The sequence below is a fragment of the Furipterus horrens genome, unplaced genomic scaffold (assembly GCF_987537825.1).
Source record: "Furipterus horrens unplaced genomic scaffold, mFurHor1.1.pri manual_scaffold_6, whole genome shotgun sequence".
Lineage (NCBI taxonomy): Eukaryota > Metazoa > Chordata > Mammalia > Chiroptera > Furipteridae > Furipterus > Furipterus horrens.
Window position 1 is genome coordinate 49,275,662 of NW_028327176.1, and position 143,374 is coordinate 49,419,035.

The 143,374-nt window shown below is 46.5% G+C and overlaps 2 protein-coding genes and 2 long non-coding RNA genes across 8 annotated transcripts; 2 read left to right on the forward strand and 2 right to left on the reverse strand.

The window, feature by feature from the left end:
- Window positions 1-463: 463 nt before the first annotated feature.
- LOC150006127 (uncharacterized) lies at window positions 464-4,732 on the reverse strand. 3 transcript variants are annotated; one of them, XR_016511728.1, is made up of 6 exons: window positions 4,519-4,732; window positions 4,269-4,371; window positions 2,871-2,963; window positions 1,975-2,666; window positions 712-863; window positions 464-578 (listed from the first exon to the last, which is right to left on the reverse strand). It is a non-coding gene; the product is annotated as an uncharacterized LOC150006127 (long non-coding RNA). The 3 variants fall into 3 exon arrangements; XR_016511729.1 differs by having other exon boundaries at window positions 1,975-2,190; window positions 4,269-4,732; XR_016511727.1 differs by having other exon boundaries at window positions 4,269-4,732.
- A 2,713-nt stretch (window positions 4,733-7,445) lies between these two features.
- On the reverse strand, window positions 7,446-9,430 carry LOC150006128 (uncharacterized). 2 transcript variants are annotated; one of them, XR_016511731.1, is made up of 3 exons: window positions 9,376-9,430; window positions 8,204-8,330; window positions 7,446-7,482 (listed from the first exon to the last, which is right to left on the reverse strand). It is a non-coding gene; the product is annotated as an uncharacterized LOC150006128 (long non-coding RNA). The 2 variants fall into 2 exon arrangements; XR_016511730.1 differs by lacking the exon at window positions 7,446-7,482 and having other exon boundaries at window positions 7,955-8,330.
- Window positions 9,431-57,545: 48,115 nt separating this feature from the next.
- LOC150006129 (F-box/WD repeat-containing protein 10-like) lies at window positions 57,546-97,299 on the forward strand. The gene is given in 13 exon segments (XM_090281437.1): window positions 57,546-58,065; window positions 59,917-60,093; window positions 61,212-61,489; window positions 61,491-61,628; window positions 62,422-62,544; window positions 65,347-65,456; window positions 71,626-71,826; window positions 79,414-79,535; window positions 83,568-83,716; window positions 84,671-84,813; window positions 91,188-91,346; window positions 92,977-93,245; window positions 96,428-97,299. Coding segments are annotated over 13 exon segments (3,195 nt in total). The 5' UTR covers window positions 57,546-57,560; the 3' UTR covers window positions 97,249-97,299.
- A 201-nt stretch (window positions 97,300-97,500) lies between these two features.
- On the forward strand, window positions 97,501-114,560 carry LOC150006130 (Golgi apparatus membrane protein TVP23 homolog B). 2 transcript variants are annotated; one of them, XM_090281438.1, is made up of 7 exons: window positions 97,512-97,589; window positions 99,263-99,345; window positions 100,520-100,664; window positions 105,458-105,547; window positions 106,509-106,640; window positions 112,229-112,357; window positions 113,707-114,560. In XM_090281438.1, the coding sequence occupies exons 1-7, from the start codon at window positions 97,578-97,580 to the stop codon at window positions 113,731-113,733; spliced, it is 618 nt and encodes a 205-aa protein (XP_090137564.1). In that variant the 5' UTR covers window positions 97,512-97,577; the 3' UTR covers window positions 113,734-114,560. The 2 variants fall into 2 exon arrangements, with proteins under 2 accessions (XP_090137565.1, XP_090137564.1); XM_090281439.1 differs by lacking the exons at window positions 99,263-99,345; window positions 100,520-100,664 and having other exon boundaries at window positions 97,501-97,589.
- The last annotated feature ends 28,814 nt before the right edge of the window (window positions 114,561-143,374 follow it).

Here is a 143,374-nt window from a genome sequence, read left to right on the forward strand (position 1 = left end):
CGAAGTGAGAAGTTCACATTAAAAAAAAAAAAAAAAACACAGTAGCTAGTTTGCTTAGTTAAGGAGTAATACCATATATTCAATGTATGTGCGTGGGTTAGAGATAAAGGCCAGCGTATAATTTCCAAAGGTTGACTTCAAGAGTGATTCATATGCTGAATATCACACGCAAGTTTTCCACCCTGGGGAAGGTCGGCGGAGGTTTTGGGGGTCCATGGCCTGTTGTAGGAGTAAATTGGCTCGTCCACCCACACTGAGCACAGTTCCTTCCTCCACTCCTTTGAGCTTCTCTTGTATTCTCATCAAGAGATCCTCAGGAACTTTGTTGAAACTCTGGCCAATTTCACTAATGACAAGAACACAAAAGCATTAATGAGGCAGATCATTTCAAAGGGCCTCGGGAATAGGAAAATCTGAACAACTGAGGGCTCTTCCTAAAATACTGCTCACCGGAGACTTTGCATTCCTGGTCATCCGCATTCAGAGTGAAGTGGAGCTCAGTTTCATTCCCAGCCTCTGCTGTGAATCCAAAGCTTTCGAAGGGTTCATAGTCCAGTCAGAGGATCATACAGGAGGACCTAGAAAGGAGAACATACGTGTTAGAAGAACAAAATGCAATTTGATGACGTATTTAGTAACAGTAGGAACAGTACTATAAAACTAATAGAGGCCAGTCATGTGGTAGTTGATTGGGGGGAGGGACAAACTTACTGCGCGCACAGGCTTCTTGTTTCTTTGTGGAGGAACCTACAGTAGTACGAGGCTCTGGGCTTCTTACCCCATTCTGAATGAATTCATTACCGGGCCACGGTTGGGGGCAGTGACATCCCTTGACTCGTGTTTTCTTATGTGGTGAAACTGATCTATTAAAAGGAGATAAGCACTAGTCACTTTCTTTCTTCTCTCTCCCTGTGCTGGGTAAGGGCATTTACATTGAAGGCCCAATTCTCACTCACGACGCTAGGCTAGGCTAGGCTATGAGTTTGACAGCACTGGCAACCCTGTTCGGACCTCACTCCTGAGTCTTGTTCTTCAAGAGTTTTAATAGTGGCAACCTGATATTTTGATATCTACCCTATTCCCATTCCCAAGGCTCTTCTGTGGTTGTTTTTTTTTTTTTTTTTTTCGTTTTTTTCCCCTCAATTAGTTCCAACTTTGAGTGAAGAAAAAAAGGTCTAACTTATTGAAAGCTCCTCAAAACACAAGATCTAGTGCTGTGGTTGGCATCTTAAGTTATACATGGAGAAACATTTTAATACCAAAATAACTGGTATGGCCAGAGCAAGTGGCTTGACATCACAAATTTTAATAAGGGAGGTCGTGAGGGATTGATGACCTTGACAATTCAGAAAAGCTAACCGCCTCTGTTGTTTATAAGCACCAACATTTTTTAAAACGTATCCCAGCAAGTGCTTACCACACAGGTCTTAATAAAAACTGAAGACTCAATTCTAGGTATGAGGGACGTTGCAGGATACTCCAGCATTATAAAGTTAAGAACACTTTTTTACTGATGGCTTTACTGCATTTCCCAGCAGGTCTTCAGGCTGAGACTGTACAATGTATTTAGTATTACATGTTTAATGTACTGAATCAGCAGTACCAAAATCTGGTGTCTGTTTATGAGGTTCTGAGTGTCCTCCAGGCCCATTAAAAAGTGTGGCAGGACCGACTGTGAATATAAGTGGTTTGTCCACAAGTTCAGGGCCCCTATGTGATTTCAAGTTGAGCACTGACATGGCTTTAGATTTCAGAGATCCAAACCAGTTTCACCGCCAAAGGAAGGAATTTTTTTACTAATCGACTAATGAAAAGGAATGAAGTCCTCAATTATAAAGAGACTCTATGGTCTTCTTGGGTTGGAGTAGAGAAACAACACAAAGTATTTCCAACTCAAGGACTTATGTTAGGAATCATATATGCAAACTCTAAAATCAAGAAGGAAGTGATTTGAAGAACATACTGCAGTCTTACCTGTTAGAACAGAAGTGGCTGAGAGAAGACAATACAGGAATATGGGCCAATTAAGCTAGAGCAGGGTGTCTCAGTCCTGGCACTCTGCACATTTTGGGGCTGGACTGTAGGGGACGGTGAAAGCTGAAGTTCCAAAAGGAAGGTCAACTCGCTTGGCCGGGATCAGGTATTTGCAAGGCCTTGCCTGACCGAATACGAGGGCTGGAGCCGCGCCAGCTAAAAACAAAGCAGGAGCAGGGGACATCCTGACTACTAGGTTAGAGCAGGAGCTACTTGCAAGATATCTGAGAACACGCCGCCTACAGCTTTCTCAGGGGTTTCTCATCAGTTTCGTTTCTTAGAAGTTTCATTTGTTAGTTTTCCCTCCTGACTGCTGATGTCAGTAGCTGATGTAATGGGACGTTATAAATAAACTTGGTGGACTCAGGCGTGTGTCATTGTCTCTCCATCTGAGGGCAATGGGCCACCGGACCCCTGCTCTGCATTCATCTTGTATCTTGTGTCTGCGTTTTTCTTTGAATCTCCAGGTCGACACGCTCTCTGGTCTCTTAGGTTCGACATCGCGCTGCGTGGGCCGCGGCACTGGACCCTTCACAGTTGCGAGGGCGGCCCTGTACACGGGACGTTTAGCGGCCTCCCTGGCCGAAACCGGCTAAATGTTGAGCGTATCCTCTTCACCCCTCTGCCCCTTTCTGAAAATCAAAAATGTCTTTAGACATTGCCAGCTATCCTCTAGGAGACAGAACTGCCCTTGGCTGAGAACCTTTGAGGCAAAGAAAGAGATTTGCTTAGTGGAACTGATTAACATCTTGGAGGACACAACGGTCTGTTATGAAGAAAGAGCAATCATGAAGGCCAGAGGAGACAAAGGTGCTGAGAGGGGCAGGGAAGCACACCTGGGCCAAGGTGCTCCTAAAGAGGGGTTTGGTGAGCAAGGAGATGTTTGAATTGGTATTCCATCAAAGACAGTGACTGTGGCCCAGTGAAACCTAAGAGAGGATAAGCAATGAATTACAAGAGAGGGGCATGGAATGGCATCTGCAGGACTGGGACCCCTGCTGCCACTGAGAAGCACCCTCCTAAAGCTGAAGATGCACAGCCTTCAACTGGCAAACTACTCGAAACGATTGGGACAATCAAATAATTTCAGGAAATTTGAACATTCACGGAGGGAAGATCGGGTACCTCAGTGTCAAATACACAAATCACGAGACGGTGATCTTTTCATGACACAGGTATTGCAGGTGGAGATGCAAGTCACTTCTCAGGCTCACAGCCCTCCAGCAGTTTCCATCTCACTCGGCAGAACCTAAAGTCCTTACACTGCTGCAGGAACCCCTCGGTGACCTGGCCGCTCTTGCTTCTCTCACTTATACCCTGTGACTATCGAAAGAATGAAGCTCAGGAGCAGTCTGACATTTGACTACTAACTCTTCTGAGTCCTGGAAGAAACGACCCTCTGCCAGCAGGTGTTCACTCAGCACACGGCTCCTAAAGGAAGCCCAGATCTACCCAGGCGTGAAAGACCCTTCTGCCTGAGAGTGAGCAGAGGAAACTATTGGGGAATCTTTTAAACTTCTTTGGATCTTAAATTAATTGGAGAAGTTTGGCCTTTTTACCTTAAACACAAAAAGGCAAGACAATTTAACTTTAGACTTTCATTTCTACATTATGGAGACATCCAGGTTATCGTTGACTCTGACTGCAGAGTCAATGGCAAACTGTAATCAATAGTGTGTGTAGTAACATAACTGAGACGGAGAAAAGAAGAGGGAATGCGTTTTTTTCCGTCTTGCGAACAGCGTGGCCTCATTGCTTAAATGGCCAACACACCACTGGGGTCCTTTTCAGCACCCCCTTTCTAGCAAAAATCTATAACGCCACCAGCACTGCAGAGACCTATAATGAAGCCTTCGGTTCCTAAGGGTGGACACAGGACCGTCCTAACAGACCGTTCCTTTCACTCCACACAGGATGCAGCCCCACCCTTGTTGCCTGATCAGAGGCTTAGTGGTTAATGCCAGTGAATTAAAGACAGCGATTCTCAGCTCTGGCTGCACAGCGGGAGAGCATTTAAAACATGTCGATGTTCCTGACACATCCCTAAACATTTGGTTTGCATTTGGTCAGTGTCGATATTTTTTAAAGACAGTACAGGGGACACTGAAGTCCAGCCAGGCCCAGCCCCACCAGCCTGAAGGAACAAAAACCGCAGGGATGTAAGTGAGTCTGCCCATCCTCCACCTCCCACGTTTCCCTGAGGAGGAAGACTCCTCGCCTCTTGCTGCACGTACCTTTTCCCAGGATGGTCAATGGCTGCCTTAGGGACACAGTTCCTGCTGGGTAGAGCCAGGGTCAGAAACACTGGAAATTTCATGACTGCCTTCCCTTTCTGCCCTGTTGAACATGAGGCAGAGGGTCTAATGGAGTGTGTGTGACCTGCAGGTTCAAAGCCCCGCTGGGTGACCGACCATCCCAAGGCTAGGACAGCAGAGAGGCCCAGACGCAAGCCAGTCTGGCCCGCACTCCTCAGCCCCGACTAACCACGCTGACTCTGACGCCCATGTGTCTGATGACCTGGTTCCGAACCTGGCGGGGGGAAGAGGAGATAACCTGAATTCTCTCAGTGCTGCAACGGACTCCATTCTGAAGACAATGAATACCAAAAGAAGGGTCTGAGATGCCCACGTGCTGATTTACGTACCAAAGACCAGAGATTGCTTGCTCTGCTCTAACACTGTGAGAGACCCGAGGGAACTGCAGGCATTCCACACCAGTCTTTCTTTACTGCTGTGTGCAAGCCCGCCCTGCCGCTGCTGGGCACCGGCCCACCACATTAAAATGAAGCACTGTTCCTCAAAGCAGGGTCTTGTTGACAAGACACAGTCCATCGGTAGAGGAATAAAGAGTTCCTTGCAATATACTTTACCTCTACAGTGGTTAACAGGGTTTCCTGAGTGCTCCTCTTAACCTCCGTGGTTTTCTCACAGCACCTACAACCACATTATAAATATGGCTTTTGTTACACACCAGTGTTTTCCACATCTGTCTGTCTGTCTGTCTAGCTAGCTAGCTATGTCATGTGTGGCATACCCAGACCATTCTTGATAATAACTTCCAAATTCATATCTCAAAGAGTGTAGTACTTGGCAGAGTGGGCTTTCAGTAGAATTTTCTGAAATCAGTACAAATATATGTCTACATGAAACAGAATACAGAACCCAGAGACGAACCCACACGTATACGGCTACTTCACCCATAGCCGAGGAGGCAAGGGTACACGACGGGGAAGGAGAGCCTCTTCAATGGTGTTGGGAAAACTGGACAGATACACATGAGAAATGAACACTGGACAACGTTTTTACACCGTACACAATCATAAACTCAAAATGCATTAAAGACTTAAATGTACGACCTGAGAACCATTAAAACTCCTAGAAGAAAACATAGGCACTTACCTCTTTGATGTCAGCCCTAGCAATATTTTCTTCAGATTTGTCTCCCCAAGCAACAGCAACAGTAGCCGTTAGATGGACCTAAAGGGTGTTATACCAGTGAAAGAAGTCAGACAAAGAAAGACGTGCACGCTACGATTTCACTTCTATGTGGGATCTAAAACAGAAAACAAAAAACAAAACCAACAAAAGAAATCAGAAACAGACTCACAGATGCAGAGAACAGGCTAATGGTTGCCCTGGGGTGGGAGTGGGGGATGAATGAAAAGGTGAAAGGGATTAAGAGATACAAACTTTCCGTTATAAAATAAGTAAGTCATAGGGATGTAATATACAACACAGGGAATACAGTCAATAACCTTGTAATAGTTTTGTATGGTGACCTATGGCTACTAGATGATGGTCAATCTAGTACGGTATGTAAATGTCGGATCCTTACGTCGTCCAGCACCTGAAAGTAATGTAAGATGCTATGTCAACTATACATTAATTAAAATATCTGCAAATATAATGATACAATACTACAACATATTTCTTTCAGTCACTCATGATGGTAATTATTAGTTTACTTTGACTAGACTCTGCCCCATTAAAAGCTGAGTATAGAGACCTATGGTGGGAAAGCTACAGGGAACTGCACATTTCTTGTAGCAGACATTCGAGGTGGACCGTAAGCTCCTTTGGGAAGGCATATGAGCCCGACTGTGAGCGCCCGATAGGAGTTTCAGCAGTAAAAAAGAAGAGTTAGCTAGAACAGAGGTATTAAAGGCAAAGGTGGGAGGCTTCCAGAAGAAGTTGGGAAGGACAGTCCATAGGATATACTGGAGGAGGTCCCAGGTTATCTGAAAGAAGGGGAAATGATTATGATTTTCACCCAGGGTCTGGCCCTTAGTACTGGCAAAGCACTGAGATGTAATTCTAGCAATGAATTCTATAACCTACAGAAATCGACTATCCAAATAATCGTGGCGTCAAAAATCATCGTCTTTACCTTACGTTCCATCACTTACCTTCCGAAGATGCCTTCAACACCAGTAATGCCCATCCCATCCACGATATCTCTGGCGAGTCTAAAAGGACTGTTTCGGGAGCAAGAAGGAGTTTATCTGGTTCAAAAGCAACTTCTAAGTGAAAATTACAGTGAGGTTCGGAGGCTCCACAGCTAACTGACTTTCTTCCCAACTGGCACATAAACTTTGCAGAGGCACCAAATGACTCGTCGCCCGGATCCCCTCAGTACTACAGCGCACACTAGTTTATTCTCTTTCTGCTCTGCCTGACTTCCTCATCCCTACCACTGTTTAGGAGGTCCACCTCCAATAAAACACACATGGACTACTTCTGGACAGAATTAGAGAAATCTTGATTAAAAGGTGATTTCAAAAATGAAGTAGTTACAGGTAGAATTTAAAATGCAGAGGACCGATATATAAAGTCATTTTATATTCATAATATCCTTCATCTCTTTCCAAGGTAATTCCATTTTACTCTCTTTCAGTAAACCATTTATGCGGATTATACTGTATAGTTTCTAATTTCTGAAAACTACACCTGCTTAGAAATCTTAAATTCCACATTCTAATCAAACCTCTTCTCCCGCACACTTATTAAACAGTCTTCAGGCTCATCGAGAGTTTGAGTCTATTGGCCTCGCCTCCGTCTCTGCTCAGCTCAGAGCACAGACGGCACGGCTGACTGCTCTCACTGTACCTGAGAAAGCCATGCCCCACCGCACCTCTCATTTCAAACTCAAACTTAGACTACTTATGTCTTTTGTATTTAAAATACAGAGGTTTCAGTGACAACCAAAAACGGAGGACTAGCACTGAACTACAGCCCCATTCAGCAGATGCCACACCCCCGACCTGCCGCTGCTCCGTGGCTCAGGCCCTGGCTTAGAAACGAAGACCCCGGGGCTCAGGACCTGACGCAGCTCAGGGTCAGAGCAGGCGATGGTCAGCACGGCTCATGGCACGTCTGCAGGTGACCTGCCCCTGCTCGGTGGCCGCATTCCATCTGAGGGCCGGGCTGAGCACCGTAAGGTAATTACATGCTGAAAAAAAAAAATTACATTAGATGATGACATAATATACTCCTGCCACGTTACTATTTAAAAGGAAATAAAGGGCTTGATGATACTTTTTGTTTGCTTAGAGGAACACAACGAGAAGTCTCATTCTTATCTCAAAGTAGTAAGGATTTAAAGGGGAAGCTCTGATTCTGAACAGAAAAAGCAATATCATTATTAAAGCATGGGGAGAAAGATACTGATAAGTGAGGGCATATAACCAAAAACTACAGCAGCTTATAGCCATCGTACAGACCCAGCAAGAAGAGGGATGGATTACGGGCAAGGCATTCTATGGAGGAAATGGAAGCCTTTTCACTTTTCACTCCAAGGGCACAGTGAGTAACTAACACCATTCTAAAACACTTTTGACCCTAAAAACTCTCAGCTATTCAGTTAAAGGACTTGCTTCTCTACAATTCTCTGCAACAGACGATTACCCAGAGAAATCAAATAATGAAGTCAGTGCAGTCATTTATTATCAGTCGCACCAAAGGATATCAAGTGGAAAAGTGGACGGGGTTGAAGCTATTAGATAAAAATTAAGTTTTCCATCATGTGTGAATTGTGATCATCAGGACCTTCATATCTGTAATTACAGTACTGCTAGTGATCTTAGAGAGATTAACATATGGGTTCCAAAATTAATATATCCGCACAGAAAGTAACATAGCCAGAAGTGAACACTCATTCTTTAGATACATACCACTCTGAGTCTTCCACTGAGTGGCATCAAAGTTTGCTAAGATCATAGAAGCATCAAAAAGGGCCTTAATACTTCTGAACAGCTGAGGCCTCCTACTCCGGATGGTACGTATTATTTTGTTTGCAGTCTAGATGCGAACCAAATAATAAAAATCAAAAGAGAAAGCAATGCATGAAAACAAACTAAACTTCAAATTTTCAGTTATAATAAAAAAAGAAATAAAAAAAGTGTATGTACACATGTAGACAACAAAGCACTATAATCCCTCGGATCCAAACAAAACAGTCCCCTTAGGAATAAAGTATATAAAGATGTAATAATTTGGAAATGGCTGTATTTTAAATATATTTTTTATTTGTTCAGTGCTTTGAGAAAAAACAATGTGAAATATCATTGGTATCTCCTTTGCATTTATTGAGACTGAATACAATGTATTCCAGAGGGGAGAAATTTTTTTTTCATTTACAAAAGAAATTCACTGTAAAAATTCCAGAAAAGCACAAAGCAGAAGAAGGCCCGGGGGGCGGGAAGCCACCTGTGATCACATTTTTTTAACTGTTTTTCGAATCCCCCGATCTAGCATTTTGGGTACTTGCCAACGGCAACGGCAAAGAAATAGGAAAAGACTGACCAGAATTCTCTCCTTAGAAAACGGCATCATTAAAGCTATCTAAGAAAAACTATGTGTACATGAACCTATGTGAACTAGGAGCACTGAGCCAAGAGCTAGGAGTATAAAGAAGTATACGTGACCCATGACACGGACAGATTTGTGTCAAAGCTTTGAAAGCACAGGGCAGAATATTGGGTTGAAATAGACAACTTGCCTTCATCAGGCCATTGACTTCAGTAACACCAGAACTTTCAAGCCAGAGGGAACAAGGATGAAATGTCCCCATAGCATGCCCGTCTTCACTTAACAGGCATTGATGTCAGTTTCAAGTGCTTTACATGAGAACCAACACGACCTTCTTGCAGTGCACAAAGAGCACACCCATCCAGCTCCAGCTCTCGTGGAACATTGGCTGCGTATTTTGCATTGAATAATTACAGAAAAACAGAAAAGCCATCAGATGGTATAGCAGTAAAAAATCATACTTGATATATACAACATAAATTAAAAAGGCAGAAAAAGGCGAAATTCTAAAGATCATAAAAAATAAGGAACTTACTTTTTTTGGATGTTATTTGTTGTGTTTATTGTTTTACTTTTTGTCTTGAAATGAGTTTGCGTGCGCAGCCCTGACGAACCGGTGCGGCGAGTCGGCTGGGCATCGTCCCGCAAAGTGAAAGGTCATCCGTTGGATTCGCGGTCAGGTTCAGTCCCCAGGCGGGCTGCATTCCAGATGTCCCCCATGATCCCCAGCCTGGCCCACCTGCACCCAGCCCTCGCTCTCCCTCCCCTGGCCTTCCCCACACTATTTCCTGTGATGAACTGGGCCCATCGCTGCTTCCTCCATCATCACTTACAGCCAGTGCCACCACCTTCGGGAAAATGCAGTCATTTATGTCATATTTACAGATTCTAGAGGCATCTAATCACTCAGGTCAAAGGATGTCTCACTCATTATCGGGACTATACAAAAGACTCCTAGGGCAATGAAGCAGGTTCCACTCGGTGGCATAAAAGTTTGCTAAGATCATAGAAGCATCACAAAGTACCTCAATCCTTCTGACCGGCTGAGGTCTTCTACTCCCGTCGGTGTGTATTACTTTGCTTGCAGTTTCTCCATCTCCGGCTGGGGCACGGGCAGGCGCATGCGAACGTGGCTTCTGTCCAAGACTCCGCCGCTGATCCGACAGGCGGGGCCACCGACCCTGCACCGGCCACCGCTGGCTCTCCGACTGTCTCTCCTACCTCTGCTGCCCCTGGGACTGGGGTCGGCGGCGGCTGGAGCGGGGGCGGCGGCGGTGGTACCGGGGACGGCGGCAGCGGGATCGGGTGCGGCAGGAGCGGTGCGTGGCAGCGGCTGAGTGGTAGAGGCGGCGGCGGTCCCAGTGGCAGAGGAGGTAGGAGAGGCCGTCGGAGAGCCGGGGGCGGCAGGTGCAGGGTCGGTGGCCCCGCCTGTCGGATCAGCGGAGGAGTCTTTGACAGAAGTGGGGACGGCAGCGGAGGTGCTATCGCCGGGAGGGCCCGGAGCGGCCGGGGCGGGAGGGGCGGTGGCCGATAGCACTTCCACCGACGCCCCAGGTCCTGCTGCCCTCACAGACACGGAAGCCGCCCCAGCTCCCGCCGCCGCCGACGGCCCCCCGCCCCCGTCGACGGCCCCCCGCCCCCGTCCCGCGCCGCCGCCGGGTCCCACCGCCGCCCACGCCGGGCCCCGCCGTGTATCATTGCCACCGCCACCGCCGCCGACTGGTCCCGCCGGGTCTCATCGCCGCCGCCGTCGGGTCTCACCGCCGCCCACCAGGTCCCACTGCCAACGCCGCCGGGTCCAAACGTCGCACACGGGTCCCACCGCCGCCCCGCGGGTTCCACCGTCGCCCACGACGGGCCCCGCCGTGTATCATTGCCGCCGCCGCCGCCGCCGCCGGGTCCCGCCGGGTCTCACCGCCGCCCAATAGGTCCCACTGCCAACGCCGCCGGGTCCAAACGTCGCACACGGGTCCCACCGCCGCCCCGCGGATCCCACAGCCGCCCACGACGGGTCCCGACGGGTCTCATCGCCGCCGCCGCCGCCGGGTCTCACCGCCGCCCACCAGGTCCCACTGCCAACGCCGCCGGGTCAAAACGTCGAACACGGGTCCCACCGCCGCCCGCCGGGTACCACCGCCGCACACGGGATCACACCGCCGCCCCCGCCGGGCCACGCTGGGTCTCACCGTCGCCGCCGCCATGTACCGCGGGGTCTCATCGTCGCCGACGCTGCCTCCGGGTCCGCCGGGTCTCATCGCCGTCGCCGGCGGGTCCCACCGCCGCCGCCTCCGCCCCCGGCGGGTCCAAACGCCGCCGCCCGGGTCCCAACGCCGTCCACGCCGGGTCTACAGCCGCCCCCCGGGTCCCCCTGCCGCGCCCGCCGTGTCCAACAGCCGCCGCCTCCGCCCCCGGCGGGTCCAAACGCCGCCGCGCGGGTCCCACCGCGAACCCCGCCGGGTCCACAGCCGCCCCCCGGTCCCACCGCCGAACCCCGGGTCCCAACGCCGCACACGAGATCACACCGCCGCCCCCAACGGGTACCGCCGCGTCTCATAGCCGTCGACGAGGCCTCCGGGTCCCGCCGGGTCTCATCGCGGCCGCCACCGCCGCCGCCGCCGACGGGTCACGCCGGGTCTCACCGCCTCCCACCAGGTCCCACCGACGCCCACGCCGGGTACGCCGGGTCTCATCGCCGCCGCCGCCGGGTCCGGGTCCCGCCGGGTCTCATCGCCGCCGCCGCCGGGCCCGGGTTCCGCCGGGTCTCATCGCCGCCGCCGCCGGGTCCCACCGCCGCCCGCGACGGGTCCACAGCCGTCCCCCGGGTCCCAACGACGCACTCCGGGTCCCACTGCCGCACACGAGATCACAACGCCGCCCCCACCGGGCACCGCCGGGTCTCATCGCCGTCGCCGCCGCCTCCGGGTCCCGCCGGGTCTCATCGCCGCCGCCGCCGCCGCCGCCCCACGGGTCCCACCGCCGCCCCTCGGGTCCCGCCGCCGCCGCCCCACGGGTCCCACCGCCGCCACACCGGGTCTCATCGCCACCGCTGTCGGGTCATACGGCAGGCCACGGGTCCCACGGTCGCTGCACCGGGTCTCATCGCCGACGCCGCCTCCAGGTCCCGCCGGGTCCCACCGCCGCCCACCGGGCCCACAGACGCCCCCCCGGGTCCACCCGCCGGCCCCCGGGTCCCCCCGCCGCCCATCGGGTCCCACTGCCGCACACGAGATCACACCGCCGCCCCCGCCGGGCATCCACGGGTCTCACCGTCGCCGCCGCCGTGTCCCGACGGGTCTCATCGCCGCCGCCGCCGCCCTCGGGTCCCGCCGGGTCTCATCGCCGCCGCCGCCGGGTCCCACCGCCGCCCCCGCCGCGTCCAAAAGCCGCTGCCCGGGTCCCACCGCCGCCGCTGCCGCCGGGTCCCACCGCCGCCCCCGCCGCGTCCAAAAGCCGCCGCCCGGGTCCCACCGCCGCCGCTGCCGCCGGGTGCGGGTCCCGCCGAGTCTCTTCGCCGCCGCCGCCGGGTCCCACCGCCGCCCCACGGGTCTCACCGACGCAAACGGGATCCCACGGCCGCCCCCGCCGGGCCCCGCCGGGTCTCATCACCGCCGACACCGGGTCCAACCGCCGCCCCTCGGGTCCCACCGCCGCCACACCGGGTCTCATCGCCACCGCTGTCGGGTCATACCGCAGGCCACGGGTCCCACCGTCGCCGCACCGGGTCTCATCGCCGCCGCCGCCTCCAGGTCCCGCCGGGTCCCACCGCCGCCCACCGGGCCCAGAGACGCCCCCCAGGTCCACCCGCAGGCCCCCGGGTCCCCCCGCCGCCCATCGGGTCCCACTGCCGCACACGAGATCACACCGCCGCCCCCGCCGGGCATCCACGGGTCTCACCGTCGCCGCCGCCGTGTCCCGACGGGTCTCATCGCCGCCGCCGCCGCCTCCGGGTCCCGCCGGGTCTCATCGCCGCCGCCGCCGGGTCTCACCGCCGCCCACCAGGTCCCACTGCCAACGCCGCCGGGTCCAAACGTCGCACACGGGTCCCACCTCCGACGCACCCGGTCTCATCGCCGCCGCCGTCGACGGGTCCAACCTCCGCCCCCCGAGTCCCACCGCCGCCCCCGCCGTGTCCAAAAGCCGCCGCACGGGTCCCACCGCCGCCCCCCGTGTCTCACCGACGCCAACGGGATCCCACGGCGGCCCCCGCAGGGCCCCGCCGGGTCTCATCGCCGCCGCCGCCGCCGGGTCCGGGTCCCGACGGGTCTCATCGCCGCCGCCGCCGCCGCCGCCGCCGGGTACCACCGCTGCCCCCGCCGGGTCCACAGCCGCCCCACGGGTCCCACCGCCGCACCCCGGGTCACAACGACGCACACGAGATCACACCGCCGCCCCCACCGGGCACCGCCGGGTCTCATCGCCGTCGCCGCCGCCTCCGGGTCCCGCCGGGTCTCACCGCCGCCCACCAGGTCCCACTGCCAACGCCGCCGGGTCCAAACGTCGCACACGGGTCCCACCTCCGACGCAACGGGTCTCATGGCCGCCGCCGCCGACGGGTCCATCATCCGCCCCCCGGGTCCCACCGCCGCCTCCGCCTCCGGGTCTAGTCGGGTCTCATCGCCCCCGCCGCCGCCCTCGGGTCCCGCCGGGTCTCATCGCCGCCGCCGCCGGGTCCCACCGCCGCCCCCCAGGTCCCACTGCCAACGCCGCCGGGTCCAAACGTCGCACACGGGTCCCACGGCCGCCCAGCGGGTACCACCGCCGCCCACGCCGGGCCCCGCTGTGTATCATTGACGCCGCCGCCGCCGCCGACGGGTGCCGCCGCCCACGCCGGTTCCGCCGGGTCTCACCGCCGCCCACCAGGTCCCACTGCCAACGCCGCCGGGTTCAAACGTCGCACACGGGTCACACCGCCGCCGCACCGGGTCTCATCGCCGCCGCCGCCCACGGGTCCAACCGCCGCCCCCCGGGTCCCACCACCGCCTCCGCCTCCGGGTGCCGTCGGGTCTCATCGCCGCCGCCGCCGGGTCCAAACGCCGCCCCCCGGGTTCCACCGCCGCCGCACCGGGTCTCATCGCCACCGCCGTCGGGTCATACCGCAGCCCACGGGTCTCACCGTCGCCGCACCGGGTCTCATCGCCGCCGCCGCTGACGGGTCCAAACGCCGCAGCACGGGTCCCACCGCCGCCCCGCGGGTCCCACCGCCGCCCACGACGGGCCCCGCCGTATATCATTGCCGCCGCCGCCGCCTCACGGACCCGCCGGGTCCCACCGCCGCCCAGCGGGCCCACAGACGCCCCCCGGGTCCCACCGCCGCCCCCGCCGTGTCCAACAGCCGCCGCCTCCGCCCCCGGCGGGTCCAAACGCCGCCGCCCGGGTCCCACCGCCGCCCCCGCCGGGTCCACAGCCGCCCCCCGGGTCCCACCGCCGCCCCCGCCGTGTCCAACAGCCGCCGCCTCCGCCCCCGGCGGGTCCAAACGCCGCCGCCCGGGTCCCACCGCGGCCCCCGCCGGGTCCACAGCCGCCCCCCGGTCCCACCGCCGCACCCCGGGTCCCAACGCCGCACACGAGATCACACCGCCGCCCCAAACGGGCACCGCCGGGTCTCATAGCCGCCGCCGCCGCCGCCGCCGCCGACGGGTCCCGCCGGGTCTCATCGACGCCGCTGCCGCCGCCGCCGCCGCCGGGTCCCGCCGGGTCTCATCGCCGCCGCCGCCGCCGGGTCCAACCGCCGCCACCCAGGTCCCACCGCCAACGCACCGGGTCCCACCGCCGCCCCCGCCGGGTCCAAAAGCCGCCGCCCGGGTCCCACCGCCGAGGGCGCCGGGTCCGGGTCCGACGGGTCTCATCGCCGCCGCCGCCGAGTCTCACCGCCGCCCACCAGGTCCCACTGCCAACGCCGCCGGGTCCAAACGTCGCACACGGGTCCCACCGCCGCCCCGCGGGTCCCACCGCCGCCCACGACGGGCCCCGCCGTGTATCACTGCCGCCGCTGCCGCCGCCGCCGACGGGTCCCGTCCGGTCTCATCGCCGCCGCCGCCGCCTCCCGGTCCCGCCGGGTCCCACCGCAGCCCACCGGGCCCACAGACGCCCCCCGGGTCCCACCGCCGCCCACCGGGTCCCACTGCCGCACACGAGATCACACCGCCGCCCCCACCGGGCACCGCCGGGTCTCATACCCCCGGCCGCCGCCTCCGGGTCCCGCCGGTTCTCACCGCCGCCGCCGCCGCCGGGTCCCGCCGGGTCTCATCGCCGCCGCCGCAGGGTCCCACCGCCACCGCCGCCAGATCCAACCGCCTCCCCCGGGTCCCACCTCCACCCACGCCGGGTCCCGCCTGGTCCAACCGCCGCCGCCCAGGTCCCACCGCCGCCCCCCGGGTCCAAGGGCCGCCCCACCGGTCCCACCGCCGCCCCCGCCGTGTCCCGCCGGGTCCAACAGCCGCACCCCGGGTCCCACCGCCGCCCCCCGGATCTCACCGCCGCCCCCGCCGGGTCCCACCGCCGCCGCACCGGGTCCCACCGCCGCCTCTCCCGCTCCCGCCCACCCTCCGACGGCCTCTCCTACCTCCGCCGCCACTGGGACCACCGCCGTCGCCGCCGCTCCCGCTCTGGCCGCTGTCACACACCGCCTCGCCACCGCCCCGCCGCCGCAGCTGTAAGCACTCTGCCTCTGCCGCCGGCGACACCAGCCCACCAAACCCGAAGGTCCCATCCCCCCGGCCCACCTTCCTTGCTTACACAAGTGACCTGCCCTTTGCCCCCACCCCTGGCTTCCATTGGCCGAGGGCTTTGCTAGCTGAAGCTCTGGGCTGCCATTGGCTGACAGGGCCGCCCATCCCGGCCCCGCGTGCTGCCCCGCTGGCTTTCTCCATCCCCGCGCCTGCCCACCCGCCTGCCCGGCCTGGGGAGTGCGTGAGGCTCCGGTACCATTTGCTGCGGGCGCGCGCGTCGGGGGCACTGGTGGCGGGCCGAGTGCAGGGAGGCAGAGGGTCCAGGAGGCCGCGTCCATGGGCGGGGTGGAGGTCCTCGGGGGCGCGCGCGCGCGGTGCATCCGGGCACCGTGGTGCGAGGAAAGGCCTGGCTCGCAACCCGGGGGACTGCATTCCAGAGGCAACGGTAGTTGTTCCTCTCCCTTTCTCCTTCCCTTCATCTCTCTGTAAAAATAAATGAAAGTCTTTACAAACCAAGTTTGTGCATTTCAAAAGCTTTCCTAGGCAACCCAAGACAAAGTAGACTACCTGAGGCATTTAGTTCACTTTATTCCCTACTTCGTCGGCAGCCGTCCGTCTCGAGAGACGATGGTGTAGCTTCTTAAGAGTCTATCTGCACCGCCGAGAATGGCTGTGCAGTCCGACTCGGGAGTGACACCGTATCTGTCTCCTCCCGTGTTGAATCGACATCTTGTGATGACGCTGAAGCTACAGAGCCTGGGCAGGGTGATATGGAGGGTCTGCTGTTGCCCATGCAGCAGACCCCCCCTCTCTTCGCAGCTGAAGGGTCCAAGGGAAAGACGGAGTCAATACAGCTTGGCTTCAGGTGCGCCGCAGGAGTTGCCGGTGTTGACAACAACGTCAAACCGCCTTAGGGACTCCGGCTCCGGATTTTCTGTCGGGGTTTACTCCCTTAGCCTTTCCCCTGAAGAGGTATGCCGCAAGGCAGCGGAGGTTTTTTGGAGTCAGAGTTTTCCTTCTCTGATGTACCCTGACTGGAAGATCGAACCAGCGACACTTAGCTCGCAGGCCGACGCTCAATCCACAGAGCTAAACCAGCCAGGGCATTCCCTACTTACACTAAAATAAACAGACCAAAGGCAGGCCTGAATAAAAGACTTCATCCTATCAATTATGTTGCTTAACAGAGTTATATTAATTATGACTCTTTCATATTGAATTCCAACACCTATCCCTTTTCATCTACCATACCAACAAATCAGAAAAGCAAAACACAACAAAGAGATAACACCCATAGAGTCTACAATGAGCTTAGGACTTTTAATACTTTAAAAGTCTTTAGAGACTTTTAAAGAACTTTAAAGACTTTTAATAAAGAACGCAGCAGTTCTGCAGCCTGTCAGGAACAATCTCCAAGAAGAGTATAAAATGGAAATCATTTCTACTAAACAGTAATTGTTTTTAAACAACTCTTATTTTGTTAGAACTTTATAAATGGTCGAAGGTTCACAGCAATCAAGCAAACAATGAATTTTTTAAAAGGCTACTGGAAAACGGTAGGAAAGCTCCGTGGCGGTTTTCCTTGCCCTTGTGCCACTCCTTCCCTAGCTTGGCTGTGGGCATGAAAACTGCCTCCCCCAGTTCCCAGGGCGGGATCCTGGTCCTTAGGTCTGGAGAAAGCAGAGCAAGACCTCTTTGCTAGTTATCGTGTAGGTCTGTTCTAAAGCTGTCTGCCCAGCTTGGCTGTAGGCATGAAAACTGCATCCCCCAGTTCCCAGGGCGGGATCCTGGTCCTTAGGTCTGGAGAAAGCAGAGCAAGACCTCTTTGCTAGTTATCGTGTAGGTCTGTTCTAAAGCTGTCTGCCCAGCTTGGCTGTAGGCATGAAAACTGCATCCCCCAGTTCCCAGGGCGGGATCCTGGTCCTTAGGTCTGGAGAAAGCAGAGCAAGACCTCTTTGCTAATGATCGTGTAGGTAGGTCTGTTCTAAAGCTGTCTGAGAGCTCCCTGAAGGCTGGAAAAGCTACGGGCATTGCTTGAAGCCATTAAGCTGGCCAACAGCCCGTAGCTGCCTGGACCAAAAGATTCTGGTGGAGGCATAATACAACAGGTGGTAAAATGCCTATGGGCGGAAATTGGGGAGAGAGTTTTTATTGGGAAATTAGAGCACTCAAAATCACCCATATATTTGCGGAATTCAGAAAGCCACATGCATGCGTCCGGGAAGAGGCTTGCTCAAAAATTACCTTTGAAGAAATAAGCTTTCACTTTGGGCTGGTCCCTGGGCTCAGTGCAAACCCGGCTGAGTGCTGAGGGACAGCCCTAACAGCCAATCTTCAAAGACTGAAAAAAAGTTTACTCTCTCGTTTTCTGGCTCCTGGTATTCAAGGAGATCTCTGCCCAAACACTACCCGAACATACGCTGAGGAGCAGTCTTCAGTGACCACGCATAGCAACAAATACATCCTCTGTAAAAAGAGTTCAGTAAACCCCTGAAAAATGGACTACTATAACCTTCGACCATCACAAAAAAATAAGTCAAACCCTGGACAAGGGGAAGATCTGACTTCCAAAGTTACAGCATAAGAGTAAGACACGCCATTTTCAAGAAGAAAATCACAAGGCATTAGCAAATTTAAAAAGTATGGCCCATTCAGGAATAAATATACTGACTGAAACAATTCCTGAGAAAGTTCAGGAAACAGACTAGTCAAAGACTTTAAACAACTCTTTGAAATACACTGGAAGAGCTTAGAGACCACAAAAAATTAAGACACAGCATACCTAAACTAATGGGATGAAGAAAAAGCACTTGTGAGAAATAATGTGCGCCAGTAAACACCTATACTAAGAAACAAAAACAAAACAAAAAAAAAAAAAAAAAAAAAAACTTGAACTCTGGCTGTGCTGGCTCAGTTGGCTGGAGCATCATCCCATAACTGAAAGGTCATGAGTTTGATTCCTGGTCAAGGCACACACCTAGGTTGTGGGTCCATTTCTTGGTCAATGCACGTACAAAATGTCAACCAATGGATGCTTCTCCCTCTCTCTCCCTTCCTGTCTTTCTCTAAAAAGCAATAAAACAATCATCAAAGGGAGGATAGAAAAAAAACAGAAAGAAAGAATAAAAGACTTGAAGAACACTATTAAACACTGAAGAAGAAGTAACCTTGACATCTTTCAAATTCTTCCAAAACAGAAAAGAAGGGAACTCTTCCTAACTCATTCGATGAGATCACCAGTTCTTTTTCCTACCAAGGTCAGATAAAGACATGCCCCCCCCCAAATTATAACGGCCAGGATACATTTTAATGAGCATAGATGAAAAACTTCTCAACAAGATACTAACAAACTGAATCTGAAGCATGTACAAAGGTTTATATACCGTGAGCAAGCAGGACTTATCCTAGGAATGCAAGAAGGTCAGTATAAGAAAATCAATCCATACAATAGACACTAATGGAATGAAATTAATTACTGACCACCTCAATAGACACAGAAAAGGCATTTAACAAAATCTAATGCTCTTTCATGATTGAAAAAATAAAAGTGAGAAAACCATAAGTACATTAAAAAACAGAAACAAAACAAAACACTCAGAAAACCATGAACAGACAGGAACTTCCTCAACATAATAAAGGTGACCTATGAAAACCCCACAGAAAACAACAAAATCAATATTGAAGGGCTGAAAGCTTTCCCACCAGGATCAGGAACAAAACAAGGGTTCCTGTTTTCACCACTGCTATTCATTACTACACTAAACTTCTAGCCAGAGCAAGTAGACAAGGAAGAGAAACAAAAGGCATCCAAATCGGAAAGGAAGAAGTAAAATTATATCACTGATGGTATGATTCCATATATATAAAATCTTTCAAAGAATCTACCACAGATCTACCTGTGGCAACAGCAAATGAAATGAGCAAATTTGCAGGTCATAAGATCAACATACAAAAATCTGTGTGTTTCTATACACCAGCAGTGACAATCCATGAAGAAAATTAAAGAGCAATTCCATTTCAATGGCATCTCAAAGAACTAAATACTGGAAATAAGCTTAACCAAGGAGATGAAAGTCTTGTACATTGAAAACTATAAAGAATGCAGGAAATCAATTTAAAATGTCCAAATAAATAGAACGGTATTCCGTGTTCATGGGTCAGAAGACAAGTGATCGAGATAGCAATACTATGAGGACACATTCGATGCGATTTCAATCACAATGTCATCACCCTTTTTACATAAATAGAAAAGCTGGTCATCCAATTCACATGGAATTGCAAGGAGCCCAAAATAGCCAAAGCAAAGTCGAAAAACAACAAAATTAAAGGGCTCCCACTTTTGATAAATATGTGCCCAGAATATGTGAAAAACCTTTCAATTAAAACAACAACAACAAAACAAAAACTGCCCATTTAAGTGAGAAAGACGTCTGAAGATTCTGCCCCAAAGCAAACCTGTGCATGCTAATAAGCATAGGAAAAGAAAATCCTCATTCATCATTAGGAAACTACAAATCCATACCCCAATAAGATACCAGTGGTTACCTATTAGAAGAGTTGGCATAAAAAACAAATGTTGACACTTGTCAGACCTTCCCTGGCACGTGAATAAACAAACTGTGGTACAGCCATGCGACGAAATACAGGTCAACAAGAAAAAGTAACACACTACTGGTTTAAACAGGAATGAATCTTAAATGGATCATTCTGAGTTCTTCTAAAATATCAATTCTAAACAAGTAATTGGGGCCCTGCAGCCCTACCAGAAGCAGAGGCGGATTGAAGGGTGGGCACAGCGGGCGCGCACCCTGGGCCCCTACTTCTGAAGGGCCCCGCAAAACCCCAACTTGACACTTTCCTCTAATGACACCAAGTTTGCTTTCATTACTACGTTGCATAAAATATGGGAAATGCGGATTTTTCTTTTCCCTGGCTCTCTCCTTGTTTTTAAGGGGCCCAACCAATATCTACTTCCCCGTCCGGGGCCTCCACCCGCCTTAATCAGCCTCTGACCAGAAGTCAGGAACTGCAGTGCTGAAGAGGGGAGGAGGCCGTCAGGCTGAAGGCCACTCCGGGGAGCAGGGGTCCTGGCCCGGCTGCCAAACCCAAGGGGCACCTTTGGCATCAGCACCTGGGAGACTGTGCTATACTTTTTTGTCCCTTCAAGTCATACAACATGACATAATGTAAGAGGAGAAAGTTGGCCATCACAGGGACGCAGATCCTTACCGTTTGTGCTCCTCTTCCTTGGTTTCGCCAGCTGCCAGCTTCCTCCTTTCCCAGAAAGCCCACAAGGACTCCTCCTTCTTAATAGCCTGCACCGCGCCTTCATTTCCAACCTCCTGTTCTCTATGCAGCCTCTCTGACCCCAGCGAAACGAGGGGTAGATTTGAGAATTTCAGCTCCCTCTCCTCCGTCCTCTGGCCACTGAACGAAGCCTGTGCTGTGACGCTCTCTTGGGTTTCCTGGTTGTCTTTGTTGCGACAGCTCGCAGACAAAAGAGCCTGCGTTGGAGCTCAGAGTTCTTAGTTCTTTAGTAAAAATTGGGTTGACGGCCCCGTGGTTTTCTGGCAACGCGATGGTGGGGCCCCGACAGCAAGGCTTTTCCCACTAGAGCCAGAGAGGGGTCCCAGAGAGGAGAGCTAGGGAGCTGGGGTGGTGTCCATGGGGATCACCCCGCTGTCAGAGGCTGGCCTGGCAGCCAAGCCTGCAGCTGTGCTTGAGGATGCGCCCGCACCGACTGCCCCAGGGATTGGTAGGCTGGTGGTCCTCTTACTTCTTGCAGTGTTCCCAGCAGAGGCAGAGCCCTTGGGGGTGGAGGCTGAGAGGGACACCACAGTAGAGGCCACCGTGCTGCTGGTGGTGCCCAGCCCTTGGTTGGAAGCATGGGAGCTCTGCTTGGGTGCAGGTCCGTGGGTGGGCATGACGGCGGGTGCAGCAGCGCCTCCGAGGGTAGGCTTTTTCCCAGCCCTGGTGCCAGGGGTCGTGACCAGGGTGCCCTGGCGGGTGCGCTTACGGGTGTTCTGTACGGAGCTTCCCCCAGGGCGCTGAGTGGCCGTGCCAGACGGGCCTGGAGCCGATGACGAGGCGGCCAAGGCAGGCCTGGGGCCGGAGTGCGTTCCCGGGGGGGCCTGGGCGATGTTGCCCAGGGCTGGCTGGCCTACAGTGGAGACTGGGGCCTGGGCTGGGCCTGAGGCTGCCCGTTTTCTGCCTCGAGAGCTGGGTGGAGCCCCCGAGGGAAGTGCATAGGGAGCGGGGCTGGTGTCCATGGGGGTCACCCCGCTGTCAGAGGCTGGCCTGGGAGGTGGGCTGGTGTCCATGGGGGTCACCCCGCTGTCAGAGGCTGGCCTGGGAGGTGGGCTGGTGTCCATGGGAATCACCCCGCTGTCAGAGGCTGGCCTGGGAGGTGGGCTGGTGTCCATGGGAATCACCCCGCTGTCAGAGGCTGGCCTGGCAGCCAAGCCTGCAGATGTGCAGGCCGAGGGGCTGGCGCTCAGCACAGAGGTGACTGGAGCACCGGCGGACACAGGGGCACTGAGGGCAGGCACAGGCTGCGGGCAGGAAGGCACAGGCTCTGGAGCCCCGCAGCCCGAGAGGGCCCACGCCTCACCACACAGAGCCCTGAGGATCCGCCACCGCGCTTCTCGGTCTCTGTCCAAATCTTCTGGGGTCACCCTGTACCCAGGGTCGGGACCTGGTGGCAGGCTTAGAGGGGGCCCTCGCCTGCGCGGGAGCAGGCAGACCTTCCTTTTGCGGCGCCTGGAGGGTGCTGTGTCCCCTCTGGTGGCACCCCAGCCCTGCTCAGGCTGGCTCAGCCTCCGTGGCAGGGCGGCAGCTGAGGAGGGAGCCCCAGGGCGCTGCTGCCTCAGCGTCTTCCCGGTCCTCTAGGCCAGCCCGGTGTGGCAAGGGGCGGCACGCCTCCCCCTCTCCACCGGAGGGCAGCCTTGGGTGGAGCTATAGGAGCTGGTGATGGGGTTCCTCTTCCTGCAAAGGCAGGGGGAGCCCCTCACGGAGGCCTGGGCCTTACTGCGCCTTCCGTCTTCCCGGCCCTGCACCTGGAGGGTGCCCTGCAGGGGCCCAGGCCTGAGCACCGAGGCACGGAGGCCTCCCTGGGCCCCCGGGAGCCTGCAGGTAGGCGGGGCTCCCTCACAGCCCTCAGCCTCACTCTCTGGCACAGTGGGCTCCCGCCCCTCCTCACCTACCTCCTACCCACCTACCTCCTCCCCGTGCCCCCCACAGGCCCACTGGTAAAGGGACCTGAGGATCCCGAGCAAACGCCACAGGCTCTGGGGGATCCTCACACAGACACTCACGAAGGCTGCAACACCGCATGTGAGCAGGTGCTGGCGGGCTGGCCCTGCAGGAGGTGGAGGAGCACAGACAACTGGCTGCCGCTGGCGGATCAAGGGAAACTGGCCACCTGGGGGAGCTCTGAGCTGGCCCCCTGGTCCCCAGGGCGGGGGGTGGGGGCAGAGTGCACTGAGGCAGTTGCCCATTGGGCGCGTCTGGGAGCTCTGTCCGGGAGCACAGAAACCGTCCTCAGCAGCCAGAGAGAGCTCGCCAAGAAGTATCCGTTGGGCTGTTGCCTGGATACACTTGGAACTCCCCGGGGGGGGGGGGCGCGGGGAGGGGGGCCACGTGGGGGGCCAGCAGGAGGAAGGCGCGCGCTCCAGCTTGCCCAGATTCTGTGGGAAGGGCGCGCCCAGACACCTCTCGAGGTCGCTTCGGGGCTTCCCCATCTCGGGCTGGGGGAGGGGCAGGCGCACGCAAACGGCTTCTGCCAATTACGCAGACACTGATCCTGCACCGGCCGCCCAGGCCCTCCTGTTACAGAAACAGGAGAGTCCAAAAACAAACCGCGGAGTTTGCAGCTGAGAGATAGGCAGCAGGAAGCAGCTTTCAGGATGCCCTTGCATGCCTGGAGCTAGTGGCTGGATACATTGTTGCAAAGATGCGCTTTACTTCCAAGACTCAGGAAGATGGGAGGGATCTTGGACTGTGGGCTGGTATGGAAGAAGCAGACCCAGCCTAGGGAAGAAGCAGACAGAGCCTACTAGGGTTCTGTGAATGGTCAGGACGGTTTGCAACACCCACTGTGAGAGGACGCAGGGAGAGAGAGGAGGCAGGGAGGGAGAGAGGAGCTGCAGACACTTTGGGCTGGCTCTGGCTTTAGGAGGCTCACTCTAAGGCTCTCTCTGGCCCTCACGCCCTCACTCTCTGGCTCTTGTGGGCTCCCTCCATCTGGCTTGGAGAAGGGATCTCCAGGCTGCTTTAAGAAGAGGCTCTTGCCAGACTGCTTTGAGAAGAAGAGGAGATCCATGCGATTTGCAGGAAGAAGGCAGTTTACAAGGAGGCTGAGAATCCAGGCGGTCCTGCATTGAGAGCTGGAGGGCACCACAGCACAGAAAGGGCCTCCCCAATCAGAACTGAGTGATTGGCAGTTGCTGGTAAAGCTGAACTGTGCCTGGGAAGTAGGGAAACGGTGTTTCTGACTTTCCGTAAGACTGGCCAAGTCTGGGAGGGGGAGGCAGGACTTTGTGTAAATAAACAATTCTTTTCCTTTTCACCAAACTCTGGTATTCAGAGTTGTAATTCTGGCGGCGGGCAATCGGACCCCTAACTAAACAGCCCGAGCACAGGGAGGCAGCGGGCCCAGGAGGCCGCGTCCATGGGCCCGCGACAGCCGGGCGGCAGGGACCGTGTGCTCTGTGAGGGCGCGGGGTGCGGGGCGGAGGTGCCTGGGCGCGCGGTGCATCGGAGCACCATGGTGTGAGGAAAGGCCCGGCCCGCATCCCGGCGCTTGCAGAGCCACCCTGCATACGCGGCCCGACTCTGAGGCGGCGGCCGGCCGGGACATGCCGGGGAGCCCGCGCTGAGCCCGGCCTCCGTCTCCCGAGCCCGCCGTGGATGGTGTCGCTGCCCCTCCCAATGTGGGCCGTCGGGCCTCGCCGCCGCGCCGACCTTGTCGGCGGCCAAGGAGAACTCGTGCAGGAAATTCCAGGCCAACATCTTCAGCAAGAGCAAGTGTCAGAACTGCTTCAAGCCGCGCGAGTCGCATCTGCTCAACGACGAGGACCTGACGCAGGTGAGCGGGCGGGGGGGTCCCAGGGCTGCCCCAGAGACGGAGAGCCAGGCCCCGCGCAGTGCAGCCGCCGTCCCGGGGGTCCCCTTCGGGCTGGAAGTTCCTGGGCGCGGGCCACCCCGCTGAGGGTCTGGAGGGGCCGGCTGAGGCGGGCAGAGCGCCTCGCCCGGGGTGCCGGCGACCCCCCCTCCCTGGTCCCGACGCCCGTGAGACCATAGTCCTGCTGTGGACAAGCGAGCGGACGTTGCCCTGCGCCCGAGGCGGGCGGAGGTGGGGGTGCATCTGAAAGAAATAGAAAAGGAGCAGAAAAAATGTGCGTGAGTCCTTGGGGGAGGGGGCGGGGGAGGGCGAGAAGTGTATTGATAGACTCGGGACAAAGGGAAGATCCTTGAGTGTGCCGAGAAATAACATCCTTTCCCGTTCCCGTAGCCCTGCCGTGTGATTCGTGCTTTTTGGGTGACTCAGCAACGCCTGGTTTTTCTTAGTAGGAACAAGGCGCTTTAGGAGGTCTTGCTGCCTCACGGCCCCCCCACCCCCCGAGTCTGACTTAGGGCCGCACTTAGACTTGTCCCCTAGCAGGCCCGGGGAGTAGGGCCGGCCGGGCGGCCCCTGGGTGTCCCTCGTGTCAGACCCAGCCTGCCCTTGCTCCGCATCATCGCCCCTGTCGGGGATTGCAGAGCTGAGGGGTCCTGAGGTCTGGGGGGAGGGCCTTGCTCTTGAACTTCACCTGGGGCTCCTCTTCTGCGCTTGGGGCCCAGCTCTCCAGTCACTTTCGAGGACTGAGGAGCCTGTGGGTCCTGGGGAGAGACGTTCCCTTCCTGCTCTATCCGCCAGGCGAGGGCTTTAGGGGAGGCCAGTAGCTCCCAAACGTGCATCAGAGTCGCAGCCTTGAGGAATACAGAGCCCTGGGCCGACACCTGGGGCGACGTGGGACATAGGGCGTTTGTGTTGGTGGCAGCTCCCCAAGAAGTGGGGCTGTCGACCCCACTGGCCTTCGGGAGCCAGTGTCCTGGAGTCTCTGGACCCTGGGAGGGCTTTGGCACATGCTGATTTCTTGGGTTTCCTGACGCAGCCTCGTCTGTGTCCCCGTGGAGTGTGTCCTTGCCCTCTGCCCTGTCTGCATCCTCTTCAGAGATTTTTCTGCCACACCCCTGAATCAGCCCAGGGAGCTCCTTTCACATTCCGGGGAGTGTGGGGGCTGGTTTAGCCGCTGCTTTTCCAGAAGAACCCCTTAGAAGGAAGCCGCTGCTTTGAGGTGCACCCGCCTGGCTGTCTCGAGTGCTCCTTGAGTGCCCACAGGGCCGCACGCGTTCACGGGGCTGAGGAGAGTGGAGAGTTGGGTGGAGGGCAGGGCTCACGGCCTGGGACTTCGTGCCTCCCTCTGAGGTCAGGTTCCCACTGGCCAGGAAAAGACTCCTTTCATCTAAAACCAAAAAAATTAGAAACCAAAAAAACCAAAACAGAACTGCGTCACCAGACACTGACCGCTGCAAAGTCACAGGGTTGTTAGGACCAAAGGGCCAGGTCCTCTCGGGAAGGCAGAGCTGCTTCCTGGTTAGGTGTTCGGGGCTGCGGGTAGGGTTTGCAAGGGAGATTCCCTCTTCTTGGCTGGATGCCTTTTTCTGAGAAGCAGTGGTGTGGTGATGAGGGTCCTGGGCCTGCAGTCAGGACACCTTGCTTCTAGTCTTGGTTGTCACTCGCAGCTGCGTGACCTTGAACAGTCCCTTTGCCTCTGTATTGTTCATTTCTTTTTCTGTACATTGGGACTAGAGATCCCTGACTTACGTCACTCACCAGGCTGTTGTGAAAAGCAAGGGCTGATAACTTATCAGACTTTTTGTACAGTAAAAAAAGAATCACCTACAGAATAGTAAACTTGGATTTAGGACATTCATTCCTGAGCTTGGCAAGCATTGTTCAGATATATATTTTTAGAGGGAGGGTTGATCCACTTATTGATGCATTTCATTCATTGGTTGATTCTGTATGCGCCCTGACCATGGATCAAACCTGCATCTTGGTGTATCAGGATGACGCTGTAACCAACTGAGCTACCCACCAGGGCAGCAAGGGTTATTCTGAGGGTTTCCTGGTTATTTCAGGCAACTACCAAAATTGGTAGATTGGGTCTTATTTTTTGATCCTTAAGTTTAGATAAACTAGAATGGAATCTGCATATTTGAGTTGAACCTGTTAAAAATTTTTGTAAAGTCTGTTAATTATTAATTTGATTCAAATGAGTGGGGTCACAAATTTAAAGTATGTTAGCTTTCACTGTATCGACCGTTGAATTGTGGGTTTTAAAACAGACCTGAGTTCCAGGGCACAACTGCAATGGTAGTTTCTGAAATAATGAGTGGGGTTATTTGTGGTGGGTGCGATTAAGTCAGCCCTCTGCCTTCTGGGATCTTTCAGGAAAAAAACTGCTCTTGAAAAGAGGAGGGAGACTCAGGGATGTTGCCAACAGCCTTCGCTGCTTGCTGCTCTCTGCATCTGTTCCCCTTCCCACCCCTCCCCCTAGTTCTTCCTCTCATCCTCGTGGATCCTTTAGAAAAGCTCAGCCAATTGGTTCTCATCAGTCTCCTGCAAGCCCCTGCTTCCTGCTGCCTTCTCGGTCCTGAGTTTATTTTAGGCCATCAAGCCAGGGAGATAGAGCAGTGATAATCGAGGCCACCCCCTCTCTAAGAGGTGAGGGCACTGAGATCAGTGAGGCAGTGAGAAGGCCTTTTGCCCTGGGATGTCATCGTCCCAGGGGCAGATATTTCTCTGAGCCTTCAGCTCTGAGCTTATTTCCACAGCTGTGGGTTTTGTTTATTTTTCCCCCAGAGTGCTACAGAAACCTCTTCCAGGGACTGCATCCTAGCATCAGACCTGGAAGAGATTTGTGATCAGCTAAACCACTTTTAACCATGAGAAGACTGAACCCCAGAGAAGAGAGACCCTTGCCTGTACAGGGACACAGTTAGGATTCTTCAACCACTGTTCTTTCCCCTACTCATATTAAGGGTCTGTAGTGGCCACCCCATAAACACATGGTGAGGAGAGTTGTGTCAAAGAGGATTATGTTACAAAAGGTGCCTTGGAGGGCAGGCTTCGGGGATCCCACCAGGGACCCTGAGATGACTGGTTTGGAGCAGAGGAGTTCCCTGTTGGTACGTATTTGCAACATTATTTTTTTCTGGATGGCAACATGTCTTACTTCTCTTTTTATGTTATTAAATACAAATATACCAAAATCATTTGGTAGAGTGTACCACCAGGTATGTATTACAGTTTTGCTATATTGGTGGCCAGCAAGGTTACTTCTCGGTTTTGCTGTTTATAAATGGTGAATGCTTCAGTGAACAGCTTTCTAAATGCTTTTGGGTACATTGTGCCTGCGTGAAAGCAAGTATTTCTCTGGGGGCAAATACTTAAAAAAAAAAATAAAAAGACGGGGTTGACATCAAGTGCATTACATTTGTTTATATTTTATTGATTATGATATTACAGTTGTCGTAATTTTTTCCCTTTGCTCCCCTCTGCTCAGTACCTCCTTACTGTCCAAGAACTCCCCCCCTCCCTTAGTTCATGTCTTTGGCTTCTCCATCTCTTATACTATTCTTAACGTCCCCCTGTTTATTTTGTACCTACCAGTTATGCTTCTTGATACCTGCACCTATTCCCCCATGATTCCCTTTCCCCCCTCCCACTGACAGTCCTTCATATGATCTCCATATTTATGGTTGTGTTCCTGTCCTAGTTGTTTGCTTTCTTTTTGTTTTTAGATTCATTTGTTGATAGTTATGAGTTTGTTGTCATTTTACCATTTATAGTTTTGATCATCTTTTTATTAAATGTGTCCCTTTAACATTTCATGTAATAAGGGCTTGGTGATGATGAACTGCTTTAGCTTTACCTTGTCTGGAAAGCACTTTATCTGCCCTTCCATTCTAAATGATAGCTTTGCTGGCTAGAGTAATCGTGGTTGTGGGTCCTTGCTTTTCATCACTCTGAATGCTTCTTGCCAATCCCTTCTTGCCTGCAAAGCTTCTTTTGAGAAATCAGCTAATAGTCTTATAGGCACCCCTTTATAGGTAGCTCTCTGCTTTTCTCTTGCTGCTTTTAATGCTCTTTACCTTTCACCTTTGGCATTTTAATGATGATGTGCCTTGGTGTGGTCCTCTTTGGGTCTAGCTTGTTTGGTGCTCTCTGTGCTTCCTGGACTTGTATGGCTACTTCCTTTGCCAAATTGGGAAGTTTTCCTTAATATGTACTATTTTTTCCTTATGATAGCCTTGGGTTTTGTTTGCTCTCTTCTTCTAGTTCCTCATGGTGTACTGTTAGGTTATGCTTGAGAATTTCTCCTCTTTTAGTATATGTATTTTCAACTATAAATGTCCCTCTTAGGATTACTTTCACGGTGTCCCATAACTTTTGGTATGTTGTGTTTTTGTTGTTATTTATCCCAAGATATTTCCTAATTTCCCTTTTGACTTGTTTAGAAGTGTATTGTTTAATTTCCACATGTTTGTGAATTTTCCAGTTTTCCTTCTGTTACAAATTTTCCGTCCCATTCTATTTTGATCAGAAAAAATACTTTGGGTGGTTTCAATCTTTTAAATCCTATTAAGACTTCTGTTGTGACCTGATGGATTGTCTGTCCTGGAGACTGTTTTGTGTATACTTGGGGAGAATGTGTATTCTGCTGATGTTGACTGTCGTGCCCTGTATATGTCTGTTGTATATCATTGGTTTATAGTGTTATTATATGTAATTGGTTCATAGTTTTGTTCAAGTCCCCTCTTTTCTTACTGATGTTTTTGTTTTTTTCTACCCACTACTGAAAATGGGATATTGAAGTGTCCAAATAGTATTGTAAAACTATTTATTTCTCCCTTTGATTCTGTCATTTTTATTTGATATATTTTGGGGCTCTGTTATTATGTGCATATGCGTTTATAATTGTTTTATCTTCTTGCTGTATCAAGTTTTTATCAATATATATTGTCCTTCTTTGTCTCCTTTAACTTCTTTTAAAGTCTATTTTGTTGAACAAAAATATAGCCACTTTAGCTCTCTTTTGGTTATTACCTCCATGGACTATATTTGTTCATTGTTTTATTTTTAATCTATTTGTGTTCTTTTATCTAAAGTAAGTAAGTCTCTTGCAGGCAGCACATAGATGAATACTATTTTCTTTTTAAATTTAATATGCCTATTTCTGCTGTTTAATAGGGGAGTTTAGTTCATTCACAATAACATGATTACTGTTAAAAGATTTACTTTTGTCACTTACCTATTTGTTTTTGGTATGTTTTATGTGTTTTTTGTCCCTCAATTCCTCCATTACTGCCATTTATTGTTTAGCTTTCTTTTAAAAATTCTTTTTAAAGTATATTTTATTGATTATGCTATTACAGTTGTCCCAATTTTTTCCCTTTGCCCCTGTCTTCCCAGTGCCCCCCTCACCTGGTACCACCCTTCCCTCCAACAGGTGCCCCACCTTAGTTCGTGTCCATGGGTTGTGCATATAAGTTATTTGACTTCTCCATTTGCTTTACTATTCTTAATATCCTCCTGTCTATTTTGTACCTACCAACTATGCTTCTTCATCCCTGTACCTTTTCTTCCGTTCTCCCCCTCCCCCCTCTCTGCTTATAATCCTCCATATGATCTCCACATCCATGGTTCTGTTCCTGTTCTGGTTGTTTGCTTTGTTTTTTTGATTCAGTTATTGATAGTTGTGAATTTGTTGTGATTTTACTGTTCATCGTTTTGATTTTCTCCTTTTTCTTAAATTAGAGCCTTTCACGTTTCATATAATAGGGGCTTGGTGATGATGAACTCCTTTAGCTTTACCTTGTCTGGGAAGCACTTTATCTACCCTTCCATTCTAAATGATAGCTTTGCTGGGTAGAGCAATCTTGGTTGTAGGTCCTTGCTTTTTTCATTTTGGTTACTTCTTACTAGTCCTTCCTTGCCTACAAAGTTCCTTTTGAGAAACCAGCTGATAGTCTTAGGGGAACTCCTTTGTAGGTAACTCTCTGCTTTTCTTGTGCTGCTTTTAAGATTCTCTCTTTATCTTTCACCTTTGACATTTTTAATTATGATGTGTCTTGGTGTGGTCCTCTTTTTGTCTATCTTGTTTGGGATTCTTTTTGCTTCCTGGACTTGTATGTCTATTTTCTTTGCCAAATTAGGGAAATTTTCTATCATTTTTTTCAGATAAGTTTTCAAGTTCTTGCACTTTCTCTTCTCCTTCTGGCATTTCCATGATTCAGATGTTGGCACATTTGGAGATGTTCCAGAGACTTTTTATTCTCTGTTGTTTTTAATTCTTGTTTCTTCATTCTGTACTGGTTGAGTGTTTATTTCTTCCTATGTCCAAATCATTGATTTAAACCCCAGCTTTCTTCCTTTTACTAGGGGTTCCCTGTGGACTTTTATTTATTTCACTTAGTGTATCCTTCATTTTTTTCCCTTATGCCTTTTCTGTACTCAACGAGTTCCCTGAGCATCCTTATTACCAGAGTTTTGAACTCTGTGTCTGACAGGTTGTCTGTCTACATTTTATTTAGTTCTTTTTCCGGAGTTTGGATCTGTTTTTTCACTTGGGCCATATTTTATTGTCTCCTCAACTTGGCAGCCTCCTTGTGTTTGTTTCTGTGTATTAGGTAGAGCTGCTTTGACGCCCTGTCTTGGCGCACCTGTTATGTTGTAAGAGGAAGAGCCTTAGGTATTGCCAAGGTGTGGCCCTCTGTTTCACTGCTTTGTGGCACTGTATGTAGATGGGGTCAGAGAGGGAACAATGTCGCTTGCTCAGCACTCAGCCTGTTTCCAGTCACCTTACCCACTTCCCATATGCACCTGGTACCTCTCTAGCTGTTTCCTACATGGTGGTTCCCAGAGTGGGTGCGTTTGCAATTATTCTGGGACTGTGGGGGCCGTCTAAACAGGCTTTCCTGAGAGATGGGCAGTTTCTTCTGCCACCCCAAGCCCCACTGGTTTTCATAGCCAAAAGCTATGAGGCTTTTTTTCCCCAGCACTGGAACTTTGGGTTGCAGAGTCTCGTCTGGGTCTGGAATCGCTCCCCAGGTGTCCCTCCTGGCGTTTATCCACCAGACTTGAATGTGGGACCGCCTGTTCTGCCAGATGCCGCAGCTGCCTTGCCACCACCACTACACCATGCCCTCTCCACCCCAGCTCCCTGTTTCTACCCATCCTACCCATCTGGATGAATATTTCTCCCTTAAGTCCTTGGTTGTTGGACTTTCATACAGTTCAATTTTCTGGCAGTTCTGTTTTTTGTTTTGGGGTCAGCTGTGATCCTTCTTATGGTTGTATGAGGCGGCAAGGTGTATCTACGTATGCCTCCATCTTGGCCAGACGTCCTCTCTTCTTTTTAATTCTTGAAGACTTCTGTTTAAAGAAAAATTTATAGGGGTGACATTGGTTAATAAAATTGTATAGGTTTCAAGTGTACAGTTCTATAACACAGCATCTGTACATTGTATGTGTGTTCGCCACCCACAGTCAAACCCCTTCCTGTGGCCGTGTATTTGAACCCCACTGCCCTTTACTACACCCACCCAGCCCCTGTCCTTCTGGCAGCCACTGTAGTGTTGTCTGTGCTTATGAGTTTTTAATCTGTTTGTTTGTTGCTTTCAGTTTTATATCCCACATGAATAAAATCATATGGTTCTTGACTTTTTCCAGCTGACTTATTTTGCTTAGCATGATATTCTCAAGATGTATCTATTTGTCGCAAGTGGCAGTATTTCATCTTTTCTTGTGGCTAAGTAGTATTGCATTATATGTATGTACCACGTTTTCTTTATCCAGTCATCTATCTGAGGAGACTTAGGTTGTTTTAATGTCTTGGCTACTGTGACTAATGCTGCAGTGAGCATAGGGGTACATATATATCTTTCTGAATAAATGTTTTTACATGTTTTGGGTGGAGACCCAGAAGAGAAATTGCTGGTTCATATGGTAATGACTTGATTTTTTTGAGAAACCTCCATACTGTTTTCCATAGTGGCTATATCAATTTACATTTCTACCAGCAGTGTATGTGGGTTCCTTATTCTCCACTACCTCTGCACCACTTAGTACTACTCGTCTTACTAGTAACAGCAATTTTAACAGTGTGAGTTGGTATCTCATTTAGTTTTGATTTGCATTTCCCTAATAGTTAATGAAGTTGAGCTGTGTTCATATATCTGTTGTCCTTTTGTATGCCTTCTTGGGAGAATTGTCTGTTTAGGTTCTCTGCCCATTTTTAAAAAATTAAATTGTTCTGTTGTTGTTGTTGAATTGTATGATTTATTTATATATTTTGGATATTGTCCTTTTATGGAAGGTGGTTGCAAATATTTTCTCCCATTTGGTTGGTTGCCTTTATTGAGTTGGGTGCATATATCTTGATAATTGCTGTGTCTTCTTGATCTGTTGTCACTTTTATCATTATGAAGTATCCATCATTGTCTCTTGTTACCTTTTTATCTTGAAATCTCTTTTGTCAGATATAAGTATGGCCATACCTGCTTTTCTCTGGGTGCCACTTGCTGAGAGAATCATTTTCCACCCTTTCTCTTTGAATCTATATTTTTCCTTAGAGCTAAGATGTGTCTTCTTAGGCAGCATATGGTTGGATTTTATTTTTTAATCCAGTCTGCTACTCCATGACTTTTTATCAGAGAGTTCAATTCCTTTACATTTAGGGTGATTTTCAACGTATGAGAATTTCCTATAGCCATTTTATCTTTTGTTTTCTGATAGCTCTGTGTCTGCGTTGTTTCTTTTCCCTTGTGTTTCTGTGTGTTTTAATTGGGTGGTATCCTATGATTTTTTTCCCCTATGTTTTCTCTTTTTTAGGTCATGTGTCTCAGTACTGCTTTAAAAAAAACTTTGTGTGTGTGTGTGGGGGGTACTTTTAGGCTTATGCAAAAGAAGGTTTCATATATACTGTAGTTCTTTTCTTCTATGTGCATCTTATCTCCATTCCCCTTTGCAATTTCAGATCTTTACCTCCTCCCCCTTTTATGTTTATATTTAAGTGTATAATACCCTATTCTGAATCAGGGTTGCAATTTCCTGCTTCTTTCTGTTAGTCTTCTTACTCATAATTCTGTATCCTTTTGTTTTTTTGTTTGTTTTAGTTATAATAACCCCCTTCGATATTTCCTGTAAGGCAGGTCTTGTGGTTGTAAACTTTCTCAGTTTCTGTATGCTTGGACAAGTCTTTAGTCCTCCTTTATATTTAAAGGATAACTTTGCTGGGTATATTATCCTTGGCTGGTAATTTCTCTTTCAATCAGTTAAATATTTGATTCCACTCTCTCCTAGCTTGTAGGGTTTCTGCTTAAAAATTCAATAGTAACCTAATGGGCTTTCTTGTATAGGTTATTATATTCTTTTCCCTGGCTAACTTGAGAATTGTTTCTTTGCCATTAAATTTTGACAGTTTCAGTATAATGTGCCTTACAGATGGCATTTTAGGATTTGGATAATTAGGTACTTTGCTTGCTTTTTGGATTCGAAGATCTAGCTCTTTTCATAGGTTTGAAAAGTTCTCATCAATTATTCATTAGAGTAGGCTCTCTGTTCCCTTCTCCCTCTCTTCCCCTTCTGGTATAACTATTATACTGCTTTTTCTGGGGGAGTCAGGTAGTTCTCATAGCGTTTATTTATTTAGTTGTTTATTTATTTTACTCTAAAATCTCTCTCTTCTATCTGCATCACTTCCAGAGTTTTATCTTTGATATCACTAATTATTTCTTCCATTTGGTCAGCTCTATTTCCTAAGTTTTCTAATTCATTCTTCATCTCTCTTATTGAATTTTTAATCTCCAGAATCTCTATTTGCTTCTTTTTTAAGGTTTCAATCTCTTTGGCAAAACACTCCTTCTGTTTTTTTATCTTATTTCAGTGTTCATTAAACTGCCTATCTGTGTTTTCTCGTATCTTGTTGAGTTTTTTCAGAACTGTAATCCTGAATTCTCTGTCATTAAAATCACATATTTCCACATCTTTAAATTTATTTTCTGGAGCGTTTTCATGTTTTCTGCGCTGCCTTGTCACCTTGGTTACCATGGTATTTGATGGATTCTTTCTCTGCACAGGTATTTATAAGAATGAAATCTGCTTTTTTAAAAAAGAAAAAAGTAAGAGTTCCACTTCTGTATTTAGTAAGTTGATTAGAAGAGGTCTTTCTGTTATTTCCCAGTAGGTGACACAGAAACGCAAGTTTTTAAGTTTCTCTTGCACTGCTCTGGCATCTCAGATCTCAGCAGGGGAGCAGAAAAATGCCCCGTATTCCCTGGGAGGTGAGCATCTTCTCTGTGACCAGGTGGGCTTTGTCTCATAGTGTCACTCCCAGGGGGGGGGGGGATGTTGTGTCCCATGAGGTCCAGAGCCCATGACGTGCCAGCATTGTCCTCTGCAACTGGACGCTGCCAGCAGTGCGGCACTGCTGCAGCTGTCCCATGGGCCTCGCCCTGGGCGCGCACGGACAGGTGCGTTGGGGAAGGGTGGGTGGGGAGACACTGGCTTGTGCATTTTTGGCTTTGTTCTCCTCCCAGTAATGGTGACTGCCAGACCTCTCTACCTCCACCAGGTCCCTGGGATTAGCCACAGCATGTGCCTGCCACCCAAGGAGAAATGCTTCTGTCTGCAGGTCTCAGGGCTGTTACAGCTTTTTAGGGGCCTGCTGCTAGCTCTCAGAGGGTGATGGGAGGCAGCCAGGACCTGTGGCTTTGCATTTGTGCCTGGCAATGGCAGCTACCAGACAACCATGGCCACACCTCTGTTCTCCATCTCTGCCCCGGTCACTGGGTCAGTATGTGCTGACCATGCAGGCAGGGGCGCTTCCTCTACCTCTCTGCTCCACAGGTTTTCAGGGAGTGCCTGCTGCAATCTGATTCCTCCCCTCTCCTGAGACACACAGTGAGTTCCTGGCTGTGTCCGTTGCCCCTGTCTCTGCTCTTCTCTCTTTCTTTCTCCCCTGTTCACTCTGGTTTACCCACCTTCGGATGTTTCAATGTGTGGATCTCCCAGATGTGTTTGTGTGCTGAGCAGGGAACCCTTTGCTGAATTATAGATGTTCAACTTGTTGTAACTTCAAGGGGAAAGACCAGCAGAATCTCTCCCACCACCATGCTTTTGACATCATCCATTACTGCCCTTTCTTGTGTTTAGTTGATTACTTATTGTGCACCATTTTGATTCTCTTTTTCTTTCCTTTTCTGTATTTTTTAAATTTATTTTTTAGTGATTGACTTGGGGGGTTACAATTAATATCTTAGATTTATGAGAATCTTGTTTGAAAAATAATAACTTAGTTTGAGTGGTTTACAAATCCTCTATTCCTATATCTCTGTCCCCTCTGATTGTATTATTGTCACACAGTGTTTCTTTGTACATCTTATGTCCACTGACATAGGTTTATAATTATTGTTTTATGCATTGGTCCCTTAAGTCATGTAGAGTAAAAGGAGATACAAACTACACAAGAAGTACAGTAACACTGGTTTTTATATTTATCTGTATAGTTGCCTTCACCAGTGTTCCTTATTTTTCTTAATGGCTTCAGTGTGAAGAACGCTCTTTAACATTTCTTGAAGGGCAGATCTACTGGTAATGAGCTGCCTCAGCTTTTGGTTATCTGGAAATGTCTCAGTTTCTCCAATTTTGAAAACTAGTTTTGCTGGATACACAATTCTTGATTGACAAGTGTTCTTTTTCTTTTCTTTTAGGACTTTAAATATATCATCCTATTGCTTTCTGGCCTCAGTGATTTCTGATGAGAAATCAGTTCATTTTATTAAGAATCCCCTGTAGAGAACAAGTTGCTGCTTTCTCAACTTTCTCTTTCTCTTTGGGCTTTGACAGTTTTATTATGATGTGTCTCAGTGTGGGTCTCTTTGAGTTTGTCCCGATTGGAGTTCATTGAGGTTCTTAAACGTGTATACTTATGACTTTCCTATGAGTTGAGAGGCTTTCAGCCATTATTTCTTAAATTTTTGTGCCCCTTTTCTCTCTCTCCTCTTTCCGGAATTCCTATGAGCATATGGTGGTGTGTTTGATGGGGTCCCACAAGTTCCTCAAGTTCTGTTCATTTTTCCTCATTCCTTTTTCACTTGCTTCTCAGGCTAAATAATTTCAAATGTTTTACCTTTAGGTTTACTGACCCGATTTTTGCCTGCTCAAATCCACTATTGAATGCCTCCAGAGAGATTTTTTTACTTCAGTTGTTGGACTTTTCAATTCCAGAATTTCTTTTTGTCTCCATTTTAATAGACTTTTTAAAGAGTAGTTCTGGTTTAACAAAAAAGATGAATGGAAAGTACAGAAATTCCCATATATCCCCTCCCCTCAAACACATACAGCCTCCCTCACTATCAACGTCCTGTGCCCTGTGGTACATTTGTTACAATTGTTGAACCCACAATGATACGTAATTAGCATCCAAAGTCTATTGTCTGCATTGGGGTTCACTCTTGGTGGTGTCCATTCTCTGAGATTTGACAAATGCATAACATAGATCCATCATGATAGTATCATAAAGAATAGTTTCACTGCCCTGCAAAATCCGCTGTGCTCTGCCTTTATCTCTCCCTCTCCTCAATCCCTGACCCCCACTGATTTTTGTTTCCATAATTTAGCCTTTTCCAGAATGTCATATATCTAGAATCATACAGTAGTTTCTCAGCTTCGCTTCTTCGTTAGCTATATGCATTTAAGACTCCTCCATGTCTTATCATGACTTGCTAACATTTCCTTCTAGTGTCTGGATATATGTTTATTTATACATTCACCTACTGAAGGGTGCTTAGAAGTTTTGGTTCCTTGTATGCAACTTTTACCTCTAAATTCATATTCTCATTTTGCTCATATATTTTTCTGAGTTCCTTTTGTTCTTTGTCCATGGTTTTCTTTAGCTTATTGAACATATTAAAGACAGGTGATTTAATATCTTTGACCAACATTTCCGTTGTTGAGACTTCCTCAGGGATGGTTTCTGACATATTCTTTTTTTCTGCGAATGTGCCATGTTTTCCTGTTTCTTTGTATACTTTGCACCTTGTTGAGAACTAGACATTTTGTTGCGGTAACTCTGGACATCTAGTTCTCCCACTCTTCAGGGATTGCTGAGGGCTGGGCTTCATTTGCGACTTTTCCAAACTATTTTTGCCAAGTATGTGTTCCTTTTGTGTGGCCACTGAAGTTTCTGTTCCTTTATCTCTGTAGTCAGCTGGTGATGTGACAAAAATATCTTTAAATGTCCGGCTCCTGAAAGGTGCATAGAGGATTGAGTACTATCTCTTTAATAGCCTGGAAGCCACAGCGGCTGTTAGGGATTGAAACAATGGCCACCACCCTCTGTGCTGGTCCCTCAGAAATCAAAAGCAGCAAAGGCAATCAGAACTTACAATCCCGATATTTGGAGGACAACATCCTTATTGCCCATTCAGGTTCCAGCAGATTGCACCAGGAACATGAGCAGCTGTCCCCATTGATGCCTATACGTTGGGAGCTGGACAGAGCTAACCCCCACCATGAAATAGGCTGAAATGCACCAAAATTTTGCTAGCTTCTCAATCCCAGAGCTCCAAAACAGCGACTTCAGACAGATGCTACCAGCCCAGCAGGTGGAGGGGCAGATCACGGGAGCGTCCTACTCTGCCATCTTTCCTGACAACATTCTCTTCACAGCTCAGTTTTGACTTGAGGTGGCCACTTACTTCCTAGCTATGCAAGCTCTGTAGGTCACTTGCTTGTTCTCAAGAAGGTTTTAGAATCTGCTCTTAATATCCGAGGCTCTTAAACATCATGATAATGAATCTTGGTTTGTGAGAAGTTGTTGTACCAGATCCCTGATTGGCACTTTGAATCTGGAAGCTAATGTCCCTTAAATCTGTTTTCTCAGAATTCCTGTTAGTCAAGCTTTGGACCTCTTGAAATGATTCTATATTTTTTTTGTCTTTTCTATCCCTATTTTCTGGGAACTTACTTCAGTTACATTTTACAGACCTTCTCCTGATGCTTTCATTCTGAGTATTATATTTTTTCAAAATTGAAAGTTTTAAAAGAAATTTTGCTCTCTTTTATTGTAATTTTCCCATTACCATTTATCCCCCTTATACCCTCTCCTCCCTGCTGCAATCACCACACTGTTGTCCCTGTTCATGAGTCTTTTTTTCCTTTTTTGCTTGATCCCTCCACCGCCTCTCCTCCCCGCTCAGCTGAGCTGTCATCCTGCTCTCCATCTATGAGTCTGTCTCTGTTTTGTTTCTTAGTTCAGTTTGTTCATTAGATTCCACATATGAGTGAAATCATATGGTATTTCTTTTTCTCTGACTAGTTTGTTTCACTTAGTGTAATGTTCTCCAGGTCCATCCATGCTGTCACAAAGGGTAAACTTTTCTTCTTTTTTATGGCTGAGTAGCAGTCCACTGTGTAAATGTCCCAGAGTTGTTTTATCCACTCATCTATGATAGACACCTGGGTTGCTTCCAGATCTTGGCAGTTGTAAACAATGCTGCAATGAACATAGGGGTGCTTATATTCTTTCGAATTAGTGTTCTGAGATCCTTTGGATAAATTACCAGAAGTGAAATTGGTGGGTAATAAGGCAGTTCCATTTTCAATTTTTTTGAGAAATCTCCATACTGTTTTCCACAGTGGCTGCCCCAGCCTGCATTCCCACCAACAGTGCATGAGGGCTCCCCTTTCTGCACATCCTTGCCAGACCTTGTTATTTGCTGATTTATTGATGATAGCCATTCTGACCAGTGTGAGGTGATATGTCATTGTGGTTTTAATTCGCATTTTCCTGATGATTAGTGAACATCTTTTCATATGTCTGTTGGCCACATGTATCTCTTCTTTGGAGAAGTGTCTATTCAGGTCCTTTGCCCATTTTTTAATTGGATTGTTTGCTTTTTTTTTTTGGTCAGCTTTACAAGTTCTTTATAAATTTTGGCTATTAATCCCTTATCAGATATAATGGTGAATATGTCCTCCCAGTCCGTGGGTTGTCTTTCTACTTTCACTTCTCTTATTTAACATAACAGTGGAATTCCTAGCTATGGCACTCAGACAAGAAGAATAAAAGGCATCCAAATTGGAAAAGAAGTGAAACTATGTTTATTTGCAGATGACATGATACTTTATAGAGAGAACCCTAAAGATTCCACCAAAAAACTACTAGCACTGATAAATGAATTCAATAAAGTAGCAGGATACAAAATTAATATCCAGAATCAGTTGCATTTTTATATGCCAAAAATGAACTATCACAGGGAAATTAAGATAACAATTCCATTTACAATTGCTTCAAAAAGAACAAAATACCTAGGAATAAATGGAACCAAGGATGTGAAAGACACCTCCCCCCCCATAAACCCCTGTGCTGTGGAAGTGGACAGGAGGGTATGTCCCTCTCTTCCAACCACCTTCCTGGGTTTTGGTACCACTGCAGCACGCCTTTTTTGTGTTCTGCTGGGGCGGTACAACGCACGCATGCGCCGCAGTCTTCAGTGCTTCTCCACCCCTCCCCATTTGCGGGGGGAGGGGCCTTGCCACCATTACAGTGGGACAGGGAAGAAGACATTTTTAAAAGCCTGGCCGCACTGTGCTGGTGTGAAGTGGCTCAGTAGGTTAGGCATCGTCTGGCAAAGAGAAAAGTCTCCGGTTGGATTCTCACTCGGGGCCCATGCTTGGGTTGTGGGTTTGGTCCCGTAGTGGCTGGGAGAGAGTGTCTGAGGAGACCCCCTGATCTTCTGCCTGGGGGACAAGGGCCATTGCCTGCCAGGAGATGAGAATCTGACTGAGGGCAAGCCCTCTTTATGTAAATATCTAACCAATACTTTTTTCATTACTTTGTCCTCCCATTCCCCACTGTCAGAGATACTTGGTGCCTTCAGTTCAAGAAAGCTCCTAGGGTTCCGTCCCCTCTAGGACATCAGAGTAGAGACATCTTAGACTGAAGTCACTCACCCCACCATCTGCCTCCCAGCTTCCAAAACGCTGGTGCTATCTGTCCCCTGCTGTAGTAACTTCTTCCATTGCCTTTGAGAACAAATATTTTTTCTGTTCTCTTAGGCGGGTTTCAAGAGGGCAGGAAGGTAAACCCGTGTGTTTGAGTTGCTATGTTAAACAGGGAGCCACCGGCCTTTTCTCAGCTTCCTTTCATTAAAAAGTAAGTAAATAAACAAGCACCTTGCAGAATGTTTAAAAGGCGAAGTTGTTGGGGAAGCAAATGTCATGGGATCAGACAGAACACTGTGGTGGAGGCGACGTGTTCGTATCATGGGGAAGTTCACCAGCGCCAGCACAGACGTGAAGCTGACCGATCGCAACAGGAAGGAGTCCCTGATCCCTCGTGGGGACAATGCAAACAGACAAGAAGTTCAGGAACGGACAACCTACAGTGAGAAAAGACAGAAGAGAAGTTACCTCTGGAAGCAGGGCCCAAGGGACTCTTTATTGTGCAAGAAATGCTCTGTGCCTTCATGTGAGTGGTAGCGTCAGAGACGTGCGGTAGCCCCTCTTACCCAGAGTTTTGTTTTTAGCACTTTCAGCACCACTCAGCAAGCCATGGTCCAAAAATACTATATGGAAAATTCCAGAAATAAACCATTTATAGTTTCAAACTGTGCACCGTTCTGAGTAGCGTGATGCTCTCTCACACTGCGCAGCTCCGTCCTGCTGGGACGTGAACCGCCCTTTGCCCAGCATCTCCGCAGAGCGCACTCCTGACCCACTGGTCACGCCGATTAGCGGAGCAGTTGTGGCGGCGCTGCACAGCTGCGTTGTTAGTAACGGCCCCAAAGCACAAAGGCGGTGACGCCCACCAGGCAGACACAGCGAGGAGACGTGTAACTTTGTTTCTTGAAGTGGAAAGGTGAGCACAGTAGAATAAAACCTTTTGAGAGAGACCACATTCACATAACTTGTATTACAGTACATTGTTATAGTTGTTCTGTTTTATTATTAGTTATTGTTAATCTCTTACGGTACCTAATTTACAAGTTAAACACATACCATAGGTATGTATGTGTAAGAAAAAAACAGCATATATAGGATTTGGTACTCTCCGCAGTTTCAAGCATCCCCTGGGAGTCTTGGAATGTATCCCCCAGAGAAAAAGAGGGACCACTGTATACATAAAGAAAAACTTAACTAGCTGCACACTTGAGATTTCTGTGTGTTGCACACAACATTGCGTGTGTTTCATACCCAGTTAAAAAATGGAGGGACATTGTCAATTATTGAGTGCTTGCTGTATGCTGGACACTAGGTCTGCTTTTCCTTTCATTTATTCATTTAATGAGCACCTACTTGTCCTAGGCACTATCTAGGTCCTCAGGTCCCAGCAGTGAACAAAAAATTAGACGGAGCCCCTGCTGCATGATGCTCACAGTTAATATCAAATAATCACACTCATAAAAGTGAAGTGACAAGTAAAGGGCATATCTGTATGCAGAAGGGGTGTCTCCTTGCCTGGGTGGGGGAGTCAGAAAGGCTCCCCTGAGGAAATGAAGTTGAAGCAGAGATCTAAAGGATGAGGAGGAAATAACCAGCCAGGAGGGGAAGAGGACATTTTATGTAAGTGGAACAGCATGTGCCAAGGTCCTGTGGTAGGAAGAGGCACGTCACATTCAAGAGGGCAGCGAGCAGCATCAAGCAGGGCACTGCTGATGCAGGGGAGATTGGAGACACAGGCTCAGGGAGCTGAGGTGGCTGCCCCAGACCCCCTGGCAACTGCAGCAGTGGGTGGAAGCCAGTATTATCTAGTTCTCCTTTTGCTCACTGAGACAGAGAGTGTGGACGTGAACGGGAGAGGCTGCCTGTTTCCACCTCCGGTGGGGTGCCAGCTGTCCTCATGCTCGCTGTGTCTCAGCTCCACAGGGCCTGCTGATGGGGGTCACCATGGAGCTGTGGCCCAAAGAACAATGCTGGGACACCCTGCTGAACATCTGCGTCTCCTGCAAGTCCATGTGCAGTCATCCAGTTCCACGCTCCTGTACAGCGTTCTGCAGTGAGTTCTGGGGCCTGAGCCAAGGGGATGGCTTCCCAGCGGCCCCTCCGGCCCCACTGCTCTTGGGTGCCTGAGGAGGGGTTGTGGAAGGACATGTACGGTGTGGCATCTCTTTACCCTCATCTTTCTGCTGTGGCCACACTGGCCTCTCTGCATTTCCTTGCGCATGCTGCCTTCTTTCCCACCTCGGGGCTTTGCACATGAAAAGCATTTGCTCACCTTCTTCCCTGGCCTCCTCCTACCCAACACCGAGTGTCAGCCCAGATGTCGGAGGGCTCCTCTGACTGCCCAGGGGGAATTAGGCTCCCTGTCCTGCTCTGTTCTCCCTTTCTTTTGAAACTTTTTATTATAGAATTATTGGACATAGAGAGGATAACATAATAGATCAGCTTTAAAAGCATGCCTTTCTATTCCCCAACCAATTGTTTTAGCTTACGTATTTTAAAGCAAATCCAAGAACTCATGTCACTTACCTGTAAATACTAAATCATGAATCCCTAACATATAGGGTCTTTAAAATATACCTTCAATGTCTTATCACCCCCAGCAATGATGCCTTAACATTGTCTTTACTCAGGCCATACCTAATTTTCTCTGGTTGTCTTGAAAAATACAGTTTGCTTGCTGTTCTTTTGCATAATTTGTTATTTTCTTTAATGGAACTAATCACAACTTGTATTATGTTCTGTCGTGTATATTTGCTACATGTCTGTTTCAACTACCACAATGTGAGTTCCTTTCCTTCCTGGAACTTAACACAGTGACTGACACATAGCAAGTGCTTCATAAATACTTGCTGAGTGGAGCTCAGAGAGGCTTAGTGACTTGCCCAAGATCACACAGTATGATAGTGGAAAAGTTAGGATTTGAACCAGCACTCTCTGACTCCAAAACCATGACTGTGAATCACTATCCATTAATTAAGTGGAGCACTCATGGTGTCATTCCACAAGTATTCATGGAACTCTCTAGTCCCATTAAAATAGGAATTTCTCATGACCCAATAACAGAAGGTTATTATCTAATGGGAGAAATGACTACATTTCAAGCTATAAAAAGTACCATAAACTGCCACAGCAGGGAGAAACCACCTCCAGCTGATGGGCTGGGGAAGGGAATGTTCTTGGAGGAAGTGCCCCCTGAAATGGATTGTTGGAGTCTGTAGATGTAAAAGTCAGAAGCGGGCAAAGAGCACCCCAGGAGAAGAACAAGTGTGGGTGAAGGCATGGGTGTGAGAAAGCCCAACAGTGAGAGGTTCCGGGTCCCGCAGCTACCTTGGCGCGGATCAAAGAACTGACTCTGGACGGACTGTCTGAGGAGAGAAGAGGGGAGGGTCTCTCATAGGCGATCACCGACCACTCCTTTCTCAGTCAGGGTTTCTATTGAGTTTGCCATGTGCAGAAACGCAGGGGGTAAGCACGCAGACCTCCCCCAAATGGTTGGGAGTAACAACAAAGGGACGCATAAATCGGCGCAGGGAGACAGACAGCAAGACTGTGAGGTGCCAAGGCATATCACAGAAGTCCGCGTGTCTCTTTTTACTGAAACACTTTGTTTTCACATTCTACTGAGAAGAATTTGGGGCTACACAGGAGCAAGCAGGCTTCATTAGCTTCAAAGAGTACATTGCATTTCTATTCTACTTCTAAAACCCCCTGGAGTGTGGGACCAGCAATATGGTACGTGGGGCACATTTGCTAGCCAGTTAAGGCTTATGGGCCCCTATTCTGGTCGTGGCTCCACACAGGCCTCTGTGCCATACATACCAGTCTTGCACACAACAGGGAAGGTCAAGACCCAGAGGAGAGGCTGTGTGGTCAGGTAGTGAGGGCTGGTGGTCTGGAGAACTTGGGCATCACCTGCAACAGTCACACCAGGGTCCCTGAGGAGGGGAGGAGGTCACAGAAAACCCCAGGAACACCGCTGCCACCAGGCTATCTCCATTATGAGTGGCGCTGTCAGTGGTCCTGTGTGGCTGAGGGGAATCCCGGGGCTAGGCAGCACAAGGGCAGGGGTCACTGCTACGATCAGGATCATTGGAGTCTTTCCTGAGATCCCAAATTCACCCTCTTTATGGTCTTGTTCTTAATCTTTCAAAAGCATAAGTGTTGGTGTGTTTGTGTTGCAAAGAGGCACAAATGAATATTTTACTTAAACCTTCCATTAACTGAGCTTTCCTGCAGTACATGTCAGGTACTGTGCCAAGAACTTCAAATCCTCATAACAACCTTAAAAAGTCAATATTGTTATTACCTCTGTCTGAGAAATGAGGAAACTGAGGCACATAGAGGTCAAGAGTAGCAGACCTACTTGGCTTTGAAGCTGTGCTGTTAACTTGTGTCTTGCATTGCCTCTGAAATGTGCCCTTAGAACCCCCCCATGAGAGTCACATTTTTATACAAATAGAATCCTGTTTTAAAGACAATGGAAAGTCACCCTTTGAAAGTATAGGTTTCTGCGATGCTCTCAAAGGTGCTCTCTTAATCAAAGTGTGGTCAGGCCTACTTTGCTTGTCTTCTGCTTTTTGGCACTGATACCTGTTTAAGCTCCTGCAATTCCTGTTTACTATTAAGACAGATAAAATACTAAAAATTTGAGTTTTCCTGCCTTACTTCTAGCCCGCTCTCCCAACTTGCCAAGGAGAATGCTGGCTTTCCTCTCCAATCCTTATGTTGACATAAAATATTTTCCTTTTTTATGAAGCTTGAAACATGTAAATAAAGAACTTTAGTGACAATATAACCACCTACATATCAGTTTTAAAAGATAACCGAAAAGCCCTTATATGTATAGCGACTAAAGCATGCACTTATAAATAATCTGCAGGTCAAAGGATGAATAACAATAAAAAGTAAAAGCATTTAAAACTAGATATAAAAAATACTACATATCAAAATTAGTGTGATATGGCTAAAACAGTACTTAGAGGACAATGTGTAGCCATACGTTTGCATATTGAAAAAGTACTCAAATTACCATGGAATTGCTTTGGAGGAATTAGATTGTGATTTTTTTTTTTTTTTTTTTTTTTACTTTTAGCCCTTTGAGCCCAGATTCACTGTTCCTACAGGTCTCTGTCACCTACTAACATCACTCATTTCTGTCTCCCAGAGTTATTCAGTTGCCGTAAGGAGCAAGGCAGGTACTATGACCATCTCCTGAAAGACTGCATCAGCTGTGCCGGTATCTGCGGACATCACCCTAAACAGTGCACATACTTCTGAGGGAACAAGTTCAGGGGCCATGTGACCCTCCAATCAGAGCTCAGGAGACAGAAGACTGGGAAAGCTGAAACCAAATCAGACAACTTGGGAAAGTACCAGGGATCAGAGCACAGAGGCTTAGAGGCAGGTCCAGGAAGGCTACCTGCATGGTTTTTGAGTGGGTGGAAGGCCAGGCACCAGGACTAAATAAAGAGGGTCCTTTTTATCACAGGATAAAAAAGAGAAAATAGGTAAAATACCCAGAAGTCTACAGACAGGCAGCAGGAAAAGAAAAGACTTGATCATTGAGAGACTTCTTCTAAATTAAAAAAAAAATTCAAATACCGTTGTCATACAATATTATATTAGTTTCAAATGTACAGTGTAGTGTTAAACATTTATATAACTTATGAAGTCATCCCCCCAGTAAGTAAAGTAGCCATATGACACCATACATAGTAATTACTGTGTTACTAACTATATTCCATATGCTGTACTTTACATTCCATGAGTGTTTATATAACTGGACATTTGTACTTCTTAATCTCTTCATTTTTTTTATCCCATCACCCCCACACAATCTGGCAACCGTCAGTATGTTCTCTCTATGAGCTTGTTTCTGTTTTGTTTATTCATTTCTTTTGTGTTTTAGATTCCACATAGAAGTGAAATTGTACAGTATTTGTCTTTTTCTGACTTATTTCACTTAGCATAATACCCTCTAGGTCCATCCATGACATTGCAAATGGCAAGATTTCATTTTTTCTATGGCTAAGTGATATTCTATTGTAAATAAGAATCACATCTTCTTTATCCACTCATCCATTGAGTTGCTAGGTTGCTTCCATATCTTGGCTATTGTAAATAATGCTGCATTGAACACAGAGGGACATATATGTTTTCAAATTGGTGCTTTGGATTTGTTTGGATAAATACCAGAAGTGGAATTGCTGGGTCATTTGGCAGTTCTTTTTTAATTTTTTTAATGAAACTCCATGCTGTTTTCCATAGTGGCTGCGCTAACCTACATTCCTACGAACAGTGCACTAGTGTTCCCTTTTCTCCACATTGTGACCAACGTGGGTTTGTTGATTTATTGAGGATATCGAGAGGGGTGAGGTGGTTTTTCACTGTGGTATTAATTTGCATTTCCCTTATAACTAGTAATGTTGAGCATCTTTTCATGTGTCAATTGGCCATCTTCAGAGAAATGTCTATTCAGATTCTCTGCCCATTTTTGTTTTTTATTGAATTGCTTATGTTTTGTGTGTGTGTTGTATGAGTTCTTATATATTTTGGATATTAACCCCTTATCAGATGTATCATTGGAGAATACCCTCTTCCATTCAGTGGGTTGTCCTTTCATTTGGTTGATGGTTTCCTTCACTGTGCAAAACTTTTTTGTTTGATGCAGTCCTGTTTATTTTTGGTTTGGTTTCCCTTACTCAAGGTGACATATCCAAAAAAATATTACTAAGAATCATGTCAAAAGGTATACTGCTTATGTTTCTAAGAGTTTTATGATTTGGGGTCTTGAGTTTGTCTTTAATCCATTTGAGTTTATTTTTGTATTTGGTGTAAGGAAGTGACCCAGTTTTATTCTTTTGCATGTATCTGTCCAGTTTTACCAACACCACATATTTAACAGACTATCTTTATTCCATTGTATAGTCTTGCTTCCTTTATCATAGATTAATTGACACTATAGGTGTGGGTTTATAATTGGGCTATTCTGTTCCATTGATATCTGTGTCTATTTTTATGGTAGTATCATGGTGTTTTGATTACTATAGCCTTGTAGCATAGCCTTGTAGTATCAGGCAGCATGATGCCTCCAACTTAGTTCTTCTTTCTTAGTATTGCTTTGGGTATTCGGAGTCTTTTGTGGTTCCATATAAATTTTAGGATTTTTTTTCTAGTCCTGTGAAAAATGCCATTGGTATTTTGATAGGGATTGCACTGAATCTGTAGATTGCTTTGGGTAGTATAAACATTTTAATGATGTTAATTCTTCCCACTCATTAGCCCTGTATATCCTTCCATTTATTTATGTCTCCTTCAATTTATTTCTTCAATATCTTTTAGTTTTCTGAGTACAAGATTTTTACTGTCTTGATTAAATTCTTTTCTAAGTATTTTATTTTTTAATGCAATTATAAATGTAATTGTTATTAAATTTTTCTTTCTGATAGTTTGTTATTGGTGTATAAAATGCAACTGATTTCTGAATGTTAATTTTTTATCCTCCTTTTCTGAATTAATTTATCATATATTGAATAAGAGTGGTAAAAGTGGACAAACTTGTCTTGTTCTTAACCATAATAAAAAGCTTTCAGCTTTCCACCTTTGCGTATGATGCCTGCTGTAGGTTTGGCATATATCCCTTTATTATGTTGGGGCATGTTTCCTCTATTCCCACTTTGCTGACAGTTGTTTGTTTTTTATAAATCGATGTTGAATTTTTTCAAATAGGTTTTTCGCATCTGTTGATATGATCATATGACTTTTATCCTTCCTTTTGTTGGGCGTATCATGTTAGTTGATTTGTAGATATTGAACTAAACTTGCATTTTAGGAATAAATCCCACTGGATTATAGTGTATAACCTTTTAAAATATATTCCTGAATGTGGTTTGCTAATATTTTGTTGCAGATTTTTGCATCAATATTCACCAGGAATATTGCCCTAAATTTTTTTGTAGTGTCTGTCTGGTTTGATATCAGAGTAATGCTGGTCTTGTAAAATGAGTTTGGGACCCTTTGTCTCCTCTTCAACTTTTTGGACTAGTTTGAGAAGAATGGGTATTAATTCTTTGAATGTTTGGTTAAATTCACCTGTGAAGCCATCTGGTTCAGAGGTTCTCTTTGTTGAGAGATTTTGGATCACTGATTCAAGTTTGTTGGTAGGTATCTTCCTGATTCATACTCGGAAGATTATGTTCCTAGGAATTTATCCATTTCTTCCAGGTTGCCACTCTGCACTAACCCCTCTCTGGACGGTCCCCAGCCCCCTCTGTTCTGACCCCTCTCCGGAGGTTCCCCACCCTCCTCTGCCATGCCCTCTCCATGGAGGGTTCGTTCCCGTCTCTGCCCTGTTACCTCCATGGAGGGTCCGCTCCCACTCTGCCCTGCCCTCATCCACGGAGGGTCCCCTCCACCATCTGCCTTGTTCCCTTCATGGTGGTTCCCGTACCACTCTGCACTAACCCCTCTCTGGAGGGTCCCCAATCCCCTCTGCCCTGCCCTGTCCATGGAGGATTCCTTCCCATCTCTGCCCTGCCCTCTCCATGGAGGGTCCCCTCCCCACTCTGCCCTGCCCCCTCCATGGAGGGTCACCACCACGCCCTGCCCCTTCCATGGAGGGTCCCCTCCCCACTCTGCCCTGCCCCCTCCATGGAAGGTCACCCTCCTGCCCTGCCCCCTCCAAAGAGGGTCCCCTCCCCGCTCTGCCCTGCCCCCTCCATAGAGGGTCCCCTCCCCGCTCTGCCCTGCCCCCTCCATGGAGGGTCCCCTCCCACTCTGCCCTATTCCCTCCATGGAGAGACCCTCTGTTTCCCCTTTCCTGCTTCTTCCCCATGTCTCCTGTCTCCCCTCTTCCCATGACTCCGCCTGTTTATCTCCTGTCCCTTCTGCTCTGCTCTGCTCTGCTCCATCTGGGTCTTCTCTGCCCCCTGCCATGGTTCCTCTATGGAGGGTCCCCCGTCCCCCTGTCCTGTCCGTTCTTCCGCAGAGGGTCTTCTGTCCACCTTGCCCTGTCCCGTCGTCACTCACTGGTCTCTTCGGGGCGTGCGCTCCAGTCTCGTCTTCATGTCCCCCACCCGCGGGCCGCGTGCCCAGGTCTCTGTACCTGAAGCACATGTCTCTCCCTCTTCGTCTGTCTAAATCCTACCTGTGCTCTCAAGACCCATCTCAGATGTGATTTCCAATGTCAAATCACAGCGTGATCTTTAAAAACTATCCATCAGATCATGCCATTCTCGTGCCCACCCGAGGGCCCTGTGTCTGCCCACTCGCACTGCCCTGCCCCCCAGCCAGCCTGGCGGTCTCTGCCCTGGGGGAACTTGCTGTCCTTTGGGAGTGGCCTCCCCAGTCCTCCGTGGGGCCAGTTGTATTACAACAGCCAAGTCTGTGTTCCATTAGGACAAGATCTTGGGGAGCCCTTCCCTGACCCTGCTGGGGAATGCCTGCGGAGGTCCCAACCCGGCGCTGTGGCCACGGGTCACAGCTCTAAGACGGGTCACAAAGCTCAGACAGGTCATAGAGGTGTCATGACAACCATTACGGGTGAGCCCGGGGGCAAAGTCAGCCGTTGATGGAGGGACCGGGAGCCGAGGTTTCGGGTGGCCCCTGGAAGCCAGGAGTGGCTTTGGCAGGGACCTGGGAGGGAACTGTCCCATAAGGAGCAGATTCTGCCAGCACCCCATGAGCAGGGGATGGGGCCTCCAGAGACCCTGGACACCCCGGGGCGGAGCACAGCCTCATGAACCCGCCTCAGCTCTCTGACCCACAGCACCTGCGATGGAGCACACACTCTGAGGTCATGTTAGGGCCACAGTAGAAAACCAGTGTCATCCCTATGACTCCCTAGTCACATCACCTAAATCTGTTTTCTTGAGGGCTCTTAGTATCTTCCGAAATACAGTGCTATTCTTCTTCACCTGTCTGTCTCCCAGCCCCTCTCAGCACCTGCAAGGTGGGCTGTTCAGGTCCCGCCCCTGAGACCCAGGCGCAGCCAGGGCCACACAGGAGCAGACGCCACACACTTCTGATTTCATAAAGTTTTATTTTTGTAATAAAACTGATTCATGTACATATGATTCCTCAAACCTCTTTAGGACATCTCAAGTGAATACGTTCCCAATTGAAAGGAATCTTTTTACGTGTTCTCTGGTCAAACCTACATGTCAATTTTTGGTTCAGAGATGCACTTGCCGCTCTGTGAGGTGCCTCGTGGAGGGAGAGGGTCTGACTGCAGACAGGCTCACACTAGGACGTGCCTCCTGTCCCCCGTCCTCACACACCAGCCCTTTGGCCTCTGGTGGCCAGTTGACCCTGCTGTTGCTTCTGGCGGGGCCGGGGGACTCCAGTGCAGTGGCTGTGACAGCCCTGGTGATTTTAACTCCTGTCGTGCACATGACTAGTCTGTGCTCATCGCCAGCTGAGTGTGGAGGGGCAGCTGGCCTCCAGGGCACTCGGTGGAGCCACGGGGCTGAGACGCCCTGGGTCCCTGAGTCACTGTGTGAGGAAGATGAGCCTCAGTGGCTCCCTGGCCCGCATCACAGGACATGAGGAGCAAGTAGATTTCACGGGGTCCAGACACTGAAAAGTCCATTATGACAGCTTGATGTTATTACCCTCAGGGACAGAGTTTTTCTGGCAAATTATTCTCCCTGGCTTGACTGCTGAGCCAGTGTTGGACTTCTGATGAGTCACGTTCTGTCTCTCAGGTTCCTTTAAGCCCTGCTGAATGGGGGTTGCTCAGGTACTCTCAAGCTGGTGGCATGTTTTTTCTTTTATTTTTAATATTTTTTTCATATTTTACGGAATATTATTCTAAACTGTATCTTATATTTTGCTTACATCTATTTTATTATTTGCTCTTAGCTTTATTTTTATATTTTACTTTCAGTTTAATTTGTTGTTAAATTAAATTAAGATTGCCAAGTAAAATACCGGATACCCACTTCAACTTGAATTTTATAGAAGCAACAGATAATTTTTTAGCTAAATGTATATTTAGTGGTACTATTTGGTATAAGTATATCCCAAATATTCTGTCCTGTATTATTATTTATATCCGGAACCCCTATTTAGCGCAGAATTCTTTGGGAGGAAATCTGACGGAGAGCCCTAATTCCTGACACAGAGAAAGTGAGGCAGTTCGTGTCAAGTGGGACCGGGGCAGGAGAATGAGTGTCCCCCAGGAGGACCTGAGGAGCCCCATGTACCCAACCTCTCCTTCAGGGGTGGAGCATCCCCAGGGCAAGAAAGCAGGAGTCACAGCAGCAGGCAGCCTGCAGGCACTGTCCTGGCCCCTGGATATCAGAAGGGAGCCGTGACCTCTGCACAGTAGATTTCTCCCAAGCAGGACTGGCCCTCTTCCTTTGAAAATGTCCCCCAGGCTCCTGTCCTATGAGCAACAAGCCCTGAGGGGGCTCCTCTGGGAAAGCATCCCATCTCTCCTGGCTCCTAGGACCAATCTGCGGCTCCCTGCTCCAGGGATTTGGGGCCTTCAGGTGCTGAGGGTTAGAGGAAGGCTCACTGAGAAGGTTGGCCAGAGAAGGATCACTTCCTCTAAGCTGCAAGAGCAAATGGCAGGGCTACCACCTGCCATTTGGGGCTCAGGGGTACAGGGGGCACGGTTCTGAGCAGTCTTCCTTCTGGGCCAGCCCACTCACCTCGAAGAAGGAGTTTGCTCAGCTTCCTGCTGGGCAGGAACCAGGGGTGTTGGGGCAGGGGGAGAGTGTGGTGGGGGAGGTAGGTAGTACACCTCCCAGGAGGGGGCACTGTCTGCATAGGCTCCCAGATCTGGGGTAGGTGGCAGCCATTCAAATACTTGCTCAGCAGGTGCCAAGCAGGCTCTCTCCCCTGGTGCTGAGCCGTCCCTGTGAGAGTGAGTAGTTGGGAGGGGCGGGCAGAGCTGGTCCCACCCCTGCCTCCTCCCCAGGGCTCCCACCTGCTCTGTGCCTCTGGCTGCATTCACCCTAAACTTTATCATAGTATATATGTATAGGAAAATACATACGTATCAGGGTTCAGTACTACCCAAGATTTTGGACATCCACCTGGGGTCTTGGAACTGTACCTCCCACAGATAAGGGCGTGGGGAACTACTTTTCTTGTACAGCCCTTCACACATAATAAAGTGCCTTTTCAAATACATCCCTGACACCTGCCTGTGACCTAGGGTGACTTATAATTTTCAGGTTACCAAAGGGGAGCAGGCCGAGCACTGAAAGTGAGTTGTCCTGCTCCGAAGTGCAGCCTGGCTTTGTTCCACACACATTCCCTCTCGACCATGAGCCCTTCCTGACTTCCCACTGGCTGATCCAGGGCAGGTGGCTTTGGGTGAGTGCCAGAAGCGCCTCGGGTGCAGCCTTGGGCAGGACAGCAGGGGGTGAGGGGGTGGCGTAGGAACAGCCCCACCTACAGGTTCTCTAAACCGTGTGGGAGGGTGGGAAAAGGAAGTGGAGATTTGGGGCCATAGGCAAGAGGATTCAGTTAGAATCGTGAACAAGGAATAACAGAAGGCCGAAAGGAAAGCTAGGGGCCCAGTGTTCTGGCTGCTGGGAGCCTGGATATTTGAGAAATATCCGCTTCTCATCCCCAAAGCCTTTCTCTTAGAAAAATGTTTTCCTGTCTGATGAGACCTATTTGCCTGCTTGCCTCTTTGAGCGTCATTGATGCCACTCCTCTGCTTGGATTATTCCATCTGGTCATCTCATGCTGCCCTTCCCCAAGGCCACTTTCTAAACTCTACCGCCAGATCCCAGATGGCTTCAGTTGCATGTGCATTTGTGTGTGTGTGCGTGTGCATGCGTGTGTACCTGTCTGTGTGTGCGGAGGTGGGGAGTGGAGTGGAGAGGCAGCAGTAACTATCACGCTCACCTACTCTGGTTACTATAATGCCACATTACCACATCCTGAGGGCAGGGAGGATCGTGTGTTATCTACAGATAAGGAATTGGGGGCTTGGAGAGGCTGGAGTAACTTGTTCCAGGCCATACCGTTGGTACGGAGCAGCAGTGGATTCCACCTAAGTCTCGGACTTAGTTCGCAGTGGGCCCCTAAGCTGAAATAAAGGCTGAATTGGGTTGGGGAAGCTGCTTCCTTGATGTATGTCAGCCTCAGAGATTAAAATTTTAATTTATTTGGACCCTTAAAAGCAAGCTAATTTTAGTTTGTAGCACTTCTGGGGGCAACATGTCCCCTCCCCCTTATATACCCAAGCCTCTGCTTTGGGCCTCCCTCCTCCTGGCCACCCTCCTTTGTCTGGCCTTCCTGATGGATTAGATGCTGATCTGCTCTTGCCTTTCAGATACCTCTTCAGTTAGAAAAGGTTGAGCTGGGAGAACTGATCTCCTCCGGAGCCCGATTCTTGTCCCCCACCCGACTCTTGAATGAGACTGCTGCTGCGAACCAACAACCCTGGCAGTGATTTCCAATGCCTGTCTTTACCTGGGCCAGGTCTCCAGATGTGGGCACTAGAAATGCTCACGGCATTGTAAACCTTTTGCTTTAATCTGGAGTAATAACAATAATAACAATGATGGCAATGACAGTGACACTGGTCACACACTTGATCAAATCCCAGAAGGCAGCTATACTTTTTATTATCCACCTTCATCTCTGTCATCTTCATCAGCAGGGTGGGGAAACTGAGGCTTAGAGAGACCAGGTGGCTTGCTCAAGACCTATAGTTCCTAAGTACCAGAATCAGTGTTTGAACCTTGTTTGAGCCTTGTCTGGAGTGGAATGGTCTCAATGAGTCTTCAATCTCATTTCTGGGCTGCCAACATTTGCAAGGGAATTTTGGTTGCACTGACAGGCTATGTAGCTACGTCAGGTAGTAGTCTATTAGTAATTTTTTCCAACTTAGCAGTATATCTTTGGTAGTTATTTTGAAAAGTTTCAAACTTACAAAAACCTGAAAGAATAGAACAATGAACTTATATACTCTTCACCCATATTCACCAATTATTAGCATTGTTACATTTGCTCTTTCTCTGAGTGTGTGTATATGTACACACATAAACACAGTATACATGTTTGTGTGTATGTATTTTTTTTTAGTAGAACCTTTTGAGAACTATTTGCAGACTCTCATCCTGGATATGTCAACACAATAGTGATTTTTAAATTACTTTCTGTGGACTCTAGGCTCACACTTCTGGCACATGGGACAGAATCGTTTCCCTTCTCACAATGAAAATAGGGGGCATTCTTGAACCTTGATTCAGGTTTGCTAGAAGTGGAACCTAGAGTCCGCAGAAAACATTTTGAAAATCACTAATTTAAATTGTGTGGATTTTGAAGCTGATGTATGACCGTATCTGTCATCTTTAACTTCAGCTTTAAAGGTTTTGTCTTCATCAGAATAGCCCCATTGTTCTCAATAATTACTTTGCTAACAAGTAAACTTTTTGAATTTATAACATAACTTTGTATCAATAGAATATTATGTTTTTCTATGTTACATATTGAGCTTTTACAGAATATATGATTTGAAAACAGGATTTTGCTCTTAAAAAATGTTTGAAAAACCCAGTGACTCCTTGGTCTCTTTCTGGGTCATAACTGACATCAGAAGCCTTCTGTGGAGGTGCCCCTAGGGGCCATGTGCACCCCTATGTTGACTCTCATGGCCTAAGTTGTCTCTCCTGAATGGATCATAAACCGGGGCTAAAAGGTAAAGATCTCATGAAATAGGTTAAGTCATTTTTCTTTTAAAAACCACACACATACACACACAGATATACGTACACTCATTACTTCTTTACATGAATCTCAATGTATGAACATACACACATATGAACATTGTAGTGGATGTCGATTGGTTGCCCAGAAGAGTGATCCCAATGACAATAATGATGATGATGACAATAGGACCACAGTTAGTATTTATTTATTTATTTTTACTACAGTTTTTTGATCTAATTGTCTACAGATAAGCACTTAGGTTCTTTCCGGCACTTGGCTATTGTAAATAGTGCTGCTATGAACATAGGGGTGCGTAGGTTCTTTTGAATTGGTGTTTCAGGATTCTTTGGGTATCATCCTAGCAATGGAATTGCTGGTTCAAAAGGGAGTTCCATTTTTAGTTTTTTGAGGAAATTCCATACTGTTTTCCATAGTGGCTGCACCAGTCTGCATTCCCACCAACAGTGCACTAGGGTTCCCTTTTCTCCACATCCTCGCCAGCACGTGTTGTTTGTTGATTTGTTGATGATGGCCATCTGACAGGTGTGAGGTGGTAACTCACTGTGGTTTTTATTTGCACCTTTCTGATGGCTAGTGATGTTGAGCATTCTTTCATGTGTCTATGGGCCCTCTGTATGTCCTCTTTAGAGTAGTGTTTGTTCAAGTCTTTTGCCCATTTTTAAATTGGGTCGTCTGTCTTCTTGGTGTTGAGTCATATAAGTTCTTTACATATTTTGGAGGTATCATTGGCAAATATGTTTTCCCATATGGTTGGTTCCCTTTTCATCTTACTGATGTTTTCTTTTGCTGAGCAGAAAGTCTTTAGTTTGATGTAGTCCCATTTGTTTATTCTTTCCTTTATTTCCCTTGCCTTAGGAGATATATCAGTGAAAATGTTGCTATGTGAGATATCTGAAATGTTCCTGCCTATGTTTTCCTCTAGGACCTTTATGGTGTCACGACTTACATTTAAGTCTTTGATCCATCTTGAATTTATTCTGGTGTGTGGTGTAAGTTGGTGGTCTAGTTTCATTTTTTTTTGCACGTCCCTGTCCAGTTCTCCCAGCACCATTTGTTGAAGAGGCTCTTCTCACTTCATTTTATGCTCGTTCCCCATTTGTCAAATATTAGTTGACCATAGTGACCATGGGTTTATTTCTGGGCTCTCTCTTTCGTTCCACTGATCTATATGTCTGTTCTTATGCCAGTACCAGACTGTTTTGATTACCGTGGCCTTGTAGTATAGTTTGATATGAGGTATTGTGATTCCTCCAACTTTGGTCTTCTTCGTCAAGATTGTTGTGGCTATTTAGGGTCTTTTTTGGTTCCATATAAATTTTTGAAGTGTTTGTTCTAACACAGTTAGCATTTATTGAGGGCTAAATATGTGCTAGGCAATCTTCAAAGGGCTTTGCATGTGGTGGCTCATCTAATCCTTACAAGGACTTTATGAAGTATGAACTATTGTTGTCTCAGCTTCACAGATGAGAAAACTGAAGCAGAGGATTAAGTAGGTGTGTTCACAGGGCTGCCCCTATAGTAAGCAGGTCGGCTGGAGTTCAAACCCAGGAATCTGGCCCAGACGTCACAGTCTTTACTTCTAACCTGTACTTCCTCCCAGACACATGGGTGGGCATGTGATTGAAGTTGGAAGTGCCCCGATACACTCTTAGTTCCCGTGAAAATTCTTCCACTAAGGAATATTTTCCGAAAGCAGTTTCTAGTTAGCATTCTGAATCAATTAAATAACTTAAATTTATATTAAACATTTGTGTTTTTACTTTGATGATGAGTTAAGAAAATGAATGTAAATATACTCAGAATCATTGGGATAGCCACCTTATAACCAAACAGCTATAACCGTAAGAAGTTACATCTAATTTTATATTCACAAATATTTAAAATTCATTAATAATAACAACAACTGAAGCTCAACACCAGGCTCCACAATATTTCTTTCCTTCAAAAGCGGTCTATATATTACTTAAATTTGATTAAGTTATTCTTGTTGTTGTAGAAATGAGGTGACCATCTCTTTCAGAATATACAGCAACTGTCTCCACCTAAGCAGTGCCAGGTTTAGGAGATTTACGGTAGAGTCATGTTTCCTAAGAGGTCAGCACAAAAGCCAGACTTCTAAGGGCAGTTTCTGAGAGAGATAAGTTTTCCATCCACTGCAGGGGTTTGTTTACTTTTTCTCTAGGAGATGTTTATAATAGAAAAGGCTCACTGGGGATATTTATCAGCTTCTCTTGTCCCTCTGCCTTTGGGTGGAGCTGACCGCAGGCAAGGATGAACTGAGCTGGTCACCTCAGGATCATGGCAAACCTGGAATCGAGGCTCAGGAATGCCCCCTATTTTCGCTGTGAGAAGGGAAAGGATTCTGTCTCCGTGTGCCAGCAGTGTGAAACGTGCGTCTTGGCTCAGAAGATCTTCTTTACCAAAGAGTGGTTCCGAAGGATCGGGGAGACGGCTCGGAGGAGGTTTCTAGTCAGCATCCTGGAACAGTTAGATAGCGTCGATTTGTTGCACTGTTTCCACACTATCCTTCAGACCACACAGGGGAAGGATTTCATCTATCACAGGTCCCGAATCTACCTCGGCCAGGAGGAGGGGAAAACCATGAAGTCCTCTTTGAACCAGATGTTGGATAAAACAGTAGAACAGACGATGAGGGAGATGTCGTGCTGGTTCGGGACCCTCACCCACCAGACTAAGGCAAAGTACACACTCCTCCTGCTGCAGATGTGTGACCCCGCGTTACTGCGCACGGCCGCTGATGTCATCAGAGTCCTGTTTCAGAGAGAGCAGAACAACATTTCAGGTGAACAGGCCGCAGGGGGAGCCAGGGGAACCCGAGACCAGGGAGCCAGACTTCAGGACCTGTAAAGGGCCCAGAGGTGTGGACAAACCAGGTAGATGGGGACTTTCCAGAAGGCAGGAAAGAGTTCTTTGTCTTGACACCCGATTCTGTTTACTGAAGGACAGATTGCTGAATGTGACTTCCTTCTAGAAAACTGTCAAATGACAAATGCAGAAGTGTGTATAGAACTTTTAACTGTCAAGCATTTAAAATGGATTTTTGTATCCTTTTGGCCCGGAAATGGCTGGTCTGTGTCTATTACTTAAGGCTTGTATGGTTCATGATCAGTGGGCTAGAGACTGGACTGGCCTTGGAAGGGACATAAGGGGAGAGCTACTGAATTGCCTTGCCCTTCACCTTGCACTGTGCAGAAACCAGGCCAACAGGCCGAAACTTAGGGCTTCCCTGCCCCTTCCCCCTTCATTCTGCCATATTCCTTGCTTGCACATAACATCCAGCCTTGAAGTGGAGCTTTGGAGCTTATCCAAGGCTGGAGAAAGCAAAAGGGCCAAATAAGGCGAACACCCTAGCTCTCCAATTTTAGCTCGTGTTCCAAATCCTCAGGAGGGCCTATGAAATCCCAGGTGGCTGGGCTTTCTCGGGCCCCCTGACTTAGCAGGCCTGACAAGTGGCATCTCTAACAAGTCCCCAGCTGACGCTGAGGTTGCTGGTTGGCACTTCACTTTGAGAGCCATTGATCTAGGCTGTTGGTGAGAAGATCTCGGAAATGTTTGGCCAGCTCAATCAGGGACGCAAAAAGACCAGGAAGGAGGCAAGAGATAGGAGATTCCTCAGGGGCCCGAGAGTGGAAGGTCCAGTGTGGGGAGGCACAGGTTTGGGAGGACGGGCAGGAGAAGGCTGGGAGGGAGTGTCAGATGGAGGAGTTTCAGAGTCAGAGGTCTCCAAGGCTGAGAATTCTGAATGTCTGTGAGACCTGATTTGCAGTTGTAGTTGTAGACTAATGGAATCCCAAACAACTTTAAAGCTAGATGACCTGCAGGACAATTGGATCCCGATGTATGCCACTTGGCTTCCTTGGTGCATTAAGGAAGTAAAAGAAAGATAATCTGGAATGAAGAAATGGTGAAGAAAAAAATCAGAGAGTCCTACAAATAAATGAGAGGTCAATCAGGTGAGCTCCTTAATGTTGTAGATGAGGAAGCCAAAGTTCATGGAATCTGAGTGACTTGAACAAGGTCACTCAGCAAGGGGGTTGGAAACCAGGACTCGCCTCCTGAGCATCCCCCATAGTGCAGTGCTGCCCCTCACCCCATGCGGGACAGACCACAGCAGGCCTGGCTTTCACAGGCCTGGCTTTCACGCACATGTGTTGTTCTGTGGGTCTCTGTCAAAGGCTTTCGTCGTTCTCCACAGGAATCAGCTACTGCTTTAGAGTCGAGTCCAGTTACAGGTTGTGCAACCTTCTCCTTTCCTAGGGAAGCATCTCTCTTAAAACCCTGAATTTTCTGTTTTGTCTGAAGGATAGATATGCACATCAATGAAGAAAATGAAGCCAGAGTTTCAGAGGAGCAGACCCTCTTCCAGCTCTCGCCCACAGCGCTCTCACGCTCTTTCCTGCATGTAGAGCGCCAATAAACTGCATCGTAGGTGGGCTGGTAAAATCTAATTAGGGGCTTTCTGTGATTCTTGCATAGAAATTCAGGAGCCCCAAGTGAAAATAGACATAACTGGTCTGGCCCATTTTGTGCAGAATTAAAAGAAGCAAGTAGAAATGAAACCATTTACCTCTGTTCGTTCTCCTCCACACACCTGTTTAAAGAACAACCTTGTCTTGACCTTTTGCTTTTTCAGGGCTTGATCAAGTCTCCAATCATGTGTTCTTCTTCCCTGAAAAAGACTGCAACCACCAGTTTGATACGTCACATGTTAACTGGGCATCCAGAACCAAGAACACATCCTTCCCTTTGTCCAGGGACTCAGGAAGAGAAAGATTGCTTGAAAAGCTTGTGGGGGAAGCAGCTCATACTGGTAAGTCAGGCTGCAGTGGGAAAGCCAGAAGCTATGGGACTGGAAGTCCCGATGGAGCCGGAGGGACTGAGAGAGCAGGAGGAGGCTCTGGGGAGGACAGATTCGGAGAATTAACATTAATTTTTCACCTGTGTTGGACTCGCTGCTATTTGGTCCCTCATATAATCACACATCCAGAAAGGGAAGAAGCAAGGATAAAATCACTTAGGATGACCCAAAAGCCCATGTTTTCACCTCCCCACCTTGGTTCCTCTGAGAGACCCCCTGAAAACAGAGATCGGAAAGGAAGCTGTGGTCAAGGGCTTCCTTGGACGTCTCCCTCTGTCCCAGGCCACAGTCCCTTCCTAGCCCCTGACCTGTGGCAGTGGGCACCTCTAGAATTCAACTGATTCTTTTTGAAAAACTCCATGGTTACTTTGGCAGCATTGGATTCCTTGAGGAGGAAATAAGAGCAATGGGGAATTTGAACCCTGACCTCAAGGCCATCCCAAGTTGGTTTTCAAAGCAAGACATGTACTTGAATCAGCAACAGGAGACACAACCCATAGGTTCAAAAACATTTTTTCTACAGGAAATGTCAAATTTCAGAAGTAGATAGGACAGTATAATAAGCATTCATATAACTATCACCTAGCTTCAGGAATTAACAGAAAAGCAAAGAGTGTCACGTGATAGTTCAGATTTCTAATTTCTCTTGAAAGCTCGGATGGTCTGGGAGGCCGAGCCCCACAATCTACCTCGGCAATGGTTAGCTGCCGCTGAGCAGCAACTGGTCCCGCTGTCCTGTACTGCTCACACCACCCACCTCCCTGTTCTTACGTCAAACATTCCTCTTTTTAAAAATTGTTTCAGATACTTTCTTGTTGGAGTGATCTGAAGGAAATTCCAGACACCCTGGCATTTCACTTGCACAGGACAGGCTTTGAGGCTACAGACATATCCTTGAGCTGGGAAGGCTGCGAAGTACTTGTAGTTTGGTTAGGGGATTTCTGTTTTCATTTTGGCAGAAAAGAATGACAAAATCCAGTAGCCTAAGAGCAGATCCTTGTGAGCTCTCCTGGCCTGGAGTTACCGCAGACACGACCCACCTGTGCACCTTTCTCTGGCTTTATTCTCAGAGAGACAATGGAAGAGTTCGCTCCAGTGCATTTCTGAGCTGAATAGGCTGTTTTCTGGGAAAGCAGACGTGTCCAAGAGAGGGTGCACCCCCTCCAATCTGTTGGTTGACCTGGATGCTGTCAGAGACCTGTCTGGGGTCAGCAAATACCGGGACTTCATCCGTCACCTGCCCATCCACCTCTCTAAGTATATTCTGAGTATGCTGGGTTGTACTGGGGGATTTCTTAAGTGCCCCCCACCATTGCAACCCAGTGTGGAGGTTCCCATGTTTATATATTTTTTTTTCAGGTATGCTTGATAAAAGCAGCCTGAACCGATGCGCCTCTGTGAGCCAGCACTGGGCTGCATTGGCACAGCAAGTCAAGATGGACCTGTCGATGCACTCATTCATTCAGAGTCAGATCGCCTTGCTGCAGGTACTCCCTGCCCGGGAGGGGCAGCCTGGAGCCCCACTTCCTCACAGAGGCCGGCCTGGCTGTGCACCGTTCAGTCCACTCAGAAGACCCTTAGTGGCCTCCTACTCCCTGTTTGTTGCTTTGTAGCTTTCAACAGTCACCTCCTTTGGGTGTGAACTTCCCATTAGTCACCATTTACTATACCATTGTCAGCGCACCCAGCAGGGACAACATGTACGGAAACGTCTTAGGAAGAGAAAGGCAGAGGCTGGAGAGTCCTCACAAAGCAGAGACTCCACCCCCTGCCCCCACCCCGAGAGCTGCATTGTGGTTTATGAAATCAGAATGCCATGAGAATGTTTTAGGTCAGCCTGACATAGGACATGGATGTCTGTAAGACCACAAAGTCTGTTCTTAGGTCAAATGCAATTTTTCCTGGTAGTAGCCATTTCTGGCATTTTTATTTGTGTTTCTTATCTGAAGCTTAACTCAAATTATGGACTTTTGGTAGCTGGGACTTTCCCAGCAGAGACAGATGAGAGGAGAGGGGGAGGGGCAAGTGTTGTGAGGCCGGTCCCACTCTGGAAAGCTGGAAATTGCTCGCCATGTCTTTCTGGTCTCGCTCCCAATTTCTGGCATCGTTATCCCCTTAGGCCAGTCTACACACCTACTGGCCTGCCTGGCCAGGCCCAGGCCTTCCTCGGCCAGAGCTCACCCATCTTTCGGATCTTGCCGAGCACTAGTTTCCCCTCCTCTTGGAGAGTAGGAACCAAGAGCAGCCATTTTCTGTTTTTGTTTTTGTTTTCCCCCTCAGGGGTCCTACACAAGGGGAATAGACCCTCATTACGCCAGCAAGCTTTTTATCCCAGTTCCTAAAATGACAGACGATGGAAAGCACATGCGTGTGAAAAATCAGAAATGGAAACTGAGAACAAAGGTGGGTTGTGATGGCACTGGGGGCAAGTCACTGTGAGTGGCACGCTCTCATTGGCTATCGAAGGCTGGAGTCCAGGCTCAGTCCCCACACAAGGGTATAGGACACGGGAGGATATAGGACACAGCGTGTGGATATAGGATACGGGAGGTGACGTTCCTTAAGGGAGACCAGAGTTCTGGGCTATCTGCTCTTAACTAGGTCACTTCCTTTTATTATGTCTTAAATGCCTCACCCATTGAATGGGTGGATTGATTTGGTTTGTCCTTACTTCAAAGCCCATGGCCCTGTCCTACATCCATGGCACCAAGCCACCTGGTGCAGGGCTCAGAGCCAGGAGCACGTGAGCGATAGCTGGGCTTTTCCTCCGCACCCATCACTCCCTGCATCTGGAGGCTGCCAGAGCTGCAGCTCTGGGACCAGAGGCCAGGAGAGGAGGGCAGGGCCGGTCCAGAATGTCCAGCGCCCAGGATGAATTAAGCTTTCTCACCTTTCACTTCCAGATTTGTTCTGACTCTAGGCTGAAAGGGGAGAGTTACTCAACCGCAGATCTCCCCACCGAATCTTATGCAATAATGAAGAATAGGTGGAAAACTCTGAACTCTATGTTCTGCCTATCCAGTCATGGTTCACTCCTAAAACCATTAGGTTTCTACTCCCTCTGCTTTGCCTAAGGGCCTTTTATTTTGAAACTATGCAGTGGGCCTCAAAAGAATGCTTAATGAAGGGTGGTCATATTGCAGCTTCCCATAAAAAACTGTGCAGTAGAAATTATAATTTGAGAAATAGAAGCATCCAGAGACACCATCTAGTTCATCTGTCTGTAGAGGCCAGACAGGTCCCACGAATGAGGGAGGCGGTGGTATGAGCAGTAAAGGACGATGGGACCACGATGAATTAGAGGGTTCACTTCCCAGCTGAAGGGGCCAGTTGCTACTCAGCTGCCACTAATTATTGCCATGGGGGATTGTGGAGCTCAGCCCCCGAGACCATCTGAGGTTTCAAGTTAGAAATCTGGATCATCACGCGACTGATTAAAAACATAGAAGAAAAATTACATGGGCAAAAGAAAACATTTGTTTACCACATGGAACCTGGAATTTTTTTTAATCTTTGAGTTGGCCCATTCACTCATTTTATAGATAAAGAAGCTGAGGCACAGAGAGTTTCAGGTTCCTAGCCAGTGATGACCTGCTCTTTCCAATCCTGTTGCCCTGTTAAGTACAGTGAAACTAATACAGTTCTTCCTTAGGTGATGTAGCTATAATCCCCCGGCAAAAAGGACTCCTGAGACCGTGTTTAATATTTTAGAAATGTATAGTTTGAGAACAGAGAGAGAACAGGTAACACAGCATGGAGACCAGAAGAGAACATGTGAAAGAGCAAGACTAAGCAGTTAAGGGGGCTGCTAGGAAAAGGTGGGGGTCAGTGCTTCTGAGCGGTGCTCATGGCAATGGGCCCTGAGCTCAAACAGTGTGCCAGGCAAGGCACCAAGGGCTTTGTATACATTCTGCACTTGATCTTCGCCATAGATAGCATTGCTCCCAGTTCATGGGTGTGGAAACGAAGGCCTTGATGTTAGAACATTTACCCAAGTTCTCGTAGCTGGCCAATGGCAGAGCTGGAATTTGAACTCAGGTCTTGTTCCTCTCAGTGACTCTACCATGGTGCTTCTAGGCTCTCAAAACTGAATTGATGAGTGCGAGCCAAAGAATTTCAGTCTGGGCTGTGGGAAGCTTGGGGGACCTCTTTCAATTCAAGGCAGAATATCTGAGCTGCTTAGACTCTGGAGGGGAGAGACTTCTAGATGGATATCACTACTTGGTTAGAGATTAAGATGGAGAGTGAGCAGAGGAAAGCCGGCATCCTGAGGAAGGGTCCGCAGGCATGGAGATGGCTAAGGTTTGGAAGGAGACTTAGAAAGAGACATCCCTAGGAGGACGCCCAGATGCTCCCATCATACACTCACCCTCTTTTTTGTTTTCCTGGTAGTAGTAGTATTACTTTCTGCTATTGGAAGGTGAAGAGTCCAACTGAGTCATATATGGCAGAATTTAGCATGCGTGGCATGCCATAGCTGCTCAGGAGGTGTGTGATTAAGGGAGGGAGGGAGGGACAGGGGAAGGGAGGGAGGAGGAGGGGAGGAAGGAAGGGAAGAAGGAAGGAAAGAAGCAGGCTTGGAACGGGAAGGCAGGCACTTCTGTTGAGGTTTGACATATTGATTTCTCCTTTCTGTGGCTCAGATAGCTCATCTGTAAAATGAGGAGATTACTTTGTGGGGTAAATGATGTACTTTGTGAGGCAGCAGTAAGGAGATATTAAGGTTGCAGATGTATGAAAACCTTGAAGTGCAAATGCATACAGTGTGTAGCAGCAATAATTTCACATATGGCTCGAGTTCCTGTGAATATATTTTGTACCACCAGGGTACGTAATGTAAATGTGAAACCCCCTCTTCTGTGTAGTGGTCCAGTTAAAGGACACCTGTGACTTCAGTTGAGAGCATACCCTTTGTGAATTCGTTTTTAGAAAAGTTGGGCTATCAGGGACATTGAAAATTCATGGAATCAGGGCACACAGGAAATGCAAAGAGGTGGAAGAAGGATTAGGACTCTGGGCTCAACATTTTCTAACTTACAGATTAGTTTAGTGCCTGCTCACTGGCCCCTCTCCATCACCATGTAGGAACAGCCACAGCCTGAAGAGAAAGAATTATGAGTCCTTTTGTCCTCGCCAGGGGAGGCTCTAGGGCAAGCATGGGTAAAGTGGCTGCCATACTTTGACTCTTAAGTGTTCCTTTGTTAGAATGACTACAACCTGTGGACCGCATACCAGAACCAGGAACTGCAGCCAGTCCAGATGGAAGAGAGAAATGTCTTCTGTGGCACTTACAACATCCGTATTCTCTCTGACATGTAGGTACTAAGGTCTGAATCCAGGTCTTCAGAGACTCTGAATTACCCCCTCTGGCATCTTAGGATTCCCATGACCCTTGTTTACTTGGAAAGGCTCTAGCTCCAAACTAACATGAGACTGGGTACTTGATTTTTGCAGCATTATCAGGAGTGTGTAGAGGTCTCACGCTCTCTCTGGCTCTCTCACGGTCTCACACTCTTCCTCTGTCTCTCATCCTCTCTCTCACGCTCTCTCGCTCTCCCTCCATGTGATTTGGAGGAGGGGGCCTCCAGGCTGCTTTAAGAAGCTCTCGCCATGCAGTTTTGAGGAGAGGAGATCCATGAGGTTTGCAGGAAGAAGGCAGTTTACAAGGAGGCTGAGAATCCAGGCGGTTCTGCATTGAGAGCTGGAGGACACCACAGCACAGAAAGGACCTCCCCAATCAGATTTGAGTGATTGGCAGCTACTGGATGAGCAACCACATCATATATGAGTTTGAGAATTCAACAGTACACTGTACAAAGAGAGGGAGGAAGAGGACTCTACTGCCTGAGCCTTCTGCTTAATGAGTTTATGTTTCTGAATGAATGTGAGCTAGGAGGCTTGAGTCTACTGCTTCCTCAGTCTGCTCAGATTCCCTGTGCCTCTCAGACGCTGGTTAACAGAAGTTCTCAGGGGCTGGGAAACCACTGATGAGTAACTGGTAGAGGCCTCTGCAGCCCCAAAGTGCCTACAAGTGAAAAACAGCATGAAAAATTCACTGCTCAAGAGATTTGTCTCTGATGGAAATGTTCCTTAGATGACTAGGATTTTCTTTCAATCTGTTTGACTTCAATGATTTTTAGCTTCAAGTTGTCTGAGGGGGTAGATTTCTAAGAGCTTTCGTTCAGTGTAACCTCCTTACCTAGACATGTAGTGACATGCAGTGACTCTGCAAAAGGGGACATATCCAAGGCGGTATGTACTGGTTTGGCTCAGTGGATTGAGCGTCGGCCTGCGAGCTAGGTGTCGCTGGTTCGATCTTCCAGTCAGGGTACATCAGAGAAGGAAAACTCTGACTCCAAAAAACCTCCGCTGCCTTGCGGCATACCTCTTCAGGGGAAAGGCTAAGGGAGTAAACCCCGACAGAAAATCCGGAGCCGGAGTCCCTAAGGCGGTTTGACGTTGTAGTCAACACCGGCAACTCCTGCGGCGCACCTGAACCCAAGCTGTATTGACTCCGTCTTTCCCTTGGACCCTTCAGCTGCGAAGAGAGGGGGGGTCTGCTGCATGGGCAACAGCAGACCCTCCATATTACCCTGCCCAGGCTCTGTAGCTTCAGCGTCATCACAAGATGTCGATTCAACACGGGAGGAGACAGATACGGTGTCACTCCCGAGTCGGACTGCACAGCCATTCTTGGCGGTGCAGATAGACTCTTAAGAAGCTACACCATCGTCTCTCGAGACGGACGGCTGCCGACGACGACGTAGAGGACACTTCCCCTTATGATTTTTGGGTATACTGACCAAAAAACTTATGCAAAATGTATGTGCACAAAATCCTTCTTTTTGAAATATCTGTATTTTTATCATAATTTTAAAAGTAATATACTGTTGGTGGGGGGAAAAAAACCCACCAAATGCCAGAAAATGTATAGAGAAAAACAAAGACCTATAATCTTGTCATCTAGAGATAACCACCATTAATATTGGTGTCTATTCTAGAATTGTTTGCATGCATAAAAATATTTTTTAAATAGAAATGGAGTTACGCTCTACATATTTCTGTAACCCACTCCAGCAAAATACTCTGGGTATGTTTCCATGTTAAATATGAAAATGGTATTTATGGTAACTGCATAGCATGACATCATTTGGATTTGTCATAAGAAGACCCTTTAATAATAAACTTTCTGCTGCACTTTAGGCCCAGACCTTCACTCTTCATTCATAAGGTTTGTGGAGAGCATCTCTATTTTATTTTTGGCTCTGAATGGTACTAACAAATTGCATCTTGACCAGTTCTTACGGGGAAGACAGAGCAGAGAAGGGAAAGGCAAAGTTGAGTTTTTACGACTAGTATGGTGGTAAGTACTCTTTAGAAGAGATGACTGGTTGAACTCAAGATGTGACAGATGGCAATGAGGACAAAATTACTCCTCATATTTAGAGTGACCATACATCCCATTTGACTGAAACATTCTCATTTTATTTGGTGATCCTGGAGTAATTAATAATAGTGGCCCCTTTTGCAATCAAAATGTTTGAACAATAAATTGTCATCCTGTTCACATGTTATCTATTTGCTAATAATCTTATGACTGGGACATTAGTTCAACTCACCCTATTTTATTGGGCTACGAGCTCACTGAGGGCAAGGTCCATATCCTCCTCACCTTTGTATTTCCCATGGTTCCTATTAGCACAGGACTTTGACCCTGACATATGCTCACTGGATGCTGGTTAAAGAAAAAGAGAGAAACAGTGGAATGTGCAGGGGTATAGGGCTTCCCAGCTGTGTTCCTCTGAGGTTTTCCATGAAAAAATTCTCTGTAGTCAAATAAGTTTGAGAAGATGGTCGAGTTCCAGGTGTTCAGAGTCGACCCCGAACTGGGGTAAGGGAGGTGCTCTCGATGTCGGAGTGGGCGGAGGGCCGTGAGGAAAGTCCTACGGTGGCCGCAGAGGGACGACGCTACGGCTCCCACGCTGGGCCAAACGTCGCCGGCCGCTGGGCGGCGCAGCCCCTTACCCTTCGGGGTAGGTGGGGACGCATGAGGCACTGGGCCCCGCAGCCAGCGCGCAGTCGGCACCACGCGGCCGCCCTGCTCCTGGAGCCCCGAGGGACAGGGGGGCCCGCAGGCCGGGACGCCGGCGCGGAGAGGGCACCGGGTGAGCGAGCGGGCGGGCGGGGGGGTCGCCCTGGGCGTCTCCGGGGCAACGGGCGGGGCTCGGGGGGCTTCCCGGGGATTCCGGCGGGTCGGCTCCGCCCTCGCGGTCGCCAGTTTCCCCGGAGGCAAACGGGCAAAGCCTCCTTGTTCCCGCGACGCGCTGAGCCGGGACTCGGTGCCGCCTGCGCGGCCGAGCACCCTGGCGACAAGGAGCCTGGGATCCCGGGCCGGGCGGTGGGATGGAGCTGCCCCGGGGTCGGCACCGCGCGCCGCGGCCTCGTCCACCTGCCTCGACCTCCAAGCTCGTGGCACCGATGCCTTTCGCACCGGGAGCTGCTTGCTTCCGGGCCGAGTCGAGATCGGAGGTTGGCCGCGTCCCCGCAGCGTGCAGGGAATGAGGAGCGGCTGTCGAGTGACCCTCGAGACTAGGACACCGACTGCCTGAGTGCCGTTCCTGGAGGTGGCGGGCTGAGACCGAGGTGGAGCCTGGATGGAGCAGCTCCGGGTCCGGGCAGCTGCCGTTAGGCCAGGTCTTGGTCAAACCCTGCGGGAAGGGCTGCGCCTGCGGGGCGGAGGAGGGGTGGACGCTCGGCCTCCCACGCCCCCGCCTCTGGGAGGCCATTTGCTCTCATAGCGGCCGGAGAGGGAGCTTGGAGAAAGAAACCCGCCTTCTGATGCGGGGCAGATGCCTGGCAGCGTTTCCCGGTGACCTGTAGCCAACCTCGCTGCTCCGCCCTGACACGTTCTGCCCTTGCAGCCGCCTGTCCCCACCCCGGCTGTCCCCACCCCGGCGTGGCGAGCTCTCAGCGGTGGTTCCTGGGTAAAGCTGCGGGGCCACTAGTGCGGCTCTCCTGCGGCCCAGCCCATGGGCCCCGTGCCCTGCGGTGCCGCGCCAGCCTGCCAGGCACGGTGGCTCCTTGGTCTGGGGCGCCCACCTCCCACCGCACCCCTGGGCGCAGGGCAGCGGGGACCCCCGTTTTGCAGGGCTGTCTAGTTGCCAGCAGTTGGGTGTCCGTTTGCTGGAGCGAACTGCTCTGTGTGCGCCCTGTGGGCAGCCCCCCACCCTGGTCCCCTGGTGGGATGCCGCGGGAGGGCTTTTGTTCACCCTGGATAACGGCCAGGCATGGTATCCAGGTCAAAGCGAGGCCCGTGGGAAGGTGAGGTTGGCCAGGGCTCCTGGTGGCCCTCCGTGGTTTCAGCATTGACTGCCACTGGGGGACCCCCCAACCGCCATCCTGGCCCTTTTTCCCGGTGGATTCGCTCTTTTGGTTTCCACGTGATGGTGGGTCCCTTTGGAGCTCGTGGCAGAACCGACATCCTAGGCTTGGTGTCCCTGCCGTCTGGGGCTGCCATGTCCCGCGCGGGAACGTGCCCGGGCTGCTTCCCTCACACTCGCGCGGGCTGACGTCGCTCCTCTGCTTGTCGCTCTCCCGAAGGCCCAAGCCTCCCCCGGGGCTCAGCGGCAGGCCGCGCTCTTCTGCCTGCAGTACGTGGGCGTGCGCGTGCTGCTGCTGCTGCTGGGCCGCCGGCGCGTGGACTTCCGCCTGCTCAACGAGCTGCTGGTCCACGGCATCCACGTGACCATGCTGCTGGTCGGCGGCCTGGGCTGGTGCTTCATGGTGTTCGTGGACATGTGAGCGCCGCCGCGCGCGGGGCCGGGCCCTCCTCAGCGCGGGGCGGGTCGGGGCCCTGGCGCGCTGCGCCCCGCACACGCGTGTGGCCGGGAGAGGGGCCGGCTGGGACTTCTGGGCGGGGGCGCTGCGTCCTCCCCCCACCGGCTTTCCCCTCTGGCCGCTCTGCTCGCGCTCAGGGGCGCTGTCCCCGCGGCGCCGTCCCCGTGGTTCCGGGCTGTATTCGGAGAGCCTGTGTCGCTGTCCGTTCTCCAGGACACTGGCGGCGTGTGCTGCCCGGGAGCCAGCACCCCGGTCCCTGCCCTAGGGAAGCGTCCGCCTCCACTCACCACACTGCCACTAAGCTGTTCATGCCGCCCTGGGCCCCCCGGGCCTGGCACAGCCCGCAGGCCCTCATCCGCCCGGCACCCTGAGACATGCAGGGGTCTGGAGTCCCAGGCCAGTCTCCAGGGTCACCTTGGTTTGCGCAGGTGCAGTCCGCGGGGAGTCACAGGCTCAGCGGGGTCTGGCCCCAGGCAGGTCTGGCGTCGTCCTGGACAGGTCTGAGTGGGGGTTTCTGCAGAGGCATCTCAGTCCCCTGCTCTTTCTTTGAGGGAACACCCAGAGTTGCAACCTGCATGTCTGGAACAGAGGTCAGAGGTCGCGGGGTGTGCTTGGAGTGTACACCACGAAACTTCGGCCAACGCTGTGTTTAAAAGCACCTCTCAGAGCCGAGGGTGTGGCCCAGGGCAGGATCTCTCCTCGAGGGGCTCAGCTGCTCCTTTGTCCCCGCCTTTGTGCTGTTGGCCTGGAAAGCAAAAATGAATGTGGCCCAGGGGCTGCTCTGGGTCACAGGGGACACACTGCAGGGGCCCAACGTCTCGTCCAGACCCCTCACTCTGACTTTCTGCATCAGGGGGGACAGGGTGGCCATGTGGTTTAGTGGCACCGCGGGCCTCCTTAGCAAGTGAGAGGGCGCTCCCAGTAACTGTGCTGGGACAGGACAGAGGGCCAACGAGGCTTCACCCCGAGTTACCCCACACCCCTAGGCGTGGGCGGTAGCCCCGTTGACCCTGTCTTCCCAGGCAGGCCAGTGGCCCAGGGGGGCTTTCAGGACTGTCAGGTGCCACTGGAAGAAAACCCAAATCAGGTAGAGAAAGCAGAAACCACTTGGCTGTAACTATGCCCTTCAGTTTGTTTGTAGTCGGCTTTGTAGGACGATTGTCAACCTGAGGTCAGTGGGAAGGCTCCTTGGAAGAAGGAAGAAGGTGCGAGTTGTCAGTCCGAGTCCCCGGACGGCAGGTGACCAGCTGACCCATGGGGACCCCGCTTCTCAGCGCTGCAGAGAATCTTTTGCACTAAACCATGCTGTTTCCTAAAAAAATAAAAAGTAAAAAAAAATAAGTTTGAGAAAATACGGCATATTCTATTCTCTACCTTGGGGATTTGTCATACATTAATTAGCAGACTTTTGGGGATGGTTTGCTTTTTGCCTTTAGATTTTAAATCAACTCAAAATGTATTTTTGGTTGTGGTAATAGGTAGGGATCTATCAGGGTGTGTTAATATTAGGCTTTGCCTACTGCTAGTTTCCATGTTAGAAGGCGTTGCGTTTTCCATTGTACCTGTAATAGAAGCCACAACCCTAAGTGACTTCCAGGCAGGACACTACCTTTTTTTCATGGATCATCCTTTTCCCCGGCAACTCAGGTGGGACAGAAGCAGAATCATCCACTATTCTGGGGGAGCTTTGGTAGCTGTGTCATCCAACCGGAAGATCCAGCTCCTGGACATCTTACGGGTAAAGGACATACCTGTTGAGTTCCGAGGCCACGCTGGCAGTGTCCGTGCCCTCTTCTTGTGTGAGCAGGAGAACTTCCTCCTGAGCGGGAGCTATGACCTGAGTATCAGGTGAGTGGTCCGCGGAGGCCCTGGTTCCGCACCCCACGCAGGGCCGGAAGTCAGCTTGTGGAGGAAGCACGCACACTTTTTCCTTTTCCTATTTATTGGAAAGCTATCCTAAATGTTACTAACTTCTACGACATTTTTCTTTTTTGGCAAGGTAAAACCAAGAATTTGTATATTATTTAAACTTTGAATGAAATAGATTTATAACAATTATCAGATCTATTTTCTAGTTGCAAACTGTGAATCAGAAGCTATCTTTTTAGCATTCTTAGATGAAGGCATAATTTATATTTATTTTTACAGATTCCTTCAGCAGAAAGTAGTTTTTTGTAGATTTGAAATAGGATCTAGAAGCAAAATAGTGTTAGAAATGTACATATACATTTATCTTTAAAGAATGTAATACACACCCGTGTACTCATTACTCCCGCCAAGAAATAAAACATCATTCTCCGAATTCTGCTATGTACCTTTCCCTTATTTCTTCTTTCTTCCTCCCAACTAGAGGTAATGTTATCCTACATTTTATACTAATTATTCCCTTGTATTTTTATAATAAGCTTCTTTATAGTTACCTATTTATATATCTCCAAATGTATTTATTATTTCTGTCCATTTCTTAACATAAATGGAACTGTTTTAAATATTCATCTGGACTTGATTCTTGCACTGAACTGTGACATTGAGATTCATCCACGAAGTAGGTAGCAGTCATTAATTTATTTTCACTGAGATATAGTATTCTATTGGATGAATATATCTTATCTCACTTATTTATTCTTCTATTAATGGATATTTGTATTGTTTCCAGTTTTCTTTTTTCTTTCAAGGAGAGCTGCCACAGATGTTCTTGGACTTGCCTCTGGGTGTCTGCATATATAAGTTCCTAGAAAAAATTCACATATCACATTTTAGTTTCAGGTATACAACATACTGATTTGACATATGTATATATTGCAAAATGATTACCACAATAAGTTTAGTTATATCCCCTACCACACATAGTTACACATTTTTTGTTTTTGTTTTTGTTTTTGTTTTGTGTGTGTGTGATGAGCAACTTCCAAATATATGACATGGTATTGTTAACTGCAGTGCGTGGACTTTTTTTAAGGTATGTTCTTAGTAGTGGAATTTCTAGGTAGGAGTATTAAATTGTTTACCAAAGTGCTTGTATTTACTTAGAATTTCATAGGCAGGGATGAAAAGATCCCTTTTTATAAATCCTCATCAATAGTATCATCAGTGTTGGACATTTTTGCCAATATCATGGATATTAAATAAGTCCTATAGTAGTTTAAATTTTAACTTTCTTGATTGCTAATAAAGTTGAACTTTTTTCATATTTGTATTAGGGTAATATATCGTTGGCAGCCGTCCGTCTCGAGAGACGATGGTGTAGCTTCTTAAGAGTCTATCTGCACCGCCGAGAATGGCTGTGCAGTCCGACTCGGGAGTGACACGGTATCTGTCTCCTCCCGTGTTGAATCGACATCTTGCGATGACGCTGGAGTGTCCTCTCCAGTGAAGCTGAAGCTACAGAGCCTGGGCAGGGTGATATGGAGGGTCTGCTGTTGCCCATGCAGCAGATCCCCCCTCTCTTCGCAGCTGAAGGGTCCAAGGGAAAGACGGAGTCAATACAGCTTGGCTTCAGGTGCGCCACAGGAGTTGCCGGTGTTGACTACAACGTCAAACCGCCTTAGGGACTCCGGCTCCGGATTTTCTGTCGGGGTTTACTCCCTTAGCCTTTCCCCTGAAGAGGTATGCCGCAAGGCAGCGGAGGTTTTTTGGAGTCAGAGTTTTCCTTCTCTGATGTGCCCTGACTGGAAGATCGAACCAGCGACTATATATATATAGTATATAACATATAACATATATCTATATTACAATGAATTGGCTCATGAGATTATGGAGTCCAGAAAATTGGGTGATATGGGAGAGGAACCCTGACAACTGCCCTTTCAGTTCTCTCCCTAAAGCCACACAACCTAGTCCGTCTTGGAAGGACTCTAATTCACTCTGAGCCATGCCCCCTCTGCTGGAGCCCAGGGTTAGTGGCTCTGATCAAGATTTTGTATGTTGGCTCTCTAAGAGGGCGCCTTGGTCTTCAGCAGACTCTCATCTCTCCCTGGGAGACAGAATCCCTGCTGATTTTCACAGCCAGGTGTTATATGGGCTCTTTTTCCTGGCGATGGTGCTGTGGGCTGGAAAGCCTGGCATGGGCTTGAGACACCATGTTCCTAAGGTGGGACCTTTGCAGCTGAGATATTCTTTCTGATTCTCAGTTGCCAAATGTGGGTGTAGGGTCAGCCGTTTTTGCATCTCTGCCCTTCCGACCAGTCTCCATGTGGCTTCTTCTGTAAATCCTTAGTTATAGGCCTTATGCTGCTTAGTCATCAGTTGGTTATTCATGTTGAGTGCCTTATGTGTTAGTTGTAATTTCAATTTGGTCCTGGGAGGCGGTGAGTGTAACTTCCATCTACTTCACCATCTTGGATCTCCTAAAAATTTTAATATTGATGTAATAAAATATCAGTTTATCAAGGTTTTTTTGTGTGTGTGTCGTGTGTTTGTGATTCTTCCCAAATCTAGATGACGAGGCTATTTTTAAACATTTCTCCCATTAACTTTATAGTTAAGTTCTTCACTCTATTTGCTGTCAGACCTTTGTATGTTGTATTAGGTAGACTTTCCATTTTATTTATTTACGTTTTAACAAATTGAGCAGTTTTCCCCACAAAAACTACTAAATAACCTGAAATTTACCTCATTGATTTATGGTGTATATGGGAATTTGTATGAGAATGTCTCTTTTTTTTTTCATCAAAATTACTTTTTTTTAAAACATTTTAAAGACAATGTTCATAGAGCAGTTTTGGGTTCCCAGCAAATTCGAGAGGGAGGCACTGAGATTTCCTCTATGTTCCCTGTCCCCATGCATGACTAGCCTTCCCCATTATCACTGTCCCTCAGCAGAGTGATACATTTGTTACAATTGATGCACCTACACTGACACGTTATAATCACCCAAAGTTCACAGTTTGCTGGTGGTGTACGTTCTATGAAGCTGAACGGATATATAGTGTCATATACATCCTTATAGCGTCATACAGGGTATTTTTACTGCCCTAAAAATCCTTTGTTATCTGCCTATTTATCCTTCCTCCTTTTCCCAACACCTAGAAATGGCCGATGTCTTTAATCTCCATAGCTTCCCTTTTCCAGATTGTTCAATAGTTGGAATCCTACAGTGTGTAGCCTTTTCAGATTGGCTTCTTTCATCTAGTAATATGCATTTAAGTTTCCTTAATTCTTTTCATGGCCTGGTAAGTAATTTCTTTCCTACACTGAATAATATTCCATTGTCTGAATGTACCACAGTTTATTTATTTATTCATCTACTACAGGACATCTTGGTTGCTTCTGAGTTTGGGAAATTATGAATAACACTGCTTTTCATCATTTTGAATATTTTGTGCCAATTGCTTCTGGCTTGCAAAGTTTCTATTGAGAAATCAGATGACAGTAGATAACTAAGTGCTTTTCTCTCGCTGCTTTTAAGATTCTCTCTTTGCCTTTAACCTTTTGTGTTTTAATTATGATGTGTCTTGGTGTGGGCCTCTTTGGGTTCATCTTGTTTGGATTTGAATGTTTCTCATCATTATTTTTTTTCAAATAGGCTTTCAGTTTATTAATCTCTCTCTTCTCCTTCCAGCCCTCCCATGCTGCGAATGTTGGTGTGCTTGAAGTTGTCTCAGAGCTCCTTAAACTATCCTCGCTTTTTTGGATTTTTTTTCTTTTTGTTATTCTGATTAAATGTTTTCTGCTCCCTTGACTTCCAAATCACTGGTTTGATTCTATGCTTCATCTCTTCTACTGCCGATTCCCTGTGATGTAGTCTTCATTTCAGTTATAGTGCTCATTTCTAAGTGGTTCATTTTCATGCTTTCCATCTCCACTTTTAGGTCTGCTATGTCTTCCTAAAATTCTCACTAAGTTCATTTACTCTTCCCCTACGTTCATTGAGCATTATTATAACCAGTGTTTTGAACTCTGCATCTGGTAGATTGCTTATCTCCATTTTGTTTAGCTCTTTTTCTAGAGTTTTGTTCTATTCTTTCATTTGGGCCATTTTTCTTTGTCTCCTCACTTTGGCTACTTCCCTGTGTTTATTTCTATGTTTTAGGCAGCCCTGCTACAGCTCCCAGTCTTGGTAGAGTGGCCTAATGTAGTAGGTGTTCTGTAGGGCCTCATGGCATAGCCCCCTTGGTCACCTGAGTTGGGTACTCCAGCTGTGCCCTCCCTGTAGGCTGTGTGCACCCTTCTGTTGTAGTTAAGTTTTGATTGCTGCTGGCATGTTAACAGAAGGGATTAACCTCAGGCCAATCAGCTGTGTGGACTGGCTGTGACTGTGGAGGACCTGCTGTGCAGAGGCTGACCCCCTGGAGCAAGACTCGCGAGTGTGTCTTGAGTGTGTCACTTGTAGAAGTTGTTGGTTGGTGTTAAGGCATGGTAGAGAGCTGTCCACCAGGTTCACTGGCTCTGAAGCCTCTCAGGAGGTGCAGGCCAATGCCAGCCAATGGTTGTGCCATGCCCAGGACCACTCTGCCTGAGCTACAAAGCAATATGCACTTGGCTGCTACTTGTGTTGGGCTTAGATACTTAGGAGGAGAAAAGCTTTGAACCAAGGTCACCTGCTGTTAGTGACAGCCCGGGGCCACTTAGCAAGAGATATGGGGCACCCTGAGTTCAGATGTTTCTTTTTTGAGAGATTTTAGGAAAGTCCACAGCATTGGCCGACACAGTCCATTTGTATGGCAAAGCCCCTGGAAATGACTTGGGCGGGTCTGCCAGACAGGTGGGGAAGGGTTTTAGGGAATAACCAGGGAGGGGTGAGCAGTGTTTGCCAGGTTGATGGAGATTCAGTTATGGTGCTTCCCGCCAACTTTGTGTGTAAGGCTCAGCAAGGGAACAGTGGCCTCTGCCAGCACTTCTGTCTGGGAGAAAGCTGCCTCTCTAGCCCTCACCCTAATGGCAGACAATGCACTTCCTCTCAGTATGTCCCTGGCCCCTTTTGAGCTGCTTCCTCAGTGCTGAAGCTCGGAGTGAATGAGACCAAGCAGTCCATATGTAAACCCTTTAAGAGGAACATCTGAGACTCTAGAAACCCTCTATCTCACTCAGTCATAATCCCTGCTGGCTTTTACAGCCAGAAGTTATGGGGACCTGTCTCTTGGTCACTGAAACCCTGGGCTTGGGGGCCTCATGTGGACCTGGGACCCCTCATTCCTTCTGGAGGGACTGCAACACGTTGGTGTGTGGCCAATTGTGACATGGCTTTTTCTTTATGTCTTCAGTTATAAGACTTCTGTTTAGCTTGGTTTCAAGCAGTTTTGAGTGATGATTATTCTGTACTTTAATTGTAATTTTGGTGTGGTTGTGGGAGGATTCAAGTGCTGCATTTACTGACTCTGCCATCTTGACCAGAAGTCTTAGTAAGTCTTTAAGTTGGCTAGAGTGAGTTCTCCAACCTTGTTTCCTCCTTTGGTATTGTGCTGGCAATCCTGAGTCTTATGCCTTTCCATATAAACTTCAGAATAAGTTTGTCTATATCCAGAAAATAGCTTGCTGGGATTTTGATTGGGTCCACTCTGTTTTTCAAATTTTTATTTGCTTATAGTTATGCATTTAGAGAATATTTTCATATTATGTTTTTCTTTTGATGTAGCTTAGCCATGGTATATATTTTTTGAGTTTTTAGTGTAAGTTTATTGACTTAGGAAAACCCAACTAGATTTGATTGGGGTTGCACTGAATTTATAGACTGATTTGTGCAACACATTTATTTCTTTGTTCTTTCTTAGAACTTTAATTTTTTAAAATAAAAGGCTTTTTTATTCTTATTTAATATCTAAAAACGTTATAATTTTATTGTTATTGTGAATGGTATCTTATTCTCATTTATATTTTAAATTGGTTATTGCTCATATGAAGAAATGATACCAACTTTATTTTTCGTACTGGACACAAAATCAAACTACATTGTAAACTAGATTGTAAGCTACGTTGCTAACATTCCTTATTAATTCTAAAAGCATGTGTGTTGATTTGGTTTGTCTGTGTAGATGACCTTATCAACTCGAAATAATGACAACATATTACCATCTTTTAAAATTATTATACTGTTTTCCTTTTTCTCTCATTCTCACTTTGCCTTGGCTTCCCCATTAAGCAGTAGCAGGGGGAGTGGCCATCTGTGTCTCCTCCTTTCTGAAGGGAGCACACCCAGTGTCTCTATTAAGCGCTATGCTTCAGTTATGACATTGGTTTCTAAGTTTACTAAATCAAGGAATTTCCTTCTGTTCCTATTGTTCTTCAAGTGTTTATCAAATTTTCTGCATAAGTTAGGAAAAATAAGCTGGATACATGGTTGATCATGCTGCTAGAAACAGAAACTCAAAACATGCTTTTCTTCAGACTCCTGAGACGTCGTTAAACACACTGGGAAGGCCACAGCACATAAGACATTCAAACAATATACTACTATTAATTATTATTACATATTGTTATTAATGATATATATTGTGTGCCAAATCTACCAATAAGTCTACGAGGTAAGTACCATTATTATTGCCAGTTTACAAATGAGAGAACTGTGGTACAGAGTGGTTCAGTAACTTATCCGAGATCACACAACTAGTCAGCGCTGGGCCTGGGACTGGATCTTGGGCAGCCCGGCTCCAGAGCCCACTATTTAAACCTTGTACTTTGCCCTGTCACAGAAGCATCTGGCTGAAGCGGAAATCTGTAATAATGATAGCTGAGACCCCAGGCATGCTTGTTTATTAAACACACAGTGTGACTTACACATGTTTCCATGTACCTCTTAGATATGTTTCAGAAATATACATAAAATATTTTGGATCTAAGTGGCTGTGGTAAATTGTTATGTTGTTCTAGGTTGAAGACCAGCTCTATCACTGAATCAATGCCATGAATTCTAGGCCTGGTGGTCACTCCAGGGACCCTTCTACCTAATGCCAGCAAACATTTATCAAGCATTTTCTATATGTTGGTCACTGTTCTAAGGTTATATGCCTTGATGCAGGGTCTCTCAACTTCAGTACTATTGACACTTAGGGCTGGAATATTCTTTCTTTGGAGACAGCCTTGTACATTGTAGAATGTTTAACAGCATCCTTGAACTCTACAGACTAGATACCAGAAGCACCTTTCTCACTGCTTATGACGACCAAAAATGTCTTCAGACGGTGTCAAATGTTCCCTGGGGGTGGAACTCTCACCCTGGGTTGCCAGTCACTGCATTTGTGTATTTAATTCTTCACAAAAATCCTATGTGGTAACTTCTGTTTTATCAACGAGGAAATGGAGCTTACACAGAAATTAAATAACTTCCCCGAAGTTACACCTAATAGGTACTAAAAGTGAGATTCAAATCCAGGCCTCTTAGCTTAACCAGGTAACTTTTCTGCCTTCCAACTGCTTTTTAATTTACAAGAACTCTATATGGTATGGCCCCTTGGGCCCTCAGAAAATCTCAAAAACATTTCTTTGGCCTAATTCCTGCAGATACTGGGATCTCAAAAGTGGGGCTTGCCTACGAATCTTCAGTGGCCACCAGGGGACAGTCACTTGCATGGATTTATGTAAGAACAGGCTTGTATCTGGAGCAAGAGATTGCCAGGTGAAAGGTGAGAAAGAAGTGCCCCAAACTTTCTGAGAAGTTTCCACAAATCCATGGGTTGCCAAAATACATATTTTGCTCATTTCTATAGGCAGTCATATTTACTCTTCTATTCATCCATCCACCCACGCATATATCTATTGATCCGTTCCTTTGACAACTATTGGTTGACTACTCACAGTGTACTAGACACCGTTGCTAGGTGTTATGGGAAAAAATGAGTATAATATGGCTCTTTAATATGGCTTTTTATTTGCTCAAGAGGCTCATAATCTCCTAAATGAAAATAGATATATAGATATATAATGGGGGATATAATAAATGTGAATAATAACAACTGCCATTTATTGAGTACTAACTCTGTGACTGGGATAGGTGCTTTATATGTATTATTTAACTGTCACAAGAACTCAGAAAAACAACTTACCCTAAATTAAAGCTGCTAAGGGGTAGAGTGGGATTTGAACCCAGGGCTGTCTGCTTCTAAGTCGTATGCTTCTAACCAACATGCAGAATTCTAAGGGACTACCAAAGTGAGAGCAAGAGGGAAGGCACCACAGACAGGATACTATATGAGTGTGGTTTTGAGGATAAGCTGTTTTGCAGGTGGAGGGAGAGTGGAGGACATTCCAAGCAGGAGGAACAGCACAGTAAATTCACAGATGGTTGAAGAAAACTATGCATTCGGGGAGTTTCCCCTTGCTTGGTACAGCGAGTGTGGTGTTGAAGATAAGGCTGCTACGTTTGTTTGCAGCCAGATTATCAAGGGCGTTCTGCATCGTGGTAGGAAATTGCACTTTATCCTATAGGACATGGGAGGCTCTATGTGCATTTTAGGCTGAGTATTGACATGATCTAGTGTGCATTTGAGAAGAGTAGCGATAGTGTGGAAGAAGGATTTGGAGAGCAGTGACTCGGAGACAGGGGACAAGTTAAGACACTACTCAGCCTAGAGATCTGTGGTGTTTTTATACTGACACCACTGGGGGCCAGGCGAGTGCGAAGAAACTCAGGTCGATGCGAGTTTACATTAGGGGGCATAGGCTCCCTGAAGGGAGATTTCTAGGGAGAGCTGGCAGGACTTCACCACCGATGTGATACGAAAAGTGAGAAGGATGGAAGGGCAAATGATGAGGCCAGACTTTTAAACTCAGGCCATGGGGGATCTGGAAGTGCCGTTAATGTCAGTAGGAACTAAGGCGGACTAGGAGGTGGGGTGAGGGACGGAGGGAGAGGTGACAGCATCAGTTTTGGACACGGTGAGTGCGGTAGGCAGAATAACGGCTAACCAGAGACCTGCACGTCATAACCCCGGGGATCTATGACTGTGCTGCCTTGCATGGCAAGAGGGACTTTGCAAACATGATTAAGTTAAGGAATTAAAAATGGAGAAATTATTCTGGGTTTTCAATGAGTACCCATGTTAGTTACATGGATCCTTAAAAACAAACTTTCCTGTCTGTGACCAAAAGGGGATGTGGCTGCCTTGGCTGGTGTGGCTCAGTGGGTTGAGTGTTGTCCCGCAAACTGAAAGGTCGCCTGTTTGATTCCCAGTCAGGGCACATGCCTGGGTTACAGGCCAGGTCCCCGGTTGGGGGCATGTGAGAGGCAACCGGTCGATGTTTCTCTCACACATTCAGGTTTTTCTCCCCCTCTTTCTCCCTCCCTTCCTCTCTCTCTAAAAATAAATAAATAAAACCTGAAAAAAAGGAGATGTGACTATGGAAGGATGGTCAGAGAGCTGCAACGTTGCTGACCTGGAGATGAAGGGAGGGCGACATGAGCCAAGAAGTGCGGGCGAGCCATAGAAAGTGGAGAAGGCAAGGAAACCGCTCCCTCTCCCAGAGTCTCCATAAATGAGCACAGCCCCGCTGACACCTTGATTTTAGCCTTTTGTGGTCATGCCAGATTTCTGTAAAACACAACATTTGTGTTGTTCCCAGTATCTAAGCTTGTGGGAATTTGTTACAGCAGCAATAGAAAGCTAATAAGTGGAGCATGGGATTCCCGAGGCGACCCAGGTGAGAAGTGCCGTGGGAAGGCGCACGCGTGGCTGTTCCGGTCCAGAGCTCCGGATACGTCGACTTGGTGGTTACCAGTTATAAGGAAAGATGGCAGCCCCTGTTATGGCTGAGGTTTCCCGTGCAGGTCGGGAGGAAAGACTGAAGGGAAGAGAAGCAAGGGGTCCAGGAAAGCACAGCATGTTGCGGTAGATGCAGGCAGAAGACGTGGGCGAGGGAGAACGCAGTGGTGTTACGTCTGCAAGCACTCACACCTGCCTGCGATACTCCCTGCCTTTTTGCCTTCCTCGGCCTGAATGAAAGGCTCCTTGCCATCACTGCTTTGAGGAGCAAAGCAGAGAGGATGAAAGGGTGCGGGTCAGACGGTGGAAGGGCAGCAAAGCCTCCAGCTTGGGAGAGCCTTGTGGGACCCCAGGCAGGACCGTAACAGGACACGGGGAGTTAGGTGCTCACCTTGGGTGTAAAACTTAAGGGGACACCAAAAAGAAACCAACCCCTCAGTAATCAAGATACATACTTTAATGCAGTATTTGAAAGGTCAAAATTAATGCACGTGATGAAAAATATCAAAATCTCTCTCTCTTACCCTAACCCTGGCCCTGGCCAGCAGCCTGCCTGCTTCCCCTGGGTTCTTCCTACCTGCCTGGGTTACCAAAATAAAGGGAGAAAGAGACCATTGGAAATCTGAAGGGTAACTCTCCACTTTTTAAATTCTTTAAACCAGGGCACTTTACCAATGAATATTTTAATTCCTCTTTCACCTTTTACATCTCTAATTTGATAAAAGGGCAATATATATGTAAAAAAAAAAAACAAAAAAAACCCAACATACTCAGGTAGTTAAAAGTTAATCTGGTGTCCATGGATGAGTGCATGGCCCCTGGATCCCTGGGCTCAAATCCCAGCTTAATCTGCCAACCACCTGTGTGATCTTGAGCAGTTTGCTGAACCTCTCCCTGCCTCAGCTTCCTCATCTGTAGAGGGGGAAGAATAACAGCGCTTGTCTTGTGAAGATGACCTAACACACGTCTAGCACTTTGAATGAGGCCTGGCGCATGGCTAGGCCTATACACCTATCAGCTGTGGTTATTCTGTCTTAGGTCGTGCGTGCTGCTGCGCGGGAGGTACTTTGGGGGCTGATGAAGCCGACTTTAATGCTCTCATGCCTGAATTCGTGGCACCCACTTTCAATTTCTGCCCATAAGCTCTATTCTCCCACCCACCCATTTACTCTCACATTCACCCTCCTGGCAGCACCTGAGGCCAGGGGTCCCCAGCCCTGTGTTGGGAACCAGGCCACACAGCCGGCGGTGAGCGATGAGTGAGAGAGCGGAGCTTTGCTTGCATTACCGCCTGAACTCCGCCTCCTGTCTTGCCACAGGCCCCCAACCCCAGTCCCTGGAAAAACTGTCTTCCGTGAAACTGATACCTGGTGCCAAAGAGGTTGGGGACCGCTGCCCTAGGCTGCTGCTCTAGCACCATCTACGTAGAAGCAGCAGTAAACCTGCCCCCAGCTGTGACAATCTCTCCATTAGTAAAATCCAAGTCAGAGTCAGAAATATTTAAAAATGTCAATGAAAATAGCTTTCTTTTCTCTGGGGGATAGAAAGTGTGGCTCAGGAGCACAGCATTTGGGAAGAATGCTCCTGACACCACAGAACACGTGTCACCATTTTCCTGACATGGCCACAGCCGGCATCTTTCAGGCATGAGAAGAAGTCTCATTGGGGATGAGCTGTCCAGCACTTGGACCCCAAGCCTAAGTTCCCGGGTTAGAGCCAAGGTCTAGGCATGGCTGGCTCTCCCAAGGGCCCGTGATCAGGAAGCTCTGAGCGGCACGTACACGGAGCTGTTGGAGAGCCTGGGGGGCGGGGGGGGGGCAGCCCAGATGAAGGCCTCCCGGGGTCTGACTTGATGGGCCCCACTAGTCTTAGCTTCTGTGATGGGGTGCAGAACTCCACTGTAACCTGCCTTCACCCCCTTCTTACCCCCCCACCTTTCTCTCTCCTTCTTCTCAGAGTGGGATGTAGAGACAGGGAAGTGCCTGACGACGTTTAAACACAAAGACCCCACCTTGGCCACCAGGATCAATGACACCTACATCGTGAGCAGCTGCGAGCGAGGGATAGTCAAAGTGTGGCACATTGCCATGGGTCAGCTGGTAAAGGTGAGGGCCGTGGGCTGTGGAGGGAAGGGGGTGCTGCAGTGACGGGTGGAGGAGACCGATGGTCTCCCCCCATGTAGCTCCCTAGACCACCCCGGAGCAGTCGAGTTGCGGTCACCAGAAGGGAGGTCCTAAAGAGCTGCGGGGGAGGCCCCCTCCAAACCTGAGCCATTGTATGCTGGTGGAAAGGGCCCGTGTGATCAGGGGGGTGGTAGTGGAAGGGTGCACTCCGACTCGGCATTATATATGGGCTCAGGATATTTTAACAGCAGTAAAGTGCCTTTTCTTTTTCCTGAATATTCTGCCCTGGTTCTGGCATGGGTAGGGAATGAACGAAGTCACAATGGTTTTTCTCCTTACCCTCTGATGAGAACACTGGCTGTCTTGACAATGATTGAATGTTCACATACACAAAATGTTCTTGCCGGATTTGAAACCCCCTGGCCCGAGGGGGTGGTGGTGAGGTCTCATTGACGTCAGGAGAGCAGGATCTCAGTGAGAAGCTGCTGGCCTGGCTGGTAGATTTTTTCCCACCAATCTTGCTGTCACTGTGGCCTAACCAGCATTTGCAGGAACAAGGATGCTCAGTGCCCTCTGGGACCTGGTCAGGAGCTGGGACGGAGCACTCTGCTGGCAGCAGAGGACAGTGGATTCTGGCCCTCTCTGGTACTGCAGGAAGACGGGGCCTGCCCCAGCCACAGACCTCCGGGAGCAAGTCCTGCCCTGACCACATTCTCCCTTCACTGGGAGAGGGCCCTGGAGAGAGGGAGGCATGGGCCCCACTGGCCTTCTTAGAGCCAAAGTAAAGTTGGCTGGTTAAATACCCAGTTAGTGGGAGTCCTGGATAGGTGGAGGGTGGCTTTGCAATTTATCTAAAGAAGCCTCCAGCTTCGGCCCTTGGAGGAGTCACACACAGAGTTGAAGCTGGGCTGAAAACAGATGCAACTTTCTTTGCAGACGCTCAGCGGCCATGAGGGAGCCGTGAAGTGTCTATGCATTGACGAGTGGCACCTCCTCTCGGGAAGTACCGACGGCCTGGTCATAGCCTGGAGCATGGTGGGCAGATATGAGCAATGCCTCATGGCCTACAAGCATCCCAAGTACGTGCCTGCAAAGCCCCGTCTGGACAATGTAGTGCTCTCCTCTCCTCGCCACAGCCAGGTCAGTCCCTTCTGCTGCCTGCTGACCTTGTGTCTGCTTTGCTCCTCACCCATTTCTTCTTCCTCTTCCCTTGCCTGTTACCCATTTCTGCCCCCACCCCATTTTGCCATCTCCCCCATTTGTTTCTCTTTAAGAAATAACAATACTAGATGTGTATTTTGAGAAATGTTTGAAATGTTATACTTACGGCACACGTGATATATCTGTTACCTATGAAATGTATGAGTATAGGCAGAACTGTCCCAAATAATGCCAGTTCCAGTAAATTTAAGTTTTTGGAATTGGCCTTTACCTCAGGAAGCTTGTGTTACGAAAGCTTAAAATGATCCAAGGGACGAAGGTTTAAAAATAACTGAAGGCTTTCTCTGTCTCACTTATTTCACTTACATGTGGAAGCTAAAGAACAATGTAAATGAACAAACCAAACCAAACAAAACAACAGACTCATAGATACAGAGAGCAAGTTGATGGTTGCCAGATGGGAGGGGGTTAGAGGGCAGGGTGAAAAGGTGAAGGGAGCAAGGAGTACGTATTGGTTACAGAACAGCCACGGGATGTAAACTACAGCATAAGGAATACAGTCCGTAATACTGTAATGACCATTTATGGTGCGAGGTGAGTACTAGACGTGCTGTGGGGCTCACTTCTTAAATTATATAGATGTCTAACCACTATGTTGTACACCTGAAACTAATATAAAATAACATTGAATGTCAACTGTAATTAAAAAAAAAAACAAAAACCCTGAAGTTTTAAAGAAGGAGTTTACTTAAAGCCTGTGGGCTGGATTCTATTCCAGGACAGCAAATGGATTTTATTTCACAATTCCAATCCCAGTTTAGTGGTGGTGGCTGCTTGGAACCATTGAAGAAGTAGGCTGAGGTCACATCTGGATGTATTTGGAAAGGGTATTGTGGTCAGTTAATACTTTTGCCATGGCCGTAGGTTTTACAGCCTGCTCTATGCCACTCCTGAGCCACAGGAGTAATTCTTCTTCCTCTGAGTGTGATATAAACACACTTCTAGGGGATGAAATGCTATCTCAATTGGTTAAAACAGTAAATGAGCTTCCAGGGGAATCTATCAGGGGATGGTTATTTAGTAAAATACTCTCAAAAGAACCTCCTGAACAGGCACACCGGCTTTGTGGGAGGTGGAAGGGGATTTGGATATCTCTGTCAGTGGTGTGTGGCTGCATTATTGATGGGTGGGCGCTGGGACAGGTCTGTGTTCAGGATTTTTCCAACCCTTAGGTGATTATCAGTAACTCCTTTAGCATGTTATATGGATTATCAAAGCTTGACCCCAAGAAGGGAGTCAAATCTTATGTCATCTGAAAATTGTAACTTCTTAAAACCTTCCAAACTCAATTCCGTAGGATTTAGTTTAAGTATTAGAAAGTAATTTGTTTCCAGAAAACCCAGCAATTTGGTCACTATTCCACCAAACCAAGAGCCTCCCACTCCACTTTAGCTACAAGACCTTCTTAAACCATTCTCACTCCCATTGAATGACAGTCCCAACATACCATTCACATTGGTCTTGATACCTTGCACGGTTACAGCAAATCCATAGACATCTGGTCATTGCTCTTGTTTATACGGCCCCTCCTCCTGCTCATCAGTTTAAGTGCTGTAGATATGTAAGTGCTCAATAAATATTTCCACTCAATTTGTAATGAGGACTTATTTGACAGATTGCTTTTCCGGAGAGTTATAATGATTGGGCTGATACCCATCTTTTGAATATAACATATGTGAAAAAACAGATATAGTTGCTGTCTGTCCTTTTGATCTAAGTTTTTTATCCAAAATTAAGATTATGCATACAGTGTGGGAGAGAATGGATATGAGAAATAAAATTAGAGAATACAAAGCAGGGCTGACAAAAATGATGATCTGCAGAAAAGCTATGTACTCTAGAGTCTTTTTAAGAAAACTCTTTAGTCTTTAATATCTTTTCTACAGCTAGTATTATAATCTTTTTTTTCAACTTTTAAATTAAGATATACTTTACATAACATAAAAGTCACTATTTCATACTGTACAATCCAATGGTTTTTAGTATACTCATAACATTGTATAACCATCGATACTAATTAGAGAACATTTCCATCAGTCAATAGTAATGTCCTCTGCTTCATTTCCGATTTTAGTAATTTCAGTTTTCTCTCTTATTTTCTTGGTCAGCCTAAGTAAATAATTGTCAGTTATCTAGCTAAAGATTTGTTCATCTTTTCAAAGAACCAACTTTTGGTTACATTGATTTTGCTTTCTTGCTTCCCAATTCTCAAATTCATTGATTCCTGTTCCAAGATTTATTTTCCTTCTTTGTCCTTGGTTTGAGTTTAGTTTAACCTTCTTTTTGTAGTTTTTTTAAGGTGAAAAGTTAGGTTATTGATTGGAGAATGTAGGCATCTACTGCTATAAATTTCCCTATGAGCAAATATTCCATATTTTCTTCTGTTATTCATTTCTAAGTTAATTTATTGTGGTTGGAGAGCTTCATATGATTTTAATCTTCCAAACTTTATTGAGACTTGTTATGTGGCCTAACATAAGGCCTATCCTAGAGAATGTTCCATGTGCTTTTGAGATTAATGTGTACTCTACTGGTATTTAGTGGATGTTTTGTATATGTCTCTTAGGCCTAGTTATTTTCTAATGTTATTCATGTCTTCTGTTTCCTCGCTTACCTTCCGTCTAGTTGATCTATCCATTATTTAGAGTGTGGTATTGAAGTCTTCAAGTCTTAATTTGTTTGTTGAATTTTCCATTTCTCCTTTTAGGTAGGTGAGTTTTGCCTCATGTATTTTGGGGTACTGTACTGAAGTAAATATGCATTTGTAATTGCTGTATCTTCTTGAGGGAGTCACTCTTCTATCATTATATAATTTCCCTTTTTGTCTCTAGTAACAATTTTGTCTGCAAGATTATTTTGTGTGATATTAGTATAGCCACTCAGCTCTTGTTTGGTATGGCTTATCTTTTTCCATTATTTTACTTTTAACTTTTTTTGTGTTTTTGATTCTAAAGTGAATCTCTTGTAGACATCATATAGTTGAGTTATGTTGTTTTTAATCTTTTCTTCCCATCTCTGCCTTTTTTTTGAAGAGTTTAACTCACGTACATTTAATGTAAATAACTTATTTTTACCATTTTGATGTTTGTTTTCTATAGTCTTATGTATTTTTGTTTCTTAATTCTTCTATTATAGCCTTCTTTGGTCTTAGATTGTTATTTTCTAATGTTTATCAGAGAGGTTGGTCTGTGTTGTCCTCGCCTGTGTTTAGTATTAGGGTAATGCTGGCCTTGTAAAATGAATTTGGAAGTATTCTTTTTTCTTCCAGTTTGAATATTTTAATATGAAAACTCTGGAAATCAAATCTTTATTATCTCTAGGGTTTGTTTTTGTTGTTGACTGTTGTAGCTCATTGCAGTTTTTATTTGTTTGTTCAGTGTATCTGTATTCTTTGCCTTGTTTGGCCACTAAAGTCTCCATTTCATTACTTTGGTATTATACTAGCGACTGGAAGGAGATTTACTTGAACACCTGGAAATAAAATGTCTCCAATTCTTTGCCAAGGTGCTCTGTGCTATTGATGGAAGCCTTGAACACTCATCCAAGCAGGCTAAAACTCTGCCTTAGCTCTTATTTCCCATTTGTGTAGAACATCATGGTCAGCCAATAGTGAGAGTGTAGGGTTTTATTTAGTTCTTTGCCACGTATGCACACAGCCCCAGGAATATGTATGAGCTTTTTAAAGTCCTATGGACATTTTACTCCCCAGATTTTTCTCCAATGCTTTTGATTAGTCAATTGTTTACCCTAACAGATATGTATTGCCTTAGGCAGCAGTGATGAAAACATTAGCCTATAAATTTTTTCAATAAATTCCCCTAGGCAGCAGCTTTAGCACTGAGTGAGTTCCTAGCAAGGTGAAATAAATTAAAGTCTTTGAGTCCGTTTTCAGGAAACCATCAGACAGGTCATTTAATTCATTATGTATGAGGTCAGTTCTGTTTCCTCCAATACCAGGAATGTGAGCTATTTTCATGGCTACCACTGGACTGGGGAGTTAAAAATGGGACTAGGGTCCATGCTGAGGCTAAGCGATTATTCTTGTCTAAATGCTCCCTGGCTTCCTGTAAGCCTTTGATTATTTTCCAGAGTTCCTAAATAGTTGATTTGGACAGAGGGTTGTTTTTTTTGGCCACATTTTTCATTGCTTTAATGGAAGGGCAAAATTTTGGAGTTCTTTTACCTCCATTTTTATTGACATCACTTTTTGTAGTGTCTTTTGATAAACAAGGAACAAAGGATGAGACCAATACCTTATTTCTAGGACAGAGATAAAACCTGAAAGGAGACTGGTCTATGCTAGGATCATAATACTATTCACAATTCAGTCAGGTACTGAGCTGTTTTTGAAATACTTTCACTAATTTAATCCCAACAGCAGTTCTCTGAGGCAGAAATCACTACCCCCTCTTCATAGAAGAGAAAACTGAAGACCGAGAGGTTAAATTACTTTCTCAATGTCATACAGCCAGTTAGTGGTAGAATCAGGTCTTGATCCCAGCTTTTCTGATCCCAAAGCCCGTGCTTTACCTCAATAGACTGCAGTGGTATAGGCCGAGCTATCTAATGTCACAGGGACCTATGAGAAGTGCAGGTCCTGCTCGGCAAGATCAAAAGTGATACAGAAAGAGGCAAGCACTTCAACCACAAGGCACCTTCCCTCGTGCTGTTTCCCCTGCAGGTGGACTAAGATGCACTTAGGGCACCAGTACAATAAAGTAATTGTATTTCCATCTAAGGCAAAAACTAGAACTTTGTTGGACTTTCTTATATTCAATTTTATCTATCTACCTATCTATCTGTCTATCTATCATCACATGATGAGGGATTCAAGTTGCATTGGCCTCATTGCTGTTCTTTGAATAAGCTAAACATGCTCCTGCCTTTCAAGTTCTTTGTTATTTCTGTTTTGCTGGTGGTAGGAGTCTTGAAAAGTCTTAATCTGGCCCTTGGATCTTATCAAGACTCCCACCAAATGGCATGAAGTCAATGTTATTTTTTCAACACATTGTGGCAATGGTCATACTCTGAAACATGAGCCAGACACTCACTTTTCCAACAAAGATTTATTGAGGGCCTGCTATGGGCTCGGCCCTGTGCTGGGCATGCAAAAATGAATGAGACATACATTGTACCCTAAAGAACCTGTCAGTAAACTAAAGTTTGTGTGTGTGTGTGTGTGCATGTGTGCAAGGGGAGATGGAGAGAAGAGATGGTCTTATGGACTTAGATGAGTAGAGATGGCAGGGATGGGTGGACTTGCTTTGAGTATAAAATAAAACAAGCCTTGGCTGGTGTGGCTCAGTGGATTGAGTGTCAGCTTGTGAACCAAAGGGTAGCAGATTCGATTCCCAATCAGGGCACATGTCTGGGTTGCAGGCCAGGTCGCAAGCTGGGGGTGCGTAAGACGCAATCACACATTGGTGTTTCTCTCCCTCCCTCCCTTCCTTTCCTTCTCTCTAAAAATAAATAAATATTAAAAAAAAAATCGAACAAATTGGTGACATGAAATTCAACTTTTCAGTATCATCAATAGGAATGGGTTAATTACTCCTCTCAGAATTGAATATTCCATATATCTGGAGTCTGTCTTGGACCCAGCTGTCGTAGCAGGATTTTGTTGGAGACATCCACCTAAGTCTCCTCCTGCTCTTTTCTGTTTTCTTGCTGGTCATCAGAGAAGGAAACTCATACATCTTGTGCCTGGGTACAGTTTTCCTTCAGGATGTTTAACTGAAAGAATGAAAGCCACCAATTTAAGGCCCAGAATAAACTGCTCCAATACCAGGTTTTTGCTTCATATGAAAATGATCATTTTTGCTTGTTTATTTCTTTCTTTAATACTGTTTGAAAAGGAATCAAAACATTAAATAATTCTCAGCAGACTTTTGTAGAAGTCAACAGCTAAGAACCAAATGTAAGAGAAAGGCAGGATCATCTATAAAACAGACCTCACAAAAATGTGTGACATAAGCCTTTGTGTACTTGGCCACCTACGGCACTGTGACCAAATGGCAGGAAAAAGAACTACAGACCAGAAGGGGAGAGTACAGCCAAGTCTTGAGTGTTACTGGTTTACATCCAGAATTATAAGATAATGGCAAACATCATTTTAGGGACAATTAAAACCACTGCCTCCCAACCATACACAAAAGACTCTGAACTACAAACAAAACAAAACAGAAACAAAAAGCCTACGCGGCTTGCTGCCTGTCGCTCTGTTCCCTCCCAGGGAGGTGCTGCACGTCGCCCTTCTCTTCCTCCGGGTCATCAGCACCTGCGCAGACAGCAAGATCCGCATTTACAATTTCCTGAATGGGACCTGTCTGAAGGTGATGAAAGCCAATGGCAGAGGTGATCCTGTGCTCTCCTTCTTTATTCAGGGCAACAGGTGCGTGGTAGGTGTGGAGGCTGGAGCCATGAACAACTCTGTCGGGATGATTTTCTCTCCTCTGGGACACAGCCTTGGATTTTCTGGCAGTGGGAGAGCGTAGGTGAAATTGGGCTCTCCTTCACTTTTGGCTGGAGGAGAGTAATAGTCTCAAGGGAGACTAAGTGGACTTTGCACCAAACTTAGCAAATCCTCTAAATTTGTTCTGGATGTCTGGGCAAATCATGCAGGGAGTGCAATATGGCTTTGCTGCGGGGACCACAGTCTGCCAACTGCAGCCCCTGCCTGCTCGCTGAGCGTGCTCTCAGCTGCCAGAGAGCCCTGCAACTGTCTTTGACACCTCACTTCTGATGTGGAGCCATACGAGGAGGCTCGGGGTGGTGGGGGTGGCAGGGGCAGGAGGTCCAGTGTCCAGTGGGACAATGCTGAGCAGATGAGTTTACAGAAACCAGAACCACGACTAAACTAACTATATGTAGTACTGTTTGTATTATGTCACGTTTGGGGTGATATTATGTGAAAATACCCAAACAGAAATAACTTTTAAATTCTACCACAGGCTCACTTGAGACATCAGTTAGTCTCCGTGAATTGTACCGCCTTGTCTCTAATGAAACTTTATTAATACTCCTTCTCATGTTAAAGGGGGAGGGCTGGTGATAAGTGTCAGTGAACAAACACTTCTCAGTCATGAAGTAATAACGTTAAAAAAAAATCACCTCTTTTTCTCATTCATGACCTCTGAAGAGAGACTATTTCCTTTTGGCTTGAATTAAAATAAACCTGAAAGAGATTTCTAATTAGAGTGATTCCCCAAATTTTATTCCAGTATTTTCCACCAAAACAAGTCACTGTTTTAGAGAGTTAACACGGACAATTAAGGTCTTGAAATTGCAGCCTCTTGGAGTTGAGAGGAACCTGCACACAGAGTTTCTGTTTCTTGCTCAGTGAACCCTGGGAACCACAGAAACCAATGCGGAGGTGCGAGGCAGTTCCTGGGGGGCCAGGTTTGGAACTCCCGTCCTACCAGGTCATTGAAGTGGGGATTAGGGAGACAGAAATCATCCTGCTTTACATAGAAGAAATGTTCCATCTAAACGTAGAGCAAGCACAGAGCTGCGGGAGGGCTGGAGTGAAGGAGAGTGGGCTGGATGGAGGGTCATTGAGGGAGGGAAGCCTCCCCATGAAAGAGTTTTCCATGTCCCCATCACAGCAACAGAAACATGACTTTGGGGGCTGTGCTTAAGAAAAGAGTGAATTTCAAGACCTCTGTGTGCAGAGTACCTCAGCCTCTGCCTTGAGCATCCTAGGTACTTGGAACTCACTCTAAGACCAGAAATTCTTTTAAAAGTATTTTAACGGCAAAAGCAAAGTAATCAGAACATATGTGCCCTGCTCACCTTTAACAACAGCAACAACAAATCAGCCACAGGGCCCGTGACCTCCGCTGTGTGGCCTGCTGCCTGTCGCCACTCCAGACCCTTCAACACGCCCTATTGGTGTGGTCACTCCCCGGGGCATCTTCCCTTGGTCTGAGGGCTGGACAGGACAGGAGCTGGTGTGCAGATTGGGAGGCCGGGCAGCGGCGGCCTCCACGCTCCTTTTGTGGGTCATCTTGTTGTGGTTCCAGGATGCTGATCAACACGGAGAGCAATATTCTCCTGTTCCAGTTTGAGAATATAAAGTGGCAGTACTCCCAGGAATAGGCCAAACAGAAGAAGAAGGACAGAGAGGAAGACAGGGATGAAAGCAGCCTCACAGAAGTCCTCTCCAAGGCTAGCACTCAGGTGTACAGCCTGAGGGGCTCCACATCAAGCAAACAGATGGTGGCCCAGGAGTCCCTGTTTAGTAAACCTCACAGGCACCGCATTCTGCTGAAGGCAGCCAGGTTCCTGAGAGGTAAGAACACGGACTCCCGGGTCCTCTCCGCGGTACCCAGTGGAGCAGGTGACAGGCTGCCAGGACTAGTTTCTGTGTGGGATGTTTTGGCCAGTGGCTTCTTAATGGTAAATTCCCTACCTGCAAGGAAGGGGGGAGCAATTCTCTTTGATTTGCCAGCTCAAGGGAACCCCCTGATTTTCCAGGCCTAATTTTTCAGGCTTATTAGAATGTTTGTACAGTAGCTAACATTAGCTCTTAATACTTGCCATTAAAACAAAAAACAACCAACCAACATCTTCTCCCCATGCCCCCAAGCCAAACATATAGTACATAATTGTTTCTTAGGACAAACAAGATATTATTATACTGCAGAAAAATGATCAACGCAGAATGTGTTATCTCTAGACTCCTGATTGATAACATGCATATCTGGAAAATATTAGTTATATAGCAAGTGTGTGTGTAGGTGTGGGTCAGAGTGGCATGGCTCATGCCATTTATAAGACACACAAAGAATAAATTACGTAGGGGCTGGAGGAGAGATTCCTTTCCCTTACCTGCCCTGTATTTGGCTTGTGAAATTGCGTCCAGAGATCAAGAGATTGCCTCCCAGCATATTACCTGCAAATGGTCAACTAGAAGAGACTTTGGGGAGTTAGATAATGCTCAGAGCTTAATAATCAGTAGGAAAAGTGGGTGGGAGGAAAGTCAAGAGGTGATCTAATACTAGTTTCATATGACAAGCAATAAGATGTTGGTTTGGGTGAAAACCAGCCCAATTATCAGCTATTTACACCTACTTGGATTAAGTAAAGCTATTATTGTTTCCTCCTCAATCTTTAGCAATGTCCATGGAGCCAACATCACACCAAAGAGGTGGCAGGAAGAGAGCAAGTCCTGTTTCTAAGGAAGCAAACGCCTCAGATGGGAGGCAGGAGAGTTTGGAAGCCAAGTTCCTCGCAGGAGATAAGATGGATGGTGATACTTTAGTCTGAATCTGTGGCAAGATCCATCCCTCTCTCTCCCCACCCCCCACCTCCTTTCTCTATTGCTCACCTTGCTCAGTCTAGTTTTTCAGCACATCGACACTTTGCTTGGCTTTGATAATTCTGAATGAATGGACAAAATGTCCAGTTTTTCCTAAGAGTGATTGGTTTTACTTCATTGTCGCTACTAAGTTGAGGCCGCAGAGTGAGCACCTTCCTAAGAGCCAAAGCTTCTAATTCTGGGCTCACAGCCTGACTCCCTTCCCTGCCAGGCAGCCTCCACACTTCTTGGACTGTGTGCCACCAGTCTGGTGAATGGGCCACAGAAGAAAGAAGAGGCAATTGAGGCTGATTTCAGAGGGCGTTTTAGGGGATTTCGTGAGGAAGGAGATCAATTTGGGGGCGGGTGCTATGTATGTGAGATACGGAGATCAGGGGGAGAGATGGGGAAGGAGCTTTGAAGAAGAGTTACTGGACATCACAAAGAGTATCACCCTGTGTGGTTTCTGAGAAACTTTGATAAAGATTTAAACTGCCTTTCAAATAGTTTTGGTTAATATAGTAGTTTTCTTTGACTCAAACTCCCCACAGAGACGACTTTCAAAGTGAGGATAAGACAATTACATTTTAGTGGGTACCTTTGTATATACCCCTGTGTTTGTGCACCCGTGTGGGTATTCCTGTAGTGTGAAGTCTTGGGGGTGGCACTGCTGAGCCAAAGGATAATTTCATTTAGAAACTGGAAAGATACTGCCATGGTTGTCCTTTAAAAATGATGTATGAATTTACCATCCCACCAAGGACGAGTGAGAGCTCCCACAGCACCCACGCCAACACTGGGTATTAGCCATCATTTTGTACTGTTTGTAATGATAGGTAAAAATGGTATTTGCATTTCTTTAAGGATGATCCCAAACTAAATGTCCATCAGCGGGCAATGACTAAGCAAATAATGAAAAATCCACATTATGCCATATTATACAAAAGCTAAAATTGTTATCACGAGGACCTACATGTATTGACTTGGAAGGAGATCCACAATATATTATACAAAAAAAAAAAAAAATAAAGAGACAAGTTAATGAACAAGGTCATCATAATTCCTTTTATAAAGGGAGAAAGAGCTGTGTGTTTTGTCACACATGTACACACACGTGTGGAATGGTTTTTTCTGGGATTGAAAGGTGTGGGGGAGAAGATTTTGATGTCTTAAGTTTATTGTGTTATATGTTTTAATAAAATATTACTTAATTCAAAAAGTATGAGTCTTGGAGAAATTTGAACTTTTATCCTATCCTAGTACATTCATACATAAACATTTTGGGATAAAACTATTTGGTCAAGGAAAATTGTATGCTTAACACACAGATGCATCTTATTTGTTAGTTATAGATTGGTAGACTTCGGGGTACAGACTTTCACTCTCTAGGTTTGACAAGACAAATGGCTTCTACTTTTCATGACTCAGTTATTCCCTTTATAAAATGGGAATAATGCTTTCAGTGTATCCGTGAAGTACTGCAGGGACTGAAAGGACAAAATGAGGTATAATAGATTCGATATAATAGATTTGCTCACCTGGGAAGACATCCTTTTAACTCAAGGCACCTTGGAGATCCTGACCATAATGTAGTGTGAAAGAATGAGTCCCTGGCCCTTGTCAGTAGCTTTTGGACCTGCTGATGTTGTTCAAACATTTTGGGAACTCCTGTTCTGGAACTGCCTTTTGGTCCTGCTGTGATATTTAACATTTCCCACGGATGACATATTTTTAAGGCAGTTTTGATTTTGGAAAATGTCCAGAGATCATTTGGAATCAAATTTGATTAATGTGATGGAAATCAAATTTTGTGATTCACTTTTTCTTTAAAAACAGATGTTACTATACATTTACAAGGCCTGTTTTGTGTGAATCATAAAAGAGGTATGAAGTTTCAAAAATGTAGAGCATTGGGATCATATATGTTCCCTCCAAAATATGCATATCTAGAGGTTAATACACACTTGCACACTAGTGTATTTGTAAGAGACTGGCTGTATTGAATATGTTGTAATTGCTGGTATCATAGAGGATTTTGCCCACATAATGGTATATCCATTAGGCAACAAAGATCTCAGTTTGCCACAGCAGTTAGAATTGATTTAATTGTCATGCATAAGTACTTAATGTTTTGATAGAACACTGATTTGTTTTCTTATTTTTTGAAGAACCAGACAATGTGGAAAAAGTACCAAAACAAGAACAACTGCAAACTCCCAGAGACCTGACCAGTCACTCAAAGAGAAAGTCCCGGCAAATCACTATGTTGCCAGACCGGTTCCTCCTGACCGTTAGTTCCCTGCAGCAAGCCCATCATTCAGGGAAGTTTGCCTATCCCCATAGGCCCCAGACCCAAGTCACTGATGCCTGGATACCTTCAATTTCACACCCAAGGAAGGTCCTTAGTTTCAAAGGAAAAGCAATCCAACATGCAGTTGATAGGTTGAGAGCCAGCAACCCTCCCATAGATATGAAACAAACCAGTACTCCCCTTGAAGTCCAGAAACTGCAGCCTAACTTGAAGAAGTCTTTGCACAGTCCCCGAGTCCAGTCCAGCATACCCCCGCCCATGATTATACACGCCAGGCTCTCTGGCAGCTTAAAGGGTGAAGACCGAGCAACCAGTTCAATTGACAGGACAGTGCGCAGTGTCAGCCCCTTAACCAGCATGCAGGTCATGAAGCCACACCACATGCTGGCTCCCCCACTAGGCCCGACAACCCAGTCTGCCAAGAACGGACGGCCTCGCTTCTACACGGCCCTCGATCCCTTTAGAATGAACACGGAATTCATGTTGTTGACTGTGCGGGAGGAAAAAGAGTACGAGGAAGCCAAGATGAAAGAATATCAGGCCAGAGAACCCACTGGAGCAGTTAATCCAGAAAAAGCCAGCAAAGCTGCTTGGATCAGGAAGATCAAAGGCCTGCCTATAGATAATTTCATGAAGCAAGGGAAAACAGCAGCCCCTGAACTTGGTCCAAATGTATTTATCTGAATCACACTTGGGAAATCACATTGTCTTACAATAAAAAGGAAACTAACTGGATGTTGGTGTTTGGCTTCTTGTTCTCTCTCTCTCTCTCTCTCTCTCTCTCTCTCTCTATCTCTCTCTCTCTCTCTCTCTCTCTCTCTCTCTCTCTCTCTCTCGTTCTCGGGCGCCCCGCCCCGCCCCCACGCTCGCCCCGCCCCGCCCCCACGCTCGCCCCGCCCCGTTACGTTCCTCCCTGGAGGCGCCTAGAAGCGGAAGTGGGAACCGGATGCACCTGTACTTGGCTACCCCTGGCCTGACGTGACTCCTGGAAGTGGTGCTGGCGCGGGGCCACGATGTTGCCGCAGGTGAGTTGCGGCGATGCGTTCTGAGGGCTGCGATCCCTGGGGCTCGGCCTGGAAGGTGGGTGGGGCGCCAGCGGGGCATCCCGGGGCCGTCGTGTCTGCGTCCCGGCTTGCTGCCGTAGTGGGGGGAGGAGCGCGGTGGGCGGAGGGCCGCGGGCCTTTGTCCGGGGACGCGGCTGGGCGCCCCGGAGCCTCTAGTGGACGGTGGCCCAGGTGGCCCAGGGGGCCCAGGGGCCAGAGACGTCGGTGTGGAAAAGTGCATTGTGGACGAGCGCGGAGCGCTGGGTCACCCCGGTGCCGGCCTGCTGAGACGCTGTCGTGGGAGGTGGCGGTGGTCTTCTCAGCTGTCCTTGGGGAGCGGCCTGACCCGTAGGTGCGCGCTGCGATCCTGCAGTAACGGGAGGCGCCGCACGTTTCCAGTCCACAGCTTTACAACCAGAGACTAGGAGGAATAAGTAGATAATCTCTTCCTATTACAAAAAGATTACTATAAAGTGCTCTTTCGCTTATTTGATCATAGGTGATTTTTCCCCATCGGAGGGATTTTCGTGGCCCAGGCAGTGTTCCAGGCCCGGCCACACTGAAGCTGCTGTAGCTGAGGTCACCGATGACCTGGGAGAAACGCAGCGGCCACTTTCTGCCTTCACCCTGTGACCTCTGCTTTCCTCGCCTTGTCACCTCCTCTGGCGCTGACCCGCCTGCGTGTCTCTTGTGAGGATCATTGTAATTACGTCATTGGGGCCACCTGGATGGCCCCCATCTCAATATCATGAATCACTTCTGCAAAATTCGTTTTGTCAAGAAAATGTACATATTCATAACGCCCAGGGATTAGAACTTGGACTTCTCTGGTGGAGGAAGAGGAAGCATGATGCAGGGGGATGGCGGGAGCAAGGTCACAGAGGTGGGCAGTGGCCCTGTTGGGACAGGAGAGTTTTTTCCGCCAAAGCGCTGTGGGTTTTAATAGGGGGATGATATGACCGAGTGTGGAAAGGTCTCATGGAGATTGGACTCTGGATCGGGAGTGTCACACAGTAGATACCAGTCTTGGCTGTATGTCGCCATCATCTGGAGGGCTTTGAAAAATCCTTATGCCTTGACCACTGCCCAGACCAATGACACCTGAACCTCAGGGTAGGACCCAGGTGTCGGGTTTGTTCTGGTTATTTATTTATTTATTTATTTATTTATTTATTTATTTATTTATTTATTTTTAAAGCACCCCACGTCATTCCAGCCTGCAGCCAAGGTTGAGAAGCACTGTCTCGTGGATCTGAATTCATCTTACCTTTCTAGCTCTAGTTCCTACTTCCCTTCTTCCCCTTTTCACTTGCTCTGTGGGTTCCTTGGCCTTTCCCTGTACATGCGTGTGTATTCTCACTCGTGTACCTTTGAAAATGCACCCTGTCGAGGGGCTTCAATGAGCAGGAGGCCTGCTGTTCTGTCAAGGCCCAGCTGATAAACTCCTTCTGGAAGCTTCTCCACGTGGGGGTTTTGCCAGATGACTGGGATGGGGCTGAAGGAACTGCACAGACCCTCTTCCTAGTTGTGAATTGCAGATGGCTAGACCAGGTCTCCGTCTTGCCTTCCATCCTGACGTGCATGTTGTCTTGCATGCAGTTGGCACGCACATAGTGAATCCATTGTGCTTCATGGATATTTTATTTTCTTATTAGGACAGTAATGATGACAGTGAAGATGTTGCACTCTTTGATGCAGAAGAGGAAACAGCTAATAGGCCCAGAAAATCCAAAATCAGGTATGAAGATAACATTTAAGAGTTGTGTTATTGTCCAGAGCTGCTCTGTCTGCAGACTGGTGCAGCTGATGGGGTTCAAGGCAGGTGGTTGTGATGTACTTGCGGATATTGTACATCACTGGTATGATCTTTAGTCTGGTCAAAAATGGTGTTTTGTATTTCCTTTGGGAATAACTGGCATGTGGAATTTTATACAACACTGAGTTTTCCAAATCTGCAAATACAATTAAGTGAACACTGGTGCGTTAATTCTAGCTCTGGTTTACTAAGAATGCACCATTTCTTTAGATGGTTTCTGTAGATGCATCATGGCATTTTGATTTATTGTGCAAATTTCAAAATTTTATCTTTTGTATAAACTACCATGAAAATATCAAGGCAAACATTTTTATTCCAAATTTAGTTCTTTCTGAAAGAAATGCACTTAATGACATCAAATTCTACCTAAATCGTGAAAACGTTATGCTGAGAGATGCCAGTCACCAAAGATCACATATTATACAAGTTCATGTATGTGAAATGTCCAGAATAGGCAAATCTATAGAGACAAAAGGCACATTAACAGTTGCCCAGGGCTGAAGAAGGGATGGTGTTGGGGTAGATGGGGAACATTTTCCTTCGGGGTAATGAAACAGTTCTAAAGTTGATTGTGGTGATGGTTGTACAGTCTGTGAATACACAGGAAACCATTGGATTATGTACTTGAAGTGGGTGAATTGAATGTCGTGTGCCTTATATCTCAATATCTCTGTAAAAAAAACCAAAACCAAAACAGCTCTTCCTGATGGGTACTTTGTCTTCATGCCTGAAGTGATTTCTGAGGGCCTTTGTCATGATTTTTGGACATAATGAAAGTAGGATACAATCCTAAGAATATGGTTTCTGTTATTTCTCCAAGCTTGGTAAAGTTTCTTCTTACATATTTTGTAAAAGTTTATGTTCAATGACGTGTTAAAGTCATGTTTACATAGTGTATTTGCTGTGACGGCAGGGCTTGGTCAAATAATGGGACTTTGGAAAAAAAGGAGAGGTCTGTGGTTTCTTCTTCTCCAAGTCATCTCTTTTATTTTGACCAAACTGCGTGGTTATGCTATGGCTCAAGCATTTTTCATCTATATCCGCAGTACCTGTCTGAAATGTAATTGCATTTCTTTTTTTATGTTTTGGTTTTCAGACATCCAGTGGCATCATTTTTTCATTTATTCTTCCGAGTCAGTGCAATTGTAGTCTATCTTCTCTGTGAATTGTTCAGCAGCAGCTTTATTGCCTGTATGGTGACGATTATCTTGTTGTTGTCATGTGACTTTTGGGCAGTCAAGGTAGGTTTCATTATTTTTATTTGAAACCATTTAATATGATGAGATAGAATGGTATATGAACAGTAAAAAAGAAAATGAAACTTAGCATTTGGATTTGCATTAAACTATCTTTTTGTTAAAGGGCCAGGTGTATCAGATCACATGTAGGTTATTCTACTCACTTGCCTGTGCCTTATGCCAGCCTACATCAGCTTTAAAATTATACAAATAAATGTGACTAGAAGCTGCAGACCCTACATACTGTTTCTAATCCAGGTCACCAGTTTTGCTTCAGGGTCACCTCCAGCTGTCCCATGTATGATTTCCCGGAAGACCCCAGGATAGTTTGTTCACAAATACTTTAGGAGTACCCATCCTTTGTGAAGGCTCTAGGGCAGTACTTCTCAACCAGGGCCAGTTTTGCGCCCCAGGCACATATGTCACTGTATGAAGACTTTCTGGTTATCACAACCGAGGTGGGGAAAGTGTGCTATTTGAAACAGCTAGTGGGTAGAGGCCAGAGATGCTTCTGAACATCTTAGCTGCACAGATTGGATAGTTCCCACAACAAAGAATTATCTAGCCCAAAATGTCAGTAGTGCTAAAGTTGAGAAATCTTGTTGTAGAGGCTAGAGAGGAGCATTAAGAAACGGTTTCAAACTCAGAGGCAATGGTAGAGGGATGGACAGATGGATAAGTACATAGATAGATGGATATGTGATATAGTAACTTTTAAAATATTAACTGAAGACCCTGTGTGTTCACTGTAAAACTAGACTTGTCTGTGTCTTTGGAAATTTTCATAGCAAAATGGTAGGGGAAGAATCAAAGGAGAAAAAAAGCAAAAGCTAATTTTGTAATTTCAGAGAGATGTATATCGATTCAAGGGCCTGTAAGATGTTACAAGTCTGGTCACACCCACCAACCCAGCCGTTTTAGACCTTTTGATTCTTACAGGTATCAGAGGTGACTGGCCTGCTGGTCGCCAGTTTCCATAGGCCACAAGATGCTGAGAAGGAAGATTGCGCAAGTCTGTTTTCTTTAGGCTTTTCTTTGTACATTTCTTCTTTGGCTTGTTTTTGTTTGAATTTCTTCTGTTGCTTTATGCTCTGAAGTGTTTACTGTATCCTGGTCACAATTTTGTCTTTGAGGAATGTTCCTTTTTCTTTGCGTAATTTCTGTTTAGCACATAGAACATGGCCTTCACTCAGTTCTTTTTTGTGATTTCCAAATTCTTATAATTAATCCTTCTGGGTTTAGGGTTTTTAAAATGTGGCCAAAAAGTATGTTTTCTGACGAGTGCTTTTTTTTCTTTTTTTTAAATGAGGGCTTAAAAATGTCACCCTTTTATCTGTGGCAAAGACAACTATCCAAACCATTCCTATGTGAAGCGCAATTAAAAAGTCAAGATGGGGAAATTGTTAAGTGAACTTGAGGAAGGGGGTAGGCAGGGTTCCAAACCTAGTAAGGACATACCTGTGTCATAATTATTATGAATCTCTATATAATTGTCAAAAGAAGAGATAGAATCATTAAAAAGTAAAATAGTTTTAAAAAGAAAAAATTAAAATCTTTTAAAAAATTGAACTGTTAGAGCCTATATGGTGCTTTTGTTTTATTCCTTACTCTGACAGAGTAAAAAAGGTTTAATAATAGTTTTAAAAATACAATGGTAACTATTAGTAAAACTTAAAATAAATTGTGTATCTTCCATGACATTAGAGAAGGTAAGAGCAACTAAAACATAGCTTATAAAGGCATAATACAAGGTGACTGATGGAAGTGGTAGCAAATTAGTTATAATAGTAAATGTAATTTGATTAAACTCTCTTATTAAAGATGGGGTCAGAAATCAAAAGTCCAACCAAAAAGTTCTAACTAAAATCATGACATTAGAAAAAGTATAAAAGGCAAAGATAACATCAGACCACTTCAAACAAAAGTAAAGTTGGCATTAGAATATTATCATTAGACAAAATAGAAAAGGGAGCAAGACAGCATTCATTGGAACAAAAAAGTCATTTTATAAATCACAGTGAGGCTTATCCACAGAATGACATTACGTCAAACTGTCTAGTAAAAAACTTAGAAACATTAGAAGCAATGGAGGGAACATTGTGATGAGGTCTAAGAAGACACTGTCTCTGATCGAAGCAACAAAAAATAAGGAAGGTCTAAAGGATCTGAATGAAATAACAAGGTCAATTTAATAGCAGTATTTGGAACTTTTTATGTACAAGGATAATTTAATGACAGTTCAGTTTCTGTGCAACATTTGCAAAAATTAATTAGATGTCACTACAAAGAAAATTGAAATAAATTGCTCAGAGTAGCTACATTTTCTAGCCCAGTGCAACAAAACTAGAAATTAATTAAAAATGGTTGTGAATACTGGAATTTTAAAAAGCCAACCTGCGAAATACCTTGGCTTAAAAAGGAAACAAAAACCACAGATAATATCGATTATTATACCAAATGACATTTAAAAACTATAAATAATAGCTTATTGATACGTAATGACAGTGATCATCTGCACGCAATGTAGAATGTGTCTGAAGCTGAATTCAGAGGGAAAAAAATAGACTAAAGGCTTTTATTAAATAGAGGTCAAGAAGTTTTTTATAAATTAAATTTTGTTTTTAATTTTCAGCTGAGTATATGTTTATTGATTTTAGATAGGGAGGGAGGGAGAGAGACAGACATTGATCGGTTGCCTCCTGTACACGTCCTTACTGGGGATCGAACCCACAACCTAGGTATGTGCCCTGACAAGGTATGGAACCTGGTGTACGGGACAATACTCCAACCAACTGAGCCAAGCAGCCAGGGCAGGTCCAGAAGCTTTAAAACAAAAGCAGTAAGCTTGAGAGAAATTAGGAAAATAAACTCACATTGGTAAAAGTGGAAAGTAAAGAATTGGAAAATGGGAAAATGGAGGACGAAATAGTCTTAAGAGCCGTTATTTGAAAATGCCAATAAATAGACCTCTGGGGGGTCTCGTTCTTTGCCAGCTCTTCTCTTTTACTTAGCCCATAAATGTTAGCATTTCTACAAAGTTAATCAGTCTCGAAGGCTCCTCCTTTTGTTCTCTGTTCTTTTCCAAAGCACTGTCATCTGCGCCTCTGAGTTCAGCTGCTTATCTTAAAGCCAGGCTGACTCCCAGATCCGTATCTCCGGGTCAGGGTTGTCCTTGCTGCTCCACACCTGTCCGCCTGTCTTCTTGGTGTTTTCACTTGGCTTTCTGAGAGCACCTCAGATTCAACATGTGTGAAATATTCCTTGTCCTCTTCCAGCCCCCCAAATGCTGCTCTTCCACCACGTTCCCTTTCATAGGGCCTTGAATCAAGTTGTTTTTTTCACAAGAGAAAACCAAAAATATATGGATTGTTTTCTTTGTACCCCATGTCAAGTAATCACCAAGTCCCGTAAACCCATAGATTTGACTTTCTTCCTAAGGGCTTCTGTGCCTGCTTACGTACCTGTCATATTTCCATTTACACATTGCCTGAACTCAGGGATTCCTAATCTTTTTTGTGCCGTGGATTCCTCTTGTGCTATCAGTAGTGTTTTTAAATACATAAAATACATTAAGATTAAGTATCACTAAGTTATATTGAAATATGAAAACATTAAAAAGGCAAATTTCTAATTTAGTAGATGTACTTTATTCAGGCATTCAATAGCGGGATCTAGGAGCGGGTGTAATGACTTTGAAAGCAGTGATGAGCATAAACAGTATTTTGTGATATCTGCAACAAGTCCAGTACAATATGAAAAACTGTGTTTTTTATTGTGACAAAACCACAGGTACTGTTAATTCTGCTGTGGTTAACTGTCTACATTCGTAATTTAAAGGTAAACTAAATTTTAGCCAGAAGTTAGTGAAAATGAAGACACACTTTTCCCCATCCAAGTTCACAGAACCCCTGAATCTATTAGTGAACACCGCTGATTAAAAATTTCTTGCATTATTGATTCCTACTTGTCCTTTAAATTTCATTCCAAATGTCGATTCCTCGGAGACATTTTCTGATTCCTGACTAGATCGTATTTCCCTGTTAGACTACTAAGGCCCACGCTCCCCCCTCACAGTACTTAGCATGTTCGGTAATGCAGCACACTACTGTAGTAGACTGGTGGCTTATAAACTACAGGACTTTATTTCCCAAGTTCTGTGGGCTGGAAATCTAAGGTCAGGGTGCCAGCATGGTTACTTCTGGTGGGGACCCCCCTCCTGAGACCCTGGCCTCTGCTGTATCCTCACCTGGTGGAGAGCAGAGAGAGGGCGAAAGCTCTCTCTTGATTCTTACAAGGATGCTAATCCCATTTAGGAGGGCTCCTCTCTTATGACCTCATCTGATCCTAATTTTACATGGCGGTGGGTAGAGCTTCAACATATAAACTTTGGGGACACATAAACATTCAGTCCGTGACAACCATTTTTAGCGATATTCAGCTGTAAAATATATGTAGCTCCAGTCAGGATATATAGGAAAAATAGGTGAGAGTAGCTAAAGAGCAAGGGGTCTCGGAACACGGTAGGGAGCCGGAGAAAGGACAAGAGTTCATGAGGGAAAAGGGGCGGGTAATGTTTCTGGAGAGGCCTGCTCTGTCACCTCCACCCCTGCTGACCCTGCCATTGCCATTTTGTTTATTCTTTTGTCCAGGCCTGGTATGTCACAGTATAAAACTGAATGTTATGGCGGTAACGCTGATGCTGTTTTGTTTGTGAGAGGTTACACTAAGATATGACCTTATGGTAGATCTTCAGATAATGTTTTTAAAATTCATGTGTGTGTATTAATCTTTACCAGAATGTCACAGGTAGATTAATGGTTGGCCTGCGTTGGTGGAATCACATTGACGAAGATGGAAAAAGTCACTGGGTGTTTGAGTCCAGGAAGGTAAACTCCCCCCTCCCTGTTTTTTGAGTGTCATTCATTAAGTTAGGTATAGATTACATTTTAATATTTATAGATGAAGTATTTAAGATTAAAAGTACTACCCCAAACATTTGACATGCCAACACTAAACCAGACAGCCTTCTACAACTAATTACATTTTTCTGACTAGTTCAGACCAGAAACAATGTGTGTATAGGAAGAAGGCAGGAAAAAGAAATAGAAAGATTGCAGTCTGAATTGATCAGAGCAATCTGTTCTTGAAGTCGGACCTTCAGGGGCCCTAGGGGGCTCTGGTCTGTTTTGGTGGTTTGCTTATCTATGGTGAACATTGTTTTCCTGTGGCAATCGGTTTGGGTGGCAGAGGACAAAATTCTTGGAGACAGTTCCAATGAAATTGCTGACCTTCTGCTTAGAATGCCTTGACAGGTATTTCTCAGAAAGCAGCAGTGTGCTCAGTGAGCCTGCGTTCCTTTGTGTTATAAAATCTACTGAATAAACAACTTACTACCCTTAAATTCCTAAGATACTGTGGTCACTGTCCAGAATCCCTTAATTCCATTTTTTTTTTTTTTTTTTTTTTTTACTGGACCCTGACTTGACCTTTTAGGATGAGTAGAGACTTGATTTCCTTGATCCTTCCCTATGAATAAACAGTATAAATGTAAGAAGAATTGAATAGAAGCCTATCAAACCATCCTTAAACTGTCTGCTCTGCCCTGAAACTGCAAAATTCTTGATTTAAAACAAAGTATATTAAAACCAGTTCCTAAAATTACAGTAGTGGTAGATCTACTGTTTTTTGGGGTGTTGGAGGTGGAGGTGGGGGTTTGTGACTTAGGACTTGGGTTATCTGTGTTAATTTATTTGAATTTGAGGGTAAGATGTTTTTCATCAAAAATGTTAAACTTCTTACTAGTGAATATCACAAAATATTGATTATTAAATTCATGTTCTTCTACAGGTATCTTCTCAAGAGAATAAAACTGTTTCAGAGGCTGAATCGAGAATCTTCTGGTTAGGACTTATTGCCTGTCCAGTGCTTTGGGTGATATTTGCCTTCAGTGCTCTCTTCTCCTTCAGAGTGAAGTGGCTGGTGAGTATCAGGGCAGAACTAGTGAATAATCCATTAAGATGCCTAAGGGACGATCATAGTAAGCAGCCATGTAGATTAACACTAGGGACCTAAGTGGAATAGGCAGCTTGATCATGTATTTCCCACGATTGATTTACTAGGTCTACTTTTTAAATATTGGTGAGCAGAGTCCTGTTAAAGATCCCATTTCACCAATTCTGCAGGTGCCTAGCAGAATTTTAATTGAATCCCCTTATATAGAGATGACCATGTTTATCAGATTATTATCCTGTTGGATGAGGATGTTCAGTAAACTCCAAACAAGCATGTTTAGCTTAATTTGTAACTAACAGAGTAGTCTTCTTGAAAATACTGGTTGCTAACCTTTTCTGGCTATCTATTGCATATATAGTAAATCTCAAAACTTAGTGTCCTAAAACATCAGCAGTCATCGTAAAGGGCTTGTCTGGAAGCTCTGGCTGGGGATCCTTCATAGTTGCATTTGGCCAGCAGCTGTGGCTGGTGTGGCTGGGACCTGTAAGGTGTCTCCTCTGCATGAGTCCCGTGGCCGCCCGTGCGGCCTGGACATACGGCCTGGGCTTTCTCATAACCTGGTGGCCCCATGGCCGTTAGGCTGCTTACTGGAGGGTCAAGCTCCAATTAAGAGAATTCCAGCTCACAGTCTGAGTTACCCTTTACACCTGAATGAGTGTGCTCGGGTTACCATAACAACGTACTGCAGACTGGGCAGCTTAGGCAACACTTATTTCCTTACAGTTCTAGAGCCTGGAAGCCTGTCCAGAGCTTTGGGTGATATTTGCCTTCAGATGTAGGCAGGGTAGTTTCTTCTGAGGCCTCTTTCCTTGGCTTGTAGATGGTCATCTTCTCCCTTTGTCCTCACATGGTCTTCCCTTTGCACGTGTCTGTGTTCTCTTTTCCTCTGCGTATATGGCCATCAGTCATATTGGATTAGGGCCCGCACTGGTGACCTCATCTTATTTTAATTACCTCTTTAAAGACCCCATCTGTAAATATAATCACATTGGGGGTACTGGGGTAAGGAGTTCAACGTACGCACTTTTAGGGGACGTGATTCAGCCCATAATAACCACCTAGCCTCAGAAGTCACAGCATCACTTTGCCACCTATTCATATTCAAGAGAATGGGAATTCGGCTTTCCACCTTGATGGGGAGAGGGGTTAAAGAAGGTCCAGAAGAGCATGTGAAACAGGAGATACTGTTGCTACCATCTTTCAAAAACGTGATCTGTTACTTGCCCCAAACTGTGAGTCTTGTTCTTTTAATAGTTAACTTTGTCTCATTTAACTATTGATAGCAGATATATTTTGGCTTTACTTATGTTTTTTTTTCCCCCCATTTTTTATTATTTTCTTGTCCCCGTTTTGCTATATAGGTTCTCTTTTTCTTTGTGTGTACATACACATAAACACTTTCTTTTTTGCAGTTTGGAAGGTTTATTGTTTACTTTTAGTTTCTCTAGTATTTATCTGTATTATATGTTTCTATCATACCTTCTTTCATGAATTAGGAAATGTATTTAATAGCCATTGATTTCCTGCTATGGTATGGAGATGGTCAAGTTAACACTCAAGGGTTCTTGCACGTTTCCTCCCTGCTTCCACCTCTGTATTTTTGTTGATTATACAGTTGACCCTTGAACAACATGGGAGTTAAGGGTGCTGACCCCCCAATGCATTTGAAAATCTGTGTATAACTTTTGACTTCCAAAATCTTGATTACATAGTCTTATTTTAGTTACTTAACCTAGTACACTTAAAGCTGTTTATTTACTTAACAGGCTTTATTTAGAAAGGAAATGAAATACTCCCTTTCTGTCGCCTGAGTTTTGTTTGTTCCAGTGTTATTCTTGTTGTTAAGGTTTGGAACAATTACCTTTTGAATGACATTTCTGACTGGCTGTTCAGTCTTTGATCTACAGTATTTTTAAATACATTGATTCGATCTTTTTATTGCAGCTTTCCCTTTTACCTCCTGTATGGTTAGCTAAATTTCATTGTTGGGTGATTTTTTCCCAAAAATGTATAGGTGTTGTTTTCCTTTGGCTCTGTCATGTTTAAGAATGAGTCTATTGATTTTATTCTTGAATGACAACTTGGCTAGATGAATATTCTTGGGTCACAGGTTCTTGTCATTTAGGAGACATTACTTCATTATTTTCTTAGATTGAATTTTGCAGAGAAATCTGAGTCTTACTTAACCTCCATGTAAGTGAGTGAATCATTTTTTTCCCTAGACAAATAATTTTTAAATTATTCTTGAGGTTTTAAAATTGTACCAAAATGTCTTCATGTTTGTCATTCTATATTGGTTTTTCTGGAAGCTGTGTGCCTCTAATATGCAGGCACAGGTTCTGCTTTGAATCAGGAAAATTGTGTTCTGTCAAGTCTTTAAATTTATGTTCTATTTTTTGGTCTCTCTGATTCTGAGGTATTATCTCTGTTGGATCACTTTTATCTGTTCTTATCTACCATCTTTAATTGCTTCGACTTCTTGGTTTTCTTCTGTTTATTTACTTAGCAGATATTTTTAAGAGTCTTCTATATGCCAGACCTGTTCTTGGCACTGGAGATACTGTTAAGGGCTGGATAAATAAGGTGACTGCCCTGATAGAGCTTATGTTCTCAGTGGAGGATAATGTGAGCACACAGTAAATGAGAGAGCAAGGTGTCTAGAAAGATAATGATACAAGGTAAGAGTGGAGCGTGCAAGGGAGAGAATAGCGGGCTCCTTTGGGCTGGAGCTTTACTGTCCATCTGGGAAGGTCAGCCCAGTCTTTCTTATTTTTCTCCTTTATTTTTATTGTTGACACGGTTGCCGATGTCCCCATTTTCCTCCCTTTGCTCCCAGCCCCAGCTCCCCATTCCCTCTGTCCATCACCACACTGCTGTCTCTGTCCATGGGTCATGCATGTATATGTGTCTTTGGCTAATCTCTTCACCACTTTCATTCATCGAGTCTCTCTCCTCTCCCCTCCCCTCCAGTCTGTTCCATGTATCCATGCCTCTGTTTCTGTTTTGTCAGTTAATTTTGTTCATTAGATTCTACATATAAGTGAGACCATATTGTATTTGTCTTCTCTGACTGGCTTACTTAGCATAATAATCTCCAGATTCAACCATGCTACTGTAAAAGGGAAACTTTCCTTTTTTTATGGCTGTATAGTATTCTATTGTGTGAATGCACCACAACTTTTTTATCTGCTCATCTCCTGATGGGCACTTGGGCTGTTTCCAGATCTTGGTTATTGTAAATAATGCTGCTGTGAACATAGTGTATATATTCTTTCAAATTGGTATCTCTTCAATAAACGTTTAGAAAAATGGAACAAATACATGCAGAAAAAGGAAACTAGATCACCTACACCAGTAACAAGAGTAAACTCAAAATAGATAAAAGACATCAGTGTAAATCCTGAAACCATAAAAATCCTAGAAGAAAACAGACAGTAAAATCTCAGACAGCCATCAGAGCATTATTTTTGCTGATACATCTCCTGAAACGATGGAAATAAAGAAAAGAGAAACAGGTGGGGCTACCGCAAACTAAAAAGCCCAGTCTTTCTGTAGCAGTGGCTCCGCTTCCCTAAGACAGCCGGCAAAGGCCATGTGACAGTGGTTTGCGCTCACGTTAGGGCCACAGGGCGGGAGATGGCATCACCCAGGCTCTTCATGAGTTTCTTGCCACTGTGCTCTCTGAAGGGCACCGGCTGATGACTGGTGGTACTTCCGTGCTGCTTCTCCTCCTCCGTCCCTGCTCCCCCTCCCTGGAGGGGGGAGGGCATCACATGTCAAGCTGCTGGCATTTTCCTGCCTCTGTTGGGTTTTTATTGGTTGGAAGGGGCTTCTGCTCTCACATCTGTTTCTGCATTTTTTCTTCGGGTTTTCTGTATCCTCTGGCCTTTTGCCTCTAAGTTGTTAGGGGTGGTGGTTAGTAAATTTCTTTCTTAGAGCTTCTTGGACAGTTAGGGGCTATACAGAGCAACACCGAGCGGGCTCTCTCTGACAGCCAGCCCTTTTTGTATTTATTAGTACCAGCTTATTTGCCTTTAAAAAGCGCTTTTGCTATTTATATCTTAGCGGGAGGGAGATCTTGATATCTGGCTTTCTCTGGTTTACACCATTGTAAGCAAATAGTCTGCTTGTTTTAACTCCTAAATACAGTTTCAAATCAGCTGCCGCTGGACAGCGCCGATGCCTCGGCAGCACTCCTAGCCAGTCGTCTGCGAGCTTAGGAGCCGTGGCCTGTGGGTCACACGTACCCAGGGGTGTCCCAGTTTGAGAAGCATGGGAAGTCCAAGGAAACTTATTTAAAGAAAAACATAATTTTATGTTTATTTAGGTGACTAGCAACCTTACATAATTCTAACATGTTTATTTCTGTGAAACATAAATTTAAAACAGAAAGCATAACTATATACTTTCTTTACTAAAGCTTTGAACCTATTCCTTCATTAGAACTGACGTTCTCTCACTTGCTTAAAATCACCTGTCCAGCTTGTCCAGGCGAGTAAGTCTGGGTTGGAAAGGGACGTTCTCTTTAGGTGTCTTACTTTCTAAAGATGTAAACATTTCCCAGGTGTTCCTTTTACTAGCAGATAAATTGATGACTTGGTGTTTTCAAGAACGTGTTGGCACACTACGGCCTGCAGGCCAGATTCAGCGCCACACCGGTGTTTGTACATTTTTATCGGGACAGCCTTGCCTGCTTGTTTACACATGGTCTGTGGCTGCTTCGGGGCTGGAAGGGCAGGGTTGAGTGGTTGTAGCAGAGACCCTGTGGCCCACACAGCCTGGAGCGTTTATGGTCTGGCCCTTCCCAGGAAAATTTGCCAGCTCATTCTAGAATATTTAACTGTGCGATCCCCTCAGGTTGCCCTAATTAACGTCATTTCCTTTAACATTTAAGAGTAGGTTTGAGTTTTTATTCTCAGTCCTTTGTGATCTTACTGGGGTCATCTGTAGGACCCCTAATGTGGCCACCAGGAAACTGCCCCGCCGAGGCGCAGCTCCTCCTGGCGCTGCACCCCCTCCACCCCTCTGTCTCGCAGCCGCACACGTGCGCATCGCTGCCCAGAGGCACAGGCTTGCTCTCCTGGCGGCCAGCTGAGACACACAGGTTAGCAGAGAGCAGAGATTCATCTCCGCATGCTCTCAGTTTACTTAACTTGAGCTATTTCTTGGGCATTATTTTATAATTAATTCTTAAAGGAGTAATTAACAGTTGAGCCTCTTCTGAGTCTCATTTACTTTTCTTATATCTTTATACACAGACCCATGGAAAATGGAGAGAGAACAGTCCCCCCGCCCCTCTGCATTCCCAGGGGCTAGCACGGCGCCCTCATAAAGCATCCGTACTGACTAAGTGTCTGCTAGGCGGGCGATGTGGCCCCTTGTGCAGCGTGTATGTGGGACGGGCCTGTTCTGGCCGGTGAAGCGGTCTTATTGGAGCAACCCGCACTTTGTAGAGCTTCCTTTTCTTGTTCCCGTGACACTGCCTGGTCTCATTTATGGCATAGAGAAAGGTTAATTCTAGGCCAGTAATTGTTGATCGTTTTTCTCTTTCCCAGGCAGTGGTGACCATGGGCGTGGTACTACAAGGTGCCAACCTGTATGGCTACATCAGGTGCAAAGTGGGCAACAGAAAGAATCTGACCAGCATGGCTACATCTTATCTTGGAAAGCAGTTTTTAAGACAAGTAAGTGTTTTCTGGATGTGAGGATGAATTTGATGTAGTTGTTGACTAATGCGGTGATTTCTAACTCTTATAGAGTTTAATTTTTATGAAATACATAAAGTTTTTTAAGGCACATATTTATTTAAGTATGAGATGATAATGATAAAGTTATTTTAATTGCTTTTTTGGAGGCTTTTAGGACATTCCAGAAATGTATTGTCAGTGATCTGAAATTATTTTAAAACCAGAGAGATAAAGTGTCATTGATAATAACTTATTTTTTTTTAAAGTATCTTAAGTTCAGTTGCTTTCCATTAATTCTGGTGGCTCTAAAAGTTTGGAAGAATGCTGTTGTGTGGTTTTAGGGATTTTATAGGAAGCAGGAGTAGAAACAAATAAGACTGTAATTAAACTTTGTTTTTAAGCACTCAGATTTCTTTTTTAGAACACACAGGTTTTATTACAGTTCCCCAATATGACCATTTAAGTCAGGGTTTCCAGTGAGGTAAATAGTACATGTTCAGTCTCTTGAGAAAAGTGAGCAGGCCTTGGTCATCTTGTAGTCGGCTAGGCAAGTAGCGCTGGGCTGGGCAGCGGCGCTCACACCTGAATGTGTGTCAGAGTCACCCAGAGACTAGAACGGATTGTTGGGGCACACCTCCAAGGTTCCTCCTCCTTCAGTTGATCTAGGTGGGGGTCTCATAATTTCCTTATCCCCAGAGGTGCTGATGCTGCTCGTCCAAGGATTCTGTTTAGAAAATGAAATCCCTGAGAGATTAAGTTCCTACTCAAGAATATGCAGCTGATAAGTGTACAAAGCTAGGGCTGAATCCAGCTCTCCTCTCTTGAGATTCATTGTTCTTTTCATTCTTCTATACATTTTCTCTTGTATAAAAAAGTAGAGAAGGGGAATTTTCTTGTAGGGACATGATTCTCCTCCAGAGAGTTTTGGCACGGCCCCAGCATACCTCTGCTGTGGTTCACCTTCGGGTAATTGTCAAGTGTGTGCTTAAGAGGGCCTTTTCCTTGGGATTTCCAGTGTTTCTGAAGTCGGGTGGACTTTGAATGCAGGTGAAAGTGGAGGCTGAGCCTGAGATGACATGGGTGGGGTTAGCGGACTTAATGGCACCCAGTGATGCTCTGCTACAGTGAGGCTGGCTTGCTGACGTCTGAGTGGATCCGTGGATTTGCTTCTCCAACGTGTTTGTAATTTTTAACCTAATTGGACCATTGAATGTAAGTTAATGTAGTAGCTGGTTGTGCCTACAAGTACAGAATATTTTCCTAGAGCTTTGAAGTCTGGTACATTAAGTAAAATAGCTTTTTAAAATATTTTATTTTTTTATTAAGGAGTTCTTTCTCTTTTGCAGCATACTGAAGATGATCAGACTTCCTGAAGAGAGGAAGAGAAAGCCCATGTGTCCTGTTACATTGGGGACAACTGAAGAGATTCTCGACTCTGAACATTTTAGGACTCAGTATATATTTCAGAGACGGGTGTTGGGTTTGTTTTTCTTATTTTAAAATTTACTTTAAAAAAAAGGGAAAGTGGTTTCCATATTTAGTTTTTATTTCTAGCATTTGGGACCTGAAAACATGATGTTGCTCGAAACATTGTCAAAATTTGGTTCGTGGTGTACATATATGTATGCACAGTCACATAATATCCATATATCACACTTGATAAAAGTGTGTATGTTCATGCACATACGTAATGAAGACCTTTGCATTTTGATCCATAGCACGTAGAAGGATGTTCTTAACCTCATTTCAAGACTATGTGTTTGTATATTATTTCTGTAGATTATCTTCAGAAGAAAGTTTTGCTTCCATGGTAAGAGTGAGCACTTTGACTTATGTATAAGTTAGAAATAATTATTAGTTTTACAACTTAATATATATTCATGGTGAAATTTCTTATCTTAGGCATTCATGGCAGATAGAAACCAAATTTGGGTCAGTGGCGTGAAGTAGTTTGTAAAATTTTATTTATTTTTATTTGTAACAAGCATGTATTTAGATCTAATTAGTATAAATGAATTTTCACACTTTATGTGTAAGGGATACCTAGAGATCGCTGCTGTTCTCTTTATTTTTTGGAAAGGGTAGCCGGACTTTACTTGGAATTCCTGGAAGAGCTTCAGTGGTCGTTGGACTAATGAAATCTTCCTTTTACCACGAAAAGAGTATTATTCTTATGTCATAGTAAGAATAATCATTTAAATGCCTAAAAGATATTTTATTTTATGACTCTATTTTTTTTCTTGCTATAGTGGGGATATTGTAAATCATGCATTTGTATTAATGATATTTCTTAAAAAGCAATATATGTAACAGTTACAAACTGTTATAGACATCTGTAAATTCTCTTGTAGGTATTCTAAAACTGTTGGAGTCTTAACAGATTATTTTGTCAATTATTTATACATTGTTAAAAATTTATAAAGCTGTTTTATTTAATTGGGAGTGATAACTTTGAAGGTGCATAACTTTATATTTGTATAAAACTACTGTTTACTAAGCATTTTGGCATGTGTAATCTCATTTGATACTCATGACAAACTTGTGTGAGGCTTGTGTACAGATGATGAAATGGAACTTCAGTGACGCCCAAGGAAACACAGGTTACAAGAAGACTCATCAGGGTATATTACTGTTTCTAGAGGAAACATTTGTCTCTAACGTCTTTTCATTCTTTCTTAAGATGTGTGAGAAAAATGTTAATCTGTCGCCTCTTGCACATCCCCAAGCAGGAACCTGGCCCGTGACCCAGGCATGTGCCCTGTCTGGGAATGGACCAGCGACCCTTTACTTTGCAGTACGACGCCCAATCCACTGAGCCACACTGATCAGGGCTCCTTGGTATTTATTTAAGTGAAATAAAACTCAGGTCCACACAAAAACCTGCACATGGATGTTTACAGCAGCTTTCCTCATAATTGCCTCAAATTGGAAGCAACAAGATGTCCTGTAGTGGGTGAATGAATAAACTGTGGTCCATCCAGACAAGGGAGTATTATTCAGCACTAAAAAGAAATGAGCTCTCAAACCATGAAAAGATATGGAGGAACCTTAAATGTGTATTAGTAAGTGAAAGAAGCCAATCTGGAAAGGCTACACACTGTGTGATTTCAAGGGGATGACATTCTGGAAAAGGCAAAATTGTGGAGACAGTAAAACTATCACTGGTTGCTGAGAATTGGGGTGGGGAGAAGAATGGAGCATAGAGAACTTTTAGGGCAGTGGAAATATTCTGTGTGATATTACAATGGTGGATACATGTCATTGTACATTTGTCCAAACCCAGAGAATGTGCAGCACCAAGTGAGCTCTACAGTCAGCTGTGGACTTAGTGTGACGATGATGTGTCAAAGCAGGTTCATTGATTGCAGCCAATGTGGGGGATGTTCCTAGTAGGGGAGGCTGTGTGTGTAGAGAGTGTATGGGTAGTCTCAATTGTGTTGTGAATTCTAAAACTACTCTAAAAAGTAGTCTTAAAAATAAATAAAAAGATTTCAGATCAATAGTCTGATCTTTCACCTTAGGAAAGTAGAAAAAGAAGAGCAAAGTAAACCCAAAGGGAAGAGAAGGAAGGAACTGACTAGGGGAAAAAATGAAGACTGAAGTTACTAAAATCAGGAATGAGAGGGGTCATTGCTACTGAGAAAAAGCAATCTTGACTGACTACTTTGGTAAAGTGAATGGTGTCTCAATAGAATATAAAGCATTTTATCCTTGTTTGTGGTGTTAACATGGTTCTATGAACATTCAGACACTGTGCTTTCTCCCAAAAGTTCTTTATACGGCTTGTTTCAGCCTCACAGCATTCTTAGAGTGCTGGAGGTGTTGTATGTAGGAAGATGTGATCATGAAGAACTTGTGTTCGAGTCACGCATCCAGTTCTGCATCCTGGGTTTGACTTTGAACAAGCCACTTGTCCCACTTCTACTGATGAGGCAATAAGATGCGAGTCATAAGTAAGATTACCCTTTAGTGGTGGTGGTGGGGGATGGGGTTCTTAAGGCTTAAACGAGATAGATAATCCATATGAAATATTCAGCAGTGTCCCAAGCACATGGCAAGTAATTGATAATGGTAAATTACTCAGAAAGCAAAATAGAATTACTTGCTAGTTAAAGGCAGGGTCATCAGGAAAATCTAACCCCTGGTTAAGTGACTTCTAAATTGGATTGACATCCAGTCTGGCATGGAGAATTCAAAGAGAGCAAAGCAGTCAGTTACAGGAAACAATATGGATTCTTTTTTATTTAGCTTAGAACAAGTCAGAGATTATAACATTATGAACTGGCAACTTGCTATAACGTTCATTTATAATCTTTTATATTTGAAACATCCTGTCATACTTTTTCAGATTGCCGAAATTCAGTTATACTATGGAATCTTCATACTTGTAAATTGTGCATTGTCCACTAGATGGCAGCACAGCAGCATAAAATAAATGGAACAGCTGTATTGCTGTACCTTACTGACTTGGTCTAATGGGAAATGATGGTTTTCCTGGAAAATTCGCCTGCAGGTAGTGCATTAGGACTAAATCCATGTTTCCGGTTGTGCAGTTAATTAAAATCAGTGCTGATGAATGAATAGATGCTGAATGAATGAGTACAATAATATAATTCGTACACACAGTGTATCAGACATCAAGATAGGTACCACAGACACAAAGAGATGTAGGAACTATCTGTGATGTGTGCCTGCCTTCCTCACGCCACCAAACACACCCATCCCCTTCGAACAAATGAGAACTCTGAGGATTAAAGGACAGTAGCTTTCCCAGGGTCACACAACTAGAACGATGCAAAGCCAGGACTTGTCAATCAACAGTGGGGGAAGAAGATGACTGAATTTAAGATATGTTCGATTTAAAGCCAGTAGTCACTGCCAAGTATCAGAGTGTGATGGAAACCTGGAATTCTCCATGATGATTGGGCCAAAGGTATACATTTGAGAGGCATCTCTTGAGCAGAATCGGAACTGTAACAATGTATAGATTTGTGTATGGCAAAAGTGTTCAAGAGGAAACAGTTGACGTGCAAGGAGCAAGGTGACAGGTGACGGACGGGCAGAGGATTAAGGGTGCGTGCGCGGGAGGCAAACCCAAGTGTAAGTCGTGGCTTCATACTTAATGGCTGTGTGTCCTTGGGCAAGATACTTAACCTCTGACCCCTTGCAAAAATCCTATGAGGGACATCTGTCTCCATTTACTGATGGGGAAACTGAGGCTTCGAGAATGTAGGAATTGAGCCAAGGTCATGGTGTATCTAGTACACGATGGCTCCAAGATTGTGACGTGGGCTTACTCTGCCCAGTACCACATGCTGCCTAGCGATTCCTTGCGTGTTTGTGAGTCTCCTTGTATCAGTCTGACTTCTTGAGGGAACCGGCAGGAGAGAGAAATATTTATATACCTATAGCTATGTATCATTAGGATATATTCCTTGAAATCTTGTTATATAAGTATATGCATACCTATTATGTACGCACACATATGCAACGATTTTTTTCAAGGAATTGGCCTATACAATTGTGGGAGCCGGCAGGCCCTGTTTGGTCGGGCGGAGCAGCAGGCTGGGACCCTGGCTGGAGCTTATGTTGCAGTCTCCCAGTCACCCTTCTTTTTCCTCAGGGACAATCAGTTTTGCTCTTCATGTCTTCTAACTAATTACATTAGACTCACCCACTTCAGGGCAATCACTTCTAGTGAGGTCAGCAGTGGAAGATGTTAACCATGTCCACCAAGTACCTGCACAGCGACATCTAGTTGTTTACTGTTTGAGCAAACAGCTGGGTGCTGTAGCCCTACCAAGCCGACACAAAACTAACCGGCACACTCCTGCAGCCGTCTGCAAGCCCCGTGACAGCGGGGAACCTAGCGCTCTGGTTTGCCTTTCTGTTCCCCAGCCCAATGCTGGGCACCAAGTGGCACTCAGTAATCGTTCAGTGAGGTGTGCTCACCTCTCACAGCCATGAGAGAGTGAACATATTTGTCCCGTCGTCAGTGGTAGACCTGGGCCAGGCTGCAGACTGTTCTCAAATCACTCATTACCTTTTTTGGGCCCCGCGTGGAGCAGCGGGCGATGAAGATGAACCAACCAATGGTCCCTGCCTGCTGGGGCCCTGTGCGGGGCTGCCACCCCCAAGAGCTGAGGAGCGGTCCTTGCAGGACACGGTGCTGTGCATATGCTCTCTTTGTTTTTAGGTTTCTGTTGGCGCCTGATTCTAGCTCCTGAGGCTATTTGCAACTGTATCTCCGGGATGAAGCACGAAGGTTCTCAAGCTGGGGCTAGGTAAGGGTGTGTGACGTTGGATCTGTGATTGCCCGTGGTCACTGAAAGACCAGCCCTGGAAGCACCCTTCTGAGACCCAACAACCCTCCGACAAAAGACAGAGACTGGACGGCGGACCCACGCAGATGGTGACAGCACCAGCTGAGAATTAGGCTGCAATACAAATGCACTCCCTTTGGGAGCCTTCTTGAGCATCTGATTTTATACCTCCCTCCACTTGAAAGAAAATGGTGTCACCTCCTACTTGGTGAGAATTTAAAAACATCTTGGAATGCTTGCTTAATCTTTTTTCCTCTCTCCTTTCTCTAGGATCACACCATGCTGCCTCCTAGAATTCTGTCTTTCTCCCCTTTCCTTTGATTTATCTACATAAATAGCCTGGCAACAACCAAACACTCATCTTAATACCCTAATACCGAGGGCAGAGATGGACTTGCAGGAGATGCAGGAAGACTTGTACAGAACTCAAAGACTTGTTTAGTAAAACAGGACTGGGGGTGGTAGAATTCTTGCTAGGACTGACTTGTGTATCCTCCCCCAACCCCCAATTCATAAGTTGAGGCCCTAAGCCCCCAATGTGCCTGTATTTTGAGATGAGGCTTTTAGGAGGTAATTATGGTTAAATGAAGTAATAGGGTGAGGCCCTAATCTGAAGAATTGGTGGCATAAAAACGGAAAGAGGGATCTCTCTTTCCAAGTGCACACACCGAGGCAAAGCCATGTGAGGACAGACAGAGAAGGTGGCTGTCTATAAGCCAGGAAGAGAGCTCTCAGCAGGAGCCCAACTGTCTGGCACTCTGAGCTGGGACTTTCAGGCTCCAGAACTGAGAGCAATAAACTTATGTGGTATAAGCCACCCAGTCTGGGGTATTTGGTAACAGCAGCCCAAGCTAATACAATACTAATCATAAAGAATTGTAATATTTTAAAGTTTGTCTAATAGAGGATATAAAATGTGACAGGGAAGCATAAAGGAAGGAAAAACTAATTTCATGAAGTCATTCTCACGTCCAGGAAGAAAACAGGGAAAGGGCGTCCTAAGTCAAAGGAATTGCTTATGCAAAGGTGTGGCGAGAACGTGCAGGTACATGCGCGCGCGCGCACCTCCCCCCCCCCCCGTGTGGTACAACCACAGGAGGCCTCTGCTGCTCCAAGTGCGCTTGGCTTCCCTAGCATTTTTTGGTCTTGCACGTAAGACATCTTTTAAATACCCTGGATATTTATCTTTTATCTGTGACATGCTGAAAGTGTCTCTCGTCTGTAACTTGGACTTTATTTAAGGGATTTGGTTTGGGGCTTACTGTATACAAGTTTTTTTTTTTTTAAATGTAGTCAGATTTACTACTTTTATGACTTGACTTTTCAGTATTCATTGAAAATACATTTTCCTTAAACAGTGCATAATGATACTCTGCATTTTCTTTTAAAATGATAAAATGAGGCTTTTTATCTTTAACTTTTCAAATAATCCAGCCTTTATTTTGGTGTATCATGTGAAGTAGGGAATCTTATTTTACCTCTTCCCATTGAGGCAGCCAGTTGTCTCGGCACCTCGTACTAAGGGGTTCAGCTTTTCCTCACTGGCCTGTAATGCCACTTTGCCACATACCACGGTTGCCGTATGTATGGCCTAGTTTTCTTACTTAGTTGGAAGGGTGCTTTGTGTATTCTGATACTAATCCTTTGCCATTGATATATGTTGCAAATGTTGTGCCTCAGTTCAAAATTCTGGTGAATAGGAGTTCTAAAATTTTAAGGCTGAAATTATCGATTTTTTATAGTTTCTGTTTTCATGTGTCATATTTGGGAATCCCCTTCTTACCCAAAGGATATGAAGATATTCTCCTAAATATTTCATAACTTTGTCTTTTACATTTATGTTTTAAACCTTTAAGATTAACTTTGATGTACAGTGTGAAGTAGAGATCTGTAGTGAATTTTATCATTTGCTCACAATTCTTCCTTTGCTGCCTGCTCTTGCCTTGGCTTATTGTGGGCAGAATATTGCTCACTTTCCCACTGTCTTTGAACGTAACCATGTGACTTGCTTTGGTGAATGGAATATGGGCAGAGGCAATGTATACCCCACCCAACAAGAAACTTTAAACCTGCCTTGCTGTGTAGCTTACCCTGTTGGAACCCTTACATGCAACATGAGAGGTGTGTGTCCCAGGTGGCCACTGCTCCTTCAGCCTGGTTCAGAGAATGAGAGATACATGGAGCAGACCTGAATCTGAACTGATATGTGCCGTGGCTGACTGCAGACGTGTGTGAGACTTGGGGGATGTTTGTTATACAGCATCATTGCAGCAACATGGCTGACTAAACACAATTTAATTTCTTTTTATTTTCAGCATGGATAACCAACTACTGAAATATCCATCCTTTCCACAATGATCTTCAATACAAACTACATCATTAATTAAGTTTTTGTATGTATGTAGGTCTGTTTGGGGGCTTTTTCAGTTTCTTTTTTTTTTATTTGAATATTCCTGTACCAATACAACATTAAATTAATTCAAATTTATATATAATAATTGCTAATCTTGTAAGGAACACTCCCCTGAACTGGTTCTTCTTATTTTGTTTAATCCTCACCTGAGGACATGTTTCCATTGATTTCTAGAGGAAAGGGGGGAGAGAGAGAGACAGAGAAAGAGACAGAGAGGGACAGATGTGAGAGAGAAACATCAATTGGTTACCTCTGACACCTGCCCCAACTGGGAATCAAATCCACAACCTAGGCATGTGCTCTGACCTGGAATTAGACCGGCAACCTTTTAGTGCATGGGAAGACACACCAACCAACATGGCCAGGGCAGTTCTTAGTCTTTAGGAATATTGTGGGTTTTTTGGGGTTTTTTTGCCTTCATTTATATAAATTTTAGAGTCAACTTATTAAGTATCAAGAACCCTAGTGAGATTTTAATTAGAACTTTACTGAAGATACATTATCACTTGGGAGAATTCTCATCTTTGCAATATTGAGTCTTCTGATCCATGAACATTGTGTATCTCCTTATATCTTCTACTATTTCAGTAAAGTTTTTATCATTTTCTCCATAAAAAAGTTTGTTAGCTTTATTGCTAGGTACTTTTAGGTAATTTTTTGTTGCTATCATAAGTGTTATCTTTTACAATTTTCTAAATATTTGTTTTATGTTCACATACTGTAGGATTTTTATGGAGACAATCATATAAACTGCAAATAAGGACAAATTTGTTTCTTCATTTCCAATTTTTATATATTTTTTATGCTTTAATACACTGGCTGGGAACGCCAGCATAATGTTGCAAAGATGTGGTGATAGCAGGTAACACTGCTTGCTTTTAATATTAAAGGAAATGCTTTAAATATTTTATCATTAAACATGATATTTGCTGTACAATTTTTGTAGACACCATTTATCAAGGTAAGGAAGTTTCTATTCATTCCTAGCTCTCCGAGAGACTTTGTCAGGAGTGGGTGATGAATATTATCTAATATTTTTTCTGCATTCATATGACGGTCACTTTCTTTTTCTCCTTTGGTGATGAATTATGTTAAGTAATTTTCTAGTGTCAAACTAACCCTACATCGGGATAAGTACATGTGATCATGATGCCTTACCATTTTTATGTCTAGCCGAATTGGGGTCACATTTATATTTTAAAGTAATTTATTTATGTTTATGAGTGAGATTAATCTGAAATATTTCTTTCTCGACTGCCCTGTGGAGTGTTGATATCAAGGGCATGCCTTCTTTCTCCAGTGTCATAGACTTCTTTGTGTAACACTGGAAATGTTGTTTATTGAATGATTGGTGCCGGAGCCACCTCTTGAGCCCGATGTTTATTTTGTAGGAAGGTGTCCAGGTTACTATAGCCTCATAAAATCAGCTCGGGATGGTTTCCTCTTTTTTGTTTCCCCCAGGAAATATTGTGCAAAGCGCGGAATGTGTGTGTTCCTTGAGTATTTGTAGAACCTCTGTGTGTGTGTTAAATTCCTAACTTAATTAGTTTTATTGTTATCAGTCTGTTCAGGCTTTCTTTTCTTTCTTTTTATTTTTTTTTTTACTCGATTTGGTTTTTTATGTTTATGTTTGAAGAGCGTTACCCTGTTTTCCTAGTTTTAAAACGTGGGAGCATGACATGATCAGGCTGGAGTTGCAGAAAGGTCTTTGGGCCGGGTCACATCAGTCACTAGAAAGCGCACATTTTCCCATTTAAACATGAGCCTTAGGTGTGTGCTTAGGAGGTTGGGACTTAGAGCCCTGCTCTCCTGGCTGGGCTCCTGGAAGACATCACTAGTCAGCCTCAGAGCTCTTTCTTTTCCACTGAACTCAGTCTTAGCTGTGGTTCTAGACAATCACCTCTAGTTAATTACAATGAATGCTGACAGTGTTTAACTGTTTGCCATCCTGGGGCCGGAGGAATGCTTAGGATTCTCTAAGGCACAGTAACAACCTCTCCAGGCCATGGGCTATGTTTTCAGGGAGCCCGGTTATCATCTGCTTTCCAGACATAGGAGCTATGTAGACATAGGCTGCCTGCTCATGGTTTGGGGATAATTTGGGGGTACTGAGTGCCAGGGATGCCTTTTGGATGATGTAAATGAAAACCCCTTTGAACTTGGATGTGATGTTGATACAGTGTACAGGGTCACAATGCCACAGGGTAGGAGTTGATTACACCTCTGAACCCCTTAGTTTGGGGGAGAGCCTGATGCTATACTGGTCCCACCTTCTGACTCTTAGTGCCTGTGGGGGCCTTTGTTAATAAGTGGAGATGTTCTTCTTGGTTGAAAGCTATTTTAGGCCTAACCTTTGGTGCAGAAGAAAGAACCGGTGTGAGACTCAGCTCTGAGCTCACATTCTGTCTCTGCCACTTACCAGTTGAGTGGCACATGGCTCACCTTCGTCAAACCTGGCTTCTTACTCTTGAAGGAAGGAATGGCAGTATCCACCTCGAAGAGCTGTTTGGAGATTTAATGAAACCACCTAAGTCATGGGTCAAGTACATAGTGTATATTACAAATGACCAGCACTTATATAATGTTTGCTGTGTGCCCTGCACTGCTCTATGCCCTTTACATATATTAGTTCATTTAATGTTCATAACTCTATGAAGGAGGCATTCTAAGGGTCACCTTAATTTGATGAGGAGGCAGACACAGAGTGGTTGGTTGTACCCAGGGACACACAGCTTTGTAGAGTCAGGATTCTGACTCAGGAAGTGTGACTGCAGCAGATGCTCTTGACTGCTCTACTGTGACCTCTTAGGGGCCAGCCAGTCCCTGTCTCGCCTGCGTGACCATCGACACATATTTATTGGTTACCTGCTCCATGTGGGGATCTGTTAGATGATGCGGAGGATACGTTATTAATAAGATACATTTTGGAAGGAAAGTTCCATTTAGAAATGCATGTGTAATCAAGTCGAATGTAGTTTCCAGGTTACAGAAACTGTGGGGTAATGGGACGGGGACAGAAATTCAGTTAGTCAACAGGAAAGGAGTGTCCCATGGTAGTGACTGGCACTGATTATCCTTCCAGAAATTCCTGTGGGAAGGTTATTAACTAGGCACTCATTTACTCAGGGCATGAACTGACTCACTGGGGCTTGGTCAGTGCTGGGGAGCAGGCACCCGTTTCTGGGCTCCTCGCCTCAGTTTTACACCCCGACCTGCAGTACAGCCTTTTGGATATCTGTGCAGACTTGGGAAGCCTGGGCATCACCTCACACTCAGCCTTCTTGGAGTCCAACTCATTGTCCTGTTGCTAAATATTAGGGACTGAAGTATGTCCCTCCAAAACTCATATGCTGAAGCCCTAACCACCAGCACCTCAAAACGTGACTGCATTTGGAGATAGGCTCTTTAAGGAGGCAGTTAATTTAAAATGAGGCTGTTAGGATGGCCCTAACCCAATGTGACCTCAGGAGGAGAGGCGACCAGGAGACCAAGGGAAGCAGAGGGAAGGTGCTGGGAGGACACAGGGAGACGGCAGCCGTCTGCAAGCCAAGGATGGCGGCCTCGGGAGGAGCCAACGCTGCGACGCTTGAGCTCAGACTTCTCCAAAACTGTGAGAAGATGGACTTCTGTCGTTTGAGCCGCCTAGTCTGACATTCGTTGCTGTGGCCGCTCTCACATCAGCGACCAAAGCCCTCAGGCTTCCCTGTTCTGGCTGCGGGCGCGGCGCCCTGCTGCAGCGGCCTGAGCTCCCTGCGGCTTGTCCTGCTCTGTCCACGGCCCACTCTGGAGGCGACGGGAGATGCGTGGTGAAAGCTGGGTTTAGGGTGATTGCGGTCTAACTTCCTTGGCGAGGTATTCAGAGACTTGTCTTCTATCCCCTGAACTTTCTGGGTTCCCCACAAACAAAACCAGACAAAACACAAAAACAAACCTCTATTTCCACTGCTCTCTGAATGCAAATGACTGGTGACATTTCAGCCTAAAAGTCACATCTAATGAAGCACCCGTCTTGTTGCTCATGTCTAAGCCTCCCCATTGGCCTGGAGGCTTCCTGAGTGGAAAGATGACACGGCCCTGGGCAGCAAGTTCTCGCTCCTGTTGCCTGGCACGTACTTCTACTTCGGGGTTTCTTTTTTCTTTTTCTTTTAGAGAGACAGAAAGGGAGGGAGAGAGAGAGGGAGAGAGGGAGAGAGGGAGAGAGACATCACGTCGGCTGACTGCCTCTGACTGACTGCCTCTCACGCGCGCCCTGGACCCGGACGAACCCGCAACCCGGCATGTGCCCGGTCCGGCGCCGGAGGGAAGCGAGACGGCGCCCAGCCCGCTGCGCCACACGGGTCAGGGCAGCGGCGCCGCCTTCGCCGGGTGTGTGTCCTGGGTCCGACCTCTGGAGCGGACGGACGCTGAGAGGAGGATGCTCCGCGAGCGCGCTCTCCTGGCTCCGGGGGAGACGCCCGGAGGGGCGGGAGAGCAGAGCCGGGTTTTAGGCTCAGAGTAAGTGACCCGGAACCCGCGAGGGGAGCTCTGGGGTGTAAGTCAGGCCTCCGTTAGGGCTTGGTCTGTGCGAGCTGAGCTTCAGGGAACGGGGCTTTCCTCTGCCCTGCCCATCAGTCACCCAATCATCTGCCAAAGGCCACACCGCTTGCGGGTGGCGGTGGTGGTGGGATGCCCCACCGCCCCTGATTCATTCTGGCAGAAGGCTTCAGCAGCCCAAGGGCAGCCCTTCCAGAAGAGTTGCAGCCATGGGCTGTTGGGTGGAAGAGTTCACTGAGACGGGGCGAGGGCCGCACCTACACAGTGACAGGGATCCAGGGGATCTGGGTGGGGCACAGACGAGTCCACTACAGCCCCCCGTGCACGTATGCAGTTCGATCCACCCGAGAGCAGGCTCACACTGGGACCACGTTCCTCAGTGCTGCTCCTGTATCAGTCCCGTCGCTTTCTGTTGCCCGTGTGTGTCCGGAAGCTGGCGTTGGAACTCAGCAGAGGCGTCCTATGCAGCGTAGGGAGAATCCTAGCCAACATGACGGTATTTTATGTGGCGTTTGATGTGTTTCACCTTTGACCCCAATAGTTTACAATGGACCCCAATGGTTTACCAGGCAGACCTGTTTTACCTTTAATTGCCTGCATCACTATGCCATGTTGATGTCAGCTCATCTATTGCTGTGTCAGCTGGAATTTTGTGCTCCCTAGTTCCAATTTTTCTTCTTTCCCTCATGCTCTCTGTATTACATATAGTTTAGCTTTTCGTATATTTTTCTTAAGAGTAATAAATGCTAGAAAGTGCATAAAGGTTCTTTAAGCAAGTAAGGAGATCTGTAGACATGTATACAGATCTTACAAACATTTCAACGTCTGGGACTAAGTTGAGTAGAGGTGATGTGTTTCATGTTACATTTACAGAATCTTATGATTTGTTTTTCAAGATTAAGTATATCAGTGTTTAGAAACATATGCAGTTCTCTTACAGTGTCCCCACTCACTTGTCATTTACCTTGTTGATATGTATGTCACAGATACAGCTTGTCTTGTGAACACAAAACTGTCTGTTGTGAAAACCACATCCAGCTGAAATGTGGAGAGAAGCACCTCTGCCCTTTCAATAGATAGGGGGTGGTGGCTGGAGGCACAAGTTTTGGCGTCAGACCACCTGGGGCTGGGTCTCCCTCCAGGTTTGCTGGCTCTGACTCATCTGGGACCAGCCATTCCATGGCTCTAAGCCTCAGTTTGATGATGACCAAGTGTGGACAGCAATAGCAGTAAAAGGGTCCCCAAAAGCCCCATTGGTCTGCATAGGTTCCTCCAGATGTTCATGCCCTCAGAGTCAACTGTGCACATGGCTGAGCATCTCCTGACCCCCATGGTCCTCACCACCACCCCAGCAGTCATCCTGGCACCGTGACGATTGGCGTGAGTTCATGGAGTGAGCTGGCCAAGAACAGGCAGCCTGGGTTCAAGTTCACCACCTCCTGGCTGTGTGGCCTTGGGCCAGGCTACAGGGACATTACAGGGAAGGCCCAGCAGCCCTACCCCAGCCAAAGCAGATTTTATCCAGGTCCATAATGACCTCCAGGAGAAAACAGTGGCTTGAACAGACTGACCACTCTGGACAGAACACTGAGGACAGTGGCAGATTCAACACTGGCCTGTCACATCGATACCTCTGGCCAGAGCTTGCCCCTGACCACCACACACCTTCCACTACAGGTAGCTTAGCCATACCCAACACATAGTGCCTCAGACATACCTGGTCCCTGGGCGCCCTGCCTGCTCTGCTCTGCCCTGCCCCGGGGCTCGGATCACCATGAACAGTACCTCTCTGTTCTCGCAAATGCCACTGCTGATCCCCGTCTCCCTGGGCTATGCTAGGAACTTGCCCTATCATCAGATTTGAGTTAGGGGGTGTAGGATGCTTAGGTGTGTTTCCCCAGATTTTGGCTGGGGTGTGAAGACCATCTTGTTAGTGTGTAGAGCTGACAATGAAAGATGGGGATGAAGAATTACGTGCACTTTTAAGCCTGTCATGGAGCCAGACTTCAGGCAATCTGCTTAATTATCCTAAAATCTATTTAGTCTTAGATAGCTATTGCCACTGTATCAAGGCTTTGATCATTGTGCTCGTCTGAGAAGAGTGAGATTGCTGGCTGAAATAGAACTAGATGAAAAAGAAAACAAGACTGAAAGAAAAAAAGAAGGAAGAAAGAAAAAAAGAAAATGCATTGATGTTTCAGTACTAACTGTGAAGGTGTGCCCGAGAGGCACAGGGCTACGCCAGGTGCAGCTAGTTAGGGAGAACAAGTTGATTCTAGGCGTTCCATTTGGAGGGATGCTATGACTCAGTTAATTGAGTAAAGCCAGGTGCAGAGCAATGTGCATAGAGTAATTTCATTTTTAATACAGCATTAAAAAAAACAACAGAAAACCTCTTCCATATATGTGCCTATCAAATTGTAAGAGCACAGAAGAAGGTGAGCAAAGACCCATATCAAATTGTTGATTAGAGTAGAAAAGTGGGAAGATTAATACTGTTTAAAAATAAACCTTTATATTATTTTAGTTATATGGAGCATAATTATATCATTTATAATTTTAAAAAAATACAGTGAAAAAGAAAAAGGAGAGGGAAAGAAGCACTCAGCTTAGATGCCACCTCATCCGGAAGCCTCTCTGTGCTCCGGGCCCTGTCTTTGCCCCACTGCACACCACACACGCCTCTCTTACTGTGACCTGGGCACCAAATTGCAGTGCTGGCTGCCCTCCTGCCCCTGCTGACTGGGAGCTGCCTAAGGTCCAGATCGATGTCTTATTAGTACCCATATCCCTGGCACCCACCCAGCACTTGTCTGGCACATAATAGGTGCTCAATAAATGGATGCTAAATGGATGTCTTATGGACTGAATTGTGTCTCCTCCTGAAATCCATATGTTGAAGCTCTAACCCCCAATGTGAAAGTTTGGAGAAAAGGCTTTTGGAAGATGACTTGGTTTGGATGAGTTCATCCAAGAAAGAGACTCCAGAGCTTTCCCCGACCCTCTCTCTCTCTGTGCCATATGAGAACAGCAAGTAGGTGACCACCTACAAGCCAAGAGGACAGCCCTCACCAGAAAGTGACCATTCTGGCACCTTGATCTGAGGCTTCCAGAACTGTGGGCTGCCAGTGCACAGTGTTCTAAAATGACAGCCCTAGCCACCTAAAATGGGATGGATGAAGAAAGCCTGCTCCAGCCTGAGAGAAGATTCTTGAGCTGTAAGGAGCAAATTTGCTGCCAGATTGATGGTCCCTATTCAGCTTTAGCGTCCAACTGCTGCTCCCAGGCCATGAGCCCAAGGTACAGAGTTGCAGCCCATGGATGAGGAAGAAAAGTTCTCCTGCGGTGTGCATGGCCCCTGGCTGATGCAGGGGCCTTCTGGTTAGTGACAGGCCTGGGGCCTGGGCCGCCCTCACGACCCCTGGTTCAGCACACACTGGAGAAAACTGCAGAGGGTGCTTTCTCCTTCTGGCTCCGTCAGGGGTTTAACCCTTTGCATGGTGTGGTGGCTGTGACCCTCAGGTGAAAATTTGACTTGTCTCAGACTGCTTACAAATCTCGTGCTCAGGTCTCATTGGGAGAAGGCAGGCAACACCAAGAATTAGCATTTGGCAGGTGCCTACTCCTGGCTGAAAAGCACCTTTCATCCTGTTAGTTGATGCCGTGAAAGAGAATTCTCACCTAGAAGGTAGAAGGCAAAGAGAAAACATTTTGCCTCTTTGTTTTGAACATGTCAATTGTTTGAGAGATTTAAAATTATAACTCAATTGTTTTCACATGGAAAGTTTTTTAAAGCACAGTTTAAAAATCAGTCCACTCTCAAGATATTTTTAGTGTCTTGAGAGTGTTTCAGATCGCTGACTTAGGAAGCCCAGGCTCTTAAAAATGCGTGTTTTTTAAACTCCACAATGGAACATTGTGTGAGCTGCCTGCCATTTGAGTCTGGCTGTACAGGCTGAAGTCTGCCCTGGTTTCCTAGGGGCTGTTCTCAGCCTTTCTGAGCATCCAACACCCCCTAACTCAAATCTGATGATAGGGCAAGTTCCTAGCATAGTCCAGGGAGACGGGACCGGCAGTGGCATGTGCAAGAACAGAGAGGTACTGTTCATGGCGATCCGAGCCCAAAGGACTCCTGCGCTCCTGTATGTTAGCATCCCCACTTAGCGGAAGAGGCCATGAAAACCCAGCAGGAGAAGCCATCGGCTCCCGAGGTCTCACGCGGCCCCCATCGGTCCCCGCTTTAGCCGCTGGAGCAGAGAAGGGTATGGTTTGTCTCCCTCTCGTAATCCAGGCGCTTCCTCTGCTACAGTTAGGTTTGTTCATGACAGTAGGATTGGTTTGCTTAACATGCAATGAATACTTAGGAGCTGGTAAGCAGGGACTGTCACCAGCATTTCCAAATAGAACTATGTTATCTTAATAAAAGTATCTCAATGATCTTCTGTGGGCTGTTTAAATATATCTATTTTAATGTATATTTTTATTTATAATGTATATCCTGTGATCAGTATGCACAGCAGAGGGAACACTCCCAAGAGCTTCAGATTGTAGCAACACAATTACTTCCCACTCAGGGGCAGGTACCCCCTGATGGGACAGCATCATCCTCTTTGTTATGAACCCCGAGTCCTGCAGGGTTGTGGGCACTGTCATAATTACTGGTGGATTGCCCCAGGCCCCCTGGCCCCTTTGAGTCCTGCCAGGAAAAGTCCCTTTGGGATCCCAGGGAGACAGACAAAGCCTGGTTTTGCAAGAAGGATCCCAATCTCGTGATTTCTAGCTCACTGAGGGAGAATATCAGGGAAAGTATATCACCCAACTCAAAGAAACTTTGGCCAAGATTTTACAAATGAGACTCACCACCTGCCCAGTATGTCTTCCCCAGTCTTTTCCTAGCCCTAGTCTCTTCATCCTCATAAAAACCACAGCCCAATAAAAATGGAAGAGAAGGTTTTGGTGGGTTGTCTTTCCTGGCTCGTGGCTCTCAAAGTGGGATCCCAAGACCAGCAGCCCCTGCAGCACCTGGGAAGTTCTCAGAAATGTGCATTCTGGTACCCACCTCGGTCCTAGGGAATCAATAGCCCGGAGGATGGGACCCTGTGGTCTGAGACTTCACACGGTTCAGGGATCCTTGTAGTGTGAGAACCACTCTCTAAATAACCACCAAAGAAACCGTATCTCCACCCCCCCTGAGTCTTCTTTGCACTTCTATTCATTAAGTCTGATATTAAGCTTTAAAGATATCAGATTGCCCAACTTTTACGTATTTAGATATTGCGATTATTTTTTCAGAGTCACACAACACCATTGAAAGGGGAACTGAAGAGTGTAACAGTGGTGTTCTCCAGCCTTGAGTAGAGACAAGGGAAGCCCATTCTCCACACCAAGGCCTGTTCTGATTTGGGAAGCACAAGGGCTGGAAGACTTTTCTGTTCAGAACAAAGAGAAATGGAAAAATGGGACCAATTTCAAAACCCTATGTTCCCCAGCTTATGAACTGTGCCTCTAGAGACCTACCAGAAATTGTGGGACTACCAGAAATTCTGTTTGTACTTTATAGTTCTTACTGATTCTAATTCTTGGAGACCTAAAACCAGTTACTTTGGGATCGTGGAAGCTGTAGACACTTTTAGGATGTCTTTCTATTAACAAGTTACAGTCAGGCATTCTCTGATGGCTTCCAGTGGGGCAAATTTAAGCCTCGACATCAGGGACTCTTTCTGTTATGCTGACCCATGTTCTTGATGGCAGGGAACACTTTCAGATTGGTAATGCCCATTGTTGCCCGTGATAAACTCTCACAGTGGCCTGGCTCTGAAGTTTTCAAAGCTCTTTGTCATTCCATCTTGTATTTTGTCTTCATAAAACCCCTTTAATGTAGACTGAGTATCTGTGATTAACTTCTGTGATCCTGTTTCCTTAACTATGAAATGCAGGAAGTGGCTTGTCTACATTCACGTGACCCGTAGGTGGCTACCCTCTCATTATCCTTCTTAAAAAAACAGAAGGCCAGTGACACTGGATTTTTATTTTTTAAGGCAATATGTTAATATGTATAGAAGAGCTGGCATGTAGTTAGCCCTCCGTAAATGTTGGCTGTTACCAGTTTCTTGTCATCATTCAATCTGGGGAAGCTCAGAGGGAGCAAGGGGATTTTGGTGACATCCAGGCCAGCACAGAGCTGAGATGACTGGGCCCTTGTCCCCAGATCTTTTCCCTGAACCACAGGGAGCAGACACACCTGACGCTTGAGGAGGGCTTCATAAAGTTTTGTTCAAGTCTTCACCCTCTCTATCCATTCTTCATCTTCCTTCTGCCCTTGCTGCCCTCCACCACTTCCTCCCCTGGAATTCTATTTTAGAACCTTCAACAAAGCACGCGAAAACATTTACCGAACATGCGCCGCTTGCAGAACACTGTCTTGGATTAGTCCCTTTCACGGGAGCACAGGAGGACAGGGTGCGCAGACCCATGTGTTCAGTAGTTCTGTGCCAGGGCCGCGGTCCCTGGGCAGGCCGGGGGCGGAGCGTCCAGGGCCTGGTGGTGTTTCAGGACCCTTGGCCAGGCCTTACCGGATGGAGACAGGACTGCGGCCAGATGAAATGCTCACACAGCGAAGGCTGCACGCCCTGCTCTCAGGAGGACTGGCTCCTTCTCCTCTTCCCTGAGAATCATCACCCAGGTTTCTGTGCTGTGCATCCAGCCCCAGGCTGTGCCTGGTCCCCTGGCCTGGGACTCTCTTCCTGCGCTTGCCCCAAATCCTTCTCCGCCCTCCCCGTTCTGTCTCAGGGGACTTGGAATCCACCCGTAGCATAGACTGCCATACTTCGCCATCTTGAAAACCTTTCCTTCTGTTTGATTGAAGTGTTAGTGGCCTGTATAGGCTGGCCTTGAAGATCTTCATGGTGCCCCGCCCCCCAACCGCAATGATAACGGGACCGTTTATTTCTACATGCTTCGTTGACTTTAAATTTCCCTCCTCCTTTGCTTATTGAATTTCGCCAAGCCACAGACTTACTGGTTAAGTTGCAGGCAGTCTTGTCTTGGCTAACTTTGTTTAACACAAGATGCAAAAATCTCCACCCTTCCAAGGATTTGACATTAGAAACAACCCAGCTGTGCTGCCGGCTAGACTTGGAAAAAAAAAAAAAGTTTAACTAGAACATAACAAAGGAGCCGAAAGAGGCAGAGGATTGTCCCAAAGCTCCCATAAATCTCTAGGCCTCTCGTGCATTTCTAAGGACTGGAGCGGTCTGATTTACGTAATCTTCAGCTGATGAACTGAATTCTTCCACCCTGGACTTGGGAGTTGAGCTTTTTACAGGAAACTTCCAGCCCCACCCTCAATCCCTCCTGCTTTTCGCTGAGCTCCACGCTGCTGCCAACAGGTGGCGCCAGGCTACCCGGTTTCTCTCTGGTCTTTGGGGCGTGGGGTGGAGGGGAGGGGAGTGGAGGGGAGGGGAGGGGCCCCAGGCAGAACGGCCGAGTCTGGGCCAACATTTCTTCTGGCGTCTGGAATTCATTAACGACAGTCCACAAATGTGAATCTCATCTCCTTAGCAGAGAGAGAGAGAAAGAAAGGAAGGGAGAGAGAGAGGGAGGGAGGGAATATTAGGGAGGGGCAGAGGACAGAGGGCAGAGAACAGCAGGGGGTCTGCTTACTGGGACTGGTGTGCTTCGCCCTGGCGGGACCAGTCTGGCCCCCTGCACATCCACTTGGGTGGACAGGGCACGCACAGCCTGGAGGAAGGAAGCAGTGAGCCAGAGGGTTCGGAACAAAGGATGGATCCCCAGAGCTCCGGCCCGCCAGACCCTCCTTTACGGGCGCTCTCCCTCCTAGGTGGAGACGAAGAGGCAAGAGGTGGAGGCCTGCCACCTTCCTCCTTTGCATGCAACTTGGTCCATTTACAGAATGACATACTCTTGCTTCTGCGGGTTACTCATGGGTAAGGCTAACCGGATCCAATTCCAGAAAATGTGTATTTCTATCATCTCTCCCTTAATTCGATTTCATCTTTTATTTTTTTCCTGGGCCTTCATGATGAAAGCAGTTTTACTGATTTCACTACTCAGTGCCTAAGTGCTGGAAAATACTGCTAAGAGGTCCACATAGCGCTCTGGTGGGGAAGCAGGTAAGATGGGGAAGAACATGGAAGGAAATGGGGGACACGCCATCGGTTACACCTGTCCTCAGGTGAGTGGCAGCCCCTAAATCTGATCACTTTATACCTTTACATCCAAACCACCTTGTTTCCATCTCAAGCCCACTGCCCTGGCTGCTCCATTACGAACAACTCCATCACTCTCTCACTGCTCCTGAAGGCTGTGTGTTCGTGGTCTGTGTGGAAGGAAGGGTTCGGAGCTATGAGACAGAGCCACCAGGCCAGGCCACACCGACTCCTTGACCCTTTCCTGCCATCCCTTCCCTAGGGGACTCCCTGAGGAAGGGTTAGTAGTAGCAAGTCACGAGGCTTCTAACTGGAGGCAAACTGCAGCCGGTCCCACAAGTGTGATGCTCCTCTTTCCCCAGGGATGCATTGGATGGAACAGAAACTATTGTCAATAAGTCTCCAAGTCAGCTCAAGGTGAGAGAAATAGGCAGTGTGAATATGAAATTAAAATAATCTGCAAATGGTCTGAATGCACCCCAAGAGGAACAGAGGACAGTGAAGCCCAAGCTGTAACTAGTCAATGGGATGAGGCAGTGGTGGACAGGGAGAGACACTAGGAAAACCCTGACAGAAATGCTTCTGCTACATCCTGGACCTTCCCATGGTCATTAGAGGCTGTGAAAGTTTGGTCTAAGAAATTAAGGGGGCATATGTATTATAGACTAAACAAGTTATAAGCTCTTAAAGGGCAAAAATTGTATCTTCATCTTTTGCGCACCCCACAAGGCTTAAAAATGGATAACTTCATATATCCTTAAGATATAAGGTTTATAAGCTTTTCACACATAATTTTTCAGCAAATTCTTATTGAAACAATGAATGGATTATAGACTGTAAAACAATTTTGCAAGTTCTACGAGATCAAATAACTAAGAGTCTGCCATTATAGTAGTCTTGCATTGTAGGGTCTGGATTGTCAAATCATCTGTAACTGTGTTCCCTCACTTCCCTGCTTTCTGTTCTTTCCACTTAACACACCTCTCTTTGGCTTATGTTACTTTTCCCACTGATGAGGCAGAGTGAGGCAAAAATGGCTGAGATTTGGACTCAAGGGATTCCTAGGTTTGAATCCCAGCTCAGCCACAGACTGGCTCTGAACTTGATCAAGTCACTTACACTCTTTGAGCTGTAGTGTCATTATCCACACAGGGCTCTCCCAGGACTGCTATAGGGTTCAACGGAATAACGTGGGTGGGAGAGCCTTGAAAGTATTCAGTATTGAACTGTCGGACTACACACTTCCTACCCATTTGGATTGCATCCAATATAAACTGGTACACTGCTGGGTTGATAGGTAGTACAATTAAAACAATCAAAATCGAAGCTGAAAAGGCATGTATGTATCTCCTTTCCTGAAGCAGGGGCCACAGTCCAGGCTGGATCGTTGAACAAGATGGAGGCTTTTACTTAGTAGCAGAGGTTTTCTCCTGGAGGAGAGTTAATAGCCACCCGAGCAAGGATGCTTAGTGATGGGGCTCGCGTGGCTTCTGTGACATTCTCAGACAACCTGATGTTGGCAGAGATGAGCTTCTCTTCAATGCAGGCAGACCCCATGGGTGCCCGAGCCTGTCACTGTAAATTACGACCCACATATCCTCAGAGGAAGATCCGTCCACCGCTTTGAAAAAGGACTCCCTGATTTTGAGGGGAAGACACAGAGCTACTTGGAAATTTCCTTGGGGGTTTGAGTCACCACGTTTTAAGCTCATTTCACTGAAGGGAAAGGAGGCCCAGAACCGTGGAGTGATTTGTCTGTGACTTGACGGTTGGTTAATGCAGAAGCAACATTCAAACACACAACCTGAGCATTTTTTAACCACGAGCAGGTTCTGACCACAGTCGAAGAGGGGCTGGAGCCAAGGTCGTCCAGCCCCCTGGCTTAGAGGGCAAAGAGATGACAGCAGTGATGGCTTCTGTCCTGAGAAAGCAGGTCTCTTCCGAGCGCTGCCAGGACAGGGTGGACTCCTTAGAAGACAGTCTGATGAGCAAGGGGCACCGGATGAGCCCCAGCTCCCTTCTTCCCCATGGCTGCACCTGCATCTGAAGGGTCAGGCCTCCAGCAGGAGCTGCCACGACCTGGATGCCAGTTGGGCAGCCCACGACCACCCCACGGGGCCATCTTATTCCCAGTTTTCATGCTGAGTTTACTCAAGGAGAAGCTCCAACATGAAAGTGGCTCCCGTAGGCGATGGATGCAGCCTGCGTGCTCTGAATCCTTGAGTGCTCACCGAATGAGTTCCGACAGCCTGGCTCCGCAGGCCCCTCCCCGCTTTCTTTGCCCTCTATTTCACTGGTGCCCACCCTCTGCCAACATCCTGCCCCGGGAGCCTAGGCTCTCATGCCAGCCCCAGCCAGCCCCTCTCCTGGGGTGGAAGGCCTGCAGAGAGCTGGGACTTAATTTCATTGTTCCTCTGGCTGACAGCGCAGCCTTTGGAGCCAGTGGCTGGGGTCAAGTTTCATCCCTGCCTCTGTGATTTTGGACAGGTTGCTTAATCTTCTTGAGCTTTGGTTTCCTCATATGAAAATGGGGATAATAATAGCACCAACCTCTTTGGGTTGTTTCTTGGATTACATGAGTTAATACATGTAAATTGCTTAGTACTGGACGCAGGGTGACTGGTCAGTAATATTAGCTATTAACATCTTCCTATGTTACCCCAAATCTGGCTCTCCTCAGGGAGTCCTGTTCTGTGGGACAGGGAAGTGAAGGAGGCAATAGGATTAGTTTTTCAGACCAGTGGTTTCCAAAGTGAGGAAGCACGTACCTCTCAGAAAGCTCAGCAGCCCTTTGGGGATAAGGAGGAAGTGGGGGACTTGAACTTCTGCGTCGGAGTCTGCTAGGAGTTCACCAAACCCGGTTGCCTTGTCCTGCCAGCCACAAGCTAGACCATGTTTCCCAGCCTTCCTTGCAGTTAGCTGGGACCATGTGAGTGCATTTGGATTACTGGAATCAGGGCCACCACGATATTGTGATGCCGCAAAGTCCTCCCACCCCCTGACTGTGAATCATCAAGGCTGCTTGAATGAAGAGGACCCCAAGGCCCTGGAAAAGGATCCTGAATCCTCCAGTGTGTATAGGGAGCAGAGCCCCACTGACAGTCTATACTGGACTCTGACATGAGCCAGGAATAGACTATTGTATCAAGCCATTGAAATTTGGGGGATTTTTTTTTTTTTTTGTTACAGTGATTAGCCTATACTGACTAAATCAACTTCTGTTAAAAAAAAATATATATATATATATATATATTTTAAGACAAGTTATTTATTTATTTGTTTGTTTATTTATTTATTTATTTTAGAGAGAGGAGAAAGGAGAAAGAGAGGGAGGAAACATCACTGTGTGGTTGCCTCTCACATGCCCTCAACTGGGGACCTGACGTGCAACCTAGTAATGTGCCCTGACTGGGAATCAAACCAGCGACACTTGGTTCGCAGGCTGATGCTCAATCCACTGAGCCACAGCAGCCAGGGCTCAAAATTTATATTTTTAAAATATCATCTTTAAAAATTTTCTATCTTTGGTGCACCTATTTCTATATATAATACCTACATGGATATAATAGAACATGTCAATAATTTAATACTCAAACATTTTAGCAAAAGATGATCAAAACATTTGGAAACCACAGCTCAAGACTATCGGGACCCAGTCTTTGTCATTCAGGGCCATTGTCCACCTTGGCACTTGGGAGCCCCTTGTGCCATTCCCCTCTTCCTTGTTGTGTCCTGCTGGTATCCTTGAGTACGCCAGTCAGAAAAAAACAAACAAAAACAAACCAACACCCCACCCCTGCCCCACAAACCAACTCAACATTTATTTGGTTTTGTTTTTACAACATGTTAGCAGTGGAATCAGAGGACCAGAGTTCTAGTCCCAAATTTATTCCCACTGCCTAACTCGGTAACAAGGATGAGGGCGTGCTGTCTCTGGGTCTCTGAGCCCTCATTTGCAGAATGAAGTCTCCAGACGGGATAATGCGGGAAGCACTTCTCAGCTCTAACATTCAGCAAGCTTGGTAGTCTGGTGTTTTCTGTGAATGTGTGGCTGATTTGGAGTAAGCTTTAAAGGGTGGCTTTGAGTGACTGGTTGTATGCCCTTGCTGCTCACCAGGACGGGAGGCCCGTGGCTGGGCTGCCACACAGGGCTAAGGTGCTGCCTCCCGGGGGTGGCACCTGTCTGGGAAGTCCAAGACAGGACTTTAAAGCCATTTGTTTTCTACTGAGAGAATCCATGAGCTCTTTGGAACCCTAACTTCTTGTAACCATCTCCTCTTTATAGTTCCCGGCTTCTGTAAATAAAATTCTAGTGTCTCTGAAGCCCACAATGCCCAAGTGATCAGCTCCAAAGAAACGTCCTATGACAGATGTTCTTTCTCAGCACTATCCAGGGCCAGGGCTCTCCTAGCCCCGGCATCCAGCGTGTGATTGTGTGGCAGCTGGGACAAAAGCCATGGCAAGAATAGCTGTCCCAGGTTTGGGTTTTTAATTGTCGAATGCTGGTGCCTCAGAAGCAAGCGTTCCCTCTCTGGAAACTTAATAGAAATTTACACCTTCCTTTGAGTCTCTATATTTATACTAAATTCAGGAGTGCAGCGGGGCTCAGACGTTCAGACTTTGTACTCAGCATTATTAGAAAGGGAGCTCTGTTTATTGTAATCACTTCATTAACACTAGTAACATCAGTTCCAACCGAGAGTAGAAAACAACCTTGCCAATTCAGGGTATTCAGAGTACACTTAGTCACGGCGGGAATTTTCTGTGTGTTATTTTTCCCCCTTAAATTCAATCTGGGGTTCTCTCACCTTTCTGGTCTGTCCAGAAAGGTATCTGAGTTCAGTTACTCATTATCTAACAGGGACAGGGGCAGGGGGAAGAGGCAGCCATGTGAGGGATGTTACAGTCTGCACTGGTACCCATTGATGTCTCCTTGGATCTTCATCCCTAGCAGCTTTCAAGTCTCACAGTCCCCACTGCCTGGACTTTGGTATGTATCCTGGCTCTCAGTCCTCCGCCTGCCCTTCTCTAAGCACACAGCCACTCCCCTGTCCCAGGATGGTGACCACTTCCCTTTGGGAATGGAAATATTCTCACCTAAGACAAGATTAAAAACTCTCTTTGGTTTGGAGAAGAGAAAAATGAAGGGGAAGGAAACAGTTAAGTTCTTCTAAAAGGCCCTCCCACAAGGCAACTCCAAGCATGGGTCGGTGGGGGATGAGAGAGCCCCCAATGGGTATAGAAATCCAACAACAGAGAGCACCCCCTATACTTACCATCTGGGACTCTGGCAGGCAGCAAGCCCACTTCTGAACTGTATTTGCTCTGAATGGGAATGTAGCATTTGCATTGAAAGTTCGTCCTCAGCATCTCGGTGAGATATACCAACCCTATGAACTACTTAGGATTCTGAGAATGGCCTTTCCTGACATAATTTTCAAGGCAAAAGAATTTTAACTTAAATACCCCTTTCAAAACTTGAAGAAAGTACTTTCCCCTTGAGTGCCTGCATTCTGCAGGGTGGAAAAGGAGAATCTTGAACTTGGGCTCATTTCCCCATAAGACAAGCTTAAAAGATGAACTTCCAGTGACCACATGTTGACCATATTCGCAGTTCTCATGATTTACTTCAATATTGAGTCATGACGGGAGGAAGTTTGTTGGCTTAGCCTCCACTAATCAAGGAAGGCTGCACACATGCCTGACTCCTTATCCAGGGGAAGCTGAGGGGCTTTTTGAAGATCACGAATCAGAAAATAATCATGGTCTTAACAATAGCATCTCTTCTGCTATAGCATGATTTTTCAAGAAAAGAACAAAAGTCTTTAAGTTCTTGATTTCCCCTTCTTCTCCTTCTCTCCCCTCCTCTCTTTCAGTCTATCTATCCATATAGGTGACTCATATTCTGCACCTTAGTGGTTTAGACCAGAGATTCTCAACTTCAGCTCTACTGACATTCTAGGGTCAGATAATGCTTTGTAGTGGGAACTGTATTTTGTAAGATATTAGCCTCATCTTGGCTTTTCTACACATAGGTGCTAGTTGCACTCCCTGCTCGCCTTCCCTCCCCAACTATAACAACCAAAAGTATTTCCAGATGTTGCCAAATGTCCCCGAGGGTGGAGGGAGGTGGAAAATTAACTCCAGTTGAGAACCATTGGTTTAGACAAGTTGCAGATGAAAATACCTGCTGTCACACTCAGTAGTAATTTCTTACACACTGATATTAGCATCAGTTGATAAAGGAATTTATTGCTAAATTCCAAATATAAATTAGATCATACAGTATTTGCCTTTCTCTGTCTGATTTATTTCACTTAGCATAATGCTCTCCAGGCCCATTCTCGTTTTTGCAAATGGCAAGATTTCCCCCTTTTTTAATGGCTGAGTTATATTCCATTGAATATATGTACCCCATCTTCTTTATTTATTCATCCATCGATGGACATTTAGGTTGTTTCCATGTCTTGGCTATTGTAAATAATGATGCAATGAACATGGGGGTGCATATATCTTTTTGAGTTAGTGGGCTTTTTCTTTGGATAAACATCCAGAAGTGAAATTGCTAGATCATATGGTAGTCTTATTTTTAATTTTTTGAGGAGACTCCATGTTGTTTTCCATAGTGGCTGCATCTAAATATTTACACTCTCACCAACAGTATACAAGGGCTCCTTTTTCTCCACATCCTTTTTAACACTTTCTTTTATTTTTTGAGTGATAACCATTCTAATAGGAGCGAGGTAATATATTATTCTGGTTCTGCTTTGCATTTTTCTGATGATTAGTGATGTTGAACACTTTTCTGTGTTCCTGTTGACCATTTGTGGAAAAGGTCTGTTTTTAAGTCAGAGGATCTGGATTCTGGAATTAACCTGGCCTGACTAAAATTGAGCCTGACATCTTCTGCCAACTGAGTAGCTGGAAAAGGAGCTATTTAGAAAATAAAATCGCCCACTCTGTGAAAGGAGGGTTTACCTGCTGGTAAAAGTATTGGACTAGGAGTTGGAAGGAATTCACTAATTTGAGTCTAACGACATCACTACTATTATAAGGATTTGGGATCAATCACTTAACTTTTCTGAGACTATGTCCTCAATTCCAAAATGAGAAGATCTTAGTGATCCTTTGTAGTTCCAAGGCTAAAGATCAACTCAAAAGGAATAGACAGTTATATTTGCTGAAAACTTTTCATTTAAAATAGTCAAACAACCATATAGGACCATCTTAGGCAGTAAAGGTCCATGGTCGCCACTGCCACCAACAGGAAAAATCGGATGGTATCATCACCTGGTTTGCCAGCCCCTTCCAAGGTGATCTTTGGGGAGGTGTGTGGTCATCTCCTCTGGGTGGAACATGGGTGACTCAGGCCAGAGAGAGTTGAGAGTTACTTGCACCCACCCAACACTGCCTCCCTGTGGAGAAGGCATTCACAAGGCCAGTTTAAAACACATGGTCCTCATGTCCATTCAGTACCCTCTCTCCACCCAACCTCTTGTCCCGAGTTAGTTTGGAATAAGTGGTCACTATGGTAATAGCGTTGTTCCTCCTGTAGGCAAGAAACTCCAGGGAAGAATGAGTCAGCCCTTCCTGGACTTAGAGGAGCCTCTGAGCACAGGGAGGAGGACAGGGGAGAGGGAACAAACAGAAACCCGAGAGATTCTGTCATTGGAGCTTTCATCAGGGGCCGATGCTGGGACCCTCCCTGTAGAGCAATGAGGGGCCATTGATCAGGCTGAGTGAGAGAGTGGCCCTGAATGGGTGACATCTCGGACAAGATGAGGCACAGATGTCTGTGCTGGTTGAGATAAGAGGATTCTCAGGAAGCCTGAGTCACCTTGGTCCAAGGCTCTTTGAAGCCTGGAGAATTCGCAGCAGCACAGCCCAGAGGCAATGCCACACTTCCTTCCAGCCTGGGGACCCTGGGAGTCAGCATTTCCTGTCAGTGTCCTTTGACTTGCCACCAGCCCTGGGAAGTTTCCAGCCAACCGCCCTCATGTATGGTGAGTATGGTGTTAACACATCTTGGTCTCTCTACTCATCCATCTTGCACTTGTTTCCTTTGGAATGTTCCACCCCACCCCCACCCCCTGTATCACCCTGTGCCGGGAATCTGAACATTCCAGGGTGAGAGAGGCTTCATGTTAGTCACCCCGCTGTGTGATTTCCCAGTGGAGGATCCAGAGACCCGAATTCTGGTCCAGGTCTACAAGCTACTGGCAGTCATGGTCAAAGCCCCTCTCTGAGCCTTAATTTCCTCATATGACAATTGGGGGTGAGGGGTGGGATGGAACAATATTTGAAAAACAGATTGTTAGACTGCAATGATATTAGGACCTTTATGCCTCACACAAATGATTTGCTACCTGCTGGGTGATGCCTGCCATTCCGTCATTAGATGGAAAAGAAATACTTTAAGCTGTTAACATGCGTGTGCTCCTTAGTGTAATTAAACGATCCGAGTGGATTTCTACTGGAAGCAGAAAGACTAGTAAATTACACAATGATACTAGCTCCCTTTGGGGGATGGAGTAAGCCCTGGGGAGGGCTGGGGAGAGAAAGAAACACAGGAGGAGATCCTACTCCACACATTTCTTAGGATGTGACCTAACGACCTTCAGAGATTATGACATAAGGGAATAAGTGTTAGAGCCAGAAAAGCCATTAGAAGTCTACTAATCCACCCTTGATTTTCCAGGTAAGGAGATCATGACTTCAGCATTTTACCAAGTTCCTAAAGGCAGTAGTGCCTGGTATCCAGCTTCATGGCTCACGACTTCGGCAAGCCATTCACTCTCTCAGGTCTCAGTTTCCTCAGCTGTTAAGTGGGGATGGCAGAAGAACTGTGAGGAATAAATGAGACTATACATACTATGCCTGGTAATTGTAAGCATACAATGCATGTTAGAATAATAATAATACTGGTAATAATGCCACCCAGGTCTCCCAACAAGTCCTTTCCTCAGAACCACAGGTAAACCATCCTCCTAACGAGCATTATACCCTTCTGTAAGTTTGTTCAAAAATGGAGGTAATATAAAATAGTCCTCAGATAAATCCAGTCTTAACTTTTCACAGCCCTTTGCTCAGACGTACTGGTGGTAAAGATGGAAACCCATCAATCACAATGCTGCCTCCTCTCGGGGGGTTACTGTAAGGGTCCCTCAAAGGAACAGCAATGTGGAGCCCCCTGCAGAGGACCCCTAAACTCTCAAAGAGAAATGGTCATGGAGGTGAGATCAGACAGCAAAGGGAGCTGAGGGAAATGGAGACAAGAGTCTTCTTGGAGACCTTTCACAGCAGGGAGCAGGCTACTCTCACCCACTTAGAAGCTAATCAGCTGGAAGAGGGAGAGCTGCTGACCGGGGAGAACAGCATGTGCTTTCCGGGCACAAGAGAGCCAGCCACGGGCTCCAGAGCTGCCCCTGGGTGGCTGCCAGAGACAATGCTGGGGGCAGCTTCCACTGCTGAGCTGTGCTGTGTCCCGAGAACGCTGGTCTTTGTCAAAAGAATGGATTTGAGCAGCTCAAACCCCAAGGGCTTGGGCATTGTGGACCTGTCTGCCCGCATTTCCACT

What these genes read in the sequence shown, in the direction of transcription:
- LOC150006130 (XM_090281438.1), top strand. An exon ending in GTGACTTTTGGGCAGTCAAG is followed by an intron (nt 100,665 to 105,457) that starts GTAGGTTTCATT and finishes AATCTTTACCAG; the next exon opens with AATGTCACAGGTAGATTAAT. An exon ending in GGGTGTTTGAGTCCAGGAAG is followed by an intron (nt 105,548 to 106,508) that starts GTAAACTCCCCC and finishes GTTCTTCTACAG; the next exon opens with GTATCTTCTCAAGAGAATAA.